Raw genomic sequence first — 144179 nt, 5'->3', positions numbered from 1 at the left:
GTTTCACCGATCATTACAGTTATTTTCTTCCGTTAGCCAAGCCTTGTTCTTGTACCTGTGTTTGACTGTCCACTATCTGATTACCCTTTTGGGAGTTGTCCATTCTTCAACCGAATGGTCTACTGTGATTTCCTTATCTCAGTATCCACACCGTTAGCGAGCTTCAAACGCGTCTCATTATTTCTCAGTACTTATCCCACTTCCTTCCCCACTGGTTCTTCCGGACACGATTCTCTTAATCTTAAATCTAATCTTCATCACTATTAAATTGTAATATGAGTCTATATCTGCTCCTAGGTACACCTTACAATTCAATATCTGGTTTCGGAATCTCTGTATGACGATGGTGTAAACCAACTAGAATCTTTCTGAGTATCTGCGTCTTTTGCAATAATGCCTGCATCTGTTATGATTCTTGAACAGACTGGTCTAAATCACGCGTTCAGAAAGAACGGCTATTGTTCACGTGCTGTAAAGTTGCCGTTCTTCAAGAAACAGAAAAGAGGAAACACTAACAGTCGCGTGATGAGCCAGCGACTGTGCATCATTCCTTCTGTGAGGCTACAACTACCGAAATAGGCAGTGCCCTGGGAAAACGAGGAATAAGAAAATGGAGATACTGCGCTCCTTTAAGTACAGTCTCCACCCGAGGTTCCCGGGGTTTATAAAATTCTTCGGTGAGTGCGGAGGCGACTAAGCGTCAGTCCGTTCGTAGAGTTTCTGACTTTTGTGGCGAATATCAATGTGAGATTGACAATAGAGAGCTTCGGAAATGAGGAGCTACGTAGCACAGCCTCGCAAATAAACGCAAAATTTTGTCTGATGAAATAAAAGTTTTGTTTCACGCTTCTGCTCACTGCGATTCCGTTATTAAAGATGCTGCAAAAATTAGAATCCTACTGGGACAGTGAATGTAATCCCAGCGGTGTGTGGGAGCGAACTCTCGGCTCACAGGAGGAGAGAAATTGACCAAGTTGTTTACGTTCCTATGGCAGCGGTGCTGCTCCCCAGCGCAGACGTCGACACCATCTCTGGCAGCACGGCGTAACTCCGGACCAGTCAGAAGCCGTCCACGGCGTATGTGAGCGCACCACGGCCTCAGCCACGACAGTCAGTAATCAAAATCTCTAAGCTTCACTCCAAATCGGTGCGGCAAAAAGTCCGACGAGCAGAATGTTTTATTCAGGCGTGTCGGCGAGAAGAACTTCGTTCTCCTATCCATACTGCTTTGTATTACCGTTAACGTGCAATTTACACTGCCGGAGAAACAAACCGGAGACAGAATCCGGCAGTACTCAATGCAAACTGCAGGGCGACAAGTAAAAGTGGGCCTTACTCTTTTCAGATCGAGAGCCTCGAGTGAGAGGAACAACTTTGTTACGAAACGACAAACAGCCCATATCACTGACATCTGCATTACTGTTCAGATTTTGTTTCCGTGCAGTAGAGATACGAATACAAACGGGGGTAAGAAATCAGACGAAATGTGATTACTCGGTAATGAGCTACCGGAGACAATGGGTACTTAATACCAAAATACTTAGACTGAGGAACCTCGGAAATGTTGTTACGAGTTCATCTTGCGGTATTCCAGATCACTCCTTGTGAACTCCCAACTACGTCATGCCATTGACGGCCATCCCCTGTGACCAGATAGCACGTAGGAAAGCCGGCCTGGAGTCGGCTGCTTCCAGCAGCGCGGCCTGGAGTCCGGCGGTCCCGTGCCTTCCTAGCCGCAGCCGGCACACGCGTCGTAATTTAAAGCCCATAAATTCCGGCGGCGGCAAACAAACAGACGCGCGCCCCGCTGCCCGTGTAAATATGTATCCTGGCCGGCGCTGAGCCAGATAAGTCGCGGCTCGGGCGGACGGGCCGCTTCCTCCTCGGCTGGCTGCGTCTGAGCGCGACGAACACCGAGGGCCGCCCTCGCTCACAGCTGCGTGGAAACTGTCGCACTGTCCGTCAGAAGGGAGTCCGGTCCGAAGGCTGCCAGTCTGTAGCCCTGATACGCATCTGATATAATTCCTTTGAACTCGCCCGTGATCGACTGCGTCCAACCTGTCGATCCCGAATAGGTTGCTTCAGACGAAAATGGCTTTGTTCCTGATAATCTAAATTCTACGTAATAAAAGTCTGTTCTGATGCAACATAACAGACACGTTCGGCCACAACATAAAATTGCTTGAAATTATCCGTCACTTACCGAATCGATCTTAAGATTATTTTTACTTTAACAGTTTTCGTTAAAGTTTTCATATTTGTTTCCTCTTTTAGAAATTATTCTCTGATTTACAAATGTGCATTGGAACTGAGAATCACGTCTTATTCGCAGTGACATAATAGATTTTGTCTGGCATATTTTCCATAAACTAATTCTGCGAAGGTTGATACCAGAACACCGCTCATCTAAATTTTGACACTTATTTCAAAAAGCCTCTTGAAGCAACCGATGTATTTCAGCCGATGCAAGAGGTCAAAATATCTCGATTCTGATAACCAATATCCCCTAAAAGGCAGTGTTTTCATTAGTACGAGTTATCAAAACATCGATGAAGATGTATCATTAACTTCCGTAAAACTTTACCTAGCTAACATCATCTTCCAGTTTCGTAACCCTCTGAGCAACCAGAATCGTTACGCAGGGTGGACAAAAACATGGAAACACATTACCATCCTTGTACGGTGTAGGAAATATGTTGGCTTTCAAAATAGCTGGCAGTCGTCTCTGAGTGCATAAAAACAGGTCCTGCGAATGCCTTCCCCTTCTTTGCGCAAAATGGTGCCAAGTTCAGGTAACGACGACGAATGTGGACAGCCATCACCCTCCCTTCTCTCCAAAGTAGGCCGCAAAGGCTTAATAATACTGAGATATGGTGACTGCAGTGGCCAGGGGAGGTGCGAAAATTCATCGTCGCTCTCGCAACACCGGCCGTGGACGACAGGAGCGAACAGGGATCCAGCCGTCTCGGAACGCTGCGTCACCACTGGGGGAACAAACACTGTACCCTGGGATGGAATTGCTCACCCAAAGTGGCCCCACAAACCTTTGGCAGTAATGCAACCTTGCAGAGTTACCATGGGGTCCGTGGAATAGCACGATATGACTGCACAAATCGTCACTGCAATCCTCGACATGTTTACTCTTAGGACGTAAAATCGGCCAGAAGTTGGACGCACTGTGAAACAAGGGTCGTGCGACCAAATGCCTCCATAGTTCAAGTTTTATGGCATCGGCACCATGTTCTTCTGTTAAGGGCATTTGCATCACAGATACGTGCTGTTGGAATTCCAGCTCGCCCGGAATTTCCGTGCTTATCTTATTTTGGTGGTTCGAGAGTGCGACATTCAGTGCTACAACTGTCGTTCTCTTATTTTTCGTCACTATCCTTTCCAGTGACGTCTGTCACGACCACACAACATATTTTCGTCCGCGTTATGACTTGGCTGGTGATGCTCTGGTTTGGCTGTATGAGGAATATATCTTCGATATGGAACTCCGTACGCCTCGGCTTCTTCAGTTACGGATACGCTCGCCGTACGAGCACCAACAATGTGCTCACGTTCTCATCCACTGAGCTCTGACATAATGCACTCACAACTACACAGAACACTGTTCTGGCCACGACTGTCGCTTGCAATGTATTCAACACATTTCGTAGGTGCCATTTGTCTTGAAATACAACAGCACAACTTGTAGGCTTGGCTAGCGTTTGCATTTGTTTAAAAGCATACATCTCTTGTGGTGTTTTCATATTTTTGTCCACCCCCTGTAGCTTAAAATTATATGGGACTTAATTTCATTCTAAAACATGTTGTGTTGATAACGAAGGGCTTGTACGGTGACATGGGACTGACGATACAAGACAGTAGAATGAAAGCAGCATCCTCAGCTGAACGTGGTCACCTGACCATTTGTGGCAACAGCCTTGGCACAGTGTAGACGAGTGTGGCCAGTGGACGTTTCGACAGATGTAGATCTGCGTGTGTTTCCCATACGGTGCGGCACTGTCTTTGCCTGGGGTGATGGTAGCAACACTGAACCATAGGCGACTCTGCGGTGGCGGCTTCTCGCAGTATTTGCTGTGTCCCTCTTGCTCGATACACGAAAGGTGGAGAGTATACGCTAGAGCTGCCGTAGTCTGGTAAATTACTGGAAGAAACACCATTTATCGAACAGTACTGAGCATTTTTACAACCGCGGGGGATAAGGGGAAGCAGATTAATTCATCCATATGGCTACCACGTACGTTCGACTTGTCATATATGTATACCTGATGTATAACATTTCCCCATGACCGTCACTGTTAGCTTGAGATCTGCCTATACCGTAGTTAAATTTAAAAGCCATTAATTTGAGCTCACACTAATAACTTAGATCCCAAAGCGACACTTCCCGTGGATGTGCTTACCTTGTAGTCGTTCGTTGTCCACAGTTCCATATGTCGACTGAAGTGGCTTTTTTTAAATTTCTTATACAACGAAGAAAACTTCGAGTAATGCTTGTTTATTATTGTCAAGCACAAAAACGGTAATACGAGCAGCAAGTATTATGAGTTGTACGAACAACTTACGGGTTTGCTGCCTTGAGAATGGCAGGGTGTGCTCCTGTCGAAATATCGGCGGTGGTCGACGACGTCACCTGGCAGAAAACCCGTAAGTTGTTCGAACATTCAATTCGCCGGGAAAAGTTAAGGTCTCACATTATGAGTTGTAGTTAGTCCGCATCACTTGGTCCAAAGTCGTTATGGTGCATTCGATAACCACCAGAGATCCCATGGAAGACCACTTGACCGTCTCCTATGGCGTCATACTGCTCCCACAGGCCTGTATCCGACCGACGCCTGGGACCGAGCATGTGGGAAACGGCAAAGCTGGTCGGCTGTTCCCGTGCTACTGTGATGAACATGCATGGAAAGTGGTCTAAACTTGGAGTAGACGAAGAGATGTTGCACGTCTTCACCTCATCACAGAACGTGGCGATCGGCGGGTCGCCCGTTCTATAAAGCAGGATACGCCGTATTCTGTGGCAGATCTGACGACGCAGAACAAAGCTGATGAAGGCACAAGTGTTTTGGGGCACACAATCAGAACACATTATAAAACATGGGACTCCACATCAGACGACCAACAGTGACCCAATGACACTGTCAATTAAGATTGCAATTGGCCCGGGAACATTGTGCCCTGACTGTGGATTGATGGAAACGTTTTGGCAGGTCGGGTGAATCACGTGCCTTGTTGCATCAAGTAGATTGTCGGTTCGGATACGCTTTAATCGAACGGTTGCTCGAGACATGCAACGAGCCACTACGCAACATGGCGGTGGCAGTGTTATGCTGGGACACGGGGAAGGGGGCACTCAGCTGGGCTTCAGTGGGCCCTGTGTTCGTAACTGAAGACAGGTGTGGTCTACCTGGCCATTACTGCGGACCACCTGCACCCCTTCAAGCTTGAGGTCATCTCCAGCAAATAACATCAGTGTCACAAAGTCAGAATCCTGCCACAGCGCTTTAGCAACCAGATTCACCTGATCTGAACCCGATGGAACACACCTGGGATGCTACTGGGCCTTAGCTCCTCCATCACAGACTACCGGTCCATAATTTACGGGGACCACGTGATCTCTGTGTGTAGACGCCTGGTGTCACGTAGCTCCATAAACTTGCCAAGGACTTGTTGAATCCATGCCACGCAGAATATTTTGGTGTATTACGTTTCAAGTGTCGGCCATCACGATATTAAGAACGTGGTCAAAATTTTTTGGTTCGTCATTGTATCTCAAATGAGAATCGGCAGCCTCACAGGAATATGGCCAGTGAGGTGGTGCAGTGTTGGAAATCTCAGTCCACCCGGCCTAATTAAAATTTTTCAGAATCAGCTCTCGATTTTTCCGAGATGGCTTATTAACGAGCTGGAACGGTCACCGTAGTACATATTCCGCCTCTCTCGTAGAACTCCCCTGCACTATAGCTCTGGTCAGGCGTTTTGGCGGGTGGCTGTTCGTGTGCTGTTGCCAGACTGTGAATGACATGCACTTTATAGGCCCATGAACCTCTGTTGTAATATTTCTGCTCTGCCCAAAATCAAAATAATTACGTTTTCGAACTATTGATTTATGCTATGTCAGTCATAACATTACATTTTTAAATTTTTGTCATTCAATTCTTTATTTTCAGCCTGCAGTGGGTAAAATTATTGTACACAACATTAGGTACTGTATACTTGTATGGAGTGTAAATGTACGGAGATCACTGACAAAAACGCATATCAACGTGAAAAATATAAGTTCTGGAATTTCAAGCAAATTACCACACTAGCAAAAATGCATAATTGGTAGATATGACACAGTCTAAATGCACTGATGTTAGCTATGAGATAGCTGAAGTCTAGATCTTCAGTAAAACCAGATTACTACACGACTGATTGCTTTCAATACCTGTCTTGTTTCACAAATCATTGCATCATAGTGTGCTCATCAGTCCCTCTTCGATTCCAATCTGATACATGTTCTGGTTGTGAATGAATACGTAACACTAGCGAAACAATTTGTTTGCGATACAATATTTTATTAAATCACTACTTACGAAATGTTGATGCTATAGCTGCACAGTAAATGAAATGACGCAGATGGCCCATCTTAGTTGTCTTCGCTAGTGTCTCTTCCTCCTAATCGAATTTTTCTTCTTCGTCTCCTCCTTCGCTACCCTCATCGTCTGTGATTGTTCATTCATCATTGCAGTTGACGATTATAGGCTCGATTACGGTCTTTCCTTTCTCAAAGTCTTCTTTCTGTGCGGTTTCTGCATACCGAACACATTTCTGCCATTGTTCGACTGTGGCGTTTTGCGAGGCCCCGTGAGGTAATCGCTCAACATCTGTGATTTTAAACTTGTTGTTTCTTATTACTTCTCTCTTGATTCGGACCCACATGAGCTCAGTCTGATTGTACCGACACTGATGAGACGGTAAGCGTACTGCATGGTGCCCCTCTCATTTGCCACTATATCTGGCTTATAAACAGGATCTTGTTTGTTTAAACGAGCATTGACCAACATCTCGTCTCTTGTGTCTCTACGTGGATGTGTAGTACCGTTCACGGTTAACAGGGCGGCTATGCCAGCCTTCTGTGTTTTCGGTTTTGGAGCTCGGTTCGTGACAACCGAGTGATACTTAGCGTTGTCCACAATGGTAATGGAAGCTTCTTCCAAAAAATTTAAAAAAATAGTCAAAAAACAATTTTTTAAATTATTTTTATTTGCGAATGAAAACCTTCAGATTTTTGTTTTCGTACTAATTTATAATTTACTTTGCCCGCATCTCGTGGTCGTGCGGTAGCGTTCTCGCTTCCCACGCCCGGGTTCCCGGGTTCGATTCCCGGCGGGGTCAGGGATTTTCTCTGCCTCGTGATGGCTGGGTGTTGTGTGCTGTCCTTAGGTTAGTTAGGTTTAAGTAGTTCTTAGTTCTAGGGGACTGATGACCATAGATGTTAAGTCCCATAGTGCTCAGAGCCATTTGAACCATTTTTATAATTTACTTTAAGAAATCCTGCCTTCGCTGACACCCCCCCCCCCCCCCTCCCCCATGCGCAACTGTCAGCCTGGCCACTTTCCCTCCAGGTACCTGAAGGCCCCCATTTCGGCATGACTGGTTCTGAATCACACAAGTTTCATCCGAATAGTACACAGGTCGCATTTCGCCTGATGTATCATCGATTTCGTCGTCAGCAAAAACTTATTTCTGGGGGTCAATATGTCGTTGCGTTTAAGCAAAAATTATCTACTGTCATTCTAATGCTTGTACCTGACACTGATCGTTTAATGTGTGTCTCACAGATCTAGCAGATCGTATAAGAGTTATTTTTTCAGTTAAAGTTATCCTCAATTTTTCTGATCTTGGGTACTCGTCATTGTAAAATTCAGAGACTGTCCACCTGAGAACGTCTTTCAGAAGTCATTTAGTCCAGTTAAAGAGCTGTGTTGTTTAATATTTTTCTGGGCAAAAGCGAACGTTGCGGAGTTTCTCTCACGACACGCGCTGGATATTTCTTAAACCATGGCCACAAGCTGCGGCACATATAGCCTGTACGGTAGCAAGGTTTTTTCTGACAATTTTTGTTTCTTTCGGTAACATATCACTGCATTTCTTGTATCATCGCCATTGATTCTGTCTACCTTCCGTAAATCTCTCGTAACGATTGCATGTAGATCGTTGTCTACAAGATGATTTAATTTTTTATGGACACTGCGGATTATGGATTTGCTTTGTCGCCGCGACTCAGTTGCCTTCTTCAGTCGCACTCTCCCTGCTCTCAAAGTGCGTCTTGTTTGAGTTGTTTGTAAACCCAAACCACAACGCACAGGTCCCTCCCTCTCTCTCTCTCTCTCTCTCTCTCTCTCTCTCTCTCTCACACACTTTCCAATATCAACTTACATAAGTACTTCTGCTCAGTAAATAAATTCCACAAATAATACCACCAAATTCACTTTTTTACTTTGAGTCAATCTGCCAGAACCAGTGACACAATAAAAACTGGAAAACAACGCTACTGATGCTCTGCCGGAGCTCAAACCGGGCAACCGCGGACCCTCAGCACCGCCACTTTGTAGTATCAGAGGGAGAGCGCAGGAGCGGCATCGGCGCGCTAGTGGCCACCCGCCAGTACGCCTGGCCAGACCCACAGATCGCGAAGGCCGTAGGACAGCAAAGAGTAGTTCAACGCACAATGGCTGCAGTTATTAAGTAAAGTGGCTCTGAGCAGAGTATCTGATGTGGAAGCGTACGGGCGACTGAACTTCGGACGTACGTACCCCAAAACGTCGTTTATGAGAAAACGATGTGATAAAGAGGAAATAGCGTCGTGGGTGCTTCAGATAAAGCGGTAAGATCGTAGGTGTCCGCAACATACAAATTTAAATTACCTAGCGCGTAGCAATGGTTTTGTTGCTGAAGACACAAACAAATTTAGTGTATTCACCAAATGTGTTTGATGTGAAATAAATAACGTGGCAGAAAGAGAACCCCTTACCACCGAAAGCAGTTCTGTTACGAGATGACTTGCTCACACTCAGCAACTGTACAGCCTGGACAGACTGTCAAATAGCGTTAGACAATAACAATGTCCAAATGGTGACAACAGTTTAGAACAATTTATAATAATTTAAGCACAGAGTCCTCACAAATACTAAACTATAATCTCAAGGCTTTACGTGGCAGTAGTACGTTCACTGACCAGTCTTTAGCTCTGGTACAGCCCTGGATCCAGAGACGACAACTAACGATCCTTTGTAGAGTGTCGAGTTGGGTTGTTCTTTAAGGTGGCTGTAGACATCATCCTGACGCTGACTTGAGGTACTATTGATACAGTGCGGACGTTATTGATAGTGTGATAGTGACTGAGCGGAGCTGTGCATCTGCTTACATCCACATTTGGCGGATAGATGCCCGCCTGGAATCTGTTTGTGTCACATGAGGCAAATGCATGAAGTAGTCCTTACTTGTGCACCCGCTGTTGCAGTACAGCCTCAAGCCATTTGTACCTGAGTACTAACCAGCTCGGACATTTTCTCTGTATGGCTGCCTTCAATATCTTCCACACATAATACAGAATTATTGACAATACTAGCCTTTTCGCCGCGTCTACACCTGCGTATGTGTTCGACACATATACAGCACACACCTCCTCCTCCTCCTCCTCCTCCTCCTCCTCCTACCCCTCTCTGAATCCACCTCTTCTTCACTCTGTCCACCTCTTCCTCACTCTGTCCATCGACATCATCCTTCCACCTCTATCCATCTCTTCCTTCCCACTCTTCATTTCTTCCTTCCCTTCTGTCCATCTCCTCTTCCCCCCTCTCTGACCGTACCTTCCTCACTCCTCCCTCTGACCAGATCTTCTTCGCACTATTTCCACCTCGGCTATCTTCCTTTTTCACTTGCCCACTACACCTCAGCGTCTTCCACCTGCCGCATGCTTCACCCCCTCCTGATCCATCTCTGTCCATTTTCTCCTTAGGTCTATCTCATGAAGTATGTAACTTGTGGAAACCAAGATCGAGGCTAGTTAATGACTGACAAAAATGTTAGATGGTGAACAGTACAACCGCAACTAGCGTGAGTGCAGATAAGTATCGATGGAGTAAGCCCAAAAGGTCTTACATAATCAGGGTTCCAAATGAAAATCGAGGTCCAGGAAAGCAAGGTAACGCTTGTACTCGAGATTCAGCACAATGAAGGTTTCACTGATGAGATACAAACTGCCGATCTGGATATTTACTACTTGTACCGGATCAATGGCCTTAGCCATTGACCGCTGTAGTCGTGTCTGCCGAAGCTGGAACTTCGTGCCGTAAAAATAATATTGATGAAATTCTCCGTGTTTATGCCCATATCATAGAACAAGCGCTCAATGCACAAAGTGAAAATACGCCACGAAGTGTCGAGGTTGCAAGCTAATTAAAAAATCTCCACAGAGAGTAGTATAAAGAAAGTGTACAGATTCTCCGAGCTAAAAAATATTGAAAAAAATATACGACTTTCCAGAGAAATGGTGACATATGGAGGAAAGGTTTGTCGTTTCCAGTATTAACCAACCAATAAGAGGCAATATTTGCTCCCCTTTTACACTAAACTCTCTGTAGCTGAGTGGTTAGTGTGGTCATCTACCTTGTGGAGGATGCAGGTTCGATTTCCAGTACCGCCAGGGATTTTCTCTAGGTGTCAGCACTGTAAGGAGCGCGCTCAGTCCTGTGAGTCACTTGACCGAATAGTAGCGGCTCCAGGTCACGAAAATTTACAATGGGCTGGACAGCGGTGTGCTGATCCCACACACCTACATACCGCATCCAGTGGCGTCGCTGGTGGAGGATACCGCGGCATTCAGTCTGAACTGATGGGTGGACACCAAACGTTACAGATTGCTCTAGAAAGTACTGAAGAGGTTCATTCGAAAAGCGGCACGCCATCTGGCATGTCTCTTTTCACTCAATACGAAAATTACACTCTACTAAGAGGATAATGAGTACACAGAATATTATAATAATGGCTTAAGAAGTGAACTGGATTGCAGCGACTATGTACTGATCACTAACTTCATATCTTTACATTTAATGTGGTGAATGTCTTCTTCTTTAGTGTGGGTATAGAGAGCGAACTGAATCTGAGACAGGCAAGGTAGTTTCCAATGTAACGAAGATGTGAACCTGAGTAACCAGCAGGTATTCTGGTGTTCACAAGAGCAGGTAGCGTAAGGTGTTGACTTCGTGAAAGTTGCTTCGCTGGCCGATTCCCGGGGAACCAGGGCTATTGTTCGTTCTCCAGCCTAGCAGCTAAGCAGTGCTGAGGGGAGGAGTTTTTACCAGCTGGAGACTGGTGGTCAGCCGTGTTATGAAGAGCGTCCTCAGCAGACAACAATCTAGCGCTTTCCTAAAGGAACAAGACATGCTGCAAAATAAGAGCCTAGCCTCAGGTGCAGACACTTACTTTCTGAGGACCTTTGATTAAGGCTAGCAGGTAGGTGTGAAAACACACGACTGGTAAAAAACGCTTGTGACCTGAGGAAGATGGATCATAGTAAGACGATTTTTGGGAAAGAGGATGGATCGAAAAGTCTTTGGAGCTTTAAAGCAACTCATTTTTCTTGAGTGGTTTCTGTGGAAGAAGCAGTCATACCATTTGTGGGCTGAGTGTTCTTACACAGCTATCGGCTGCTATATCTTGTTTGGTGGGAAGCTAGGAAATAAAGAGTTTGTTGGAGGATGAAGACGAGTGTACAGGAAAGAGTTCGTCTGGAAATGGAAACGAGTGTGGTTGCAGGAGGTCGCCCGTGGTCCAGAGTTAGCACTGGCGGAACCACGTGCCTCGCCCTGTACCTCAGAGGACCAGTCGTGACGGCAGCGCTCTGCGCGTCTCATCCTGGTCATTCACGGTGAACCTTATTACCAACAACGACATCTTAGGACAACCCTTGGCCAGCATTTAGTCAGATCATTGCAATTATCTGCGTCAAGTCCAGCAGTGGTCTGACAGACGCATGCGTTTCTCAGTTTAAGTCAACAGTTCATTTAGCCAGAAGTGCGCTGGTCATTTTAGAACGTGAGGTGAGTGTAAAGAGCACATTCTCAAGAGATTCAAGTAACTTTGAGAACCAGCATGTTCACCTGATATGATCCATGCAATGCAGCTTCCTAGCTTTAACTGAGGTGGTTAGACAAATGCTTTTCATGTTCACCTAAAACGTTTAGTTAATCTCATTATAATATTATTCAATTCTCCACTATAGTATCCACAGCTAGGGCAATGAAGTCTTCGTGTTAGTTAGTCTGTTTCTTCACAGTAATTCAGCTTTGGTATCAAAGGTGTTCCTGGCTCTTAATTCCTTTTTTTTTTTTTTTTTTTTTTTCAGGATAACAATTTGAAACACGCGGTGTTTTGCAAATTGAATTCACACAATCAATGCGCAGATATTGAAATTCCACACTAAATTCATTCCTCCGGGTGATCTACTAGCAAGTGTTATGGGATCTTTGTGGCAGGGTCTCTATAGCGGATATCAAAATCGACAGGCGGTAGATTCACAGAAGAAATAATGTCGTTCAGATGACAACCAGTGAACATTCTAAAATGTTTTGGAGTGAGGTGATAAGTTTCTGGAGATTCTCCAATTACATAAACACTACGCAAGCCACTGCACAGTGCATGGCGGAAGGTATTTCGTACCAATATAATAAATTTTCTTTACTATTCGATTGGCGTATTGAGCGAGAGAAAAATCGCTGTGTGTCTTTGTACAAGTCCTGACTTTCTCATTATCCCTACCCGAGATATTCGTTGGTGGCAGTTTAATGGTCGTGCAGTCATCTTCGAATACAGTTCTCTAAATTTACCCTCCAGAGTTAGAGAGAATTACGTCATCTTTCTCGCTTGAACTGCCATTATATTATTAGGTCTTTTCTGTTACTCCTCCGTACGGTCTGTTTGACGTCTGTTATCAGATTCCTGCAGACCGCAATAAACTTTTAACTTTCCGGGATTCAAAACCCTATTGTTAAGTTCAACAAGAATGTGGAAGATATTGTGCTTAATAAATTACAGGTGATTATATCAGAATCAACACAGGAGGAGCAGAAGTCTCAAGAGCGAAAGACGAGAGGCAACAGAAAAAATGCTGCAGTCTCATGGAATGGATCTAGTTTGTAGCGTAATTTATATCGAAGCGAATAATTTTTACACTATCAGAGTCTCAAGACGTCAATCAAATTCGAAACGTCATGGGGCAATATATATCTATGACTAGGGCCATCACTCTCGAAAACCATTTCGTTACTTTACGATAGTTTACATTTTCATTTTCTTCTACTGCTGTCACGTAGATAACCAGCTAGCAAAGTGAAACTCATCGTTTCGCACATTCTGTCAAAAGCCAAGGATAGCTATACGATACGGAGACCTTTTCGATACTCAGCTGGTGCTAAATTAAGATGTCACGACCACATATCCTTCGAGTGTTTCCAAAAGGAGAAGTATCTGTTGCATGGAATCTCAGATCAACAAAAATTTTTGTGGCGTAAATATGTGATATGCTCGAAATGCCACGTGTACAGAAGGTTTAATACTGTATACATACATGCGAGGGGCAGAAGTTAAGGACGGAAAATAAATTAGACGGTATGGTCAAGTGCTACACCAAGAAAATTACAAGACCACGAAAAGAATATGTTTCTTTTCTTAGGGAATTACTGACGCTACGAAAGTGCACAGCGACTGTATCCATTTGAAGTAGTTAAGGGTACAGCAATCACTCGCAACGATTTTTTTAGCATATACAGATTTCGGTCGATGTGAGGCCACCTCCAGTGCAGTAAATTTAAATTAAAACCATGCGAACTCAACCTCTGACATCAATAGTCCAATTGGAACCACGTGCACATACAAGTGTTTTTAATTTAACTTATTTATGAGTCGGACTAAAACACAAGAAGGAGGAGGAGATTAGTGTTTAGCGTCCCGTCGACAACGAGGTCAGTAGAGACGGAGCGCAAGCTCGGGTGAGGGAAGGATGGGGAAGGAAATAGGCCGTGCCCTTTCAAAGGAACCATCCCGGCATTCGCCTGAAGCGATTTAGGGAAATCACGGAAAACCTAAATCAGGATGGCCGGAGACGGGATTGAACCGTCGTCCTCCCGAATGCGAGTCCAGTGTACTAACCACTGCGCCACCTCGCTCGGTTAAAACACAAGAACTGCATAATATGGAATAATCGTCTTTCAATATCACTTGAGGTAAAAATGGATATGTAATATTGGATCGGCTGTTAAATTACAATATCGCGTAAATTTTTGCAACTTATAACCGGTATGTACCACTAAATCAAATTTTAAATAACAGAAACGACATTCAATGAGAAATTTAGCCAGCGCAAAGACGGTCTCATTTCGAAACAAATGTAAATACACGACACTGATAGGACATTAGATTTTGTATGGGTGCGTCATATGGAGAAACTAGGCAGATGTAAGTGTAATTAAATTTATAGTCTGCAATTTGAGCATCTGTTATAATAGTGCTTCAGATATATTGGAGTGAAACTATATAAATTACCACTGGCAGCAATAGACTAAAGGTGAAAATGTTCAAAGCTATATTTACAGAATTTGCCAACACTGAAAGTTTGTATAAGATTTATACGATACTGTCCATTAAATGCATTTTTCCATTTGTGCTCCAGATCAAGTGTTCCACACAAGAACTTTAATTGTAAACCGGGCGATGTTATATCAACAGTTACCAACGACTTATAAAGGTTATTCTAAAGTTATCATCAGCGTTGATATGACATAAAACGTACAGTTGGACTTCAAAGAGAAATTAACTCCAACTGTACGTTTTATGTCATGTACGGTAATACTTCTTGCTATTATGCATTAGTAATAAAATGTGCTCACGCAGGCTTTGCAATTCAAAACATGAATGAAGAAATATCCTTTCTGTGGGCCGTATGTTTTTACAGAGAATTTTGTGCTAGAGAAAACGTGAAATTCTATTGCTCTTCCTGAGACTTAATGTCAGCACACTATCGCAAATCCTATGTCAATATAAATAGAAAGGATGCAACCGATGCATTTTGTCAGTAACTACACAGTGTAATAATAATAATAATAATAATAATAAGAGCTGCACTTCTCTCTGTATCTGTGGCGTTAAACTAACGAGGATATACTAAACATCAAAACAGATATTCGGGGCTGTCTCTCATATTCGATGTAAAACAAGTAATTTAAACGATTTGTTAGACGGGTACGATAGCAGGCACGGTGCTCAGGAGCGCGCAATATTCTGCAGGGAAAATCGTAGAATGGGTAACACTGCTCAGACTTACCTGCGCCGAATGAGGCGGTCGGGCAGAGTCCGTGAGGTGGGCGGCAGAAGACGCGACGCCAGCAGGCGCGGTGGTCACAGCTTACGTCACGTCACGCTACGCGACGCCGCACGGTGTCTCGACGCGCCCCTGCACGCTACCCGCACACGCAACCAGCCACGCCGGCGTCTGGCAGCCGACTGACGGCGAAGCCGCGTGGGGCCGGCAGACTGCGGCCATCCGAACTGCGCGCGCTGCCACTGTGCCGGCGCTGCCAACCACTCGCGACCAAATGCACTGCTGCTCGCAGTATGGAAGCTGGGCCGCCGGTGTAATAACGCATTGTTTGAGGTACAGACCTGTCTGGTTACGTGACAAGTCTGTAACCTGTCAACAAGAAATTTTTTTCAGGCTAGTGTTTCCTCATAGAATACTGTTACTGCAGTCCCAAAAACAATGTATGTACGCTCCTGATAATGGCAATATCGGTTGCGCTACATACTTCACAATACCTTCGCAGCATCGCCATCATTCATTACTTCGGATTACTACTTCAATGAACTGAGTTCCAGCCCAACACAAATGTGCATCTGATCTTGAGACGAAGTAATTGCATTGTCACTGCTTTGACGCACACAGTAACAAATGGCAATTATTGAGTAACATCTCCATAACACTGTCAGGAAGAGTTATACAAATTTTCCTGCGATCTCTTCCCCTAAGGCATTAAAAAGCCTTGTTTGTATCAATTAAAAATTTACTTATGTCACCGAGTTCCCTTTAAATGTGCTTAGAGGCTCTCATAGCAGACAGGCAGCATCCTCTGGTTTTGAGTAATCTACTGATTAGCCTTCGGAATAGAGAATTATTATATGAAACACTGAACCTACCAGAGTTTCGAAATTTTTTTTATTTCATAATTAAGTAGGGAACGATATCCATTCTTTAGATAAGTTGTCGGAATGAGAAAGTTGTATTATTCAATACATGATTCCAACATAGTTTTTAGCAAAATACTTGAGAATTATGAAAATGCAATACGGATTTTTTAACCTGAAACTCACGTACTGGCCATTTTTTAATTATTACGATTTAGTACGTATACTTGTCGTTGAAAACTCACGTAATAACTTCTGACAGATACAGATATAAAATCTGTGATAATGAATGGGGCATAACATAAACTTTATTATCTTGTGCAGTATGTGTGATTACCGTTGCAGCGTTTGGCTGTAGGCAGATTTGATTAAGGTTAGTATGAGGATGCATAGCAATCCACAAATTTCGTTTTACATATCTCCTGAACGAAAGAGTTCTTTGATGTCAAGTAACGGCCTTATTTCGTGATTTCTAATGAATTCCACATATGCTCTCGAGACTAGTAATAAAGAATACACAGCTTTAACCTTGTACTGCTAAACTACATCGAAAACTTATTTATACTCAGTTCCAAGTAATTAATGCTGGCGATTACATCCGTAGAATCAGAATCCTCGATTGTTCATTCAATTTATTAAATATTTTCTAATAATTCTTTCAAAATTACATGGGGCACTAGGAGAAGTAGCCGAACCGTCACACAGTCGTTCTCGAATACCGGTAATCTCAGTTTATCCTAAAGGTATTCGAGAAAATAGCGCCACCTTCTTTCCAGTGGTTCACATTTAAGTCACGTGATCATTTTAGCCTGATTTGCAGATGGTCTATATCGTCATATTACGATCCAGCTGTCGGTTCCTTCTGTCTTCTTTACTAGATAAGCACTCATAAAAAAGGAACAGTGCTCTATAATACATCAAAACAGCTTCCTCTGAGAGGTTTCATTACCACGTGCATCTCCGAAAATAATCCAAACAAATTCAAGTCTTCCTCTTGCCTTCCGTACTACTCTAGATATTTGTCTAATATGACACACTTCATTGTTGTTGTTGTGGTCTTCAGTCCTGAGACTGGTTTGATGCAGCTCTCCATGCTACTCTATCCCGTGCAAGCTTCTTCATCTCCCAGTACCTACTGCAACCTACATCCTTCTGAATCTGCTTAGTGTATTCATCTCTTGGTCTCCCTCTACGATTTCACACACTTCATAAGTGCACAATAAATGTTGTTTGATATTATCCTCTTCTTTTTTTCATATGAGCATTATAGTCTACAGTTTCACACTTAAATAAACATATGTTGCTCAGTGGATAAGAGTCAGACTATAAATGGAAACTTCGAGGTTAGGTCTCTACTCGATGACACGATTTTCACTGTTTTCACTTCTTTAACTTCCGTAAATGGCTCGTTAAAGTGAAAAATGCCAAGTCATGTCGTGATTTGGAAACCAGGTTAAAATGTAACTTTCCCTGGCTAGGTCTGTCAGTTCAAACGTTCAAGGAAGACAAGTTTCCCTTGAGTAGCTTTTATTGCTATGTGCCGAAGAGTGACACCAGAAAAGTCAAATTATTCGTCGGTCCTGAATATAGTACATATTTCTCTTCCTTTCCTCATCAATAGAATGAGTGCGATAGATACCAAGGTAATTTTACAGCGCTTCGTATTACAGAGATACTCCGATATGTATTACCCGTATTCCAGATCGCAGTTTTATTGTGCGTCCGTTCTTTACTATCGAATGCCATGGATTCTACGCATCGACAGAAATTCACGAACTGGACAGCTGTAGAAACGCAGTACGAGGACAAACAATTTGTTCTCCCGATACCCGAGAACATTCCGTCAGTGTACTCACAAGCAACAGATTTTCTAAGCTTAAAATTATTTGCTTTACTCTACTATCTCACTTTCATTACGTTTCGATAAGAAGTGACGTCGCCAGTCCATCTAGGATAAAAACCATCACTGGGTACCATTAAAATACTCTCTAGGTAGCATTTGTGAAAGAAATGTTGTAAAAGGTGCAAGCTTAAAAAATTTGTAAAAAATAAATCTTTGTCGTTTTGTAGAGTATGTTTCTTTTTATGTTCGTATTGATCAGTTGGGAACGTCAATCGCTCTCCTTACTTTGTCTCCTATATATTTAGCACTCCTTCATCTTCCCACCATGTTGTCTTTTCCTTTCTTCTGTCCATGTTGTTTCTGACTTTGTATATTTCCTGCTTGGACAGTATCCTAAATTTTGTATTTTAAAGAGGTTTTTATGCATTATTTCCTGTTCTGTGATGCTGGTGGTTTCTAGTTCTTTTCTTTTTTATGTAATATGTGGTATTGCTTTTTTTCAGAAATACAGGAAGATAGCTTCTTCAGACTAATACCATTTATTCGATATCACAGATGATTAACCTTCGATTTCGATTTGTCATTACTTCTGATATTTTCTGTATATTTTGGCTCGTCATTGCTGCTTGTTTTTGAACCATCTATAGTCTGCATTGCAGCCTTTATTTTTCTATTAGTTCACCTTTCAAGTAGGCCTGCTCTATTCCATCTGTTCATAATCTTTTATCATTTAACTTCTACGATTCCATGTGACGAATATGAAGAGTTTCAAAGTCCTTGCATCAGGGGTGATAAGTCACGTCAAGGGGAAAAACTTTTGTTAGAGATAAAATGTTTGCTGACGTTTCCCCAAATACACTAGGCGTCTTTTATAATTGGTTGTGCCCCTGAGGGGCAGCAGGGTTGGGCACTCTGCAGTGTATGTATGCAATGTGTGTTGCCTACAATCCAGTCATCGGGTCTGCTTGAAGATCTTTAGGGCGAGCAAGATTAAAGTTTCTAATTCGCTTCTAAAATATCTTTCGTCGCATTGCGACACTCATTCTTAAGGTTGTTGTTGTGTTGGCTGAAGAGCCAACACCGTGTTACTATTGGAGGCCGAAAAGCACGCGTTTAGCTCACGCAGGCTGGCGTGAGGAGGGAAGGACTATACTGACGTGAGGTCTGGAAGATGACAAGGAACTAGAATTCAGAAAGCGGACGTAGCTAGTTGATACTTAACTTTAATCCATTTATGATGAACGTCGCTCTTGACGGTACATGATTCACAATATTATCTGTTCAGATTATAGTAATTGAATATGGCGCCTTGCTAGGTCGTAGCAAATGACATAGCTGAAGGCTATCCTAAACTGTCTTCTCGGCAAATGACAGCGTATGTAGTCAGTGAACCATCGCTAGCAAAGTCGGCTGTACAACTGGGGCGAGTGCTAGGGAGTCTCTCTAGACTAGACCTGCCGTGTGGCGGCGCTCGGTCTGCAGTCACTGATAGTGGCGACACGCGGCTCCGACGTATACTAACGGCCCGCGGCCGATTTAAAGGCTATCACCTAACAAGTGTGGTGTCTGGCGGTGACACCACAGTTATATTGCTGAAAATCACACTGGAAATTTACTGGGGTAAGCAGCGTGCAGATACAACGAGCCTGTCAGTAGAACCTGCTAGTGGTGACATCTAGTAGCCACAGCGCCAGCAAATGTGATAAGGCAATGCCTAGCGCTGACGGGAAACGTCAGCAAACATTTCGTCTCTAACAAAAATTGTTGCTCATGACGTGATATATCTTCTTCACCAGGGTGTTAATTGCACTTCTAGAGGAAATTTGAGTTTGTTTAACCCTTATCACTGACATATACATATCAGTATAATGACACACCTGCTGGGTAAGGGAGTGGGGATCGAATGCGACTGTTAAGGGGCTGCCAACATTTTAATGTTGCCCTTGTGTCATACTGTTTTTAGCTATCACATGGATAAAATATTTTTCAAACATTACGTTAAGAGTACTTTAACTATAGACTGTGGTGTTTTTGATCGTAACGTATTCTGACGATGGCATTTGGTACTATAGCGGATGTTCACAAATAGAAGTGCAACTGTAAACTAAAGCGAATATTTTTTCTCATTTTACTGATTTCCGATTGCCAGAACGTCGGGAATGCGTAGGAAATTTTATAGTTAACGTGAATAGTGCACGCTTCCCGCGCGGAGAATCGATGTTAGTGGGCGCGCGTTTACGTTGGCAGCCGTGGTCCCCGTGATTGGACGCCGGGGTGATATACGGCGCCGGTGGTGGCGGTGGAGGGGCGAGGGTGCTCGGGAACAGGGAAGTGGCGGAAGCGGGCTGCAAGGGGCGCAGGGAGGGAGGCAGGGAGGACAGCCGGGGTCGGCGGCGGCGGCGGAGGTGGAATATAATTGGAAAGAGCGAGAGAGAGGCGCGGTGCGGCGGGCTTTTGATTGAAGCCACACTTGCTAATTAGTCCGGCGCTGAGGGCGGCGCGGGACACACTTGCCTGCCCTGCTGGCAGCCAGCCGCGCCTCCGCTCCTCCAGCGTCTCCTCCCCACCTCCTCCGCCTTCTACCCCTCTACCCTCCTCCTCAAGCCTGCGCTCCCCCCCCCCTCTCTCTCTCCCTCCTTCTCTCCCTCGCCATCCACACCTCCCCGTCGCCCGCGCGCTGCCGGACGATGCGCCGTTATAACACATGACACCGCGAAGATGGCGCTCCGGCGCCGGCATCAGCTGACACCCCACTCGCGCTAATGATTTCTGCAGTCGCCGCGGGGGTAGGTGGGAGGGTGAGGGGGTGGGAGGGGCAGTGACAGGCGCCGCGACGAGAGCGCCGCACTGCCGGACAGGGCAGGCCGGCGTAATGGGATACGTGCCGCCCGCGTGCCTCGGCCGCTAATGACGTCGGCGCGGTGACGTCACTAATTAATGCACGGCTCGCGCCAGCCGCACCGCGCCTCCGAAGACTGCGCGGGGACGCTCGCACTACCGCGCCACCGCGTGTCTGACCTCTAGGCGGCCGCATCCAGCCACTTGTCAATGACGTACCGCGTCACTGGCGGGCGTAATCACAAGCCGCGCAAAGTACTTAGCAAATATGTTAAAGCCCGTACACAGTGTCCCAACCTCGCCAAAAGAAATGCTTGGGACTAGGAGGAGTCGCAGTTGGCTCTGATAATTTGCCGACGATGCTCCGGTTTCTTTATTTGCTACAAAATCATGGGGGTTGGGTTGGGTTGTTTTGGGGAAGGAGACCAGACAGCGAGGTCATCGGTCTCATCGGGTTAGGGAAGGACGGGGAAGGAAGTCCGCCGTGCCCTTTGAAAGGAACCATCCCGGCATTTGCTTGGAGCGATTTAGGGAAATCACGCAAAACCTAAATCAGGATGGCTGGACGCGGGATTGAACCGTCGTCCTCCCGAATGCGAGTCCAGTGTTTAACCACTGCGCCACCTCGCTCGGTACAAAATCGTGTTTTAAATTACAATGTCACAGGCCGATATTATGAGGAAAGAAGAATATTTAACACTCTTCGTGTGTGCAGCATTTATTTTACTGCAAGAAGCTGGTCGTCAGAAAAAGAACAGCAAGAAACGACGCTGTTGGACCTGTCTTTTAAAAAGTAGAGACCAGTGCGATGGAACAGAAGTAATGTCTTACCTTAAGGCTGAAATGGAATATGAGCTATTATATTATTTTTTCCGAATGGAAGCTGCAGATTTCGAGTTATCGAGTTTTATAGGCCTTGAAATTTCCAAAGATGGCACCTCTTTTAGGAAAGCCGTACCTGCAGCAGAAATATTAATGGTCACTCGCACTTTTGTTGGTTTCTCTTTGGCGTTCACGGTGGAAATATGTCAACAAAGGCTCCAGTTTCTTTTTCACACCTTGCACATCCGCAAACCATCCCGCACACGATAGAATTCTGTTACCTTTGATGCTCTCTCTGTATTACGCTCCATACTTGAGCATTTTTAAAGACAATAAATAAACACCGCTACCGAGAGCGCACATTGCCTGTAGGGGAGACAGCGACTGTTGAAATTAATTTTTTCAGCACAACCGCAAGTTGCACACGCTGTTTTACTGACCCTTTACGCTCTTTGATGTAACAGCCAACTACTGCACTTTAAACTGTAAATTCCAGAGATTCTTGTGATGTTCTTGTTAAATTAAAGAGCGAGACTAGTCAACAAAACATGCTAAGTGCGACTTGTGGGTGTTCTGAAAAACTTTAATACGCACGCGTTTTGGAGGCACCGCAAATTGTTACTGAACCAACGAACATCCGACTCGGCGTCCACACTACGAGAGGGGTTCTCAGGCAAACCAGCCGGCAACGCTTTTCTGTTACCGCCAGCAGTCCGAACCGCAACCAAGGCCAATCGCTTCGTTGGTTTCATCTGTGCTTGCAGAGTGACGTGTGCGAGCAGCAGTAGCAGAAACTAGTCGTATGTCAGTATTTCGTATTATTTCCGCATGTTTAATTCTAATTACTTTGTGTGTTTGAGTGCTTGCGTGGCGAAATTTTTCGGATCTTCGCGTATTTTCGAATAAGAAAGGGGTAGTATCAAATTTTAATAACGGTAGAGTGTAACATCGCGTAGGCGATTGTCATTTGTACTAAGACAGGGGTAGGATAGCATTGTAATATCTGTATAGTGGCGTAGTCGTTGGTCATCTGATTGCTTAGATCGTATGTAATTGTTCATATATCGCAGCTCAATATGGCGCTGGTGACGCAACTGTGCAGTCGCATATTGCTGTTTCATTTGTCCCAACTCTATACTCCAGATATTAGCAATAGGATCGATAGGGTGTGTGCGTGCTGCGTGCGGGCGCAGGAGGAACTGGCCGCGGTTCGCGACCAGCTGAGCGTGCTGTTGGCCACGGTCAGCCGCCTTCAGGCTGCTGCCTCGAGGTGCACCGACGGCGGAGGGTCTGGCGCGTCGCATGAGACACCCCAGGTGTCGCTTGCTGTGTCCGCTGACTCAGCCGCCGAGGCACCTTCTAGTATCCCCGGCGCGTTGGGGCCGCCCTCACCTCAGGGTGAGTGGCGGACTGCAACGCGTTCGCGTCGCTCGAGGCGGAGGGTCAATGTGGAGGCTCGCGGGCTTGCCTCGCCCGTTCGTCCTGTCAGTGGGCAGGTGGTCGCTCCTTCAGCAGGGCCCGAGCGGACACACGGGGGCAAAGGCTTGCTAGTTATTGGCAGCTCCAACGTTAGGCGGGTGATGGAGCCCCGTAGGGAAATAGCGTACAGGGCTGGAAAGAATTCCAACGTGCACTCGGTTTGTCTGCCGGGGGGCCTCATCCGAGATGTGGAGGCGGCCTTGCCTGCGGCTATCGAGCATACGGGGTGCAGTCGTCTGCAAGTTGTTGCTCACGTCGGCACCAATGATGCCTGTCGCTTGGGTTCTGAGGCGATCCTCAGTTCGTACAGGCGGATGGCGGATTTGGTGAAGACCGCTGGCCTCGCACGCGGGGTGCAAGCAGAGCTCTCTATTTGCAGCATCGTTCCCAGAGTGGATCTTTGGTTTGGAGCCGAGTGGAGGGTCTCAACCAGAGGCTTCGTCGACTCTGTGACGGTCTTGGCTGCAGATTTCTAGACTTGCGCTATTGGGTGGGGAATTGTAGGACAACCCTAGATAGGTCAGAGGTGTACTACACAAAGGAAGCGGCTACTCGGGTAGCAGAGTACTTGTGGCGTGCGCATGGGGGTTTTTTAGGCTAGGCAGTAGTGCGAGGTGTCCTGATGAACGCTCACCAGTCGACGTGCAGGCAGGGAAATCAGGACGCGCTCAGTGTAAAGACACTTCAGTTATCAAGATATTAGCAGTAAATTTTCAGTGTTCGGAATAAAGTTCCTGGATTTACTGTCGTCCAGGAAGTGTGTGGCGCGCAAATTAGTCTCGGGACCGAGACCTAGCTGAACGCTGAGATAGGAAGTTCTGAAATATTTAGTGAGGGTTGGAACGTGATCGGAAAGACAGATTAGACACCGTAGGAGGCGGTGTCTTCATTGCAGTTGACAAAAATATTGTGTCTACTGAGGTCGAAGTAGAGTGTGATTGTGAAGTTATCTGGTCACGTTTAACAGGGCTAGCGGAAATAAAGTTAATTGTTGGGTGTTATTACCGGCCACCAGGTTCCACCGTGACAGTTCTAGAATCATTCAAAGGTAGTCTACACTCTGTATGGCAGAAGTACCCGGATCATACTATATTAGTCGGAGGCGACTTCAATCTACCTAGTATAGACTGGGGTATCTATGGATTCATTACAGGTGGTACAGACAAGCCGTCATGCGAATTACTTTGGAACACATTATCCGAAGACTGTCTTGAGTAGCTAAATCGACAGCCAACGCGTAATGGAAATATTTTAGATCTGGTAGCCACGAACAGACCAGACCTCATCGACGGTGTCAGTGTTGAGACAGGGATTAGTGATCATGATGTTGTCATTACGAATATGGTTACGAAAGTTAAAAAGTCGGTCAAGAAGGCTAGGAGAGTATTCTTACTAGAAAGAGCAGATAAGCAGGTTAGCATCCCACTTAGTCAATGAATCGACTTCATTTACTTCCGGTACGATGGACGTGGAAGAATTATGGGCAAATTTTAAACACATTGTAAATCACGCATTGGACAAGTATGTGCCGAAAAAGTGGGTTACGGACGGAAAAGACCTACCGTGGTTTAACAGCGCAATTCGGAGAATGCTCAGGAAGCAAAGACAGTTGCACTCGCGGTACAAGAAAGATCGGGAGAATGAGGACCAGCAAAAGCTATTAGAGATTCGTGCTGCTGTAAAAAGAGCGATGCGCGAAGCATTCAACCACTACCACCCTCACACCTTAGCAAAAGATCCTGCTGAAAACCCAAGGAAATACTGGTCTTACGTAAAATCGGTAAGCCGGTCGAAGGCTTCCATCCAGTCACTCACTGATCAGTCTGGCCTGGGAACGGAAGACAGCAAAACGAAAGCTGAAATTTTAAATTTAGCATTTGAGAAATTTTTCACGCAGGAGGATCGTACAAACATACCGCCGTTTGAGTGTGGAGAACACAGTGATAGACATCCCTGGGGTTGTGAAGCAGCTGAATGGGTTGAAAATAAATAAATCGCCAGGTCCTGATGGTATTCCAATTCGGTTTTACAGAGAGTACTCTACTGCACTGGCACATTACTTAGCTTGCATTTATCGCGAACCTCTTGCCCAACGTAAAGTCCCGAGCGACTGGAGAAAAGCGCAGGTGACGCCTGTATATAAGAAGGGTAGAAGGACGGATCCTCAAAATTACAGACCAATATCCTTAACATCGGTTTGTTGCAGGATTCTCAAACATATTCTCAGTTCGAATATAATGAGTTTCCTTGAGACAGAGAAATTGCTGTCCATGCATCAGCACGGATTTAGAACGCAACTCGCCTTTTTTTCACATGATATCTTGCGAACCATGGATGAAGGGTATCAGACGGATACCACATTCCTTGACTTCCGGAAGGCGTTTGACTCGGTGCCCCACTGCCGATTCCTAACTAAGGTAAGAGCATATGGGATTGGTTCCCAAGTATGTGAGTGGCTCGAAGACTTCTTAAGTAATAGAACCCAGTACGTTGTCCTCGATGGTGAGTGTTCATCGGAGGTGAGGTTATCATCTGGAGTGCTCGAGGGAAGTGTGGTAGGTCCGCTGTTGGTTTCTATCTACATAAATGATCTTTTGGATAGGGTGGACAGGGTGGATAGCAATGTGTGGCTGTTTGCTGATGATGCTGTAGTGTACGGGAAGGTGTCGGCGTTGAGTGAATGTAGGAGGATACAGGAAAACTTGGCCGGCCGAAGTGGCCGTGCGGTTAAAGGCGCTGCAGTCTGGAACCGGAAGACCGCTACGGTCGCAGGTTCGAATCCTGCCTCGGGCATAGATGTTTGTGGTGTCCTTAGGTTAGTTAGGTTTAACTAGTTCTGAGTTCTAGGGGACTAATGACCTCAGCAGTTGAGTCCCATAGTGCTCAGAGCCATTTGAACCATTTGAACAGGAAAACTTGGACAGGATTTGTGATTGGTGTAAACAATGGCAGCTAACTCTAAATATAGATAAACGTAAATTAATGCAGATTAATAGGAAAAAGAATACCGTAATGTTTGAATACTCCACTAGTAGTGTAGCGCTTGACACAGTCACGTCGATTAAATATTTGGGCGTAACATTGCAGAGCGATATGAAGTGGGACAAGCATGTAATGGCAGTTGTGGGGAAAGCGGATAGTCGTCTCCGGTTCATCTGTAAAGGAGACCGCTTATAAAACACTAATACGACCTATTCTTGAGTACTACTAGAGCGTTTGGGATCCCTATGAGGTCGATTGAGGGAGGACATAGAAGCAATTCAGAGGCGGGCTGCTAGATTTGTTACTGGTGGGTTTGATCATCACGCGAGTGTTACGGAAATGCTTCAGGAACTCGGGTGGGAGTCTCTGGAGAAAAAGAGGCGTTCTTTTCGTGAATCGCTACTGAAGAAATTTAGAGAACCAGCATTTGAGGTGACGGTAGTACAATTTTACTGCCGCCAACTTATATTTCGCAGAAAGACCACAAAGATAAGAGAGATTAGGGCTCGTACAGAGGCATATAGGCAGTCATTTTTCCCTCGTTCTGTTCGGGAGTGGAACAGGGAAAGAAGATGCTAGTTGTGGTACGAAGTACCCTCCGCCACGCACCGTATGGTGGATTGCGGAGTATGTATGTAGATATGCAGATGGTTCCTCTTTGCCACCCGTACACACCAACCAGACGAACGAAGCGGTGGCCTTCATTGGCCTAGTACGTACGCGCCTTTATAGGACCTTTGGAGCGCTGTAGATGGTGTGGAGCTGCTACCAGGCTGACGTGTGATCCACCACCGCTGACGTAAGACAGGGCAGTGAGGCAGAGTTGGGAGTGTGCGTTTACAGCCCCGACCCTCGCGTCTAGTCGGCGTGCGCCAGTGCTTGTTCCAATGCGCAAGCAGAAGCGTGGATTTATGTCTTTCTCAACTTGAACACATGCGTGACTCTATTCACGCCTAGACGGACGTCCATTAATAACGTGAGGGGGTTTTCTTTGAAATGAAGACCCCTCCCCTCTTGGTGAGATGTGATGTGACCCTCCACATCACCTTCCCCTCACGTCAGGTTTACCCTGTAGTCGAGTTAAATACGTAATAATGAACATTTTTTTATTAATTTTAAACATTGATTAAGATACTTAAATAAAATTGTATTCTACTTATGCAGTGTATTAAACAGTTCACTTAACATGTCATTAAGAACACCTTATTTTAAACATTCCAATTGTTTGTACTATTCGGAAGGACAGACAGACGGGGGCAGATGGACAAAAAGACTCCACGAATAATTTTTTAACTATTCTGACGGATCACTAAAAAAATTGACAAACGTTAAATGTTACTGAACATATACTTACTTTGCAGATGAAAGACAACGCTGTTTGTACTTTTGCTTGAACCATATCATTACCTGCTTGATTTATATGATTAGGGAATTTTTGTCGGCGCATTTCAGTTTAGTCCTTTCACAAACGATTTATTTCTTGCTCGCGCGTGTGTTTGGACTTGTCGGCATGCCGTTTAAAATACGTTCCTTGTGAAAGTTTTGAAACAAATTCACATCCGCTGCAAGATATCATGACTGACTCACTGACTGACACGCAGTGATTTCGACCGGCGCGGCGGAGAAATCCCCGGATGAAATCTAATACTTGGGGGTAGCATTTGTATCAGATCGGGGAATCCCGCGCATGTAAACGTGTAAAGTATTCATTTCAGGTCAGAGCGGCCACATAGATTGTCTATGCTTGGGATTAATTCTACAAAACAAAATCTTCTCTGAAGAGCCAAAGAAACTGGTACACCTACCTAGTATCGTGTAGTGCCGCAACACGACGTGGCATGGACTCGACTAATGTCTGAAGTAGTGCTGGAGGGAATTGACACCATTAATCCTGCAGGACCGTCCATAAATCCGTAAGAGTACGATGGGGTGGAGATCTCTTCTGAAGAGTGGGAAAAGCAGGCGCCAGGTTGAGATTCATAGGAAGAATTCTAAGAAAATGTGACTCATCGACGAAAGAAGTAGCTTACAAAACGCTTGTTCGTCCGATTCTTGAGTATTGCTCATCAGTATGGGACCCTTACCAGGTTGGATTAATAGAAGAGATAGACATGATCCAGCGAAAAGCAGCGCGATTCGTCATGGGGACATTTAGTCAGCGCGAGAGCGTTACGGAGATGCTGAACAAGCTCCAGTGGCGGACACTTCAAGAAAGGCGTTACGCAATACGGAGAGGTTTATTATCGAAATTACGAGAGAGCACATTCCGGGAAGAGATGGGCAACATATTACTACCGCCCACATATATCTCGCGTAATGATCACAACGAAAAGATCCGAGAAATTAGAGCAAATACGGAGACTTACAAGCAGTCGTTCTTCCCACGCACAATTCGTGAATGGAACAGGGAAGGGGGGATCAGATAGTGGTACAATAAGTACCCTCCGCCACACACTGTAAGGTGGCTCGCGGAGTATAGATGTAGATGTAGAAGAGCACGTTGCGAGACATCCCTGATATGCTCAATAATATTCACGTCTGGTCAGTACTGAACTCCTGCTGCGTCCTAAGTCAAACACTGCCAGGACCGAACTGCACTGCTAGCGCCTCCCAACTCACTGGCAGATCCGAACTAACTACGAACACACGACAACCGGGAAGTAATAGCAGTCAGCAAAGATAATACGCCAGGGCTTATATCGATAAGCGCCGCTGCTGCATCTCACGGGCAGGCAAGGTGGCAACTCGGTGACACCAGTAATTGAAATTAACATACCGAGGTGGTAGTACAGTAAAAACAGGATGTCGAATGAGGTATGGCACGAACACGAGCCACGCACGCCTCTGGAGAAATACAATGCATTCAGTATTTATTTCTGATTCCATTTGTAAATCAAAAAGTACTTTATGTATGTGCATTTCTGCTATAGAATTCGGTCGCTTTTATTTGCTCTCTTCGACACGAACTATTTATGAATGATAACGGCTTTGACACATCAGGAGCTCCAGAATCACTCCTATTCAACATGTATTCATCAGAAGTGCGAACAATGGCTTTTTATTTCGATCAGCTTTGTCTTTATTATTTTCTGGATGTTCTTCTTTGCAAGGAATTATACATTTTTAGCTTCACTCTGTCTTTATAATTCGCGGACTTAACCAGCCGTAAAAAAGGAAATGTACCAAAAAGCTGTTCGAAGCCCATGTGTTTCTCGTTAGACCACTCGACCAAAGGGCTACCACAAACACAAATTTGCAGGCGTGCAGGAAACTGAATGTTTTTACAATGGGACGTTGTGAAACAAAGCACTGTACGGAGAGAACGGCGGACACGTATCCAAGTACACGCACCTGAAGGAGGGAACACTAGGTCAGCGTGAGTAGGGCGGTAGCAGTAATGGAGCAACGTGAGAATGTGTGCACGATATTGTTCAAATTAAATTTTTTATAGAATGCCAACAGTGCAAGAAAAAGGCGACTTCTTCTGGTAGAATAGTGAAACAAGTACAGAAGTGATGTCAAGTTTCGATAAAACGTCTAACATGATTAGCCAACGATATGCAACCCGCATTAGTTTTGTATGTTAACACTTGGTGCCGAAAAAGCAAACTGAACAATCATGATTAACCATTCCAAATTACAAATCGTGAATTTCTCCTTTGGGGAACCATCTTCCCACAAAACGTCACCATGCAGTGAACGAGGACCGCCGCCATGTTGCCGGTAAGAAAGAGCACATTAGTGGCACAGTCTAGGAAGCACCCTCTCAAGTGGAGAAGAAGGATCACAACACGCTTCTTAAAACAAAGACTGTGGGATTCAGTGATCAAGAATAAATATTGTATGTCGCAGATTCTCTCACTTTGGAGTCAGATCATATCACACAAAAATAAAACCATTGGGCAAATAAAATGTAAAAAAGTTTTGACATAAATTTTAACATAAATGGTAAGAGACAGTTCCTATAATGTAGAGTAAACATTCAGAAGAGATACAATTAACTATACAATAATAATTGTACAAATAATTTCAGAGAGCAGGTCATAGTATAGCGTGTATTCACCTGTCGGTCCTATGGCCTCAGCGCACTAAGATGGACCAATACGGAGTGACAGATGGCAACTGTCGTGTCTGGATGCCACCTATTCCTCCGCCTCCCCCCCCCCCCCCCCGCCCCCCCCCCCCACCCCTGGTCTGTTAGGATGGCTGCTGCTTTTACAGTGCGCCACTTTCAACCACGTAACACTATTTTACACTGAAGGTCGCGGAACATCCTAAGCCCCAGACTAGTGTCAAGCCTTTGCCATAACCATCTCTTTGAAAGCCAATAACAGCTGCCACTGTCAGTCAATGACGGTTAATCTCAGCGAGCTTTCGAGAGAAACTGCATTACGGACGGACGTAAGTCAAGGTGACCTAAATTGTGAAAGAGATTCACTACATGATATTGAAGATTCATTTCCTGAATATTACGTTCCAACTCCACTTATAAGTGTGGTAACGACAATAACGAACAAAAGTTTGCGCAGTGCCACACCCATTTGCTGTTCTGTGTTTCCTCATAGTATTTATTCCTGAGGTTATATATATATATATTTTTTTTCAAGTTTTATTCGGTCGAAATGTGTGGAATATTTCGGTTTTGAGCAGATACAGAACGCGTACAAAAGTGTATGCATGGGAAAACTCAAAATCTTAATGGAAGTTACAACGCTCTCATAGGAAATCCATGCCCCAAACCAACGTTTGTTTCCACAACCGATGATGAAGTTGCAGCGTATGATACTTGTTTAGTCTTTAACTGTGCTAATCTTGGCAGACTGCGGACTCTGCGGAGGCTAGGATTTGATCCAGGAGCTTTCACACTGTCGTTATTGAAGGAAATTGATAACAGGAGAATTTATCCATCTGCAATTACTGTTATTCAACTTGAAAAGCAGGTTAAAATAAGAGCAAAAGCAAAGAGAAGACTGCTTGGGTATGAAGAGGAGAATGGATATAGTTTGCACTAGTTTATCCAGATACGGTAAAGCCTAATATAAACACTGTTAAATATTTGATTCAGTCTTCCTGTAACTTACATTTTGGAAAATTTGTGTGCCTTTTCCTCACAAACCATTCACATTATAGTACTTAAATCTGGTATGCAATTAATCAGTACTATTGTGAAACATTTTGTGGAAGGAATTTTCTTTTACTACAATAATAAGTCATTTGTGTACAAGAAAAGCCCTACAATTTGGTTTTTTTTTCACAGAAATACATTAATTTCTTTCTTTTCAAAAAGAGGAACATTTGTAGTCACCGAGTTGAAAAATTTTTAATTGTTTATAATTAAAAACATATAACTTCAATAAACCCATATGTCATTCATTAAAAACTGCGCTAAGTTTAGATCCACTGCCTCGAAAACTTTGATTTTATAAAGGTTTTTTTTGTTTGTTTTTTTCAAAGTATTGCAATTTCGCATACGTACCACGCCTATAGTGGCCCTATAACTCCACGCTTTCACTGAGTAACCCAAACATAAAATGGCCAGTAGTTGAGCGAGTCGCCTCTTTCCTAGTGATGCAGGGCGTCGAGTTAGCGATGGAGCAGCGACACACCGCAGTCTACTGGAGGGTGGGGTCACATGTTGTCACCTGTTGTTTAAGAGGTGTTTTTCGTGCCGTGACTTGGCCCCACTCAATCTATGTGACTTAAGTGTAGACCATTCTTCTACGTCTTACATTTACGAATTATTGCTGTAAGAAATTATAACTACTTAACGCATACCTTAAGGTACTCAAATAATTCAGATTTGTATATAATATCTGGAATTAAAGTACCTTATTCTTTAAAGATTATTCCAAATCGGCATCGGAATATCACTCTCATATTATTCCTCCTTCGACTCCTTACTTTTGCTGCCTGTAGCCAGGTGCCATCCTTTCAGGAACAAGGTCTCCCCATAAAGAGTTGGGCTGAGTAGCTGTAAAGGTGGTCCTAGTAGTCTGACGAACATCAAGTCGGCAACAGTCTTCAGGTGCAGTCACGCTCTTAATGGAGCTAAAACAAGCTTCATTTGTGAAAGTCTTCTCTCATATTCACTGGTGGATGTTGGTATGCAGCTAATTGTGTTTATTAGTGGCAGTAGAGAAGCTAGACGCACCTTTTCATTTAGGAACTCTTGAAAAGCTCTGATGACTTCTCTTTCAGTGTATTTGAATTTTTGACATTTTTTTTTTTTTAATTTCCTCCTCAACAAAAAATGGTTCAAATGGCTCTGAGCACTATGCGACTTAACTTCTGAGTTCATCAGTCGCCTAGAACTTAGAACTAATTAAACCTAACTAACCTAAGGACATCACACACATCCATGCCCGAGGCAGGATTCGAACCTGCGATCGTAGCGGCCGCTCGGTTCCAGACTGTAGCGCCCAGAACTGCACGGCCGCTCCGGCCGGTCCTCAACAAAAGTTCCTGAGGATTTGTCAGGCCAGTAAGAAGGATCCAGTACGTAAGTGCATGAAGAAATATCGTTTTCATCACTAAAAAGTCTATCTTCCATTGACTTGCATAACTTTTCATAAAACTATGTTGGGTCAATGAAACTAGGCCTAAAGGTACGCCTCCGCTCGTTTCCTTTCTGAAGAGAAATCCCATAGAGCTGTAACTGTTTCTTTGCTTTGAGAGCTTCATTATAATATGGGTCTTTATTTACCTTCCCGTCTTCAACTATTCTGAGCTGTGTTTTAGTTTTTATGGCAGCGATATGGAAAGTGATATCACAAGCCTGCACATTAAAGCCTGATCCATAACAAATTCAGTGCTGGTGATTCTCTGTAGAAGACCGTCATACATTCTCCTGTCCGTGTTGTCTCTGGAACATCACTCTTAGCACTAGTATAATATGAAGCTAGTGCCTCATAATTTCTCCAGGTTGCTGAAATACTACAGCAAGAGGCAGCTCACCGAGTACCCGCGACTCTGCCAGTTTTAGAGCGTGGGTTTCAAGTTCTTCTCCATGCCTTCTTGGTTCTTTGGCATTGTGAGCTACGGATGATAGGGGGTGCACAGTTTAACCAGGAAATACTTAAAGTGACTGATTTCTGGCGGAAAATCTTTTCTTATAACATCACCACCATTTATCTCTATCTTATGGCTGGCACAGTGCTACCTTAAAATTTTGTGGAAAACCTTGTTTCTGCGCTTTCTTTCTCCCCGACATAACTGACACACCATCAGTGACAACAGAAATGAAATTTTCATTCAAAAAGTCTTCATGAAAACCTAAAATCTTTAAATTACTCATTAAAATACTGAATATTATTTCAGCTGTTGTGCATTTTATTTCAGTTAAATGTAGGAAAATATTAGTTGATGAAGTAGCATTGTTCAACATATATTATCAATGAAGACTGCATGACTTTTCATCTTTCATCAGGCATCAAGGTAATGTTGATATGTGATTCATTTATAGTTTTTCTGACTGCAAACCTGGAATGAAAAATACGATCCATATGCTCTCTGTTTAATTTCTGAACATCAATTTCCGGCTCAAAATCATTTAACGCTTCGTTCCTTTTGAAAGCTTCGTAGGCAGTTCTGAAAAGATCAACTGTTACGACTTGTCATTATATAGTGCCTTAGCACAGACGGATTGCAAAGACTTTTCATTTGCTGCAGCTAATATTTTTAAAGCAGCTTCATGGGATGAACTTTTCTTTGTGTTTAAAGAATTTCCTTCGAAGAGATATCGCCTGGTCTGTTTTGCTAGCTCCAAGGCAGAATTGTTGAGCACTGTTTGCGAAATATTGATTCCTTGTTTACTTGTTTCTGGACGCGTCCCTACATTCAAACAACTTACTCTCTCTCTCTCCCTCTCTCTCTCTCTCTCTCTCTCTCTTCTTTTCTCTCTCTCTTTTTTCTCATACAAATTTTCTTTCTTTTCCAATGTCCAGTTGTCCAATAATCGGAGTGATCACAATCGACGCTATTTACAGAGGTAGCTCCGCACATTCCTCGCACATTTTCAGCACATGCGATTTAATTTCGTCTCTTTTCCTTACTTTCATCACCTCTGCTATTTTCGTCATACCCTCAAAAGCTCATTCATTTTATTCGCTAGTAATGGAAAACACCGAATAGTCTTACGATTCATTTTGACTATGAAACTATAACAGAATTCCACATTTTGTCTTAACCTCTTCAACACTGTGGCATTTCTTTCCGTGGCTCTTAGTATTCACATGTAGGAGTCCATATTCTAGTCAGTATCAAAAAGGCTGTGAGATTAACTTCTATTATACCTTAGAAGAATACCAACATCCCATTTACAAATGCAATCTAATACCATCATCTGATTTTGCTAATAATATAATGGCTTTATGATTTTCCTGCCAATTAAATTAAATAAAATTTACATTTCTTTTACCCTCTGAGGATTCAGAAAGTTAAAAGCGACGCATCCCCGATCGTACCCGGAAAATATGCGTTAGACATGTCTCCGAGATGACAAAAGCCTTATATGTTTAACAACGAAATTCGGTAAATTCTGAAGACACAAAGCCTGTGCATTCTAGGTTCAAAAGAGAACGCTCAAATGAAGACAGGCAGAGGTTAGTAAAGATTAGGCGTCTGAGAAAAGATTTTTGCTCGAAGCACACAACAACTACACCGTCACATATAATTGCGTAGGCTTTTTTCTCCAACAGCGGTAGCTTTTTACATTACGACGCGGTACCACACCCAGAAAACTTTTGTATCTACTACACCGTCACACCTCAGCAAAAGATCTGACCAAGAACCCGAGAAAATTTTGGTCCATGTAAAATCGCTAAGCGGTTCTAAGCTTTCCTCCAGTCATTAGTAAACCATTTTGGCGTGGTAGTAGATGACAGCAAACCAAAGCGGAAGTTTTACTTCTCCCGATTAAGAAATCGTTCACGCAGGAGAACCGTGAAAATATGCCGTCATTTGACCACAGCACAGAGTCCCGTATGGACGACATAATAATAGGGATTCAAAACGAATAAGTCTCCAGTTTCGGATGGAATCCGAATTCGATTATACATAGAGTGCTCTACAGCATTAACCCCTTACTTAGCTTGCATTTATCAAGTGTCACTCGTCCAACGCCAAGCGCCAGTCAACTGGAAAAAGACTGGAAAAAAGCGCAGGTGACTCCTGTATATAAGAAGGGTAAAGGAACGCACCAGAAAAATTTGACCAATATCGTTAATACCGGTTTTCTCAAAGAATCCTTGAACATATTCTCAGTTCAAATATAATAAATTTCCATGAGACCGAAAAGCTTCTTTCCACGACTTAGCAGGGTTTTAGAAAGCATTCCTCTTGCGAAACTCAACTTGCTCTTTTCTTACACGATATAATGGGTACTATGGGTGAAGAGCAACAACATTTGACACCGTGCCGCACTGCAGACTGCAAACGAAGGTACGAGCAGATAGAACAGATTCCCAGATATGTGAGTGCATCGACGACTTCATAAGTAATAGAACCAAGTAAGTTGTCTTCGCCAGGAGTACCCATGGAAGTGTGATAGGACCGCTATTATTTTCTATATACATAAATGATCAGACGGATAGGGTGGGCAGAAATCTGCGGTTGTTTGCTGGTGATGCTGTTGTACCCTGGAAGATGTCGAAGATGAGTGAGTATAGGAGGATACAAGATGACTAGACAAAAATTCTAATTGGCGTGATGAATGGCAGGTAGTTCTAAATGTAGAAAAATGTAAGTTAATGCGGATGAGTAGGAAAATCAAATCCACAACGTTCCAAGGCAGCATTAATACCGTCCTGCTTGACACAGTCGCGACGTTTAAATATCTGGAAATAACATTGCAAAGCGATATGAAATTGAACAAAATGTGAGGACTGCGGTAGGGAGGGCGGCTGGTTGACTTCGGCATATCGAGAGAATTTTGGGAAAGTGTCATGTTAAGGAGACCGTATATAGGACGCACGAGGGACGTATTCTGAAGTACTGTTCGACTGTGTGCAATACACACGGGGTCGAATTGAAGGAAGACATTGAAGCATTCAGAGGCGGACTGCTAGGATTGTTACCAGTAAGTTCGAATGACATGCAAGTATTACGGAGATGCTTCGGGATCTCATATGAGAATCCCTGGAGGGATAGCGACGTTCTTAAGCCGTGACAAAAATTGCTGTTTTGAAGAGCGCGCCGCAGCGCGTAGTGTGAAGCAGTCGCCCTCCGTTTCTGGCTGTGGCGCCGCTGTGGCAATTCCAGCTTTGGTGTCTCCCTCTGGTGGGAAATGGGAAAGGTTGCCTCTTCACGTGCATTTAAGGGTCGCTATGAGCTCGTCAGTCGGTCAGTCTGGGTCAGTCTCTCGTCCCCAGCTTGCTAGTCTGTCTCTAGTCCGCTGTTGTGAGGCAGCTAGTGTCTGTCTGTCGTTTGGAGTGCTAGTTTGTCACTCGTTCGAATCAACCTTTAAAGCTGGCAGAATGAGAGTCTTTTCACTCCGCCAGTAAGAGAACTCGGCGAGTGGTCGCCCGGTCGGGACATAGTTCCTGCATCTGAGTCTGCGCGTTAGGCAGCCAGTCTGCTCGAGTTTGCTCAGGCAATGGTCATTGGCGGTTGGATCGATCGGTTGGTCGGTCGCGCACTGAGACACAAGATGACTTGTCCGTCTTCAGCGTCGGCGCATTTGAGGTCGCCACGTGAGTCCAGTGGGCCGCGCCGTATAGCGAGGGGTAGTGGCTTCGCGGTCGACACGAGAGCAACAGGAGTCAACCCACGACATCGGTCTGGCCGGTGCGAGCTGCGACGCCGTGAGACGGGAGATAGGAGCGGCTTCCTGCGTCCGTTGAAGCAGCTGGCAGCGGACGGTTCGGGAGAGCGATTTGGGGGTGCTGCGCCAGGTCTTCTCGAGAAATCGCAGTTAATTAGAAATTAAGTGATTGGTGATATGTTGTGTGATTTACTCTTGTTAAATTCTACTTGTTTTCTTGGTCAGTCTCTCATTCCCAGCTTGCTCGTCTGTCTCTCGTCAGCATTTGTTAAGCAGTTAGTGTCTGTCTGTCGTTCGGAGCTGCCTCTGTCATGTATGTCGGATTTGATGTGTTAACGAATTTATTGCTTGGAGTGTAACGGCCTATTTCCTCAAACATATTTTGATCTTTCCTATCGTCTTGAGAGGCGGTATCTGTGTGACCAACCCTGTAGAATTTTATATAAGATTGCATTTCATGGGCTTTTATGTAAATGATCATTTTATATATAAAGTTGCCACCCTTTCACCGCAGGACCTCCTTAGAAGTTAAAATCAAGTTGCACCTTCGGTGGCAAAGTTAATATTTTAATTATTAGCGTTTTGTACCATTTCCATCCCTCCTACCGGGGTGCATAGTTTGTGTGCTTGTGTAAATCGTTAAAACTTTTAGTTTAAAGTAATCTGGTGTGTTTCAGATTTGCACCAGTGTAGTCTTTCAGAGGCTGTTGTGAGCGGTCGTAACTATGGCCGTGTCAAAAGGGAGCAGCAAGGTTCTCTGCCCGAAAGCTCATACAGTCAAAACTTGTTTCTTTCTGCCTCTGAATAAATTATAACTTGATATTTAGAGGGTGTTTAGTGATTATAATTTTAAATCTGTTCTTTTAAAAAAAGACTGGGTGTTGTGTGATGTACTTAGGTTAGTTAGGTTTAAGTAGTTCTAAGTTCTAGGGGACTGATGATCATAGCTGTTAAGTCCCATAGTGCTCAGAGCCATTTGACCCATTTTTTTTAAAAAAAAAAAGCTTTTAGGCACTATTGAAGTGAATAAAATTCCCATTTGTTAAAAGGAATTTGGTTATGATTTAATCAGTTACTCCCTGGTAACTACTTCCACGCTTACATAGTGTGATTAAATGTGTTAATGTTCTTGATGAATCGCTAGTAAATAAAATGCATTCTTAAGAATATCCTTTGAAAATAAATCACGGTTCAATTCTTTTCTAGGAACACTACTGAGAAAATTTAGAACAGGCATTTAAAGCTGACTGCAGAACCGTTCTACAGCCTACAACACACATTTCGCCTAAGGACCAAGACGACAAGTTACGAGAAATTAAGGCTCATACGGAGACATACGGATAGTGGTTTTTCCCTCGCTCTATTTGAGAGTGGAATGACTAGTTGTGGTATAGTGTATCCTCCGTTACGCACCGTACGGTGGCTAGCGTAGTTTGTATGCAAATGTAGTTGTAGATAGGGCTGCACGCATACGTTACGGGTTTGACCAACCCTCAGGCACGCTACAGCACCTCAGCTTTATCGCTATATCAACCTATCTTACTCCCACAGGAAATCTCTGACACTATTTGTAACAACAGATGAAAGTGAGTAATTATATGTCCGATGTGTTTATCTCAGCTAAAGCTAAATGTAACATATCCTCTCAATCCCTGAAGTTTTATTCCATTTCCTCTTACCCTCTGAATGTTTCATTGTTTTTGTCACCGCATACCAATTGCTATGAGACAACAATATCTAGCATTCAAGTAAATGTTTAACACCACCCACGTATTAACAATATTTTGTGTGCCATTACAGTAAGTTTGTCATTGGAGGCATTGCAGCATCTCCTACGCATTGCCACTGAAATATTGCATTCGGAATCGCTTCAAACCACGATGGTCACATAAATCATTGCGGCCACACTAAAGCCAGAAAACAGGCACAGTAGCACCCGCTTTTAGCATTAAGCTCATGCGTTAGCTAAACTCTGGAACGAACGACTTGAATTATGGCGGGTAAAGAACTACTTACTGTCAAGCACTTACAATTTTTTTGAGAAACGGAAAGTGAAGTTTCGAAAATTATACAATATTATCAAGTGATATCTTGCCCATATTTGTACTGCGTAGCTTCCACGTCGCATTATCATTGGAAATCTCAGCTGCTTATGATAATACACAACTATCTGTACTAATACATTATCTTTCGCTCTTAACAGTTTAGATACGTTCATCACAGGTATCCGCTTCGCTCCCTTAGGAATAAATTCGGTTGAGCAGCGAGTTGGTGGTCCCAATTGAAATATCGAAAGGTCTCTCTCAACGGCCGATCCTCAGTCAGATATTTTATAGCATACAAACTCTTGACATTAAAACGTTTCCGCTCCGCCACAAATTTTCGCACGTTATGAGAAGATATATGCCTCTACTCAACGGCTGTGTCTCTACATCCACACTACGTGACGCTGTATATGTGTTCTGGACGGTAAGAAATAAGCCAGCAATATCACGCCGCAAATCCGAAGTGCTAGTATTTCTCACTCCACGGACGAAGTTGTGAGACCATAAAATATGAGTAACTTCAACTATTCTACAACTCACACCTGACATGGTATCGTCTTCTGAAGCTAGAACCAGTGACAAACTTTCTCCGTGCCTTGGACAATACTAAGTGGAACGAACATCCACCACAATATTCAGCTTGTATCGATCGCCTGGTGCGACCTCGACTAGACTGAAGTGAAACACTTTATCATACTGTCAAATAGTCAGTCGCCTAGTCAGACATAATACAGTGCTAGTACGTCAGATCTGTATCAGAGTGAGTCCCTCAACGAGGGCCTCTTCTCTCTTCTTGGAAGCGGCAGAAATGCCGCTTCATTCATGGTTGGTTGTTTTGGGGAAGGAGACCAGACAGCGAGGTCATAGGTCTCATCGGATTAGGGAAGGACGGGGAAGGGAGTCGGCCGTGCCTTTTGAAAGGAACCATCCCGGCATTTGCCTGGAGCGATTTAGGGAAATCACGGGAAACCTAAATCAGGATGGCCGGACGCGGGATTGAACCGTCGTCCTCCCGAATGCGTCTTCATTCATGGAAAATGAATTTATGCTGCAGAAAATACAATCGCTGGAACCTCATTTGTTCACAAATTAACTAACTTACTAGCATACAAAATTATATACCATTAACGTTGGTGTCCGTCTGTTGAAGGATCCAAGAGCTTGAGCCAAGTGGTAACGTCATCGCCTTCCACGACGGGATCAAAGACTTCTCTAGGTTCCACTCGTGTGGAACATAGCGTGTTGTATTCATACACGAGTACACGACTTCTTGTAAACAATAGAGGGAAATGAACAGGTAGATTTCGAAACTTCCTGCCAAATTAAAACTATACGCCGGACCGCGAGAGCAACCTGGGACCTTGCCTTCTGCGGGCTAGAGCCCTGCCGACTGAGCTACTCAAGCACGACTCCCGGCCGGCCCTTACAGCTTTACTTCCGTCAGTATATCTAATTCAAGTACATTCCGCCTTCCTAGCTTTTCAAGAGGTATTCGACACACTGTACCACATCGTTGGCCACTAAAGAAGATACTGTCATATGAAGTGAATGATACGCGTGATAAATGTTTACCTAGCATTATCCAGTACTTTGTACAAAGCGGCGAATATTGCAGATGATCGACAGTAACTTCGTGTGTACCCCAAAGAAGCGTAACAGGACCTCTAGCGTTTGCAAAACGCACTACCTGGTCAAAAGTATCCAAACACTCATATTTAACGTGGAACTGACAGCTAGGTGTCACGAGAGACATTGCCGCCAGTATAACGAGGACACGGGGAGAAATTTGCTGTCGGCAAAGAAGTAGTTAAGAGCAGTATGGGTCTCCCAGAAAAGCTCAGTGGCTTCGAACGTGGGATAGTCATTGGACGTCATTTGAGTGAAAAATTCTTCAGAGCCAGTTCAACCCTTCTAAAGCTGCCAGAGTCGCTGATGACGATGTGACGGTATAGTCGAAACGCGGATAACCACGGTTCGCAGGAGAGCTTCTGTAAAGTTTGGAAGGTAGGAGACGTGATACTGGCAGAAGTAAAGCTATGAGGACGGGCCGTGAGTCGTGCTTGGGTAGCTCAGTTGGTAGAGTCTCGGTCCGGCACACAGTTTTAATCTGCCAGGAAGTTTCATATCAGCGCACACTCCGCTGCAGAGTGAAAATCTCATTCTGGAACCACGGTTAAATCAAAACCAGGCAGAACTCATGTACTTACCAATAGGAACCGTCGAGCACTGTGAACGGGGGCCGTAAAAATTCCTTGAAATCAGCACAAGGAGGTTCCAAAGCGGTGCCGGCAGTCCAGACAGCACAATGACTGTGCGTAGAGGTGGGCAGTTAAACAGAACAGGGTACAGTGGTTGAGAAGTTCCTCATAGTCCAACCGTTTCTGTGGTCGATTCCAAGCGATGCTCGAGGTGGACACACTCTGTGTTAATGCGCACCATGAAGTATGCGGATACTTTCGACCGGGTAGTGTACATAAACGATTCATCAAACAGTATCAATAGCGCTGTTGGATTGTTCGCTAGCGATGTTGCTGACAAGGGAACCTCCCCATCGCACCCCCCTCAGATTTAGTTATAAGTTGGCACAGGGATAGGCCTTGAAAAACTGAACACAGATCAATCGAGAAAACAGGAAGAAGTTGTGTGGAACTATGAAAAAATTAAGCAAAATATACAAACTGAGTAGTCCATGCGCAAGGTAGGCAACATCAAGGAGCGTGTTAGCTTAAGAGCGCCGTGGTCCCGTGGTTAGCGTGAGCAGCTGCGGAACGACAAGTCCTTGGTTCAAGTCTTCTCTCGAGTGAAAAGTTTAATTTTTTATTTTCAGATAATTATCAAAGTTCAGGCACTCAATCAACTTCGCTCTCCAAAATTCCAGGACATGTTCAGATTTGCTTGGACATATACAGGATTTGACGGTCCACGCACGGAAACATTTGAAAACGTAAAAAACATATGTTTTGACAGAGCACAGGGAAAACTGTGCGACTGTGAAACTGTTGCATTCATTTGATGCATTTTATGTGACAAACTCTTATGTTTTCATCACTTTTTTGGGAGTGATTATCACATCCACAAGAAAACCTAAATCGGGTAAGGTAGAAGAATCTTTTTACCCATTCACCAAGTGTGCAAGTTACATGGGTCGACAACATATTCCTGTCATGTGACGCACATGCCGTCACCAGTGTCGTAAAGAATATATCAGACGTGTTTTCCTGTGGAGGAATCGGTTGACCTATGACCTTGCGATCAAATGTTTTCGGTTCCCATTGGAGAGGCACGTCCTTTCACCTACTAATCGCACGGTTTTGCGGTGCGGTAGCAAAACACAGACACTAAACTTATTACAGTGAACAAGAGACGTCAATGAATGAACGGACAGATCGTAACTTTGCGAAAATAAAGAAAGAAAAATTTTCACTTGAGGGAGGACTCGAACCAAGGACCTTTCATTCCGCAGTTGCTCACTCGAACCACGAGACCATGGCGCTCATCAGCTAAAATTTCCTTGATGTTGGGTATCTTCCACATGGACTACTCAGTTTGTATATTTTGCTTATTTTTTCATAGTTCCACACAACTTCTTCCTGTTTTCTCGATTGATCTGCGTTCAGTTTTTCAAGGCCTATCCACCGTGTCAATTTATAACTAAATCTGAGGGGGGTGCAATGGGGAGGTTCCCTTGTGAGTACAAGAGACTAACGCCGTTGAACCATCGAAGGAGATCCGGAATTACTTTTACTAAATTTCCATTCCAGGTAGTGAATTGGAGCTCTCTTTAAATGTAGCTAAATCAAAGATAATGCCTATAACGAGGAGAAAGATGAAGATGGTGTGTTATTACAAGATTGACTGTGAAATTTTCGAGCACGTCACACATTATAAATATTTAGGGGTAATGGTAAGAACAGAGGTTAAATGGAGTGATAACTTATAGTCAGTGTTAGTGAAAGAGAACTGATGATTTAGAAATTCTGGAAGCATTCGGGGAAAGTACAGACAGAAAGTGTAAACAGAATACAGGACGCCAGAGCTGCCAAATCTCCAGGATCCGATCGGTCGTGAGAAGCAAACCACAGTGAAAACCAAAAACGTTTTATTTGCAGACGTTTAGCGATACCTTCCATCTACTTCTGTACATAGTCACCGCTCGGGCCTAGGCATCTGTCGTATCGTTGTACCAACTTTCCGCCGGCCGGTGTGGCCGAGCGGTTCTAGGCGCTACCGTCTGGAACCGCGCGACCGCTACGATCGCAGGTTCGAATCCTTCCTCGGGCATGGATGTGTGGCATGTCCTTAGGTTAGTTAGGTTTAAGTACTTCTAAGTTCTAGGGGACTGATGACCTCAGCAGCTAAGTCCCATAGTGCTCAGAGCGGCTTGAACCAACCAACTTTCCAAAACCTTCCTCATAGAATGCCGCTGCGTGCGCTTTCCGCTAATTCCCAACGCTGGTCTGCAGCTCATTGCCTGTGCAAGAAACCTGTCCTCATAGCCAGCAGTTCAAGTGAGTGAATAGACGAAAACCAGAGGAAGCTAAGTCTGGGCCGTATGATGGGTGATCGAACAATTCCTATGGAAAACGCTGCAGGAGCGTCTTCGTTGCAGCTGCAGCGTGCGGCCGAGCACTGTCGTGAAACGGACAATGCCTGATGACATTTCTCTTTGTTTTCTCCGAATTGTGCTTCGTGGATGATCTTCTCGAATCGCCTGATCCACTGGCTGAACAAGATCGTCGGTTGGCATTCTGTCCCTTCACTGACCGTCTGCATCATAAACATTTGTTTGTCGTGCTTCAAAGTTTCTGCACCATTGCTGCGCCTTAACGTATGACCGCTACGTAATATGGGCTGCATGGAATCAAGCGACAAACCCCTGAGCATGAAGAAACGGAAATACGGCATGCCATACAGATTTGGTGGGCTACTCTAATCTGATAGCGTTTTCTACGTACTCGCTGTGCGCTCGTAACTGAAAACTGCGACATGATGCAATCGAAGTGCGTAAAAGCGACACAGTAAATAAACACCTGCATAAATATTGATCAGATTTTCAGGTTTCACGACCAATCAGATCTTGAAAACAAAGTAGCTCGTGTACTTTGAAACACTTTTCGGACTTCTGCCTCTAGCCAGTCCTGTAATAGGAGCTTAACATATTTTCTTATTCCATTTTTAAATGATAGCATTCACTTTATGTGTACTGCAGTCTTTTTCTGAGATCACGAAAATTACGCTAGAGGAACAGGTTTTTCCAAATCTGAAAAACTGTTGCAAGACACAACATGGTCATCTCATTTGTTCCCAGAAAAAATAATCTATTCAAATACTGCAGTGGTAAAATGTTATTTGCCCTGTATTTAATGGTCTATGTCATACATGATTACTCTATTAAACATCAAGCCGTAAGTGAAATAAAACTAAGAAGTTAACTTACAAGTTAAAAATATTTTGAAACAGAAGCTACTGCAAACTAATACTTTTTAAAACAGGGAAAATTGTTGACACATTAAAGAAACTCATTTCAATTGCAAAGATCATATTTTCCATGGTGGAAGACCTGCTTCCGTTTCAAGATACAAGATGGTGCACGACCCACGAAATACGACACCGTCCAAACGTTCTGTAGCTAGTTCTGGGAATATGCAGAGTTCTATTCCCCATAAAACTCTATATTTGATGAATTAACAGTATCCTCCGAACAGCTTTAATACATTGTACAGCACGTAAATATATACAACTCGTAATATTTACAAACGCTGCACAAAACACAACGACAAAATGTGCGGAAAATGCAGGAAACTGGTTATGGCGGTTCCTAGGGGCTTTCTTCATGTCATTTTAAAGTCTGTAGCTGGACTGAAACACCGACCAGGAGACGTCACGTGCTGCTGTTATCTCTGCCTTTGCACGCTCTGTGGTTATTTTGTTGATACAGGAGGGAGGAATAGATGTTGTTCGTGAACAGAGAATTCGGATGTTAATTGATTCTACATCTAATATCAAAAAGTAAAAATAATACGTAACTTAGTTGCTGTAATTGAAGCGTCTGTTGTTAACAGTAGATCTGCACGTAGAAGTATTTACAGATGCGAAACATTTGTACATGTGTCTCTCTTCAATACAATGTTTATTCAGAAGATCTCGATCCCTAGCCACTATGGAAGTTTGCAAATACTTTTCAACTGGCATACACACAAAACCGGCTCTGTCTATGAATGTTCGAACTTAAGTAGCTCTGAATGTTCGACGGGGGGTGGGGGGGGGGGGGGGGTGGGAGGGGGGGGGGGGCGCTTGCATCTCATTGGCAGCGGCGTAACCGTTCGTGGCAGTGCCCTCGTGCAACGATGGCGGCTGGAGGAAACGCGGCGACCGGATCTGGTGGCCGATGTCTGTCCTAGGTCTTCCGTCTGCTTAGCTGAGTAGTAACGTGTTTGCCTACCATGCAGCGGGCCCGGGCTCGATTCCCGCTCGTGGACTGGGTGCTGTGTTGTCCTCATCATCCTTTCTCCATCATCACCGACACGTAAGTCGCCCAATGTGGCATCACCTGAAATAAGACTTGCAATCCGGCCGTCGAAGTCACCTGGAAGGGGCCTCCCGGCCAACAGTGCCACACGGCCGTTTCATTTCATTTCTATCCTGGGTACACTATCCTCTTCTACTGTTTCAGTATTTGTGGTTCCTACCAAGTAGACATGACAACAGGCATACAAGAAATCAAAGACCCCTGTTAGAATCGTAATAGATCGCCGTATCACAAACGAAAGAGCAACAGAAATGCTCGGTGAGCTAAATGGCCATTTTTAGAAGAAGTTCGGCATCTTTCTCGCGAAATCCTGTACGTGAATTTGGAGAATCTGTATTCAAGGAAGACTGTGTAGTGATACAAGTATTTTGATTCATAACCACAAAGCTGGACGAGTGACACTGAAGTAATGTTTTATATACCGATCAGCCAGAACAACATTATGGAACGGAAAGTTGTTACTCATCATACAATGGAGATACTGAGTCGCAAACAGGCACAATAAAAAGACCGCCAATCTGCGACTCAGCACATCCGCTATATGATGAGTGACAACTCTCCTTTTCACAGTATTGTTACATTCCATCCTGGATTTTCCATTGTTTGATCACCCAGAACATTACGACTACCTGCCTACCTACTAGCCGGTATCTCCATCTTTGGCATGGACAAGAGCGGCGACGCATCGTGGCATGGAACCAAAGGGGCCTTGGTAGGTCGCTGGAGGGAGTTCGCACCACATATGCATACAAGTCACGTAATTCCCATAAATTCCTGGCAGAGGTGCGAGGAGCTCTGACGTCACGTTCAATCACATCCCAGATGTGTTCGATCGGGTACAAATCTGGCGAGTTGAGGGGCCAGCAGATCCACCTGTGACGTGCCGCATTGTCGTGCTGAAAAATGCCACTGGCGTCGGGAAATATTATCATCACGAACGGGTGTACGTGGTCTGCAACCAGTGTACGAAGCTCCTTGGCCATGGTGCCTTGCACGAGCTCCATTGGATCCGTGGACGTCCGCGTGGATGTTCCCCAGAGCATAATGAAGCCGCAGTCGGGTTGTCTCCGTCCCGCAGTACACCTGTCAAGGACCGGTTCCCCTGGAAGGCGACGGCTTCGCGCTCTGCCAGTGGCGCGGAGAAGAAAGTATCGGGATCCATCAGGCAATACAACGCTCTGTCACTGCGCCAACGTTCATTGCCTATGGTCACGTGCCCATTTCAATCGTAGCTGCCGATTTCGTGATGTTAACATTGGGACATGCGTGGGTCGTCGGCTGCGCAGGATCATCGTTTTGGGTATTCGGTATACTATGTGTTCAGACACACTAGCACTCTGCCCAGCATTAAAGCCTGATGTCAGTTTCGCTACAGTTCGCCGCCAGTCCTGTTTTGCCAGTCTACCCAGCCTACAACTTTAATGAGAGGTGACCGCGCAACCCCACGACGTCCGGACGTGGTTTCACCTTGGTTGCGCCACGTATTGAAGGCACTCACCACAGGCACTCCTAGAACACCCGAAAAGTCGCGCAGTTTCCGAAATGTTCGTGCCGAGCCTCCGGACCATCACAATCTGCCCTCGGCCAAACTGAGACAGATCGCCCGCCTTCCCCACTCTCCCCACGGACAGCACGCTGACACTACATGCACTCTGCGTGAGCCTGACTACCAGTTATTCCACGCCGACGATGACATCGCCTGGACGGGTTTATATCGACATCAGGTAGGTGGTCATAAAATGTTCGGGATGATCAATGTATATTAAACTGTTAATGACGTGAACTACGGAGACGGCACAGCAACAGCATGGCGCGAATTGGTGACACGGTCTCGTGTAGGGGGAATGACGTACATAGCCACTTCTTGGGATAGAAGAGCGTGGCTGTTAAGTTCAACATCGGTGAAGGAAACAGAGGTACTGGCAGACTCGGGCCTTACCAGGAAACTTAAAAGAGACACATTCTTTCGTCGTCCCTGTGGCTGGAACGTGCCTGGGTCACCAACTGGAGTGCCAACCTGGGAGCAGCCAGTGTAGTAGGTCTACTGAAGCCAACCGCTGAAGAAGGGCCTGTTTCACAGGTGGTACAAGAGTCCTCTTGAGAACGGGCAGCGTCAGAGACGCCTGAGCGATAGATGGTCCCTTGCTTCTGGCGCCGAGTCCAGCGGCACTTGCTCCTTGTGCCATAGCAGCCCACGTTGAAGAATGACGGTTAATTCTCCGTACGTAGCAAAAACCTGTTGCTATTGTTTCTTTCTCGCTCGTCGGATTTCTGTGTTTTCCATTATAGCTTCGACATTGAAATGCATTAAGAGTGTAATCAGTTTCTGCCAGAATTACCGTTTTCATAAATGCTCTTGCATATTCAGCCAAAATAATAGATTTTGTGCTGCTATCCGCATCACTTCAAATGCACATACCCTACACCATTACAGTCCCCTGCTGACATACTGGGTCCATGGATTCATAAGGTTGTCTCCATACCCGTACACATCCATCCGCTCAATACTCTTTGAAACGAGACTCTTCCGACCAGGCAACATGTTTCCAGTCATCAACAGTCCGATGTTTGTGTTGAGGGGCTCAGGCGAGGGGTAAAGCTTCGTGTTGTGCAGTCATCAAGGGTACACGAGTGGACCTTCGACTCCGGAAGCCCGTATCGATGATGTTTCGTTGAATGGTTCGCACGCTGACACTTATTGATGACCCACCATTGAAATCTGCAGCAATTTGCGGAAGGGTTGCACTTGTCTACAGTCATCCTGCTCCCGTTCTTACAGGGTGTTTTTCCGGCCGCAGCGATGGCGGAGATTTGATGTTTTACCGGATTCCTGACATTCGCTGTACACCTGTCAAGTTGTCGTACGAGAAACTCCAACTTCATCGCCACCTCGGAGATGCTGTGTCCCATCGTTCGTGCGCCGACTATAACATCACTTTCAAACTCAGTTAAATCTCAATAACCTGGCATTGTAACAGCAGTAACCTATCTAACAACTGCTCCATACATTAGTCTTATATAAGCGTTGCCGACTGCAGCGCCGTATTCAGCCTGTTTACATATCTCTGTATTTGAATACTCATGTCTATCAGTCCGAAGTCACTCACAGTCTTTCGACTTCTATTGAAACAGCTACTGTCGTCACGCGCCGCTTTGAGAGTCCTCTCAGAGCGAACGCTTGATCAGGCGGTACAGAACGGCGTAAGGAGTCTCGTGCAATTGATATCCGACCGGTAGTGCCGGCGTGTCGTACGTACCGCATGTCTACCAGGCACTGCCTGTCGGTTCAGGAGCTCTTCCCCTTTGTGACAAAAGATTCAAGCATCTCTCAGACAAGTGTAAGTCGATCCACAATCCGGTATATACACACTGTGGCAAATATCCCTGAGCACTGTGGCGACACAAAATCTGTTAAAAGCTTAACTGTTACACGTACACTAGTAGCTGTACTGGCACTAAACTGTGAACCACACAACTGTTTGGAAAACTGAAACATCAAGACCGAGAGACGAGAGTACAATGAAATTTATTCCACCAATAAGGGACATGACACTACACATACGATTAGCATTACAGACCTGTACATCTGTACATGCATTGTGGCTGTAGAAATTCAGGACGGGTTAACGCCACCACGTGCTGCAACCACAGCTGTTAGACGTCGTGGCACGGAATGAAAGAGCGCCTGAATGTGCTGTTGGGGAATACCACGGCACACCGTTTGTAGGCGCGTCCACGAAGTATCAGCTGTGGCTGCACGAGGATCTGAAAGAACAAGTTACCAGCGGACCGACTATAAAGGCACATTTGCATGCTGTGCGTGGGTTTCCTCGGAAACGCGAAATCTTAATTAAATAATTAATCTCTGACAAATAAATAAAGCCTATGGCACAGAACTGCAGCGCTATGCCGCTGGTAAAACAAAATACAATTACGACACTCTTATGTTTCATTAAGAAGAGGTAGGTCTTGTACAATAGCTGGTGCGGGAAGCACGTATATTTTATTAACTGGCACACCGCCCTTTTTGATGTTATCTAAGAACACTGCGAGTTGCAATCTCACTAGGCACTCGACTCTGTAAAGATTCTATATTTACGAAAGTAAGTTGAATTATTTAACTGTAGGCTTATTCGTTGAATATATCTGATTTAACTAACTGTGTAAACTTTTTTATGCTTAGTAGACAGTCACCTCTGTACGACGTATTAACACGGCTGGCAAATTATTCTGATATTGAGATTTTGAGTCCGCACCTACCGCAGCAGTCTTTGGAAACGATTTAAATGCGAAGTCCGATTATTTGAGTTACATTTCACGGTCAACTACGAATAACATTGCATTTACAAAAAAGCCATTGTCAAGCGTCTGATACCAAATAATTAAACGTCCACGTTCTAGATAAGCAAAATATTAATTACAACCAATCACTATCATACATATACAATAATTAATATTTTATTTTATTTATTTATTTTATACGACCATATCCGAGACGTGTTCCACATGTCGGATGAGTGGGCAGACCAGGGAAGCACTGGTATCCGTCAACCCTCGACGAAGGCTCGCACATTCCTCGCCACAAGCCGCCGGGCGTTGTCCTGCTGAAGCGTGTCATGTGGAACGGCCTGCAGCCACTTGCTTGCTGTACCTATCAACAATACAGTCTGCCCGACTGCGTTCACCACGGCGACGTCGAACGCGCATGCGCTCATCGCTGTAGGACAACTTGCAGCGGGACTCGTTCCAAAACACTAAAATTTGTCGCTCAGAATGCCAGTGTCGGAGTTCACATAACAATTGCAATCTTGGTGGATACTTTTTCCGGATACGTGAAATGCATTCGCAGTTGCGAATAAGGACAACCATCAGCTGTATAATGGATTAAAATAACGAAAATTTGTTCCCGGATTTTCCGCTTATCGCCAGCGGTCGTCGTATTACCGCTAGGCTATCCGAGGATGCTTCACACTCAAACCCAGTCCACAATAAGTTGTCAACTACGTCTCTACAACTTGCACTCGTACATCCGTTACGTGTATTACTGTCCTGAGGAGACATTTTAATTGAAAGACGCTTGCTCGGCGTCGATGGATAAAGACTATATTGCAGTGCATATGTAGTTTACAAGTACAATGCGATGTGAACCGTGCACTGCTCGTATTCATCCCATTAATTGTTTGCCATCTATTACGGTAGTGCCGCCTCGTTTTCTTATTCCATTTACTGTCATCACTAACTTCCTGCCTTACTTGCCCGTGAGTGGCAGAAGCAGCGCGTATCGATAATCGCACTGTCGTACCATCTGTTGATCGACCGATAGTATTTCGTGTGTCGCGATGGAGCAGCAGTCGCGGACGGACCAGCAGTCCAATCGGTCGGTTGGCGTGGAGCAGCAAGCAAACCGCCGTCGGGCGAAGTTGGGCTGGAGCCACTAGCGACTTGCACGCGCGGATGGAGTGTGAGGTGCTGCTTCCGAGTGCCACGATCGTGGACATGAAAGTTGAGTCCTCACATAACTTTCTACGGGGCCTCAACTGCTTACATTTCTTCGTTTGATACTGGTTGTCGCTTTTGGGACATTACCACGAGCAACAACGTGTGTGTATTTAAGTCAGCTAAGATTTCAGCCGTCTTCATATGAAATTCATCTTAATTATTCCCTGTTGCCGGCCGGAGTGGCCGATCGGTTCTAGACGCTACAGTCTGGAACAGCGCGACCGCTACGGTCGCAGGTTCGAATCCTGCCTAGGGCATGGATGTGTGTGATGTCCTTAGGTTAGTTAGGTTTAAGTAGTTCTAAGTTGTAGGGGACTGATGACCTCAGAAGTTAAGTCCCATAGTGCTCAGAGCCATTTGAACCATTCCCTGTTATGGAATTTCACCAGCGGTATCTTCTCCCTTGTGGCCATTGACTTTCCGGTTACCTGCCCTGGTCGTTGACGTAATTTTAGGCAGTGTACTTTCCTCGTCGTGTTGCTGCTGTCCAGCGCGGCATGTAGTTCGACAGCTGAGGTGTTCTTGGTCGTTGTGGGCGCCAATATTCTCTGTGTCGTTTTGCTGGTTGCGTGGAGCGGAACTGCTTTGGTTGATTGGTTGGTCGGCTGTCTGTCAGTTGGGTTGCCTCCACATTAAGAAGTTGTTGGATAGGCTGCCTGTCTCACCTAAACGGGCGTTAGTGTTATAATCCCAGGCCGACTGTTGGAAACTTCTGAGCGCCGTTCCTTGTGTATTATGTAGTAAAGTCCCTGTTTGGATTTTAGTTATTTGGTTGATGTGTGACTTTCAGCCTAGTATCAATATCTCTTAAATTAATGTTCTTGTCTTGCCCTTAAGGCATGAGATTGTTATTCTTTATTTTATATGAAATGTTTTAAGATACGGCCTTCTGCCCTTTAAATTTGAAACTCTTCTTCTATGGCTTAAGCCGTTAAATTAGCTGTTGGTGAGCGGCCTTCAGCCGAGTTTTAATATCTCTTAAATTAATCTTCTCTTGCCCTTAAAGCATAAGACTGTTGTGCTTTTGAATGGGGCATTCAGCACAATTTGCATGAAATGTTTTAAGATAAGGCCTTTTGATTGAAACTCCTCTTATTGCTTAATAGGCAGCTCCAGCCTAGTTCCATTAAAATTAAATTTCTAACGCCTTCAGCCTATTAGATTGAAGATTTAGAAAATATTCTTGGGTGAAACCTCCAGAAGAATCTTGTATTTCAATTTTGCTTAAGCCTTGTGTCTTGGATTTTGAATGTGGCCTTCAGCCGATTTAAAGTTAAAGGTCGATTAAAGTTTTGAGTGCTTTGCATTCTTGTTGTAATATTGTGTGTTGATAAATAAAGTTTGTATGATGAGTGCAACTGACAGCAACTCATTTTGGCCCCTTTCCAGAACCTAATCCGCTCTGTCCTGCTAGCTCAGGCATTTCACTATGTTTCTTCCATTCCATTTACAGCTGATGATTATCCGTATTTGCAACTGCGACTGTATTTCGTGATGACTGTAAATGCTGCAGAGTCTATTCCTTCAGACGTGCATGCATGTCCGAAGGACCGTAGCATCCTTCTTCTCAGGAACGCAGACACTGCAGTACAGTATTTACCACCGACACCAGGCGAGCGAGACATTCAATTAAATTATCTCCCTACACGGGAATATACGTAATGGATGTACGAGTGCAAACTATGGACGCATGGTTGACTACAGAAAGAAGTTGGGTCTGGCTGTGAAGTGTGCTCAGATAGCCTAACGTAAGGCGACGACCGCTCGCGATAAGCGGGAAATCTAGGTTCGAGTCCCGTACGGCACAAATTTTCGTTGTCTTTGTTCCACTGTACGGCTGATTGTTTTCCGTCATCGCAATTTTGATGCATTTCATGTATTTCATAACGGCTGTAGTCGCTGCACTGGCTGTTCCTTTGTACATGCATGCATGCATTAAGGAAGATAGCATCGTACTTCTGAACAACGTAGGTGCTGCAATATCGTACCTTCTCCGGAGACGGACTGAGTTAAAGAGACCGTCAGGTTAATATAGTCCAAGTTTCCTAGAGGAATATAGGGATCAGTACCTCACGAAATAATGGTTGCGTCTGAGTGGCGTGCGTGCGGGATAAGACAGGAATAAAGAGAAGAATAACAGCTGATATACTGAGCTGGTAGAAGAGACCTGGAATAACGCTTTGGGTGTAGTGTAAGACACAGGACCCAGGTCTTCGATTCACTTCAGGTGAATACTGGTTCCTTAAAGAAGGCCAGAGTCGAATTCTTCACTCTGACTTGTGCAAATGACTTCGATTCCAGTGGAACAGTAGGATCTGACATCCCCTCCTCTCAAAACAGGTTCCATTAAGTCCGTCGGACAATACTGGGAGCTGACGCAGTATCAAGAAGTCGGTAGGGCTAGGAATCAAGCACGATGTTTTCCTTAGACTCTGTGCTTTGGAGTTTTAGGCGCTCATATCCTTCGGATGATAGGAATTCATACATTTCAGCTTTATGAACACAACGTGGGAGAAAAATGCACATGTGCATCAGAGTATCTCTGCTAGGCGTTCTGGCAAAAATTGCAGGATGAAGCATAACATCTCTCGATGTGTCTGTAGGATCAAAAACTTTTCCTAAATTTCGTTTTGCTGTGTAAAAACACTGTAGCAGGTGTATATGAAGTGAAAAATGTATGGAAAACAATGTATCTAACTGCAGCCCACAAAGATACACGCTTATCATATACGATACTACGGAAAACCTGAGAACAGTATGCACTACTGGAAAAGTATATTCGATAAACAAAGAAACGTTAATATTCCCAGTACTTTCCGGACGACATCCTGTCAAGCCATAACAAGCATAGAAGCATAGTCTCATCATTGAGATTTGTGCTGCGTTCTGAGAGCAATCATACCAAAAATCCGTACGTTATAGTTCAAAGATCTAGAAGCAAACCAACCATACGTCTAGTACAAAATTTCGCAGAAATAATACGAGTCCCACTGAAGTTGACACATAGGTCTCGAAACATATTTAGGTAACGAATTAAAAAAAAAGAAAATGTGCATGCATGTCTGAAAGAATGGACATTGTCATAATAAGTATTACAGCCTAGACGGGCGAAACTACATGATACTAACGTTGAACACGTTTGTCTAATTAACCCTGTTGCGAGAATCGAGGTAAGCAGTGGGGCCACAGGCCCTGTGATACAGCAGGTTTGAACCTTTCCTGGAAGCGTGCACGGGTAGCCGAGAAGGTTAAGGCGACCGCTCACGATAAGCGGGTAATCCGGGTTCGAGCCCCGCTACGGTACAAATTTTCATGTGTCACCAAAAGGTTAGATTTACAGGCCTACCACAGCTGATATCAAAATCATACGCAGTTGAGACAAAATCTGATGGTAAAACCTTGTTTTTTGTAGAAGGCGGAGTTCAAAAATCTACATTTTAAAATGTATTCTTATTACGTAAAAGCACGATCAACCTATATACAGGGTGTTACAAAAAGGAACGGCCAAACTCTCAGGAAACATTCCTCACACACAAAGAAAGAAAGTATGTTATGTGGAGATGTGTCCGGAAACGCTTACTTTCCATGTTAGAGCTCATTTTATTACTTCTCTTCAAATCACATTAATCATGGAATGGAAACACACAGCAACAGAACGTACCAGCGTGACTTCAAACACTTTGTTACAGGAAATGTTCAAAATGTCCTCCGTTAGCGAGGATACATGCATCCACCCTCCGTCGCATGGAATCCCTGATGCGCTGATGCAGCCCTGGAGAATGGCGTATTGTATCACAGCCGTCCACAAAACGAGCAAGAAGAGTCTCTACATTTGGTACTGGGGTTGCGTAGACAAGAGCTTTCAAATGCCCCCATAAATGAAAGTCAGGAGGGTTGAGGTTAGGAGAGCGTGGAGGCCATGGGATTGGTCCGCCTCTACCAATCCATCGGTCACCGAACCTGTTGTTGAGAAGCGTACGAACACTGCGACTGAAATGTGCAGGAGCTCCATCGTGCATGAACCACATCTTGTGTCGTACTTGTAAAGGCACATGTTCTAGCAGCACAGGTAGAGTATCCCGTATGAAATCATGATAACGTGCTCCATTGAGAATAGGTGGAAGAACATGGGGCCCAATCAAGACATCACCAACAATGCCTGCACAAACGTTCACAGAAAATCTGTGTTGATGACGTGATTGCACAATTGCGTGCGGATTCTCGTCAGCCCACACATGTTGATTGTGAAAATTTACAGTTTGATCAGTACATACTGACGAAACTAAAATGAGCTCTAACAGGGCAATTAAGCGTTTCGGGACACATGTCCACATAACATCTTTTCTTTATTTGTGTGTGAGGAGTGTTTCCTGAAAGTTTGGCCGTGCCTTTCTGTAACACCCTGTATAAACTTATGGCAGCAATGTGACATAATGACAAGTGATTGAACTAAACGACTGCAAGGATTGCATTTAATTACCGCATCTGTGTGCCTGCATTTTCCATGAACTTGTTGCCACGAACTTTACTAGCTCGGAAAGTGGACAGTATGAAATCTCATTAAAATTATCTTTTTCTGTCCTCATCTGGTAAACAGCGCGCGGGTTGTTGTGTTTCATTTTGCAGCTTAGTCCAACATCTCTCTCTGTCTCAGCGTGTTTGTGTGTGTGTGTGTGTGTGTGTGTGTGTGTGTGTGTGTGTTGTGCGCGCGTGCGTACCGCGGGAAACTTGTCCCGCAGAACGAGGCAAAAAATAGGCAGGTCCTCCACGTAGCCGCGGTACTCAGAGCGGAGTCTGGCGGACGTAGTCCGGTTCGGAGCCGCCGCGTGTAATTAACTGCTAACAAGGCAGCGGCCCTTCCCGAGCTTTTTCTTGCTTTTTAGTAAATGAGCTTTAATTAAAGCAGCCGGCATTGTCACTGCAGGCTGTACGAGGGACTGGCAGGCCACCTTTGCGAAAACGCCCTTCATTTGAGAAACAAGTATTTGCGAAAAACAGTCTTTGCTTCTGTAGCCAACTAGAACTAGAACGGGTTCCGAAAGGCTGGAGACGTGCGGCCTCCGGTTTTCAGGATCAGTGATGATCTGAGTTACTGAAATTTGTGGGAAGTGGAGAAAGTACCAGGTTATTTGAGCTCATATCAAAGCTCTACGAAATGTGAGATTTACCTTCACATCTCAAGAAAAGCGTTATCATCATATTACCAAATAGGGCTCACGCATAAAATCAGGTGACCTGTAGGAGAGTAGTCTGTCAAGCGTCGACCGAAATTATGAACAGAAGACTAGAAAAAAAAAGATTGAAAACGTGCTAAACGAAGATTAGTTTGACTTCAGACAGGTAACGAGTAGCAGATAAGCCATTCTGACATAGCACAATAGGAGACTGACTGAAGAACAATCAGGATACCCTCCAACCATTTGAAGACCCTCAGAGATTTTAAAAATGTAAAGCAGAATAAGATATTCACAACACGAAGAACATACATGTTGTCTCTTCTTTGTTTTCGTACCACTTTTCTTCCCGCAACCCCAGTTACGCAAGTAATATGGGTTATATACTCACTGTTGCCAGTGTACTAGAAGTCTTATTTCGACCTTCAACCTTTCGCTTTATTTTAAAATATCTTCAATGGTGAGATTTTGTTCCATTAGGAATGAAGTAGTAAGAAAAAAATCTGACAACTGAAGATGCTTTGAAATAAATCGAAACACGTATGGTCTAAATAACACTCAGTCATAAAACACGATACATCGCTACGCATGGGCCAGCCAGATTCTATTGGTGATAGAAAGATAGGATTAAGTGTTCTGGATAGCTTTTGTCCTAGGGACCATTCGTACACCCGACACAAGGATCGTCTAAGTATCACAGTGCTGGAGTCCACGGTCGAATAAGAATATTACATACCTCATCTTAGGCAGGTGGAGAAAATCGGTTGGTTCCTCTCGTATTTGATATGGCCTGCTTTGGCCTTAATGGCCTCATGGAGGAACCATTAGTTAAAGGGCAGTTCCTTAGAAAACGTCAAAACCGAATTTCTTTGCCATTTTTTCGTACCAAAATCGGATCTCGTATTCCAAGACGGCTAAGCACATGAAATTGCTGAAGTTTTCACGATATATGCTTAAGATCCTGATCTCGAGCAACCATGAAAATTTTCTTGATACCTTCATTCTTTTCCGAGGTACAGGGGTTCAAAATTACATGCACACGTAAAATTGGCATGTAAAATCCGGTACGACGCGAAATCTTCAGAGAGGATGAGTCACTCCTGAGCCGTAGGCGGCTCGCATTGATGGCGCTGGTACGTTGGCATCGTGTAATAGGGATAGTGGCGTCTCGTTTTCCTCTTGTGTTTACTGGCGCCACTACGTTTGCTAGCGTTGTCTGTCCGCGAGTGGTAGCAGCAGCATTTATCGATATCTAGTACCGTGGTGGTATCTCTGGAAGGACGTCAAGTGTTTTCCGGGTCGGGTGTGTCAGTAGTTCTGTTGGGACGGAGCAGCAGGTAGGTCATGTGGCGCAAGGACATGCTGGGACCGCTTGCGGCATGCAGGCATTGACGGATCGTGAGGCTGTAGTTGCGAGCGCCACAACCTCGTTATCCATCGGACCCAGGACGTTTGAGTTGAGTGAACATTTACCTAGTAGTGAAACTTCCACTACTTTGAGATCACGCCATTTGTTCGTGCATTGCTGCTCGCAGGGTCACTGAGACGAATAACAAAAAGTGGAGTGTTTGGAGTTGACGATGTTAATTAGCCATCCTCCACCTTTTATTATTAATCATTGAATTCCTCGTGTTTACTGATGAAGTTCAACCAGCAGTGTTTTTCTGCCTAGTGGCCGCTGACGTCCCAGCTACCTGCCTTGGAGGTTAGCGTATTTTCGCGACAGTGTAATATTCCACGTGTTGATACTGCTGTCCGGTAGGGTGTAGTTCGACAGCCTCCTTGATTGTGGTTCAGATAGTTTGTTCTTTTGGACTACCTTGGTCGTAGTGGTTCCTTCTGCTTCTGGATGTTCTAAACACCGGATTCTGAAGACGCAGTGCTGTCCGCCGGTTCTGCCTTGCCTGGGTTATTCCATCGCTGTGTTGGTTACCTGACATTAGGTAGACTTTGCAAGAGTATTGGTCTGCGTTTAAACTGTCACTAGTTCGAGTTACCACCCGGTTAAGTGAATACAACTCTTGGCTGCCTGTCTCATCGTTTACGAAGTTGAGAGACTTTCCCAGGTCGATCCTTGGAGCACTGAGGCCCATTTCTCTCTTGATTTGATCGTATTGTGATGATCGTCAATAATGCCGTCAGCCATGAATACAATTTGTCTTAAGAATTTTTTAATTAGATATTGTCTCTTAATGTGATTGTCCTTTTATATTATGTTAGTAAGAATTTCCTATCTAGGTCTTCAGCTGTCAAACTGTTTTTGAATAATTACTATTGGGGCTTTCAGGCGACAAATAATTTGAATTTCTTGTCATTAAGGCCTTCAGCTGTAAATGCAATTTGTCTAAAGAAATTTTAATTAGATATTGTCTTAACAGTCAAATTTGATAATTGTTCATTATTGTCAACCTTATATGCAATTGGTTCCAAATAAAGTGTACGTGATTTAAAAAAGAAAGAAAAGAAAAACAAGAAAACTGAGCAACCAACGGTAACTGAGAAAGGCCCTGTATACACTAAATACTATCTTCCCTATGTCCATGTTTCAACTCCCTCACTATTATTCATATTCGAGGCTAGTCTTTCATGTTGATTTTACGCCCATGACATTGTTTTTTTGTGAAACGACAGGAAATTATCAACCTGAGCAGGCACTGATGGGAGCATGTACGTTGTTAATGCTTGCAGGATCTGTATGGTGGCTCTCCTTCGAACAGTATTTCCTGGAGTTGAGAAAAAGTAACCAGTATGGTCGTTTAACAGCAAATCTTGCAGCGAGCGTTTTGGTCTTGGATGCCACGTGCATTAGGGAGAGGAACGTCTCGAAGCCCCTACCGGACACGTAACATGTATTGTTTGTCCTATTTTACGACCAACAGACTTGTGCCATAACTCTTACAAAAGATCAATCTCGTGCTGATATATTAATCACCCGTCAACAATTGACTACAATAATGACAGGGCCACCATTTTATTAAAAATTGTTTCAGCAGTCAAGTTCATTTAGACTGTAATAGAAGTGATAACCCCTAATGCAGGCTAACAACTGCAATGGTTGTCAATGGACAAAAAATCAGTTTAGCAGACTCATGCGCCAGGTAGTCATGTGGAAGGCTTACAAGTCAAAGTGACTGTTGTCAGGGCCGTAACGCGTAGTCGCCTGTCGCCTTCCGAAACGTACCGCAAGTCCAGTGTAATCGTTCCTGTTGAATCCTGCCTAGTCGTCGAATATGGGGTGTCTAGGAAACTTGATTTCTCGGATCACTGGAAAACATTCAAACAAATGTCATTTACAAAAGGAAGAAGTACAATACTTAACTTTGTGCTAAACAGATGTGTCGCAAGCAAAGGGCGACAGACAAAATAAGAAATCTCTTCAGTATATACAATTCCTAAATCGCTGCTATGCAAGACCCTAATCTTGATGCTGCTGTTGAACTGGGCCACGAGCAGCCGGGATCGGCGCTTTTGTCCTCTTCGCATAGAGGGCGCTGCTGTCGCGTTGTCGTCATGGAGAGGGGTCGGTCAGCGTGCTATTGGCTGACGTCTTGTCACAGCCCCCTCTGCTCTTTCGCTCCCGACTGCCGTGCCGGCTCCTGAGTTTACGCCGTAACAGTTCCACTTTGGCGACCGATGCCAGAATTTTGAACTGTTGTTACCTTCTGTGACCGTCAGATGCAGTTTCTGTCACAAGGCTTCTGTTTCCACGTGTTGGAATTCAGTTGGTGCACTGAGCTAAATTAATTTCGCACAACCACAAGAATTTCTGGAGCTAAATACATTGGTGATTTCTAAATTTTGTATGTGTTGTTTTTTGATCTTCTTATTCATTTGTTGTGATTTCTGTGTCACTCGTTGATTGTTCCTGACGGAGAAGGGCGTTGTGTTAACAAGTGGGATGGTAGATTGCCTCTTGCATTTTATTGTAGATTAGGTCTGTTTTTATTTTATATGCGTTGTCAGGGATTTAGAATTGGTGTCCCATAAGAGCGAATTTTGGGGTAGAATTGTGTAGCATTGAGACGAGGATCTCTCGGGAGAAGAAACCTGACTGCATTCTTACCAGAAGAATCTCGTCACAAATGGATGGACGTCAGACTGGTAGCACTCATCAAGAGAAAGTTTCGGAGAATTCTCTGTCGAATATAGTAGCTGACAACATTGCGGATATGTCGAACGCAGAACGCCCCTGATAATGACGAGGAAATTCAGATGAGCGCGAAGGTGAAACCGCAGCAGAGCGCCATGCAGAATCTGCAGCCATGGCAAGACGTAACCGCTGGTGAATGTGGCAGATCAGACTCACGAACAAAATGTCACAGAGCGATGGAATCGCATCCATCTAGTCCGGGAGGTAATAGCGGAGGTTCTCGATTTGAGACCCCTATGCTATTTATGCTGGAAGCGGAGAAGAAGATTCAAAGAGAAGGGGCAGGTGAGAGAGATGATAGCCGCCAAGGAGATGTAGGCCCTAATGACTAAGGAGGTGAAGGAGATACTGACGGTAACAGAACAGCTTGTTTAAAATATAGATCAGGTTAATAAGGAAGTCGCGGGTGTCAAAGAAGAAGTAGAAAGCTTTTAGCAAAAGAAGAAGTAAAACAGGCCCAAAACGTAATGTGTAAAACCAAAAAGGTTCTTCCCATGCTCTAAAACCGGGAAAGAACGACCGTCCAGGAAACACAAGAAAAAATTAGTGAGAACGTGAAGCCCACCGAACAGACCAAGAACAAATAGGGAGAAATATCAGAGATTAAAGAAAGCCGGCCGAAGTGGCCGTGCGGTTACAGGCGCTGCAGTCTGGAACCGCGAGACCGCTGCGGTCGCAGGTTCGAATCCTGCCTCGGGCGTGGATGTTTGTGATGTCCTTAGGTTAGTTAGGTTTAACTAGTTCTAAGTTCTAGGGGACTAATGACCTCAGCAGTTGAGTCCCATAGTGCTCAGAGCCATTTTTGATTAAAGAAGGGCAGTCTCGGACCACCTCACAGTAAAACGAGCTACTAAAAGACGCTCAGAAATTAAGTCAGCGGCTTACGCAGTTAGAATCGCGGTCTGGTACGGCAGCACTCCCGCATGATCTAGGAAGGAGAGAAGAGCTTGTATAACGACATTTCGATGCGCAATATGAGGCTACATCACCAGCACAAAGGTGAACGCCGCGGGAGAACACACCAGCCGCTGTAGTGCGCACAGCAAAGCGCGCGTCATCGGTAATGGAAAGTATGGCAGAAACCGAAAAAGAACACAATTGCATACGTCTTCTGCGGACGGAAACATTGCTCCGTGAATCTAACGACATACATGGAAGCCTTAGCAGTGTACAAGGATCGTTGGGAAACCGATTTACGGAGACGTACGCTGCAGAAACGAGGCAAAAGTAGTTCGCAAAAAATGTCGAACCACTCGACCACTAACATTTCTTATCCATTCAAAATTTCGAAATGTACGAAGAGCATAACAATACATTACCTCCAAAAGGTTGGATAGCTCAGTACGATAAAGTGGTGCCGGAATCGTGGTCACTGAAATACAAGCTGGAATTTGTCTGCGGAAATTGCGGAACATATGCACAGTGTTGCTGAGAGCTTGAGACATGTCGCTCATATAAAGAGTGCAAGGCCGCGCTCTTAACAGGTACTTGTCGCAGAACACGCAAGAAAGAATCAAGCAGGAGAATATGCTCGGCAAAGACCTTGAAGCGTCAGGATTCTGTAGTCCGGTGAAGTTCTTTGAGCAACAAGAATCGGCTTTTGGACCAGCCGTGAAGTCCCAATGAATTTATGAGACACAGTTAACGTCAAATTACCTCTGCTTTATCAACAGCTCCTCGTCTGACGGTACGACGGTTCCACTGAATCATTCAAGAATACACTACACGAATAAGATTATGTCAACGAAAAACAAAAAAACACAGCAACAAAACAATGACCACAGTTGTCAAGGTTCGTCAGAAAGGAACGACGACAGACGAAACGGGGGAAATTATCGATCACAGGCAAACAACAATTCGAACTATAGAGGGAACAGCCAGCCGCCATGGGAGAACAGAGATAGACGTGTCATTTACAACAATGGTTACAACGAACGGCAAAACGGAAACTGGAGAGAACAACTAAATCAAAACCTGTTCCAACGGAACACTGGACCGCCACAGCAGCAAAGAAACAACTGGGAGAACAACAGTCAATGTCAGCAAGATAAGCAGCAGGATCTTCATATGCATATTAGGTCACGCAACCCTTCACAGGGGAAAGGTAGCAGAAGCCTAAATAGCAAGTGAAGCTCGGCTGCTGTGGACACAGCACTACACAAGACAGCAGAAACTATAGGAGCGAGCAACATCAGCATGTTAATGTGTGAAGACACAGCATTTGTAGAATAGGTCTAGTTAAATCATCGTATCAACGCGTTCACTGCCGGCTTGAAAATCAAACTCAGGATTGAACAGAAATTGTCTATAAGTGCTCCTCGTATTAAGTGACACCTTTTTGTGGTGTGGTAACCTCAGCACGTTGACTGAACTGAGCTCTGGGCTCAACCTGCGTTTGCCTGCTTGACAGATGGTCATTATGTCTTTGGACCGCTCTATCGTTGTCCATTATCACGCTCCACGGAATATAAGAATTTCAGTCAAGAAACGATCACATTATGAACGTCCAATGCAGCTGTATAATTCTCTTAGTAGTGTCTTCGATAATATCACTATGGCCTGCGAGAGTTCATATGGTTCAAATGGCTCTGAGCACTATGGAACTTAACTTCTAAGGTCATCAGTCCCCTAGAACTTAGAACTAACCCAAGAGGACATCACACACATCCATACCCGAGGCAGGATTCGAACCTGCGACCGTAGCGGTCTCGCGGTTCCAGACTGTAGCGCCTAGAACCACGCGGCCACTCCGGCCGGTCCTGCGAGAGTATATTTGTGCTTTTTTTGCGGTATCTTTTGGTCTGCACAAGAGGCGAGTGTACGTTGCTTTCCGCTGTTTAGCGATGGCGTGATTGCGGCGATGCCACTGCGCATGTTTCTCTCGATTTTCGAGTGGCATTAGCTGCCCACACAGTAGGTGCGTGGAGGCGCCAGGTCTGATGGGATTCTGGGCCGTCGCCAGTCATTCGATAAAGCCTTTCACTAGGTCTTTGTATTTTGCTGGCGCAATGAGAGCGCCGTAAGCAAAACACATTGTGAAGCGTGAGCCCATACAGGGAGAGTCACAGTGGTATGGTGTACCTCAGATTCAGGAAAAGAGGGGCAGCAATAAGAAGGGGGGACCATTAGTGAGGAAGAGGATCAACCTACATCAAAGAATTAATTTGCCTCTTTGTATTTTATTACAGCGGCGATCCAACAAGAGGAAACTGGAGGCATTGTTGTAACACGTAAGGCAACAAGTAAGTGGGAAGTAATAACATTTGAAACTTTCAGATGTCCGATTGAGCAGCATACATAGCATAGTCATAATGTAAGAGCAGAGAGGGCTTAGAGGTAATGTTGACGGGTGTTTGGTAAAGAAAATAAGTTAATACAAAGTGATGGAATGAGCATGTTGGGTGAAGAGCAGATGCAGCGCCGAGCTATCATAGGGGTAATGCTCTGACGGGAAATTTTACTAACACAACTCTCACACACAGACCAGAGACACTTCGCACCATATATTTAAGACAATTATAATTGTTAAGGATGTCATGTTTAGTCAATAGTTCATTTAATTTTTAATTACAATCACTCAAGTAATCATATACATGCTCATACTGTATTTATTCATAGAGCTCGTTTCTGGGTTGTTGTTCTATTCATAAGAAACCATATATAAAGATCTATGTAAAACATTGGCACTTAAACATTCTACGAGGACTGTGCAGATTTTGGGAGCAGTCAAACCCACTATTGGTGCATCCTGTGGGTCGTCGTGAGGCAAGACCCTACAGACAGCGACGACGACCACATGGCAGCTTGAAGCAGAACGCCTGCGCTGACCGCCCAGTAACCAAGTGGAAGGCGCTTCGTCGTTTTGAATGAATGCCAGTCTAGCTGCGGGTCTGCCTGCCGCCTTCGCAGCCCAACGAAAATGAAAGAGGAGGGGGCGCGTGCCATTGGCTGTGGCTGCCATAAACCAGCCTACCCCAGGTGGCTGTGAATGGAAGCGACCTGGCCAAGGGAGGCCTGCCATTGATGTCACATCAATTCCTCGACAGTTTGGCAGATGGCCTGGCACTGAGTAATTGACAGCTGACAGCTGGTTGTGAATTGGACCACCGAACTGGAGGCTCATCCCTGATGTCACACCACATTCACAAAGGACCTACAGATGAGCAGGCGCCACAACAAGGCCCAGAGAGATCCCTGAGGTGGACACATTGCTTTACAGACGGCGTGCAGATCCAGGTCGTCAAGATCCAGACGAGTTGCTCCAATAGTCATGCACTATGATGCACATAGCCACTGGCGACAGTGGAGACATCACAAGCTACACACTGGAACATTGAGAAAGAGGAGACAGGTTGTACACCAAATGCAATTATGCACCACCCCTTAATCTAAGGGAAGACCGCACCCTTTCGGCTACTGGATCGAGAGATGTGACAGGGGCAGAGACATCACTACCTTAGTGGGAGATGTTTGGTGGTCATGTCTGTTGCTCCCGACAGCATGCCAGACTGCCAATTGTGCCAGGTCGAGACGATGCCAACAGCCCAGCTGACTTACTAATGCTGCCATGGACAACATGGAGAACCAGAGGCGTGCACTGCTGCTCCTACATCAAGCAACGAATGAGGGGTGACCCTAACTCTGTCACAAGCTCGCTGCACCTTAATGATTCAGCCAGACCACAGACCACTTTTGTGTGTGTCCAAAATGGTTCAAATGGCTCTGAGCACTATGGAACTTAACTTCTGAGGTCATCAGTCCCCTAGAACTTAGAACTACTTAAACCGAACTAACCTAAGGACATCACACACATCCATGCCCGAGGCAGGATTCGAACCTTCGATCGTAGCGGTCGCGCGGTTCCAGACTGTAGTGCCTAGAACCGCTCGGCCATTAAGGCCGGCCTGTGTGTGTGTGTGTGTGTGTGTGTGTGTGTGTGTGTGTGTGTGTGTGTGTGTGTTTAGTGCCTTGTTCTGTGTGACTTTGTAAATGTAAATTGTCTCCCCAGGGACCCTTGTGGATGGAACCATAGGATGTTTCATGACTTATTCTCATGTAATTCTGTATATTTCGTTGTGAAACCGATTTAATTTTTGGTACAACTGATCAAGCATTTATGTAAATTCGACTTGAAAAGTGTGGGTTTCAAAAGTCTTGTAGGTAGAAAAAACAATATTACACTGCTCTAGGAAATAAGAACAACAGATGACACACATTACTTGCTTGTTTAGATTATGAGAATGAGTGAGTTTTTCAAGTTATAATTATTGTCCGTTATGTACACATATCAAAAAAGTTTTGGATCACAACAGTTCCCAGAACTCCTGAAGACAGACGTTGAGTGTGGATATTGTACCACAGACACAGTCTCTTTGACTCTTCAGAGATGTCACTAAACCTGCCCAAAGTTGTAAACAACCATGCATGAGCAGCGCATATTAGGCGGAGGGGGTCCAACAACCCATCACTTCCAATCATTCCACCAGGAAGGAGGTACACGGCTCGTGTTGTCTGTAGTTCAACCATGCCTAGACGGTCAATACCGCTGTTCGATAGCGTCCTCATTGCTGCTTTGTGCCAGGAAAGACTCTCAGCAAGGGAAGTGTCCAGGCGTCTCGGTGTGAACCAAAGCGATGTTGTCCGGACATGGAGGAGATACGGAGAGGCAGGAACTATCAATGACATGCCTCGCTCAGGCCGCCCAAAGGCTATTACTACAGTGGATGACCGCTACCTACGGATTATGGCCCGGAGAAACCCTGACAGAAACGCCACCATGTTGAATAATGCTTTTCGTGTAGCCACAGTGAAACGTCCCCTTAGAAAAATCAATGAATTACTGTGCTGATAAACCTCTTACATTATTTGATTCTCAAACAGCTGAGCAAAACTGAACGTACTCAGACATTACTCTCTTTACTTATTCTGATCAACACTAAACTGACACACAATATTTTTTAGCGCAAAGCAACCTGACTTTCAAAAATCCCTACAAAAGAATGGCCCTGACTAATATTAACCTATACGTTTCACAAATCACTTACCTCACAAAAATCTTCGTTACTCGAAATGCTGCAATACAGCGAGCGCCACTACAAAAGAATGGCCCTGACTAACATTAACCTATACGTTTCACAAATCACTTACCTCACAAAAATCTTCGTTACTCGAACTACTGCAATACAGCGAGCGCCACTACTGCCAGCTAAATAAAAGATTCAAACTACTGAAGGCACTAACTACTGATAGGCATAGTTAGCAAATGAAAGATTTTGATAGAGAACAAACAATGTATTTACGTTAATAGTGTTCAAAAGTGATAATATATATATATCAGTCCATGATATCCATGATATACAAATTTACTCTTTCTGCTGCACACATGTCCAGATCGTCCGCTCACAAAATTCCGGCATCTCTCTCCCCACATCCACCACTGCTGGCGGCTCACCTCCAACTGCGCAACGCTACGCGCTGTTAACATCCAGCTGCCCAACACTACAATAGCAAACAACAAGGCAAACCAGCCACAAACTGCACATATAAGTGAGTCAAATCGGTCCATGGTGTGACCGGCGAATGGAGCGTCACATGCAGGAATCTGCCGAGATTTTAGGACAATTTTAGAGAGTAATTGAGGTCCATGTAACAGATTGCCAGCCACCACTTTGCGTATTTCTTGCCCGCAATAACGAATTACAGTCACTGCACATCGCTACTCTGCGGACGCTTGAACCACGTCGCTCATTCGAGAAAGCGCTACACATCGAGAAAGACGTGTATTATTGCTGCTCCGGTGGTGTTAGGGGAAACAGAAATACAGTCCCGCCACTCGATTTCAGCTGCACCAACGTACTGTAACTTCTGTGTAGAAAAACATCCATGGAAGCGTCAGATAATTTCAGATTGCGTTATCCATGTCTTGGGCCAGAGTAAATAGTTTAATTAGGCAAACCTTGGTCTTTATCAGGTAAACCTTGGAAAGTAACTATTTGTTGCGTTTATTTGTGTTGCCAACAGACGATTATTTATTTACCATCACGCTTGACGTGTACTGTTTGTCCTAATTTACGGTCAATAAGCTTGTGCAATAACTCTTATTAGAGATCACTGCCATTTTGATATATTAATCACCCATCAACATTAATAAATGTACAATAGTGCTACGACCAGGAAGCACAAACAAAAGAAGTTATCTTGTATGAGCAGTAAGCCGTGTGGCGACTCGATACTCGTCACTACACATACGTGCAGTAGCTGCGCTGACGCTTTCTCCCATCTTCTGTCTCTCTCTCTCTCTCTTTTCCTCTCATTGCGGACTGTTTCATCTACACATACCGCTAACTTTCCACCATGCTCTCTCCATCTCTCTCTCATCCAGAAACACTTCGAACGACTCGAAGCATTCCGTCACTTGGTTTCTTACGCCTCACCGCTCGCGGCTGCATAAACCGGCGCCACGCAGAGCAGGGAACGCTTCCTACCCGGGCGAGCGATGGCAAACCGCTGAGCAGCCCGGCGCGCCGAATCCGTGAACCGCTCTCGGACAGCAGTATATTCGATTCTCGTTTGTTATTGACTAAAACTGTAAAACTTAACATATTATAGCATTATTATTCTATGTCTATCACATTGTCAAATTAATCTGTCGATTTTAAAAGATGTAATGGAGCGTTGGCTTCAAGTGATGCAACGAAGTATTGCATCGAAAGTTCAAAGTGGTTCGCCTGGACTTCTAATACATACATATATGTTCAAGACTATGAGACTCAATAATGTGACGTAAATACCTCAAAATCCATGGTTTTAAGCAGCAAGATATCTAACGACTCTGTAAAAGTGAAAAACAGAAGTTTGTGACGAATATTACATCAATCTCGAATTTGTTGATTCAACGGCTCACCTCTCGGCATGTTATGTAGCAAGATACTTCCAGATAATTCCGGGTTGGTACGTGCTAAGATGCGCCGACACTTAGAAATTGTACACCCAGATTGCAAAGACAAGAATGAAGTTTTCTTATATGTAAGAAACAGCAATTGTTAAGAAGTCCAACAACTATGAAATATGTAACCCAAAGTGTTAATGAAAAGGCAATAGAGTCCTTGTATTATGTCAGCCATTGCACTGCAGAAGCCGTCGAAATGCACTCTTTCGCTGAGAGTTTAATAAAACCATGTGCGTCAGACATAATAAAATGGATAGTCGATGAAAAAGATCTTTCTACAGCGCAAACGACACTGTTTCGCATCGAGTGAACTCACAGGCTATATCAAAGAAGAACTGGTCCATCGCCTTCAACACAACAAGTTTGTCTTGCAAATGAATGAGTCGACTGATATTGCTGGACTGGCCATCTAACCACCTAAATATTCACTCGAGAAAGACTTGCATATATGTACCGTTCTACTAGCTAACCCTACCAGAAAAGAAATTTTTAACACGATTAACAACTTTTTTGAAATAAACTATTGTATCGATATTTACGTAGATGTAGCCGAGCAGATGTACAGCAGGAGCGGTATCACTAATAAAAGGTAAAGTGCCGAATTGTAGTTCCAGACATTGTAACCTGCATAGACAAGCACTCGTGATAATGAAGAGACCGCCAAATTAAAAATGTTCTTGATGAAGGAGCAAAAGTAATCATTTACGTTAAATCACACCCTCTTCAATACTGTGTGAACGTTATGGGAGCAGACATAAAACACTACTTCTCCGCAACGATGTTAGATGGTTATCTCAGGGTAAGACCATAACATTTTTCAAACTAAGAGCTGAAATACAGGCTTTGTGACTGACATTTCTCTTAAATAAAAAGAGCACTTCGACGATCTGAGTTGGTCGTTCAGAGTAGCTTTTTCGCCAGACATATTTGGAAAAATTATTGAATTAAGTCTGTCTTTGTAAGGAAAACAGACAACAGTTTAAAATACCAGTAACAAAATAAGCGCCTCTAAAAATTCGACTTTTGGATACTTTGTGTAGACAAGAGAGAACTACAAAGCTTTTTAAGACTGAATGTGTCCCTTGGTGAGTGGTGGCCACAGACCTGGAGCAGTTGACACTGACTTCGGATTTTGGTTACGACTTTTCGCTTGGTAAGTACTGCTATGCTAGATAAGGCGTTGGGATCGGATAAGCATAGTTCATTCTGAGAGAACTGTAGGTAGATATATTTTTTTATTCAGCTGTACACCAGTAATTTCGCTAGTTCTTTTCCTCTTAGCTCACAAACGGATGACGCATCAGTAAATTGTGGCCAAATGTTTTCTTCGAAAATCGATCATCCAATGCCAAGCTTCACCTTGATATAATATGACGACCCATATAATTGTTTTTAGGTATTATTGGAAAATGCAATCCTTTTGAGCACGTTTATTAGCGGTGGTGCCCTTCCTTTTTGTCTCACTAATTTTTCCCAGGGATCCACATACGAGTGTATGTTCTATTGTTCAAGTGATCCCTTAAAGGATATTTGTTGATGATTTTGTTTCCCTTTTCATGTATCAATTTTGTGCGAATTACTTATTCCATTTGTTATAAATATGAGAAGCTTCAAATAATCAAGCATAATATGGACTTACCGATTTTCCTTTCCGTAGAGATAGTGTTCCTGGTCCTTAGAACCTAATAATTTTTGCAGCACCAGCAATTTATATATGTTCAACCTACCAGGGCATCAACATCATTAGCAGAATATTTATATATGCCCAACATTTCGAGAAATCCCACAACAGAACAGAGTGAACATATAAAAATATTCCACTACTTAAGTTGCTACGAACTGAAATAATACTGGTAGGATGACAAAAATACATCTATTCTTCCACCCCACTCTTTTGTAGATTATTCGCCTTGTTGTACCTGCGCGCACAGTGGCAAAGTCCCTTGTGAATCCAGCGTTCGAGTAAGAGCAGCATGTCAACATGGGTCAACAGATCGATGCTGACACGTGTTCTTGTTAACGTGCCGCCCCACGAGTGCGCTGGTGCGATGAAATAGGGGGCAGCATCCAGAGAGTACGTGCACAAGCATATAGCCCGGAATTTCTCGAAAATATCCACGAGAAGGTGTACACTGACATTCGTGTATAATCTCGCACATTGTCCTAAATCAGGGATGCTGAGTTCCTGCCAAACGTTCGCCGCGTGTTCATACTCAGCGTTTATAACGGCAGTGCCCGTTGGTGTCCGGAGAATGCGGTTATGTCGCATAATGTGGTTTCGTGGAGCCTCTCCATCGAATCTACGCGTTCGTATAGAAACTTGGAATCATTGGAATATGCGAGTCTGGTTATATGCTTGTGGTCCTGGTGCATTGTCTCAGCAAATTTCTGAAGGGACACGTGCATGAAAGGTAGTGAATCCAGGAAGTGGGGAGATATTGTTGGTATGATTCTCTTGGAAAAAAATGAATCTCTCAGCATTCTAAGGAACAACATTGGCCTTATCATCCTTCAAACTGAAATCACCCAAGCGCTGAACGAGAAAGAGGGCATCGTATCCACTCATATTGTGAAAGAAGACGGGCAAATGCCTTGGCAGTTGGTACTTCAAGTTGCAGGCATGGTGAGCTACACTGCAGATCTTTCCCATTAGATGACAATAGTCTCTATGTGAATTTTCCGCTTTTGTATCCTTTGGCCAACCACAGATATGACAGATAATTTGTACAAGTGTCCTACGAGACGGTCGTGGGAACATTGTGTCAATAAATCGCGGCATTTTCCCCATGCAAATGTTTCGAGCTCAGTGAGCAATCCTCTCGCAGGATTAACCCTACTTGTGATGCGAATTTGTTGTGAGGGCAGTCGTACGAGCATGAAAGTTGAAATGCTGCCGCGTACGATAAATTTCGATCCATGGAGGTAGTATTGGAGGGATTGGGATTGAGTTCACAACGTGCCAAAGCAGCTAGGAAGAACTCGAAGACAGCGTGTGCGATGGAGGGACATCGCTCCTGGTGATAAGTTTTCTTAAACTTTAAGAACTTCCTGCTCTTGGTAGGCATTTACACATATACCAGTTCCTACCTATAACAGGTAAAAGTATTGAGACATTTATGGCAAAAATGTCTTGTACCACAATGTTTTGGTAATTCGGGGGAAAGTAGGTGGGACACGCTTTTGATCCTTGCACAGTTTAGCTTATCGCCGTCAGCCAAAAGCAGTAAATTCACAGATTTAGTGTACAGACGGAATAAATTTAAAAAGTGGAGGGGGGGGGGGAAGGGGCCACTACTTTAACTTCTTTGATCTGCACTGTATGATCACAGTCACCTTTTCCATCTTCTGGTTTTGCTACTATCAACATCGACAAAGTATACGTGGACTGAATAGTCACTATTCAGGAAAGGGTCTACATTGTTGCCAGATGTATCCAAGATGGCGTCGATGATGTCATTCAAGATGGCGGCGTGTCAACTGGAAACAATGCATGACATCATCCAAGATGGCAGCTGTGATGTCATTCAAGAAGGCGGATTTTGGCAGGAAGTTTGAATTTTGGTGCGAAGATATGTCAATTGGGCTAACACCACTAACCTAGCCCCCACTCCCCTAGAACAACGGCGAGAAGTTCAAATTTCAACAGGACAATGCAACACACCTCAACTAACCTAAGAAATTGGATGAAAGATAAATCATTTGGGCTACTTCCACTAACCTAAGTTACCTCTTCCTAGGAACTGGCGCTAAGGTTGAATTTTGCTGGTAAAGAAAGGTTAATTTCCGTATCTCTACTATGCTAATAGTGTGAAAGAAAGGACATTTGGACTACCTCCATTAACCTAAGTCACCCAACCACCACCTCCTACTAAGGATTCATGGGAAAAGGACTCGACCAGTGCTGGACATAAGTCTCTATTATTTTGCAGGCACTATTTTATTTAAACAATTAGAGGCACTACCACCATCCAGTGTAGTCGCCAAGGGGTCTGGACTGCAACTGACCTAGTACACAGTACCACCACCAGAGGGCTCTCTCATCTATGATGTAATCCCAGAGAAGGTGGCGACAGACAGTGTATCCACCAAGAGATCTAGAGTCCAACTGACCGAGTACACAGAACTACCACCAGAGGGCGCTGTCATCTGTTCAGTGATGTAACCCTAGATGGCGGTCTGGGGTGGGGGAAAATGGAAGGAAAAGGACTCTGCCTGTGCTGGACATGAGTCTTTATTTTGCAAGCAGTGTCTCCACCATGAGATCTAGAATCCAACTGACCCAGTTAGTACACAGTACTGCAACCAGAGGTTGCTGTCATCCTTGCTGTGACATAATCCAAGATGGTGGTCTGGAGTGGGAAAATGGCGTGAAAATGACTCAGCCTGTGCTGGGCTGCTGGAGAGAGTAAGGAAGGAGTTTACTTTATTTATTTTGGAACAATTTATTTAGGGATGGAGTATATTTATCACACTGTGTAAGTAGGCTGTTTAGGTTCTCTTATTGGTAACGCCACGTAGCGCTCTGTATGAAAAATGACTGGCTGTGCTGTGTGCAGTCTGTGGCTAGTTTGCATTGTTGTCTGCCATTGTAGTGTTGGGCAGCTGGATGTTAACAGCGCGTAGCGTGGCGCAGTTGGTGAGCCGCCAGCAGTGGTGGATGTGGGGAGAGAAATGGCGGAGTTTTGAAATTTGTAAGACTGGATGTCATGAACTGCTATGTATATTATGATTTTTCAACACTATTAAGGTAAATACATTGTTTGTTCTCTATTAAAATCTTTCATTTGCTAACTATGCCTATCAGTAGTTAGCGCCTTCCGTAGTTTGAATCTTTTATTTAGCTGGCAGTAGTGGCGCTCGCTGTATTGCAGTAGTTCGAGTAACCAAGATTTTTGTGAGGTATGTGATTTGTGAAACGTATAGGTTAATGTTAGTCAGGTCCATTCTTTTGTAGGGATTTTTGAAAGTCAGATTGCGTTGCGCTAAAAATATTGTGTGTCAGCTTAAGGACAGTCATGCATAATTGTTCAAAGGGGACGTTTCACATGTCGACCCTTAGCCGAGGATACCTCACTGGAATCTACTGATTTTTTTTTCTTGTAGTTTGTGTAATTAGTTTAGCTATTGTTTATTGCTAGCGCGTAATTGTAGAGAGAATCTCCTTTGTAGTTGCTTTTTGTTGTGGCATGCATGTAGATTTGCACCAAGTATTTCGCAGCTGCGCTTGCAATTAACTAGATATTATTTTCAGTGCTATGTTAATGTGTTCTCTTAGATTTGCTCTTCAAATTGTGTTATTCTGTGTTATCGTGTGAAATATTGTGACAATAATGGCGTGTGAAAAACGTAATACTAGGCTCCAAAGTAAACTGAGACATGACAGTGAAGACGAAAGCAGTGTGTTGGCGCCACCGTGTAATGAATTAACTAATGTTCAAAGCAGTAATTTGGTAACTGTGCATAGGGAAATGGAGCGGGCTGCAAATAATGGTGTAAGCAGTGAAACAATTAGTGAACAGGGAAGCATTATCGATCGATCTGTCGGCAACAGCTTCCCTCAGGAATCCGAAAGGACAGGACACAATCTCGCAAATACTGTAGATTCAGGTTTTGGGTCCTCACTGTTTTCTCAAATAAGTCAAGACCCATTTTCTGCTTGTCAAAATGTGAATGTTGCCGGTGCAAATTCACTGCCGAAAAGCACTGAGGAACCTGTTTCAGACACCAATGCATTGTTATTACAATTAATACAACAAATGCGACAAACACAGCAAAAGCTTCAAAAGTTAGACACACTGGAACAAAATCTTCAAAAGTTAGACACACTGGAACAAAATCTTCAAAAGTTAGACACAATGGAACAAAATCTTCAAAAGTTAGACACAATGGAACAACACCAGAGACAAACACAGCAACAGTTAGACGCAATGGAACAAAATCTTCACACCACGCTTGAACAAACACGTGAAGATTTAAGTACTGAGTTACATAAAATAGAATCGAAATGTCAAAAAGTCTGTAATGACGTAAAAACACAAATTTGTGAGCATTTCCAACCTATTTTTTCGCGTCATGAAAATGCATTACAGAATCACGAAGCAGCCATAAAAGAACTGCAAACTATTGTTCATGAAAATCACGAGACTTTGCAAGCTAAAATTGACTCAGTTGCATCTACCGATTCGGTTACGCAACTTGCAAAAACTCAGGAAAACTTAAAGGACACAGTAGAAAGACACATGGAGGAAATTAGTTAATTATCAGAGAAAGCAGTTGAACTTTCGGATCAGCTAAATAATTTATCTACGAAGGTAGATGATAATCTGAATGACACAAAACCGGTAGTCTTTAATGACACAGAAGAGTGCGAACAAATTAGGAAATTCAAACGAAATCAGAATCAAATTATACGCAACACCAAAGAGAAATCCGGGACGTACAAGATCAGCTGACACAGGTGATACAAGAATTACGTATTTCAGAGGCCACTCGCGCTCCAATACGGGAAGAGGAACATAGAAATACGGAACAGCCACAAAATAATAACTCAGGGCACTTCGGAAATTATGAAAGAAATTGGCAAGGTACACCGAATTTTGAGATGGAACCGCCGAAACGACGTAACAATTACCGACATGCGACTCGCCGACATGATGATTTTGACTATAAGCTGTTTATTACTACACGTAAATTCAAAACATTTAAGAATTCTGGCAACGACATTCATCCACAAGCATGGCTCCATCAATTCTCTCATTGTTTTCCTCCCAACTGGTCATTAGAGCACAGATTAGAATTTATGTGTGGCTATTTAGAGAATGAACCAGCTGTAAGAATGCGATCGGTCATTCACGATTGCCACAGTGAAGGAGAATTTTGCCATGCCTTCCTCTCAGGATATTGGTCTCAAGCTACACAAGACCGAGTAAAACATAGCATCATAATGATGAAACATTTCGAACAATCTGAATTTTCCAGTCTTGTGAAATATTTTGAAGACATGTTGCACAAGAATCAGTACCTGTCAAATCCATACAGCCCCTCAGAACTGATCCGCATTTGCTTAATCAAATTACCTGAACATTTACGACATATTATTTTGGCAGTACGTTGCAAAGACGACATTGAAGCTTTTCAGGGACTCTTACAAGAATTAGAAATTCACACTGACAATCGCAGAACTCGAAAATAGGAACACAAGAATTACAGGTCACATCCGTCGCAATTCCGCGATGAAAGAAATAATAACTGGACACGACAAGGCTATTCTCACAACACAAATCGTGACCAAAACAGACACCACCCGTATGACAACCGTTGGCAGAGTAGTAATAATTACAGGGAAAGATCACCTCTCCACGGTAGTGACTATCACAGAGACAATCAGAGAAACAGACAATTTGGGAACCAAAATAATTATTATCAAGGACGACACAATAACTTTTGACGCAACTGTCCAGGGCACAGTTACAATTCAGGGAGAAATTCTCCACCACGTGACTGACAAGAAAGAAACTATGGAATCTACCGACATGACGACAGACGATATGATCGTAACGACAGAGCTGAATTGCATCAGAACTGGCGGGATTCAAACAGAGCAGGGCCCTCTCGACAAGGTGAATTTGTAGAAGTTAGGTCTCCAAATCCCAATAACGACGCGCGCCAACAAAGACACAATAGGCAATACCGCTGGCAGCCACAAAACGTACTTATGAAACTGACGACGCAGCTGCCGTAGCTAGTAATTACGTAAAAATGGAAGACATTAGGGACATCTTACTCCAGGAGCACGACGTAAAACATAACAACATTGCATATCCTGTGATTCACATTACAGTAAATGACGTAAAATTTATGGCAGTACTTTACTCTGGCAGTCCCATTTCAGTAATTAGTGAAACAGCCTTTAGCAAATGCAACAAATCGAACGATTGTCCCACACTTCCGTTACGTAAGATTAAATTACAAGGTGCAATCTTTGGAAAAAGTGTAGATGTACGCCAACAAACCAACTTAGAATTCTTTTGTCAAAGCCACAGCTTCTCTATGAACTTTCTTATTGTTCCATTATTGTCGACGGAAATTATATTGGAAGTAGACTTTTTGAATGAATACAAAGCAATCTTAAACTTTCTCGATGCTGAAATAAGTTTAGAGAAAGAAGGTAAGTCAATTGCTTTGAAATCTGAAGATTGGCCCTCAAACCATGACGAGGAAATTAATCGGCTTTGCCTTCTGCTAGACAACAGTTCGGAATTTTCGACGAAACTTGACACTAATAATCACTCTGCAAGTACTGACAGGGATGATATCGACGGCGTATTTGTTACTAATGAGTTAATTCAGAATAAAATTGAAACAATTGAGAATTGTAATGACACTGATAGGCAGGACCTTTTTGAGATTTTACAAGTACATTCCACAGTTTTCACTCACAAAACAGGAACAATCAAGGGATTTCAATACCAATTTCTTATTCGTGAGCTTACTAAATTTTGTGTTAGACCATACGTAATTCCAGCACATTATAGGGACCGTGTTAGAACAGAAATACAATCTATGCTTGACGAAGGCATTATTGAGCCTGCAGTAAGCTCATACAACAATCCATTACATGTTGCTGAGAAGAAAAATGGATCGATCAGACTTGTCTTAGATTCGGGACAAATCAATACTATCATTATTCCTGAAACAGACAGGCCGCAAACGATGGAAGAACTTCTTCAAAATTTTAATGGCGTAAAAGTGTTGTCTTCTATTTATCTCAGATCCAGCTTTTATCAGATCGAACTTCATCCAGAATGTAGAAAATACACAGCTTTCCTTTGTTTCGGCGTTTGTTATCAGTTTCGGAAACTTCCTTTTGGTTTGAACATTTCTTCGGCAGCATTCATTCGCGGGCTAAATTCCATATTACCTGAGTTCTTAAAACGTCACATCACCTTATATGTGGACGGTATTCTGATAACAGAAGCCTCATGGGAACAACACAATCGCATCCTCAACAGCGTGTTACATATTTTTGCAGAATCTGGCATTACAGTTAACTTGGAAAAGTCTGAATTCGGTAGGACAAAGAAGAAGTTTTTGGGACATACTATTTCTTCTGAAGGCATTCAGCCGGATCCTGAAAAGTTAGAAGCAATCAGAGCCATTCCAGTTCCTTCCACAAAAAAACAAGTCCGCAGTTTTCTAGGTCTCGTAAATTTTTACCGTCGTTTTCTGACTATGCAAATTCTTGTTACACCAAAACTTTGTTCTCTCACTGGAAAAAATACTATTTGGAACTGGGACGAACAAGCACAGTTGGAATTCAATTCTTTGAAAGAATCGCTACTTAACGCGCCAATACTAGCTCATCTAGATCTGTCACAAGATTTCTGCCTTAGCACGGATTCTTCTAAAGACGGTCTTGGTGCCCATTTATTTCAAGAAGCCATAGAAAATGACACTATCATTCAGAAAACCATTGCTTTTGCTAGCGGAGTGCTAACAAAATCTGAAAAAAATTATTCCGTTACTGAATTAGAAGCTTTAGCTATCGTTTGGGCATTTAACAAATTCCGTTTCTTTCTTTCTGGTAAGCACGTAAAAGTATACAGTGATCATCGTGCATTACAATTTCTTATGTCTTCAAAATTAAATCATGACAGGTTAAAACGATGGGCATTGTTTCTGCAAGAATTCCACTTCACAATAATCTACATTCCCTGCAAGGAGAACATTGTTGCGGACGCACTGTCACGCGCACCGGCTGGGCTTGAGAAAAGTAACACAGAAGGCAACCTCGAGAAAAATTTCAGTATTCTTTACATTCAGAAAGTCGCCTTTAAAGGACATTGCTCATGAACAAGATAAAGATCCGATTTGGAAAGACATCAAGAGCAAATGGCATGAAAAGACACACACACAGATTTGGTATTATTACCTGGTTAGAAACAAAATATTCTTCAAACGCTGCACTGTTGATGACAAGCTATGGCTACTTTGCATTCCATACGATTTTGTTAATAAGCTCATTTGGTACATTCATTTCAGCTACGCACATTTTGGTCCACGAAAATGTTATCATATTCTTCGAACGACTTGTTATTTTAACAATATGGAAAAGAGAATTTCTTACGTGAAGTTGGACACGTTGGTAAAGTCATTTCAGATAACGGACCGCAATTCAGATCTGCTGTTTGGTCACGCATGCTTCGGAATCATAAAATCAAACCTGTTTTTATTTCATTGTACTCACCACATTGTAACCCGTCTGAACGGATTATGAAAGAAATCAATAAGCTTTGAGACTTTATTGTCACAGAAAGCATCAGCATTGGGACAGATATTTACACTTATTTCAAAATGTGCTGAATGAAATGCCTCATGATTCCACTGCTTTACCACCTACTCTTGTACTGAAGAATAAAGAACCACCGAACAGAATCAGAGAGCTTGTACCTTTTCCGAATACAAGTAAACTCCGACACAAGGACATAATTGATTTGGCTATTAAAAATATAAAATCTGCAGCAGACAAAAGGAGAAAACTACACGGTAAAGCAAAGGCAAAGAAATTATATATTGGTCAGAAAGTTCTCATTAAAGCTCATTCATTGTCACATAAGAAGAAACACTTGAGGCACAAATTCTTTCTAGTTTGCAATGGACCTTATAGAATCCGACGTATACCACATGATAATTGCGTTGAAGTTGAAACTCTGCGTACTAGGAAGAGTAAAGGTTTGCACCACATTTCACATGTAAAACCGTTTATTGAAAGATAATCTGCTTTTTAACTTTGTCTTTGCCATATAACTTTTCACTTTACATTACCAGTATGCTTTGTCAGACTTAGAATCTGTTAACATGCAACAATGTTTGAAGTTAAATATCCAGTCAAGAACCAAGAGAACTTATTTAAACAGAAATTACGAATGCATTGTTATAGTGAACAGACGACACAATGTTGTTATTTATACATTCTTGCTTGTTAGTTGCACGATCACGTAACGACTATAAGGCTCACATACTTAGAATATATACCGGCACTGCTGATGAGATTTTCATGCAACATTTTGGTTTACTTGAAAAGACATTCTTTATTTGAAGCACTTTCTGTGGAATTAAAGATGACTTAGCACTTGGCTTCTTTGACAGCTTCACAATTATATCACGACGCTACTACTGTGTGACACAATTTACATTGTTGCTTTTGTGCTGTATCTGCTTTATATCTGCACAGTTTTTCTGAATTCTTCTGGAAAGTAAAACATGTTTAATAGTAACTTTGTGGTATAGCTACAATAAGACAGCCTTTTTTTTGTGTTTTGTAGCACAACAATACATTACAGTGTAGTACTTTCTTGATCACGGTACTGTACGTAATAACTATGATATCTATTTCACTTTTGTTTATCATGAGGTAAGTACATTGGCTTCTGCAGAACTTAGCTTTCGGAGGAAAATAACTATGACACTTCCACAGAGATTATCTTACAGCAAGACGCACATTTTGCGCTACAGGACACGTATTTGAGTGATTAATTTTGTACATAAATCATTTATTTTTAAAGATATTTGAAGTACAATGATACAAAGGTTTTCCGTGATACATTTCATTCCATTGCTGTAATCTGTAACACCTGAGGGTATAATTACATTAATCCTCAGGGGGGTACACGCTTACTTTGTGTACCATGTGTGTGGCAAGCACAAGGAGCCCTAGCTAATATGGTATTTGCTTATACAACGTTACACATCGGTACCATATTTCTCCAGCACAAAATACACAGCTACCTGATCATTTAACTGAGAGAGACAAACATTTATTTTACTACATCAGTGACAGATGTTTATGTAATTACACCGTTGGATAACTTCACACTTACGAAATTGTATTTTGTCTGTACTTTGTGAACTGTTCATATTTTTTCGGAACCATTGTGATACTATGAGAGCTTTGAATGATGTATTTGGTATGGGGTCATGATTTTTCAAGTACGTTGGAGGTAGATGACACTATTGAAATGAGCAGAGAATTTTTTTTATTTTTTGACATTATTGCAGAAAGCTACGCCTCTTTTGAGATTTGGCTGAGGTTTCATGATGTTATGATGACGCTGTGTATTATGCTGTTGCGGTATGTTTATGATCAATAAGCTGATGCTATATGAGGAATTTGATTATGCTACGTATTTATTATGATGAAATATCGAAGAAGTGTCGACAAATATGTATATGTGTAATAAGGTAAGGAATAATGAGTAGTGGTTAGGGACTCTGACTTGTGGATACCAAGAATCATACTTTAAGAGTTATGAAATGTGTCTAAATGTGTGAATGTATCCCAATGCCGACGAATATTTTTTGGACACTGTTATATTTATAGGATTTTGTTTCTACAGATTTGCAACCCAAATTCTCGAACTGTGAAATTTTTATATGAGACTGTCACAGTAGTGCAAACTGGTGTCATAAATATTTCAGTAAGAATGGCTAGTGACCTTGACGTAATGCGTCTTGAGCGGCCAGCTGTGTCAGACGCCTGGAGAAAAAGCCATTAGTGTGTGCCTTTTCAGAGGCACAGGTAAAAAAAAAACAAAGGGAGGTCATTATCCTCGCTATTGACATTTCTTTGTTGAAAGCATCGCAAATACGACACACTCAAACTTGAAAACATATGATTACACTGTGGAGCTCTTAATTTATGATATTTACTGAAATGCCTAATGAAATGATGAGAAACATTTTACATTTATTGTCTTTCTAGTTGAGAGATTGTTTTGCCTTTGGAGACGCCATTTGCCTAGTGAATGACGCTTCATGCATTGCTCTACATAGGCTATATATATTTGCTCATTTCGTTTAATATCTAGCTTCTAGCTGCACTGCAGCATTGGTTATTATAAAATTTAATAGATGTACTAATATCACTATTTTCTGTCTACAGACCCAGGAAAGAATACATTTATGATGTACTTTCTTAGAAAAGAGAGCACAAATAGACATTTCCCTTCACAGAAACTGCATAAATAATTTTTTAAACGATTTGGTAACTTGTCTGCTACAGTAACTTATCGTGATGCACTCTAGTATTAAGATGTGACATAGGTATTAGACATGGCCATCTTTAGTGTAATATTTTTTCTGATTGAGCTTTGTCATGTTTAGATATAAGTTATTGCATTTGCTGCTGCTGTTTGCCAGGCATAGTGCTACTAAATTTCACTTTGTATTACTCTGTTAAGCTAGTTTTACTACTGATTTATTTTTCTTGTTGCTGCACATTGGCTCATATTAGTTGTAATGTTGCATTGCTTGGTAATTTAGATTTACTGTAGCTTGCTTTGCAATTTTCCATTTTTTTTGTCATTGCTGTTTGTGTTAATTGTTTTGTGCTGCTGCATTGCCTCGTCCCTTAGTTTAGCATCTGAGCTCAGTAGATTTAAGTTAGCTTAAGAGGGGGTACCCTATAAGAGAATGAGTTGCAATGAATTTGAAGAAATGCACTGAGAGGCTATACGAGAAAAGTACAGAAAGCAGGTCTAGATAGGACTTTTGGAAATAGTGAAGAACGAAGGGAGATCTCCGAGAAGTACAGAAAGTTTTGTTTGCAAAATACTGCAGTAAAACAAACCCTGTCCTTTCCTTGTGTTATCCCACTATGTGTTTGTGTACCCTTGCGTATTTTTGTTCTTCCTGTCTTTATATGTTTATCTGATAAGACTTATGTTGTAGAATTTTTCTAATACTGAGCTACATGAACTATGATGAGGAATACTGTTATCCTCAAATATAATTTGCATTAATAATATGTTATTTACTTTGTAAAGATGTTAGACATTATTAATTCTGTTCTGTTTTAATGCTCATGTATGAAGTTGATGCTTCAATAATTATTCTGATCTTTTATGTACACTCCTGGAAATGGAAAAAAGAACACATTGACACCGGTGTGTCAGACCCACCATACTTGCTCCGGACAAGCAATGATCACACGCACGGCACAGCGGACACACCAGGAACCGCGGTGTTGGCCGTCGAATGGCGCTAGCTGCGCAGCATTTGTGCACCGCCGCTGTCAGTGTCAGCCAGTTTGCCGTGGCATACGGAGCTCCATCGCAGTCTTTAACACTGGTAGCATGCCGCGACAGCGTGGACGTGAACCGTATGTGCAGTTGACGGACTTTGAGCGAGGGCGTATAGTGGGCATGCGGGAGGCCGGGTGGACGTACCGCCGAATTGCTCAACACGTGGGGCGTGAGGTCTCCACGGTACATCGATGTTGTCGCCAGTGGTCGGCGGAAGGTGCACGTGCCCGTCGACCTGGGACCGGACCGCAGCGACGCACGGATGCACGCCAAGACCGTAGGATGCTACGCAGTGCCGTAGGGGACCGCACCGCCACTTCCCAGCAAATTAGGGACACTGTTGCTCCTGGGGTATCGGCGAGGACCATTCGCAACCGTCTCCATGAAGCTGGGCTACGGTCCCGCACACCGTTAGGCCGTCTTCCGCTCACGCCCCAACATCGTGCAGCCCGCCTCCAGTGGTGTCGCGACAGGCGTGAATGGAGGGACGAATGGAGACGTGTCGTCTTCAGCGATGAGAGTCGCTTCTGCCTTGGTGCCAATGATGGTCGTATGCGTGTTTGGCGCCGTGCAGGTGAGCGCCACAATCAGGACTGCATACGACCAAGGCACACTGGGCCAACACCCGGCATCATGGTGTGGGGAGCGATCTCCTACACTGGCCGTACACCACTGGTGATCGACGAGGGGACACTGAATAGTGCACGGTACATCCAAACCGTCATCGAACCCATCGTTCTACCATTCCTAGACCGGCAAGGGAACTTGCTGTTCCAACAGGACAATGCACGTCCGCATGTATCCCGTGCCACTCAACGTGCTCTAGAAGGTGTAAGTCAACTACCCTGGCCAGCAAGATCTCCGGATCTGTCCCCCATTGAGCATGTTTGGGACTGGATGAAGCGTCGTCTCACGCGGTCTGCACGTCCAGCACAAACGCTGGTCCAACTGAGGCGCCAGGTGGAAATGGCATGGCAAGCCATTCCACAGGACTATATCCAGCATCTCTACGATCGTCTCCATGGGAGAACAGCAGCCTGCATTGCTGCAAAAGGTGGATATACACTGTACTAGTGCCGACATTGTGCATGCTCTGTTGCCTGTGTCTATGTGCCTGTGGTTCTGTCAGTGTGATCATGTGATGTATCTGACCCCAGGAATGTGTCAATAAAGTTTCCCCTTCCTGGGACAATGAATTCACGGTGTTCTAATTTCAATTTCCAGGAGTGTATTTAATTATGTCATAATTACTGTAACACTGATGTATATGTTTATTTCTAGTCTTTTGTAAAGCCCCTATTACTACAAATGTTACCTGTATTATTATGTTTTTAATGATGTATTTTGTACTGTTGTTATTCTATTCTTATGTTACAAAATTGTAATTGATACCAGTTCATCATATTATTAACTTGTAAGTTACATTTCACTGCACACGTTTCTGTTGGTCATAGTATATGGACAATATGTGAGAAGTAGGGACTGTTAGTGTTCCCATGTGTGTTAATAAATCAGCAAGGGACTGGATAACAGCATTGCTTGTTCTAAGGACAATTCCAAAAACTTTGTGAGTGCACAAGTGATGGTTATAGACTTACTATATTATCCGCAAGACTCTTCAATGGTGATTGTGCACCTGCACAGTCACAACAGATGGCTGCTGGCCATCTCTACAAGGACTACAGTGGGTCTGCATCTTTGATGACCCGCCAATACCATTATTTCTACAAGGACTACAGTGGGTCTAAACCTTTGCTGCCTCACCAGTACCATCATTTCTACAAGGACTGCAGTGGGTCTGCACCTCTGGTGGCCCACCAATACCGTAATCTCTACCAGGACTACAGTGGGTCTACTCTGTGATGACCTACCTACCAATATTCTTCAAAACTTCGAATGACTCTGCTGTGGGTTTGCTCTGTTGTGACCCATTACCTGTCTGCATGTCAAGAGTCAGCACTGTCTTTCTGTTGGAAGGACAACACTACTTCTTCAAGACTGCATGGAAATCCACTACTTCCTTGCGCATTGTCTTTTACTGCTCAGACTTTGAGAAAAGAAACGGCAGTTTTACTGTGATGAATGATCAGGACTGTCTTTATTGACTGTGAGAAAATTTTAGCTTTTGACCAACATTGTATTAATAAGTGTTTGCATTTGATATCTTTCTTACTGTAATTATGAAAAATTTTTTTACATCTGTATTGCCCAGTGCCCAAAACAATTTGTAAAATTTTTTGTGGGGAGCATGGGGGCTATGTAAGTAGGCTGTTTAGGTTTTCTTATTGGTAACGGCACGTAACCCTCTGTATGAAAAATGACTGGCTGTGTTGTGTGCAGTCTGTGGCTAGTTTGCATTGTTGTCTGCCATTGTAGTGTTGGGCAGCCGGATGTTAACAGCGCGTAGCATGGCGCAGTTGGAGGTGAGCTGCCAGCAGTGGTGGATGTGGGGAGAGAAATGGCGGCGTTTTGAAATTTGTAAGACTGGATGTCATGAACTGCTATGTATATTATGATTTTTCAACACTATTAAGGTAAATACATTGTTTGTTCTCTATTAAAATCTTTCATTTGCTAACTATGCCTATCAGTAGTTAGCGCCTTCCGTAGTTTGAATCTTTTATTTAGCTGGCAGTAGTGGCGCTCTCTGTATTGCAGTAGTTCGAGTAACCAAGATTTTTGTGAGGTAAGTGATTTGTGAAACGTATAGGTTAATGTTAGTCAGGGCCATTCTTTTGTAGGGATTTTTGAAAGTCAGATTGCGTTGCGCTAAAAATATTGTGTGTCAGTATAAGGACAGTCATGTATAATTGTTCAAAGGGGACGTTTCAACTGATACAAAACACATGCTTGGCTTCACAATACACAGTCTGCAGACCTGCAAACAACTCCTAAACAATACAGTACAATGATGTGCAGACACGCTCAGTACTCGTAAACTGTCCAAATAGCGCATAGCACAGACTACAGACCCACTCGCAAAATAATTCATAAGACATGCGGAAACATCGCCTGCCGCCCCCTGTCCATTGGACCACAGATGCTCCCAGAAGTCGGGATGCACTGACAGCCCTGCAAAATGATGCAGCCGTCAGCTGTCAAAACACACACAGGCGCCCATTTAGGCCCCGCATCCATGAGGTGGCAGTATCCCTTTCATACTCAACACCTGAGAAATCCCTCTCGAAATACGTGTTCAACTACGCATTGTTGATGACGCGTCCGGACAGAAGTGAAAACCTATATACAAAGCGCAGAGGCTCCAAGGTGGGCTGAGCACGCATGTTCACTGCTGTTTGCATGAACCCTCCCTCTACCTGCGGTCCAGCGAAGAACTTATTGCCGACCGACACTGCAGAATAACATCGAATGTGCTCTTCCCAGCAGACATAACGTGATACCATTCCTGCTCTCAACATACACAAACGTTCTCACCGCCATGTAGAGGCTCCTGTATCCCAGGACAAAGTATGTCTTGTAAATGAATTCTGGATTATGATTCGCTCTTATCAAATTTACCCACTGAATTACTGATACCGTCAGTATCGAAGCACCATCCACCTTTTCTCTCTTTCTGCAGTCAGGACTTACAGCAGTAAAATTATTTAGCACAGACCGCTAAATTGCGTTGACAGTCAAACCCACAAAGATATCTACAGATCATCAAATACATTCGAAACTCACAAGAATATTAGAAGCCAGGAACATATTTATCAGAGTAACTACAATTTAATATTACAATTGCTTCTGCAGTCTGACACCAATCGATGTACAGGTAACGTCTCCTCTGGATGGCTGTGCTTCTGGAATGAATCTCAGTATCTATAGCATATATAATTTTCCATGTAAAAAATCTGCCAGCCGAAGTGGCCGTGCGGTTAAAGGCGCTGCAGTCTGGAACCGCAAGACCGCTACGGTCGCAGGTTCGAATCCTGCCTCGGGCATGGATGTTTGTGATGTCCTTAGGTTAGTTAGGTTTAACTAGTTCTAAGTTCTAGGGGACTAATGACCTCAGCAGTTGAGTCCCATAGTGCTCAGAGCCATTTGAACCAGCCATTTTGTAAAAAATCTCTCTCATACTCTCGTGGTTATCAATATGCTGAATCTATACGTCCCTCACAATAGGACACAAAGTCATCTTCTCTAGCCATGCCACAACGTAAACCACAGAAACTTTACAATACAATACACACACATTTTACACAAGACAAGCCACAATAAATTTCCAATGCAATATATACACATTTCACACAAACAGTGCAGTTATCTTTTATATCTACACAGCGCCCAAAAAATACTGATCGCCATATTGCACTGACAACTAAACCTCACTAAGTGCCATACATATTGTTAAATACAGAAAGACTCTTACTCAATTACACTGCACTCCCACTGAGGACAGAAGCCTGAATATTAGAGCGTGACACCGATATCCAACCCAGCAATATATCACCATGTAGCGTGTTGACGTAGTAAACATACAATTCATATCCTCTGCCACAAAAACATCACCCTTGCCACTTCAAAATCAACATCAGAGAGCCATCAGTGGATCGAAGTAACTCTCAGAACTGTTCTACAAATCTGGCCTCTTTTCCCCCATTGGCACAAACGCATTACTGTTCTGGTCCAGACCTGCTTGCATGCTTGTTCTGGGATTCCAAGAACATATCTAATTTTGCATGATTTAACAGAATATCGTACCATTTTCGAAGTACTTCTCGAATCAAGCATATATCGATTTCGCATGAATAGCAGTACCGCTTGTGCGACGTAATTCCGAAGGTATAGACCGGAAATTATTTCTCTAGAAACCCGAAAGTTTAGCTAGGTGAGGCATGCTGTAAACCACTGACTAACTAGAAACCTGTCACGACTGCGAAGACACTTACTCAGCATTTCGAAACATATAGAGGGAACTGATATTTCCACTCTCGAATACTGATGTCAGTGATGTAGTAGATTCCAAATCATCCCTATAATTTACAAGTCAACTAAAGTGTTTCTCATGTCTAGAGATCTGGCATACATGTGTTCCACATGCCAGATGCACACACGACATTGATTTCCCCACAACTAAATAAAGGCTTGAAATGTGCAGAAGCAGTAAACGGAACATGGAAGGGAATAACGATTGAGCACAAATGCACATCCACATGCAATCTTCTCAAATTTCCACGTAATCACGAATTCTATCCAAGACATACTAAGTATTAGTACGCTATTCGATCGTCTAGAGGACAACATGGTTAATTCATCTACATTCCTACACTCCAACAAGCCACTCCATTCTGACAGCTCGCACCATTAATGGGAAACGTGAATCACCCCTGCACATGTCACCAGCGCTGCAGGCTGAGCACGCACAGGTAGAATCAATCATCCTAAGAAATCACTCACATATATATTTTATCCATGTACTTACAACTAAATGTTACTATCGCGTTCTCAGTTTAATGATATTCGACAATGAGCAAAGTATGGGAAATACACCCTGTTGACAGCTATGGCTCTGGAAATAGAAATATCAGTACCATACTAATGACTTGATATACTCTTTCCACACTATCACAGTACTCCACGTCAAATGCATAGATTCCTTTAGACTGGACATAGTCATTTCCTTAGCATATATCAGAACACAAACACATACTTTACAAGGCTGATGCTCAACGTGAACATATCACACAGCCCCTACTACTAATTATAATACGTCAATAACTGATCGCTGGCGATACGAAGTTATACTGAGAGAAAATTAGCCATGGGTAGACATGTCTCATCAGCTTTTCTTCGGAGTGCTACCACTGTGTCTTAGAAAGAGAGCCGTACTCGGCCAGATGATAAAAAAAAAACTGGATTCCAACAACTACTGTATGTTACTGTCACAAGCGGTCATGCTACTACAGGTGCACACAAGTATCCATGTTAAAAGTTATACTGGCTTTATAAATCGTGGTACGACATTACCTCTGAGTGATTTGTTTTTTCTATCCGGACAAAAACCGAGATGTTGATCACTGGAGTGTATATTATCAGACCAGTAGTGCGCCTACATGGAGCCCACGATGCAACCTAGTGATAAAATCGCTGAATTTTGAAAGTTATTAGGCTATGGAACGTGGTATGAAATAGGTATTTGCGACTCCCTCACGCCGCTAGATATTTATCCAGTATTTGTAACGTATTCTGACTCGATGCCATGGCAGAGGTTCTGTGATATATCCACTGAGCTATAGGCGATGACTGACTGAGAAGATCACAGAGCGTTGTAGTAGATGATGTTCTGTTTGAGGTCATAAGAAAATGTACACTAGTTTCACAGATGTCTAGTGTTACGCTATCCGCTAGAAATGATGTCCATGATTTGGTATCAAGTCTTTCCATTCAAGCAGATACCTGTGTTGGATCACAACCACAAGTGAATCATATTTCTGGCTCTCTGAAATCTCGAAACGAGACACCTTTCCCGAATCTAGATGCTACAGCAAAATTCCAATGTGGTTTTAGTCATCCCCTACACATCTTGCAACTACTCTCATTTCTACAGCTTTCCGCTTGTGATGGTTGCAATTTAGGCCAGAACTGAGCAGAAGTCGGAGAAAGACATATCCACCACCTTCTGTGGCCCACGTAGGAACAGATCGACCTGAGTTAGTGCAACTGGACCATGTTTTGACCACTTGGTGGAAATGCGCGCAATGTGGTACATCTCCAAACTAGATACAGATACTACAGTCCGAAGCAGATCCACGTCCATTCAAATCAATCACGCAACATTCTATTATCGTTATTCTGTACCATCCAACAGAGAAAAATTACGAGCTATAAAAGCTCCATTAACTTCATCCGATATACAACTCACATAGACGCCATTGCAAGCGCGATGACGCATAGCTGCGATATGAAACCGGCACAAAGAGAGAGAGTCGTGCGATGCTCCCCAGAACAGCATTCCTAACGGTATACCTGTCCCTCACCGATTTTACACCTCAAATTGTTGCTCCTACTGCTGTCCATGTGGCACGATCCTATTAAATATACAGGCACTGCAGAGGCCACTTCAAAATTTGATCACCTATACTCTAGGCGAATGATCATATCCCACAGACTATACTATAAGTCGTAAGAGACACTCCCTCTGGTCCTGTTTAAGTGTTTGAAACACTGTTTTATAACACGCTTCTGTACAACGCCAAATATTTTCTTTTTCTGCCACGACCTCGAGACCTGTGTCAGGTTCTAAACTGACATTAAGACGTTCTGAGACACGGCCTCTCGCACGGTATAAATCATGTTGTTACGGCAGATACCATAACACGCTACACACTGGACGATATTAAACAAAAACCAATTACGACATAAGGAAACTAGAGGAGTTTGTCTGCGTTGTGGAGAGTTTCCAAACTGATGTCCGAAAGTGACTGACGACCTCTACATATAAACTCATCTGTCACAGTGACAGAATAGATTAAGGCTCTGTTTTCCCTTTCGACTGATTCTTCATATTGCAGTTATGTACGAGATCACCGTTTCGGTGCTAGCAGCCCCCAGAAGGTGTGACCCATCCACAAAACTCATTCCCCAACTCAAACAAGAGCTGACAGTCAATCATTATGTGATAACCAACAGCGGGCCAATGCACGGGTGTACTGTAATAATAAGCATCACAGTTGATAGTGCGAACAATTTTAACAATTTTACAGCAATTTCAACACCAGCCAATGATGTGACAGCATGTTTCCCCAATTTCAGCATCATAGCTAAACTGCCCCGTCTCTACTATGCGAGCACCATTGCAAATGCAGATAAATGACTGCGCAGTACGTCCATTCAAATTCTCGAACACATAAATCATCAAAGTATACCAGATAGCGCTCTACATATCTCTAACAACTAGATCACAGTGCTTAATTTAAGAAATTTCTCTGTGTATGAGTGTCACAGAGCATTTTCTCTGTCTTATGGTAAATTAGAGAGTGAAAGACTCTTATCACACTGTCATTGACCACCCCACCCTGCAGCACCGCTACCGAATTAATTTGCATCCGAAGAACGGTACACTCCACTATGTCCATGAATAGATCTTCCCGAGTCCTCACCCATGCAAGTGCACGAGATTTCTCGAGATGCGCCCATGTCGAGGAGCTTAGCACTCCTTATCGATGTACAGAAACAGATTTCAAAGTGTCGTGATGTAATAGCAGACGCTTAAGAAGAACAAGAAACGGAAGATTTTAATGCGTGATGGAGCTCCATGTAGTTGGAGTCCGACGCATTTTTACGCAAATCAACCAAGCTATCAACTCTAAAGTATTGTTCTAGCGTCTAGGATAGCTACCTGGAAGGTATCGGTAAGAGAGAACATACACACACACACACACACACACACACACACACACACACACACACACACACACACACACTCCTAAGGCTACAACGTTCTGCACTTAAAACGGGCTATAATGTTAGATCGCTTGTGTTTCCAAACTATCAGTCGTATGGAATGTAGCGCTGTTAATATTCCAATGAAAGAAATATATTTCAAGTGCAGGACACACATCGTTCTTCCCGGTTTCTCTACGATAAACTATGTTCTCGAACCGTAAAACGAAAACAAACTACTTCCTTAAAACATTGGCTCTGTGTAATACGAGTACAATACAGCTTTCCAAAGATGTATAGCGTCCACTGTTCACATCCGATCACGATTCGGAAATTATACTATACCTGCATCAGCCCTATGTAAAATGATCGTTAGTAACGGCGAATACCTCTTACAAGGAAACAGATAAACGCATAGCAGCAGCGTCCTACATGTGAAAATTACAAGTCATTCCGTCACTAACTCTGCAAACAGCAAACCTGTCAGGAAAATGTGTACATGGGGATTGCACTGCCTCACAAGCCCTTATCGCTAACTTAGTTATGACGCTGAAGTCTCGATATTACACCCAAGACACGCGAGAGGGGGTGGGGGGGGGGGGGGGGGGGATGGAGTACCTCGCATAAATCAAAGTTCGTTTAGAGGAATGTGCCATGTTTCATCTCACAGTAGATGGAAGTCCTCTAATGACCGACAGGTTTACCGTTAACGATCCCAAGTAGACAGTGCTTTAAACCATATACAGAACACGTGGCTGTATACGAGTAGAACATGGAGTATATGTCTTTCTCTGACCTCTGCTCTGTTCCCGTCTAAATTGGAACTATAACACGTGGAAAGCTGTAGAAATGAGAGAAGTTGCAAGATGTGTAGGGGCTGACTAAAACCACGTTGTAATTTTACTGTAGCAGCTAGATTCGGGAAAGGTGTCTCGTTTCGAGATATGAGAGTGCCAGAAATATGATTCACTTGTGGCTGTGATCCAACGCAGGTATCTGCTTGAATGGAAAGACTTGATTCGAAATCATGGACATCATTTCTAGCGGACAGCGTAACACTAGACATCTGTGAAACTAGTGTACATTTTCTTACGACCTCAATCAGCACATCTACTACCACTGTTTGTGATCTTCTCAATCAGTCATCGCCTATAGCTCAGTGGATATATCACATAACCTCTGACATGGCATCGAGTCAGAATATGTTACACATACTGGACAAATATCTATCGGCGTGAGGGTGTCACAAATACCTATTTCATACCACGTTCCATAGCCTAATAACTTTCAAAATTCAGCGATTTTATCACGCGGCTGCATCGTGGGCTCCGTGTAAGCGCACTGCTGATCTGATGATATACACTCCAGCGATCACCGTCTCGGTTTTTGTCCGGATGAAAAACCAAATCATTCAGAGTGAATGTCGTACCTCGATTTATAAAGCCAGTATAACTTTTAACATTGATACTTGTGTGCACCTGTAGAAGCATGACGCTTGTGACAGTAACATACAGTAGTTGTTGGGATCGAGTTTTTTTAATTTTTTTTGACATCTGGCTGATTACGGCTCTCTTCCTAAGACACAGTGGTAGCACTCCAAGAAAAACTGATGAGACATGCCTATCCATGGTTGATTTTCTCTCAGTATTATTTCGTATCGCCAGCGATCAGTTATTGACGAAGTATTATACTTAGTAGTAGGGACTGTGTGATATGTTCACGTTGAGCATCAGGCTCATAGAGCATGTGTTTGTGTTCCGACATATGCAAAGGAAATGACTATGTCCAGTCTAAAGGAATCTATGCATTTGACGTGGAGTACTGTGATAGTATGGAAAGAGTATATCAAGTCACTAGTATGGTACTGATATTTCTAGAGACACAGCTGTCAACAGGGTGTATTTCCCATACTTCGCTCATTGTCGAATATCGTTCAACTGAGAACGCGATCGTAACATTAAGTTGTAAGTACATGGATAAAATATATATGCGAGTGATTTCTTAGGATGATTGATTCTACCTGTACGTGCTCGGCCTGCAGCGCTGGTGACATGTGCAGGGGTGATTCACGTTTCCCATTAACGGTGGGAGCTGTCAGAATGGAGTGGCTTGTTGGAGTGTAGGAATATAGATGAATTAACCATGTGGTCCTCTAGACGATCGAATAGCGTACCAATACTTAGTATATGTTGGATAGCATTTGTGATTGCGTGGAAATTTGAGAAGATTGAATATGGATGTGCGTTTGGACTGGATCTTTATTCCCTCCCATGTAAGTTGTTTGGTTGACTCCTTCTGCACATTTCGTGTCTTTATTTAGTTGTGCGAAGATCGAATGTGGTGTGTGCACCTAGCGGGTGGAAGACACATTTGTCGGTTCTCTAGACATGAGAAACACTTTAGTTGACTTGTAAATTATAGGTATAATTTAGAATCTACTACATCACCGACATCGGTATTCGGGGGTGGAAATATCAGTTTCTCTATTTGTTTCGAGTTGCCGAGTAAATGTCTTCGCAGATGTGACAGGTTTCTAGTTAGTCAGTGGTTTACAGCATGCCTCACCTAGCTAAACTTTCGGGTTTCCAGAAAAATAATTTCCGGTCTATATCTTCGTAATTATATCGCACGAGAGGTACTGCTATTCAAGCGATATTGATATATGCTTGATTCGAGAAGTACTGCGAAAATGGTATGATATTGTAGTAAACTATGCAAAATTAGATATGTTCTCGAAATCTCAGAGTCTGGAGATTGGTGTAGAAAAGCGAGCAAGCATGCAAGCAGGTCCGGACCAGAATCAGTAATGCGTTTCTGCCAAGGGGGAAAAAAAGGTCGAATTTTGTAGTAAAGTTCTGAGAGTGACTTCGATCCACTGACGGCTTTATGATGCAAAAGGGATGATTTTATATGGCAGAGGATATGAATTGTATGTTTACTATATCGACACGGTATGCGGTAATATATTGCTGGGATGGATATCGGTTTCACTCTCTAATATTCAATCTCCTGTTCTCAGTGGGAGAGCAGAGTAATTGAGTAAGAGTCTTTCCATATTTAACGATATGTATGACACTTTGTGAGGTTTAGTTGTCGGTGCAATATGGCGATTAATTTTTTTCGAGTGCTGTACAGATATAAAAGATAACTGCACTTTTTGTGTAAAATGTGTATCTATTGCATTGTGAAGTTTCTGTGGTTTATGTTTTGGCATGACTAGAGAAGATGACTGTGTGTCCTATTGTGAGGGATGTATAGATTCAGCACATTGATAACCACGAGGGTATGAGAGAGATTTTTTACATGGAAAATTATGTATGCTATAGATACTGAGATTCGTTCCAGAAGCACACCTGTCAAGAGGAGACGTTACCTGTACATCAATCAGTGTCAGACTGTAGAAGCAATCGTAATATTTAATTGCAGTTACCCTAGTAAACATGTTCCTGGCTTCCCATTTTCTTGTGAGTCTCATATGTATTTGATGATCTGTAGACAACTTTGCGGGTTTTCCATACTTCCACTGGTTCTGTGTCAATGAGGAAACGGTAAGATTTTCTTCTTCTGAATGCTATGCTATTCTCTCCCAATATACCTGTGTTGAAAGTCACATGGATTGGGAATAGCAAAAATATTAGGATGCAGTGTAAAATAGTATGATTCCAGAATCGATAAGCGATACAGATAGGTTCCATGTTGACATTACTGTGAATGAATTCACGAGAAATTTGCTTATCACTGGCATCACCAGACTTAGAATAGCATCTAATACAAGTTTCTCGGCGTTCGATTAATGTTTAAAACTATTTATAGCAAATTTAACATTTTTGATTGTTCTGTCCTGCAACATCAGGTGTGGAAAGTTTAACGCTTTCGACATGTATGCAACTGAGCATTTTGGAGCAGACTGGACGCATGCTGGCGAGAGATGGTTGAAAGTCCATTCAGAACAGATGTCGCCCATCTCTCATTGTCACTTATGCCGAGCACTGCTAACACGCCAGTTGCGAGTTGCTATCGCCATCCTATGGCTGTAATGTCTAACATTTTACCGGCATACATTATTATTGATTTTTAAATAACCACTTACACGCTTGATATAAACGGTACCTGGTTGCCATTATAGTGAATTTCCTCTATGAGTATGCGTTTTGACTAACACGAATCATGCAGAAAAAATATCTCATCCACCCTTCTCGTGGCGCTGGAGTTCCACACGGCAGCGACAGATACACACACACACACACACACACACACACACACACACACAGACACACACACAGACCAAAATAGTGTGTAATTACTTCCACACTTAGAAGGCATGAACGAAAGTGCCCCCTTCTCGAGTCTTTACCCAGACAATGTTTTGTTACCGATACCAGTCATCGACTGAACTGTGTTTGACCTGTTGGGATCGAATGCAGAATATGATCTAATGTCTATAATTTTAATTATTCAACATGGACATCGATTACACAAACTCGTGTTGTTGATGTGCTGATATGAAATACTTTAGAACGATTTATTAACAATCCTCACAGAGAGCAATTGGCAAAAAACGTTCGGGTTTCTATCATGTTCTGTAAACACACACGCTAGAGGTTAGTAGCGACTTGATACAGCCATGCAGCTGTCTCTCCAGATGCCGCCTGCAAGGGCATGGACGGGCTCTGCGCGGGAGTGGCTGCCTGACTCTACCGTACGTTGAGAAAGGCTCGTGTGGGCCCTCGCTGGCGTGGTACTAGCCATTCTCACCACCTACCTTTACTGTTATTACTGTGGAAGCAGTGCATAGCATGGCGGCTACCGGACTCTGGATATGCCAGATGCTTACATCAATGGCTTCTACGCTAGAAAATGCTTGCAAAAGGCGTGTTACTGAAACATGTATGGTATTTTTTGAACAGAGCCGACAGTGGTGTCTGATGCAGTGGTAGTACACCGCAGATATCGACCACGGCACGCTGCAAGTCTTGAAGTTTTGGAAAATTATTCTTCTTTTCCAGAAGTGGATGTTCCATCGACGTGATGGACCAGCAGACCCATCTGCACTGAAATACAATCGCATGTAAAAGAACATCGACGGAAGCGCGGTGAGATATTGTCGCCTACTCACATCCTGCTTAAAACCATGTCACTAGAAGAGAAAATAGCCGTTTCCTTTAGGTTGAAATAAGCAGAGGAATGTGGTTTTCCACAATAAATGCGAGTCGTTTGGGTACAATAAGTTATTCCGGTCTGACACTTGCTAGCAGCAACTTCAACAGCGCTCATAGACTCAGTATAGACGAACGCCCTAATGGAAATCATGGTATATCAGCGGCTAATGTGTTCCAGATTATTTTTTTCCATGGTTGCGTGTGCTCGCTACAGCAGCATCCCGATGATTAATTGCTTCTTCTGCTGCAGCTATGCTGGTTGTGTCTAGACTCGGGGTTGCGCCCGCAACAACTACCCCACCACCTCACAAAATGATAATGCGTTCGTCGCCCGTTCGCTGCCGCATCTGTAAACACCACCACAGCCCCGTCAGTGGCGTGGGTTGATGCCACGAGTTCTTTTGGCAACGTAGCTGTGGCCTGGACCATGTCTCTTCCTCTTCAACCTTCGTGCCTAGACTCTCTGAGACTTGCAGAGCACCACTGTCGGCTCTGTTTAAAATATATCATACATGTTTTAGTATCGCAGGAATTCGCTAACTTAGAAGCCATTGACGTAAGCCTCTGGCGTATCCAGAGTCTGGTAGCTGTCACGCTATGCACTGCTTCTACAATAATAATAATACTAATAATAATAGTAACGGAAGACAGTGTAAATGACTTGCACTACGCCTGTGAGGACCCACACGAGCCTTTCACCACACACGGTACCGCGGGGCAGCCACTGTCGCGCAGAACCCGCCCACGCCCCTGCAGGCAGTATCTGGAGAGACAGCAGCTACAAGGCTGTATCAAGACGTCTGGCGTGCGTGTTTACAGAACATCATAAAAACCCGAACGTTTTTTTTATCAATACCGTTCTTTGAGGAGTGTTTATAAATCGTTCTACAGTATTTTATATCAGCACATCAACAACACCAGTTTGCCTAATCGATTTCCACGTTAAACAATTAAAATTATAGACATATAGATCATATTCTGCATTCGACCCCACCAGGTCAAACACAGTTCAGTCGATGACGGGTATCGGTAACAAAAAATTGCCTGGGTAAAGACTCAAGACGCAGCACTTTCGGCCACACGTTCTAAGTTTGGATGTAATTACACACTTCTGTGCTGCTCAAATGACAAAACTCGTCTACTTCTTGTATATATCTCGTTTCCTAATGTAATTCCCTCAGAATCATCTGATTTAAGGCGACTACATTCCACCATTTGTGTTTTGCTTTCGTTGATGTTCATCTTATACCCACCTTCCAAGACGCTGTCGTTTCTGTTGAACTCCTTTTCCATGTCCTTTGCTATTCTGACAATGTCATCAGCAAACCTCAAGGTTCTTATTTCTTCGTCCTAAGTTTAATTCCTCTCCATATTTTTCTTTAGTTTCCTTTACTGTTTGCTCAATGTACAGATTAAATAAAATCGGGTACAGGCTACAACTCTCTCTCACTTCCTTTTCAACACTGCTTCCCTTTCACGCCCCTCAACTCCTATAACTGCCGTCTGCTTTCTGTACAAGTTGTAAATAGCTTTTCGGTCCCTGTATTTCACCCGTGCTTCCTTCAGTATTTAAAAGAGCGTATTCCAGGCAACATTGCCAAAAGCTTTCTCTGCGGCTGCAAATGCTATAAACGTACGCTTGCCTTTCCTTATCCTGTTTTCTGAGACAGGTCATAGGGCCAGTATTGCCTCGCGTGTTTCTATATTCCTCCGGAACCCAAATTGATCTTCCCTGAGATCGGCTTAAACCAGTTTTTCCATTCTTCTGTGAAGAATTCGTGTTAGTATTTTACAATCAGGAAATATTAAACTTATACTTCGATAATATTCACACCTGTTCAACCTCCTTTCTCTGGAATTTTAATTCGTTTGTTCTTCTCGAAGTCTGAGGGTATTTAGTCTGTCTCACACATCTTGCACACCAGATGGAACAGTTTTGTCATAATGCTCTGTCAGACTCTTCTCACGGTATCCTACCTCCTATATTTTCTTCATCTTGGTCCTCTGCCATTTTTATAGCAATGCCCTCAAGTTTATCTCATATTGACGCTCTATATACTCCTTCCACATTTCAACATCCTTTTCTTTTCTTAGAACTGGTTTTCCATCTGATCTCTTGATATTCATGCACATGCTTCCCTTTTCTCGAAAGGCCTCATTGATTCTTACAGTCGTCTCTAGCCATTCCTGCTTAGCCGTTTTGTACTTCCTGTCAATCTCATTTTTTAGTCGTTTGTATTTCCTTTCACCTATTTCATTTTTATATTTTATCCTTTCATCAGCCAAATTCGGTATCTCCTTTGTTATCCAAGGATTTCTGCTAGGGCTAGTCCTGTTACATATTTGATCCTCTGTTGCTCTCACTGTTTCATCTCCCAAAGCTGCGCATGCATCTTCTACTGTACTCCTTTCCTCTGTTCTAGCCAATCGTTGCTTAGTGCTCCCTCTGAAACTCTCAACAACCTTTCGTTCTTTCAGCTTATCCAGGTCCCATCTCCTTAATTACCTACATTTTTACAATTTGTTAAGTTTTAATCTATAATTCACAAACAATAAAGTATGGTCAGAGTCCACATCTGCTCCTGGACATGTCTTATAATTTAAAATCTAGTTTCGAAGTCTATGTCTTACCATTATATAAACAATCTGAAACCTCCCGGTGTCTCCAGGTCTCTCCCACGTATACAACCTTCTTTCATGACTTTTCACCCAAGTATTAGCGATGATTAAATTATCTTTTCAAAATTCTACCAAGCCGCTTCCTCTCATTCCTTTCTCCTATTTTCCCTTCTCTTGCTTTTCCTATTATCGAATTCCAGTTCCCCATTATAGTAAAATGATCGTCTCTCTTAAATATCTGAAATCTTAAATCTGAATTTCTTTTATCTCATCGTACATTTGCTCAATCTCTTCATCATCTGCGGAGCCAGTTGGCATATAAACTTGAAATTCTGTGGCGAGTGTTGGCTTTATGTCTATCTTGGCTACGATAATGGTTCACTATGCTTTTCACAGTAGATTCCTATTTTCTTATTCTTTATTAAACCTAGTCCTGCATTATCTCCATTTGATTTTATATTTATAACACTGTATTGATATGACCAGGCGTCCTGTTCCTCCTGCCACCGAACTTCACTGATTCCCACTACATCTATTTTAACCTGTTCATTTCCATTTTTAAATTTTGTAACCTACCTACGTGATTAAGGGTTGTAACATTTCGCCCTCCTGATGACAATATCCTCCTGAGTAGTCCCCGCCCATAGATCCGAACGTGGGACTATTTTACTTCCGGAATATTTTACCCAAGAGAATGCTACATCATGTAACCATGCAGAAAAGTGGCATGCCCTGGGGAAAAATTATGGCTGCAGTTTCCCCGTGATTTCAGCCGTTCGCGGTACCAGCACTGCAAGGCCGTTTTGGTTGATGTTACAAAGCCAGATCAGTCAGTCATCCAGACTGTTGCCCCTGCAATTACTGAACAGCCTGTTGGCCTTCTTAACGAACCACACATTTGTCTGGCCTCTCAACAGATACGCCCGCGGTACGGCTATATGTATCGCAAACCTCCCCACGAAGGGCAAGGTCCATCGTCATGGGAGAGGGGGTTTCCCAATGATATTCACACCAGAATACGTGACTATGGCATTGTGGCTTGCGCGTTGCTGGTGGTGCTCTGCATTTCTGTGCTTTGAACGTTTTTATAACAGATATCACGCTGCCGAGAACATAAACTATAAAACTATAAAAGTAAAAATCAAAGCCAAAATTGATGAAATAGAATTTATATGTTTTTCATTTTTAACCAATGTTAATTACAAAAGGTTAGATAAAATTTGTGATGACAAAATTTAACTTTTATAAGATCTGAAATGCATATTTCTTTTGTAAATAATTTCATTGTATTTCTCGATGTCACAAACGTAATGATGTCCCTGAAGTCGCATACTTCCGAGACAACAAAATAAGACTTATCAATATGAGGCTGGGTTTGAACACGAATGAAACGTTCTTCTACTAGGGAATAGGGAAACAATAGGAAGGACTTGACCCCTTTTGTTATCACTCATTTTATTTAACAATCATATCAACAAATTCCTTTAAAACAACAATATCTTAATCCTCATTACTTTTGGTAATGAGAACAGTAAGTCACAAGAATTTAGTGAATCTGCTACCATTGTCTTTTTATGAAACAGTCTATCTCATATGTAAGAATATTTTAAAACCACTGACAATTATGCGCCTGTCGGCTTAAGTTAAGACACACAATATTTTTGACTAGTTTTCGGACATTGAGAACTGATGTTCTCAAAAACATTTACCAAATAACAATCTTCCAGAGATGCACCCAATAAACAGCAGGATGAAGTTAACACAAAGGCACTTGTTTCACACTCAAGAGTCAATCAATATCACTAAGGCTTACTAAGGTTTCAAACTTCGGCTCCAAGGCCCAGTAACACAATTCGTTAGCGCAAAGTGTTACTAAGTGTAGCACAGCAACAACCTTTCATAATTGTATGTTGCTCTTGAGACAAAGTTTAATAAATATAATAAATACCCAAATAAATGTAATTAGCGCCAGAATTAATTAGCGAGGAGTGACGCCAGGTCGCTCGAATTCAGGATGAAAACTTAACTTGGAGAAGCCAAGGCGAAAGGCCGAAGGCGGCAGTTCGTAGAAGACCCACTTCTCGAGCGTCGGCACGGAGTCACCTCCCGCTACCCAGTGTTTCACAGCCCCGGTACCCATAGGTGGAAAGGTAGCGCTTACTCGAAAACACCAGCCAGCCAACTGCCCCATTCAACAAGCGCACAGTACGGGTCCACAGGGTAAATGTAAACAACGACCAAAAGATATTAAATAACAGGTTAAATTATTCACTAATAAAACGGCACTCTGCCTTTGCCCCACTACGATTGATCTACACAGGCAAGGTACAACCAACAGCGCAAATCTTATCAGTAACCTTAAGGAGAATTGCCTGCTATTAAGATATAAAAAAACTTACAATTTCTAGAAAGACCAGCGGGCACCATCTTAGTCACAATTAAGTTACGAGAACTCATGCCCCACTGTTCAGTGAAAACCGTAACGAGCACAATTCTTAAAATTTCATTATAAGCTTTACTGAGGCGCACTGCGCTAAGGCTACCAAACTCTCGAATGCAGTATATTTGATAAACAGATTAAGGCCTTGCAGATGATTACGTATTATATCAAACAACAATTTCCCACGAGCTGGAAGAGGCGCGCTCGTGCGTTATATTAATATTTAACACCTGTCTTAAACACCACGAACTCTACATAGGCACACCTTTACTTCCATGGAAACAGCCATGCGCTTACAGTTACCAGAAGTGAGGTAGCAGCCCTCAACACCTTCACACACACGCCCTAAGTACAGTCTCACTTAACTTTTCGCTGGACTTCCGATATGGCTTGCGTCGGGTACAGCAGGCGGCAATAAGGCAGCGGACGACCGGAGACAGCCGTGCCCGGAACTAGCAGCACGCATCCCGAGGTAGCAACAAGTCTGCTCACAGGTGATAGGAAAGGCTCTCCACCAGGCTGCCCCACACACGCGGTCGGTTCCCGCTCCACTACAAGCGCACTCCGGCCTCAGGTCACTTCGAACGCCAACTATTCACGGCCGTGGCGAGAGCCTCCAGTTAACTCTTCCGGCAAAGATAAGGAAACCAAGACTCAGTACGCGGCACAAGCAAAGATAAGAGCGCGAATGTGAGGCACTTGCAAATACGCTGGCGCGCCAGCAAGACGCCACGCCTCAACGAAGATCAAACATTCGAAACTGTGTTTTTAGCCACTACGCTACCAGTCCGCTTAGGATAACACCATAAGTGCCAACTGAACAACAGCTGCAGAATTTTGACCATTATATTTTCTCAGAAACTATTGAGTGTTGGAAACTAATCCAAGCTAAATGTCCCTTTATTTTCACGTATCTCTCAGCAAGCAAGGTTTTCAATGTGTGAGAGAGCTACCTGCCTTGGGTCGCCCTTGTATAATACAGTTTCAGGAGACTGCTGATTTAACTCCATGCCCGTGCGTGGAACATGGGGTTCGTTCAATAGTTCCACACAAGAAACATAGTTTCACTAATCCTTACAGCTCCCAAATGTCTGTCCTGAAAAACTAATATGCTATCGAAATTGATGTCCAAGTCTTTCGTCCCTCAATATTGCTATGGTAATATCAGGTTTGTTAAAACAAGATTAAACCGAATTTATTCATTGGAAACTCAAATACTTCATTTTCTTTCATATGTGGGCTTCATTATTCTCTTTTTTTGACTCTCTTCCTGGAACTATATCATTGCTGAGATTTGCAATGAAACTGTAGTGTGCGCGTTCGGGACTGCATCGCAACGGAGCTGGGAGGACGATAGTATAGCATGGCAGACACTCACCACTGTGATCTCGAGTTATCACAACGTTTAAGCGACTCAAAGAGATCTTCAAGTATACGCATTTGTTAGCTGTGTAGGGGTGGTTTCCGAACGGTAACACCTAGAGAATAACTTCAGTAATCTCGAAATGTTTAATTTATTACATCAGGCTCTTTTCGTCTAAATTCGTTGCTTTACCAAAGTTCATCTTCTTCAAGTGATTCCAGGGCGACGCAGAGAGTCGGGTTTTTAGTCTCCATTCCTACTTGTCATTCAAGTTTTATCCTATTTATGCGACACTCAACTTTATAGTTAAGGACGAGCCAATGAGCAGTTCTATCAGGACACAAGCTGATGTGTGCAGGATCTATGTTAGAAGTGTTATTAAGTGTTTCCAGTGGTGCCCAAGATGAAATGAAATGACAGTTAGCGTCTTCAAGAAACAAACGACGATTAAAATGCGGGTAGCTGTGAGATAATGATTGGAAATTCCATCCCACGCTCACCTAAGCTAATGTCTTCTCACTACTTTGATTCCCCTCTGTATCAATTTGTCTCAAACTGAATAGATCAGTCTTCAGGAGCTTCTTCCCTGTTATTAACAAAGCATCGTCAGAGTTTGTATTTTAATCGTTACAACCAGACTATAATTTTCATCGCTTTCGGTTTTATAAAATGAATAACGGTTTTGCATAGGAATGACATATTCGACACATTAATTTCGACACTTACTGTTCCTTGTTTCACACGCTCACCACAACTTTTCCTCCTTTCATGTTATCATTAGCAGAAATCTAAGCTACACTGCAGTGATTCACTTGTGAAGTTATCTTCACGGCCTTACGAGTCCAATTTTTCGATTTTGCGAAAGATTTTCTTACACGGTTTCCTTTTGTGATATGAAATTACATGTTGTCTGCAGCTTACAAAATCTGATTACAAAACGCGAAGAGTTTCATGTTGTCTTTTCATTTCTGTTATTATATATTGGAGGTGGCGCCAATGCAAGTACTCAGGAGGAAAACTATTTTCAAGTACATAATCTTAAAATGAATCTTATTTACGCATAAACCTTAACAGCGTCTAGTGATGCTAAAAAGGCGTATCACTTCTGACGAATGCGTTTTTTTAGTGTGTTGTTCGCTTAAGGCAAAAAAAAAACACAAATACTACTGAAAAGGAGAGCTACCAAAATATTTTTCCATGCTCTTTATTTATGAGGTTCAAGATATAGTCGGAGAATCTGGATGTTATTCGCAACTACGCTTTAAGCCCAAAACACAGTAACAGAAATGCAAATAAAACTCATTGGCCTAGGTATTCCTGCTCCCAGTCACTGTAGTGTCAACCAGTGCCGGCGCATCATGCAAGGGCGATCTGCCCCATTCCCAGCCAGTTCAAAAAACACTCAACTCTCCAAATGCTTTCTCCCTGTCGCTAGTCTCATGGTGAATTGACTACACTGTAGAATACGCTAGTAACTACAATGAACAGCTAAAGAAACTGGTACACCTGCCTAATACAGTGTAGGGACCCCACGAGCACGCAGAAGGGCGCAACACGGCGTGGCATGGGCTCGACCAATGTCTGAAGTGGTGCGGGAGGGCATTGACACCATGAGTACCGCACGGCGGTACATAAACCCGTAAGAGTATGAGGGGGTGGAGATCTCTTCTGAACAGCACGTTGCAAGGCACCACAGATGTGCTCAATAATGTTTCAGTCTGCCGAGTATGGTGGCCAAACTCAGAAGATTGTTCCAGGAGCTACTCTATAACAATTCTGGACGTGTGGGGTGTCGCATTGTCCTGCTAGAATCACCCACGTCCGTCGGAATGCACAATGGACATGAATGAATGCAGGTGATCAGAAAGGATACTCACGTACGTGTCGCGCATCAGAATCGTATCTAGACGTATCAGGCGTCCCATATCACTAAAACTGCACACACCCCACACCATTACAGAGCCTCCAACAGCTTGAACAGTCCCCTGCTGACATGCAGGGTCCACGTATTCATGAGGTTGTTCCTCATTGACACAGAACCAGTAGGAGTACGGCAATTTCATATCGTCACAGCGACTCTCTAGAGTGTACCATCTTTCCACTATTAAAGCATATGTGGTGTCATTTCCTCTCTTTTAGCTATTTATTAGTTTATGGGCCTACAGCCCCTCTCTACTGATTATTTCATCTATATAGTCCTTTTTTATTTCTAAATGTATGTATGACGCCACAACTCTCCATCCCTCCATCTCTACAAATAACAAACTCCATATAAACTTTCGAGTGCTCTGTGAGCTATCTCAAGCTTTGACACGAATTTCCGATTCATTTTGGGAACAGATGGTGCTGTCATCGTAACAATTGTCTTCCTTGGTACAAACTTCTAGCTTTCTAAGAAAGTATGCAAGTGATCTCCAGACACTTTCATCTAATGTGTATGACACAAATAATTTCGACTACTTCCTCCGTATAAATACAGGCCGCCCGGTGTGGCCGTGCGGCTCTTGGCGCTTCAGTCTGGACCCGCGTGACCGCTACGGTCACAGGTTCGAATCCTGCCTCGGGCATGGATGTGTGTGATGTCCTTAGGTTAGTTAGGTTTAAGTAGTTCTAAGTTCTAGGGGACTGATGACCTCACATGTTAACTCCCATAGTGGTTTTTTTTTTTGTATAAATACAGATATCTGTTACGACCACGTCGTATCCGAATTTTACCGTACTTTTAATGATTTATGCAGTTCGCGCATGTTTTTTCCATTTCTCGACATTTTTTCATGTTCTACATGTAAACATACAAGTGTATATGTACTATTATTGCTCACATTACCAGACGCGGGTTGCTATTTTTTGCCATCAAAGTGTGATACAGAATCTCAGCTCAGTCATGGTATCTACAAACCACAATTTTAACAAATGTCAACACACATAACATTCTCACAGTCACTGCGAAAACATCATTTACTATTTTTCTAACATGCAGGGAAGAGTTTCGGGTAAGGCACTCAACTGTTTACTCCGTCCTGACATGTATTCGCATCTCTACAATCCGTTTAAGGGGAGGGGGGTGGGGGGTTGTGGAGTCCCGTTTCATTCCTCTTCTGAAAGAAATTGCTGCTAAACATGTTTGTACTGATGTCCGGAATCTATATGAGAGGGATATATATTGCTCTACGCGGTCGCTTAAAATTAGCTATAGAAATTACGCGAAAAATGCACAGCATACAACTAAATAAGAAACATCTGAACATTTGCGGGGTTATTCATTTATTAGCCAAACTACTGATATTATTAGTATGAAGCTATTTTACGGCCGGAATTGCACTTCGCTGTGGCAAGACTGAATATTTTATACGAAGATTACATCCGTTGCGACTCTTGAATTAAGGGAAATTTATTTCATTGTTTGTTTGCATAGGGAATTTTATCAGTTTATTGCACAGAGCCAAAGAACTAGGTGCTCATGAGACTGGATAAATTTCAGAGGGATTGATTTCATTATGAAAATTGCGTATTGCTTTTGGAGATTAAGTCATTTCCTCAATAACACACCACACAGTAAATTTGCATGATACAAACATTACGCATTTCATATTCATTGGCAGACAAATAACACAAAGCTTTTAAAAGAACGTTACAACTATTCTGAAAAAGTTATTTATTCGATGAACTGGTTTTCGAAGTTACTGATGCAAGCCAGCACCCGGGATTACTCTTTAAAATAGCTATGTATTGTAGTGTCACAGAATAGTAAAGAGATGGAAACGTGGAATATTGTCAAAGTTTCGTTGCCTATGCCGAGAGCCAGAGGCAGTAGGTAGGAGGATTGCACATATATCGGAATGTGTCGTCACGCAAGGGCAATGGCCTGGTTACACACAACAGGCGAGAGAGAATTGCTTAGCACGCGGGTTTGTGTTAGACGGAGACTTTCGCAGAGTGCAAGACAGAGGTATAGCGTCAGCTGTGCTGCATTTCACAACTTCGCGTAAGTCTGCCGCAACAACACCTAAGGGACGAGTACGACAGATGAATCAGCTGTATAAGTGGAACGAATGCGGTCATTACAAACGAGCATGACGTCAGGACGTCGCTCGTGCTTCCTTTAAATACGACAGCTTTGATAGCAACAGGGCACTCGCACTCGCAGTTAGACTTGCAGTTAGATGTGTACTGTGTCGCTGCGTAGCGCTCAGCTCAGTGATCGACATGTTAATCTTTATTAATGAGATGTTGCAGTAAGGGCGGCCCATCCAGCAGCAGACATGCTGCCGCTGTCAATCATCAACCCTGGATTAGCAGACATCGCGGCAGACTCGCTCGCCGCCAATGCTGACCACATCAGTGAGCCGTCGTCGAGGTAGTGCGGGGCCTAGGCCCTGTGCATCTGCCGTCACAACCGGGTGAGCCGACGACGCTGGGGGACTGCAGCCCGTCCCGACCGTCCACCGCGGACGAGCCACCAGGAGGAGCAGGGAAGAAGACGGGGTGGGATAGAGTACACGCCGCACTACGAGAACGCCTCTCGTGCCGACAGCGCCGGGACTCCAACCCGGAGCCTCCCCACACAGCAGCTTGCTGTCCGCGCCGAGCCGCCGCCCAGCCGAGCACCGCCAGCCACATGCGGCCGAAGTAAGTGCATTCCTCCGCTACGTCACAGCACGCGGCGCTGCGCTAGCAAGACTGCGCGGCCCGGATCTGGTGTCATCGCTACGAGTCAGCGAGGACTCGAGGAAGGTCGTTGATATCACCAAGCCACATTGTACTGCGCAGGAATAGTTGTTATGAATTAATAATGTTTCTTTGGCGTTTCTGACGCTTCTACAGCATCCTGACAACTGGATAGGGCACCGCTCGGCCATCCAGTCCACCGTAGGCGACCGGGACCACCAGGGTGCCTACAGTATTCTCCTGTGCATCACTTGAAGATGAGCCCGAAAAAGTTCGAAAAACGGTTCATGGAATATACAACTATTTCAAAAAAGTGACTTATGGGTGTTTTCTGCATTTATAATGAACAAACAGTCACGGGTTGTTAAACATCCGTATTGGATAAGCCTAATCAAGTACAATCGTTGTTGTAATGTGGAAATGGTGTGATTTATCTGACGTGCAAAAAGGCACAATCTTTGGTTTTCGGATAAAGGTGGATGCCTTTCCGAAACGGCTAAGTTTGTGAACAGTTCACACGCCGCTGTGTTTAAAGTGTAGAGTGCATGACAGAGTAGCGCTATCCACGGGACTCCGCAGCAGGCGCACGGTCCATGCATCCACTGTGGCTGCTGTTCGTTGGCGATGAAGGCTATAATTTACACTCCAGTATCGCAACTGGACGCCTACTCCATTGGATAGATGTCCTTGACTTGTACGTTGCGTAACGTCTGAAAGTAAACATCCCGTGACGATAGTCAGGCCGAAGGTGGGAGCGTTATGGTCTGGGGAATTCTTTTCGTGGCACTCGTTGGGTGAACTCATCATTCTGGAAGGCACAATGTATGTACAGAAGTATGCATCTGTCGTTGGATACCGTGTCCACCCCAGTTTGTTTTCCCACGGGATGGCAACTAGCAGGACAATGCAGCGTGTCACACTGCTCACAGTGTACGTGCGTCGTTTGAAGGACACCAGGAGACGAGTTTATCATGCTAACAGTATAAAACTATTGCCTCTCTAGGAAATTAGGTGGAAGAGAAGTGACATAATGGACTCAGGAAATTTCACAATCTTCTATAGTGGCGGGAGGACGAATACCTTCGGTACATGTTTTGTGGTCGCCAAAGGACTGAAACATGCTGTAATGCGCTTCGAACCAATCAATGAACGTATGTCCATAGGAAGATTAAGGGGAAAATTTTTCAACATAACAATTATAAATGTACATGCACCCACAGAGGAGGAAGATGGACAACAAAAGGATGTTTCATATCAAAGTAGAGCAGTTGTATGATCAGGCTCCTAAACATGATGTTAAGATCTTAAGAGGAGACTTGAATACAAAAATAGGAAAAGAAGAGGCTTATCAGCCAACTATAGAAAGACACAGTCTCCACGAAATATCAGATGACAATGGAATTAGGGTTGTAAATTTTGCTATAAGTAAAAATATGACTGTCAGCAGTACACACAGAAATATACTCAAAGAAACATGGATGTCACTAGATGGACAAACTAGAAATCAGGAAGACCAGATACTGATTGAGAGGAGGCACGGATCAGACATAATGGATGTCAGGAGCTAACGTGAAGCTGACTGTAATTCCGACCATCATCTAGTGAGAATTAAGTATAGGAAAAGGATCTCACTATTGAGTAAACAAAAAGGCCACAAACAGAAAAGTTTTGACATTAAGAAACTAAAGTCAGAAGAAATACGGAGAGCATATCAGGCGAAAACAGAAGAGGGGATTAAGAATGATACCGACACATCAAATGAACATATAGAAATAATGTAGAAACAATGTAAGACTGCAATCCTCGAGGCAGCTGTGGAGGTTTTGGGGCACGTACGGGCTCAAAGGAAGGCAGATTGGTTTGATGAAGAATGTATCACAAGAACTTATAATAGGGCACCTGCAGAAGACCAGATCCAGGCGGAACGTCTCAAATATGGTGGGGAAGCGCATTGTGGAAAGCAAAAGCAATACATAAAGTAATACTGAACATCTGGTAGGAGTACAGCATGCCAATGGAGTGGAAAACGGCTATTAGTTGCCCCATACATAAAAAAGGAGATATATTAAACTGGCAGAATTACCGAGGAATATCCCTGTTAAATGCTACATATAAAGTGTTCTCCAAGATTCTAACTAAGAGGCTTACTCCCTATGTGGAAGAGAGAATTGAAGACTACCAGAGCGGCTGCAGAAGAAATAGGTCAACAACTGACCAAATATTCACATTATGCATACTACTTGAAAAATGTTATGAACATCAAATAAACATACATCAACTTTATATCGATTTCAAACAAGCCTATGATAGCATCTCAAGAGTGACATTGCGGAATGTTATGGAAGAGGCAGGAATACCTAAGAAGCTGGTTAAACTTACGATGATGGCCCTCATTGTAAGCAACTGTAAAGTAAAAATACAGGGCGAACTCTCGAGAGAAGTGGAAGTGAAGAAGCGACTGAGACAGGGTGACAATATCTCGTCACTGCTATTCAACCTCTGCCTAGAAAAAGTCATAAGTCAGATAGAGGAGGAACCATTTTTAATCGATTAACTTCTCATGGTTGGGATTCACAGTATTATAATATTTCTTCAAATATATCATAGTCACCGTTAACTGTATGAAATGTTATTATCACGATTGCAATTTCGGCCTTAGGGCCATTTTCAAGTAACACTGCAAAAGTTACCTAAACACAAAAAAGCGCAAAATTTAAGCACAAGGTGTATATACATAATAAAAGAAACATTTCATTAAGATAGTACAGCATTTATAAAAATTGTTGAGAAATATACGTAACTTATATTCTGTCAGAATATAAGACTATCTGACATGAGTACATGTCGTCGTCAAAATGTAGCCTTTTGATTGTGGGACTCTCGCAGTCAAAAGGCTTCATTTTGACGACGACATGTACTCAGATATTGTGGGGAAGCGCATTGTGGAAAGCAAAAGCAATACATAAAGTAATACTGAACATCTGGTAGGAGGACAGCATGCCAATGGAGTGAGTTTGGACAAGAAGAGACTAGAAGCTTTCGAAATGTGGTGCTACAGAAGAATGCTGAAGATAACGTGGGTAGATCACGTAACTAATGAGGAGGTATTGAATAGGATTGGGGAGAAGAGAAGTTTGTGGCACAACTTGACTAGAAGAAGGGATCGGTTGGTAGGACATGTTTTGAGGCATCAAGGGATCACAAATTTAGCATTGGAGGGCAGCGTGGAGGGTAAAAATCGTAGAGGGAGACCAAGAGATCAATACACTAAGCAGATTCAGAAGGATGTAGGTTGCAGTAGGTACTGGGAGATGAAGAAGCTTGCACAGGATAGAGTAGCATGGAGAGCTGCATCAAACCAGTCTCAGGACTGAAGACCACAACAACAACAACAACATGTACTCATGTCAGATAGTCTTATATTCTGACAGAATGTATGTTATGTATATTTCTCACCAATTTTTATAATTACGCTACTATTTTAATGAAATGTTTCTTTAATTATGTATGTACCCTGTGCTAAGTTTTTGTGTTTTTTTGTGTTTAGGTAACTTTTGCAGTGTTACTTGAAAATGGCCCTAAGGCTGAAATTGCAATCGTAATTATGAATATTTCATACAGTCAACGGTGACTATGATGTCTTTTAAAAAACATTTTTCATCGGTCACTGTAGTACCTGGCCTACGCAGATGATGTGGCATTACTCGCACGAAACACCACTGTGCTGGCTGATGCCTATCAACAACTGGAGAGGGGTGCAAGGGAACTTGGCCTGGTAGTGAAAGTCGAAAAGAGCAAATATATGGCAATTACCAACCAGCAAAACCTACCAAATCTCAGGATAGCCGACAAGATGTTTGCAAGGGTGAGAGACTTCAAGAACCTCGAACCGACTACCACAGAGATAAATGACATAGGCAGCGAAATGAAAGCTAGAACAGAAGCAGGCCACAGATGCTACTTTGCCACACTATCCATACTTAGGAGCTCACTTCTATCACGAAAATCTAAAATCCTCATTTACAAAACAATTATAAGACCAGTTGTTATGTATGGTGCCGAGACATGGACCATGACTGCAAATGAGGAAAGGATTCTTAGCATTTTGGAGAGAAAGATTCTGCCCAAAATATACGGCCCAATACACGATCAAGAAGGTTGGTGCATCCGTACGAATGCAGAATTAGACAACATTTTGAAGAACCTGACATTGTCACTACCATTAAGATAATAAGACTGCGATGGGCAGGACGTGGTCAGAATGGAGGAAGACAGAACATGTAAGAAGATTTTTGATGGCAAGGCTGGAGGCAGACGACGGAAGGGACATCCCAGAAAGAGATGGATGGACGTATTTGAAGAAGACATGTAAAAGCTGGGTGTCAGAGGATGCAGACGGAAAGGCATGGACCGGATAGAATGGCAGGATATTGTGATGCAGGCCAAGGCCCCCCAAGGCCTGTAGAGCCAAGGAGTAGCAGTAGTAGTGATATTTTCGTGAAATTTCAACCAACAAATCTCTCTTGTAAGTGCTAAAATATTTTTTTAACTTCGAGCTACAAAGAGAGAAATGGTCTTGATAAAATCAGAGAAACTAGAACTCATACAGGAAGATTTACACGATCCTTCCTCCCACGTGCTATTCGTGTGTGAAATAGCAGAGAAATCTCCATACGTCAATTTTTCGATAGATCATGGGACAACAGTAGTTACTGTGGATTTACGTAGCAAGGATGAGACCTTCAACTGCATTTGTATGTCTTATTCTACTTGCAGTCGATTTTTTGTTTTACATCATCTTCAGGATACTGGGTGATGATGTAGACATTGTGCAATCATCATTTTGCATCTCACATAGCTTCCCTGCTACTCGTGTGAACAGGGGCAGCTCACCAACTAAACCGTTGGTAAGGAGATTGATGAAGACAAGTGACTTCCCACCAACAGTTTAGCTGATGCGCTGCCGCAGTTTGCACTACAAGCAGGGAGGAAGACCCAACACCGAGCACATCAGTTTTTCGTAGCCACTGTAAGATGTAACTTATGATGATGGTTACCCTGTCTTCTTTGAAGGCATGATAACGTCCACCGGTTTTCTTCTAGCAAGGAAAACAGGGTAATTTTCAAAATACGAAACGAAGTAGAGTATTTGAACTTTTAATCGTTTGTGTTCTGCAACATTTGACTTATTTTGACTGCACGATTTCAACAAACAAAACAAATAATATATCTGCTTCCTGCAGCCTCAGAAAACGACTCGCCTTCCATTTACTACTACTTCCTATCAAATCTGTGTACAATGAAGAACAGAGATAATGTACAAAGCAAAGATTTTACTTCTTTGTCAGAAACAATCGCTGCTACGTGTTTAACAAAACCGATGGAACTGAACTGTCAAAATTTTACGTTCAAACTTCAACTTTATTTTAAATACACTTTGCTGAAATATTTAGGCGTGTAGTAGCTGATTTTTATGGATACAGTTTTATATGATTTTGTCTGTATGTAAAAGTTATCCATACCAGCTGGTATCGTAGGATTCCTGTCTTATCACTGGCTCGATTACATTACAAATTACAACCAAAGGTGCGATCCCTACTACGCAAAAACGATAGAGAACTAATCTGGAACAGGTTCCTTGCACCCTCTACCAAGCACTGAAGTGTGAACTGCAGACTAATCATGCACAGGGTATCCAGAATAAAACATCCAGGGAGATACGTCACGCGCCCTAAGACAGTCAACCCAACTCACATTTTCTTCATCCGGGGCAGATGATGTAAGTCGGGTAAACTACCTTAAGGCGCATTACATAGACCGCTTGACAACGGCTAAGGAACAGAGACATTGTTGGAGAGGAATAATCGTATGGAATGATGGACGACACGAAACACAGTAGCCTGCATACGTAATAAAGGCGTAGTGGTATATTTATAACGAAAAACGAAAGAGATTTCACCACTTGGGAAAGCAGAATAACAGTCAGATTCCGAACATAAAGACCGATATTGGACTTTAGGTAAGGAACATGCCCTCCTCAGGCATTAATGCACATATTGTTTCTGTTATTCACGCTGCCTATCAAACTGTTGAGGAATGCGATAATATCCCCCACTCCTTTCTAAAGGCAGTCTTCAGTTCTTGCATGGTTCAGGGAGGGAAAGTTCGTTGAGAAACGTGTCCGTCAAGAGCAACCCAGGTATGCACTACAGATTTTAGGTGCGGGGAGTGTGCTGCCATTGCACACGTTCAATATCTTCACTTTCCAGTGCTTCCGACAGCGGTCCTGTGTGGGCTGGGATTGTCGTCTAAGTCTACCGTAGCAGTAAACAGACAAAGACGATCCAGAGCAATCTCCACTGTGCTGTAACGGTATCCCCCGAAAGGATATGCAATGGTGGTCAGCAACTGTGCACGATGCTTGCCCACACCATGACGCCTAGGCTATACAGATGACGTTCATCAACGTTCTATGGCGTGTAACGTGTTCCCCTCTCTCTGCATACTAACTGATCGCCAGAATCACTTGCCACAGTGTGTAACCTCCCCCTCACTTATCGACCTTAATGACAGTAAAAATTAAACCGCGTGTACCTAATGGAAATTTGGGAAGAGCAGTTGTCACCGAAGTTAATCTGTCGATAAAGAGGGAGGAAAGGGTTACATCTAAATGAAGGGAAAAATGCAAATGAAACTGGTGGAAATAATTTTGAAAAAGGGAGAAGTTAATAAAGAAAGTAAATGTGCGGTCGTTACGTTAACAATTAACTGGCGTTAATTAGATATTTGAGATTTGGGGAAAATTACGGTCGCCAGTTCTATGGACACCTACTATAATAACTGAAAAAGAAAGGCTATTGCACATATAATTAGCACTAAAAGCGTGGCAACTGAAGGTTGACACGTGTTGTGTGAAAACTGGATGTTTACCTGAAGTAATAAATATCGCTACACTCTGACTTAATTTAGCAAAAGAATTAATAAAACCGGAAAATTGAAAGTTAATTTAGTGACTGAAATTAATAGTGAGCTTTGTTTCTGAAGCACTACAAAATTCACTAAAATAAGGTTAGTCTTGGGCTACCTCAACAATCATTTCAAAAGCTACTTGAATCTACGCAATTTAGAAATAAGAGATTTAACTTTGAACTTGAATTAAATGATTCTGAACAATTAAAAATAGTAAAATTTAGTACGTACCAAGCTGAGCTGCAGTCACAGGTACGCTAAAATATGGTAACAAAACTTGCACTCTTAATTTGTGCTAAATATTGTAGCCAGCTATGAATACCTTAACTGAACTTTGAAATTAAAGCAGTAAAATCGAATGTTATTAGTTTAACACTGGTGTTTGAATTTCAACGTCACTCGGGTTCATTCCGGAAGAGGAAGGGACCCTGCTTGGTAATGCAATTGGGACAATGAGCTACAAAGGTTCATGCTAAGTTGCTGTAATTTTGTGAGACAAATGGAACAATTTTAAAAGCTGAGGTCTGCCATACAGTCTAAAACTTTACGTGCTTCCAGTCTTCCTTGTTGGTTGATTGAAGGTTTGAAGTCGTCGGTCGAGGAGGTGGCGACAGTCACTCATTGTCGGCCGTCGCTGTTGCAGAAGCTGGATGTTTGCTCACCTTCTTCTCGACACTGTCACCAGGCGAAACGGGCTCTTGATGTGCGGCAGCTAATGCTTCCCGTCCGCGACACCGTGTCAGAAACTATCATAGCAAGTCGAGCGCAATTACATGCTGCCAAACCCCGAAAGCGCGGCAACTCGCGGGAGCGTCACACAACACACCTGCTCCACCGCACTACTCTAGCCAGACTCTGTTCTGTCCGCGCACCACGCGGCAGAGTTAACACTACCAAAGATCCTAAACACTTTGGTTCTCCACACGACCTATCGATGTAATCGTTCGATAGCATAGTTTTCCCTATGCAAGACCCAGCGTAAAAAAACAAATAGTATTTATAAAACAAACCAATTATACATCGACATAAATGCATAAATATGTATACACAATTACAATACATAAAGACACAGAAATGTCATATCTTCAGGCAACAAAATAAGGAAAAAATTTATAGTACAATAGATGTAAATAGGAGGATATGCATTTCCGGCGTCACAAGTGGAGCGGGACTCGTCGGAGAAGGTCAGTCCGGACAACTGTCGCTGACACCAACCAACATCCTCCCTACAACAACGCACTCTTTCTCGACGAAGGCGTGGTTGTAGTGGAACACATCTGACAGGCTTAAGAGCATACAAGCGGGCTTGATTTAATTGCAGTGAAGTCTTTCTGGCAGAGACACGTGTACCGGTAGTGGTTGCAAGGTGTGCAACGATCTACCTAGGAGTGAGAGTCTCTTCCTTTCCGACGCTAGGACTACGTATCGATCCTCTTGCGTGCGGTGGTCCGTCAGTGACCACCGGCGTGCTTTTGCACAGCATTTTCACCTTCGCCATCCTTTCTTAATCGCGAGATGACATTTTTGGACACACCCAGTACTGCGGCCATAGTAGCGGCGTTTTGGTCAACACTGAGCCGTGAAATCGCTCGTTCGCGATCTTAAGGACTCAGGTGACACACTGCAGACACATTGCCGCATCGCACGGAATATCATACTAATCGGTTCCACGACACCCTTTGCCAGAAACCGCACTGCTGGAACTGTCGAATGCATACAGTGTGTTGGTGCTCAGCCTCCACTGCATCCTTTACATTTCCTTTTACTATCACTGATTGCGTGTTCCGCAGCAATTGTCGGTAGTTCTACATCTACATCTACATCTACACCTACATGGTTACTCTGCAATTCACACTTAAGTGCCTGGCAGAGGATTCATCGAACCATTTTCATACTACTGCTCTACCATTCCACACTCGAATGGCGCGTGGGAAAAAGGAACACCTAAATCTTTCCGTTCGAGCTCTCTTATTTTATTACACTCCTGGAAATGGAAAAAAGAACACATTGACACCGGTGTGTCAGACCCACCATACTTGCTCCGGACACTGCGAGAGGGCTGTACAAGCAATGATCACACGCACGGCACAGCGGACACACCAGGAACCGCGGTGTTGGCCGTCGAATGGCGCTAGCTGCGCAGCATTTGTGCACCTCCGCCGTCAGTGTCAGCCAGTTTGCCGTGGCATACGGATCTCCATCGCAGTCTTTAACACTGGTAGCATGCCGCGACAGCGTGGACGTGAACCGTATGTGCAGTTGACGGACTTTGAGCGAGGGCGTATAGTGGGCATGCGGGAGGCCGGGTGGACGTACCGCCGAATTGCTCAACACGTGGGGCGTGAGGTCTCCCAGTACATCGATGTCGTCGCCAGTGGTCGGCGGAAGGTGCACGTGCCCGTCGACCTGGGACCGGACCGCAGCGACGCACGGATGCACGCCAAGACCGTAGGATCCTACGCAGTGCCGTAGGGGACCGCACCGCCACTTCCCAGCAAATTAGGGACACTGTTGCTCCTGGGGTATCGGCGAGGACCATTCGCAACCGTCTCCATGAAGCTGGGCTACGGTCCCGCACACCGTTAGGTCGTCTTCCGCTCACGCCCCAACATCGTGCAGCCCGCCTCCAGTGGTGTCGCGACAGGCGTGAATGGAGGGACGAATGGAGACGTGTCGTCTTCAGCGATGAGAGTCGCTTCTGCCTTGGTGCCAATGATGGTCGTATGCGTGTTAGGCGCCGTGCAGGTGAGCGCCACAATGTGGACTGCATACGACCGAGGAACACAGGGCCAACACCCGGCATCATGGTGTGGGGAGCGATCTCCTACACTGGCCGTACACCACTGGTGATCGTCGAGGGGACACTGAATAGTGCACGGTACATCCAAACCGTCATCGAACCCATCGTTCTACCATTCATAGACCGGCAAGGAAACTTGCTGTTCCAACAGGACAATGCACGTCCGCATGTATCCCGTGCCACCCAACGTGCTCTAGAAGGTGTAAGTCAACTACCCTGGCCAGCAAGATCTCCGGATCTGTCCCCCATTGAGCATGTTTGGGACTGGATGAAGCGTCGTCTCACGCGGTCTGCACGTCCAGCACGAACGCTGGTCCAACTGAGGCGCCAGGTGGAAATGGCATGGCAAGCCATTCCACAGGACTACATCCAGCATCTCTACGATCGTCTCCATGGGAGAATAGCAGCCTGCATTGCTGCGAAAGGTGGATATACACTGTACTAGTGCCGACATTGTGCATGCTCTGTTGCCTGTGTCTATGTGCCTGTGGTTCTGTCAGTGTGATCATGTGATGTATCTGACCCCAGGAATGTGTCAATAAAGTTTCCCCTTCCTGGGACAATGAATTCACGGTGTTCTTATTTCAATTTCCAGGAGTGTATGATGATCATTTCTCCCTATGTAGGTTGGTGTCAACAAAATATTTACGCATTCGGAAGAGAAAGTTGGTCATTGAAATTTTTTAAATAGATCTTGCCGCAAACAAAACCGCCTTTGTTTCAGTGACTGCCACCTCAACTCGAGTATCATATCAGTGACACTCTCACCCCTATTGCACCATAACACGAAACGGGCTGCCCTTCGTTGCACTTTTTCGATGTCCTCCGTCAATCCTACCTCGTAAGGATCCCATACCGCGCAGCAATATTCCAGCAGAGGATGTGCAAGTGTAATGTAGGCTCTTTAGTGGGTTTGTCGCATCTTCTAAGTGTTCAGCCAAAAAAGCGCACTCGTTGTTTCGCCTCCCCCACAATATTGTCTATGTGGTCTTTTCAATTTAAGTTGCTCGTAATTCCCAGGTATTTAGTCGAATTGACAGCCCTTAGATTTGTGCGCTTTATAGTATACCCAAAATTTATCGGATTTCTTTTAGTACCCGTGTGGATGACCTTTCTTTTAGTACCCGTGTGGATGACCTCTCACTTTTCTTTGTTTAGTGCTAATTGCCACTTTTCGCACCATATAGAAATTCTCTCTAGATCATTTTGTAATTGGAATTGATCGACTGATGATTTTACTAGACGGTAAATTACAGCATCATCTGCAAACAATCTAAGAGGGCTGCTCAGATTACCACCTAGATCATTTACGTAAATCAGGAACAGCAGAGAGCCTGTGACACTACCTTGCGGAACGCCAGATATCACTTCTGTTCTACTCGATGATTTACAGTTTGTCACTACGAACTGTGACCTCCCTGAGAAGAAATCACGAATCCAGTCACACAACTGAGACGATACTCCATATGCACGCAATTTCATTAATAGTCGCTTGTGAGGAACGGTATTAAAAGCCTTCTGGAAATCTAGGAATATGGAATCGATCTGAGATCCCTTGTCGACAGCACTCATTACTTCATGGGAATACAGAGCTAGCTGGGTTGCACAAGAACGATATTTTCTGATTTGGTGATGTATCAATAAGTCATTTTCTTCAAGGTGATTCATAATGTTCGAGTACAGCATATGCTCCAAAACCCTACTGCACAATGAGGTCAGTGATATGGGTCTGTAATTCAATGGGTTACTACTATTTCCTTTCTTCAATATTGGTGTGACCGTTGCTACTTTCCAGTCTTTAGGAACACACCTTTCGTCAGGTGTACGGTTGTATATGATTGCTAAGAAAGGCGCTATTGTGTCTGCATACCAGTCTTGCGCATAATAGTTCGCGACTGGGAACGTTCAGTTTAGTTCGCTCTTTTAGTTCGTTACCTCCCATCTCGATTTCCAGAAAGACAGTTCGCTCGCTTTGCTGCCGCTGCTGCACGCGCTCTTTTATTCCTTATGCTAGTCTTTTAAATAATGACCAGTGTTGCCAGTGCCTGTACTATTACAGTTTTATGTCGAGTAGTTAGACTTCGAAAGGGCAAATAAGCCAGTTATTTACACAAATGGGTAAAATGGGGTAGTCAACTACTTTACTTTCCATACAGTGCACTCGTAGTATTTTTTAAAAAATGGTTCAAATGGCTCTGAGCACTATGGGACTTAACATCTTAGGTCATCAGTCCCGCAGAATTTAGAACTACTTAAACCTAACTAACCTAAGGACATCACACACATCCATGCCCGAGGCAGGATTCGAACCTGTGACCGTAGCGGTCACTCGGGTCCAGACTGAAGCGCCAAGAACCGCACGGCCACACCGGGCGGCCGTAGTATTTTAATTTTAAAATATATTTATTTATTTATTTATTAGTTCATTGTAGGAATATTACTTACAGAATACTCTAAATGCGTTGTTTTTTTTTGTGAATAAAAATACACTTTCATAAATAATCGACTTTTTTAAAGTTTTAGAAATAACCAACAAAAAATATTTTTGCTTTAGGTACAGGTTTAGTACTATATGGCACAAACAATAATACCTTTATCATTAACAGAAGAAACACTAACATTTATAATTTGTTACCAAGCAATTAGACATAGAAAAAATAACTATGACCCTTGAGTGAGATCGTATTCTAAAGGATACTTTTTGTGCTTTGCATTATCATTCTTTGAATAATCAGTCTTCTAATTTTCAAGCGAAATATTACAAAAATTTACATATTATTATGTAAAAACATTAATTTGGAAACTTTGTTCGTTGATAACAGTGTTCTTCGTTCATTAAGGATTTGTCCCGTCGCCGAAAAAACGAGTTCGCAGGACACTGATGTCGCTACTATGCAAAATCTCTCTAACACATATGCATATACATGACGATATAACTGACAACGCTCGTGCCTCCACTCAAGCGGATCTTTATTTCGATCTAAATACTCTTCATTGAGATATTTATCGAGTTCGCGAATACCAGCAGCAAGTTGGTTACCTGGTCTATTGATTTTTCTTATTTCTTGATCATACTCGTCCCATATAGAGTCTTTTTTATTTTCATTACTGCTGCCACTAGAACAAGACGCCGAACGGTCGCTAGCAGTAGGATCAGCCACTAAAATATCTCGATTCTCCCTCTGAAGTAACTGCACTCTGCCAACTTTATTTTTGAGGCGTTGTATTGCAACTTCACAACCTTTTTGATTTCTTAATCCTTTCTGTCTAAATCGGGGGTCCAGAATAGTACACTCAGCGTATAGAATGTTATTCTTTAAAACGGTCTTCCACGCCTTTCTTGAGCACTGATTGCACAGCGACAATTTTTTTATTGTTAGAAGCATGCTTCTGCAGAAAACTGTTGAGCAGGTTACAAAACACAATAACGTTTGACAAAGTCACATTTCTTTCGGCACTTATTTCTACCGTAATTTCATAGAATGGACTAAGTAAGGGCAAAATGGTTCAAATGGCTCTGAGCACTATGCGACTTATCTTCTGAGGTCATCAGTCGCCTAGAACTTAGAACTAATTACACCTAACTAACCTAAGGACATCACACAACACCCAGTCATCACGCTTCTTGTAGAACAAGATTTTGAGAGTGGGCGAAACATGAGACTGATCGCCACTCACCAAGTCTGACAGCAGATAAGATATTTGCAGCATTATCGTTATCAATAGCAGCAACTTTGTGGGAAATATGCCTGTCTGTCATAACGTCTTTCATGAAATTGCACAATTTTGGCTGGTATGCCGCTCTTTATAATTAATACAAACAAGTAATGCCGACTGAAGTTTAGTCTCTTCATCTATAAAGTGGCTATACAGCTTTCATTATTCCTCGACGTCCAACCATCAGTACTGAGAGATAACGCAGATAGAGCTTGCCGCTTCTTTTGTAATTCATCCATTGTGTCATTGTGAACCCTTGATATTAAATTTTCCGATAACGTTGTTCTTGATGGAAGTTTGTAGTTCGGGCAATGAGAAACTAGTTCTATCAGTTTTCGAAAATCTTTTTCTTCCACAATTCGTAGAGCATGATACCCTTTATCTACCATCTTGACAACTTGTCTGTCTATTTCTTCAACCTTTCGGACTGACGGTGGTCTTCGAATATATTGGTTCATTGACTGTTGGGAGGCTGAAACCTAAATAACATTCTGCAATAAGGATGTGGTTTGATTTGCTTGCAGTGAGTTTAAATTAGACATTATCGGTGGTTGTTTTTCCATCGTTATTGGGATTAAAGCGTGTTTTGTTTTTATATGCCGGGTTAAATTTCCGTTTGAGCCTCCTGCAATACTTATTAATGTTGAACAGTGGTTACATATTGCTTTTCTTTTATCTGTGTCTTCAGTGAAATGTGTCCACAAGGAACTATGTTTCCTTTTTGATGACATCGTAATAAACAGCCTAAAACAAAACATAGTAACCCTATAATCAACCGATACGCATTGCCGTACTCCACGTCATCGCATTGTAGAAGTCCATTGTTATTTGATGATAGGCATTTTACATTACACATTTTAGGTACTGTACTTACCTAACGCTGTGTACGATTTTACTTCTTGACACTATGGTTATATGACAGACACTGCACTGCAGAATACCGTAAAACAGAAACTTCGCAGCACTGAACCATGTAACTGAAGCTGCCAGACGCTCAGCACGATATGACGCTCATTGGCGGGGGAATGGGGGGTGAGGGGGGGGGGGGGAAGCACGTGATTTTTTGAAGCCTACTGTGGGCTCTCTCTCCGTCTCGCTATTGCCCGTCGGTCTTCGGAAAAGAGCGAACGAACTAAGTAGCGAGGTTATCCGTGAGCTAGTTCGCGCAGTTCGCCTGTGGGAGTACACTTCCGAACTACACAAGACTACTGCATACTCTGAGAGGAACCTAATTGGTATACCATCTGGACCGGAAGAGTTGCCTTTCCGTAGCAATTGTCAGCTGTTCCTTAGCAACTGTAAAACAGTATATTTTGAAGACCAGTATTAGGCGACTGGTTGCAGTAATTTCTGAAAACCTTTTAGACCAGTATTAGGTGCGCTGCGTCGTTGGACTCGAGCAGCTTAAAGAACTTGACGAGCTCCACCAGTCAGCTCCCACTGTTGGAGAGAGGATGGGCTGCGAGGCGACGGCAGCTGGTGAAGAGGTCGAGAAGAGCAGTGGCCCTGTGAGGTGGCGCTGGGTGGTCGCCTCACCTGTCACCGAGCTCCGCCCACTGGCGGAGCGCTCCACTTTTAATTAATGTAATGCGCCGCTCTCGGCTTTAGCAGCAGCAGCAGCCGGCCCGGAGCAGGCGCCCGCGGCGCTTCGGAAGGCCTGCGCCGCACTAAACAATGTCATACTCTGAATCTTCATTCTGCGAGTCGCCCCGCCGAAATTTATAGCGGTTAATTAAATTTTAATTTCAGTTTGTTAGCGTTACTGCTTTTGTACCGGAACGGTGGCTGCCGAGGAGACGGCGGGGTGGGTCTGTGGGGGAGGGGGGGGGGGGCGGGAGGGCGGCTGGTGTGGCGGTGGGGGCGTCGCCGAGATAAAGAGAAGGAGCGGAGAAAGGGAAGACGAGAATGAGTAGGAGGAGGAGGCGGAAAGGGGCGAGGCGAGGCGAAATATCAGCGGTTCTAATCTGCGAGCAACAACAGGGGCAGGCGCGGAGCGGGGCGGCGTCTTGTTGATGAACTACCTGCAGCGGCGAGGCGGCCGGATTAAAGCGGCAGCCCTGGTCGGGCCCGCGGAAATTAGCAGGCGCCGCCATTTAGCCGGCCGGCAGGGGGTTCCCCGAGGCCGCCTGCGGGCCGGCCGGGGGTTCCCCGAGGCGCTACCAACTGGCCGGACAGCAGACAGCAGCAGAAACGCGGCTCGCTGTGTCTGATCGGCCGATTGCGGCGTCCAACTGCACTTAAATCGCCTGCACCTACGAACTGTTGCGCCACCATCCAATCTGGAGTAATTATCTGTGTAGTGCCGATGCATAGCGTTTAAAGTGCACTGCACACAAGCAGCAATGTATTGCTCGTCTTATTATGTGTAGACAGAAGGTACGAGGGCTATCCACAAAGTACATTACGTTTTGGAATTAAAAATAAATAAAGTATTGGAAAATTTTTTATTATATACAGATGAAAGCCACACTTAAATACTAGTTTTATACATAGTTGCCATTTAAATTAAGGCACTTATCGTAGCGATGGACGAGCTTGGAAATTCCTTCGTCGTAAAATTCGGCCGCCTGCGCCTTCAATCACGTGGCGACTGTCTTTTGGGACAGAAAAGGTGTGATTTCTGTGAATTTCCTGGAAAGAGGCACTACAATAAACTCTCAAAAGTATTGCCAAACTCTGCACAACTTCAGAAGAGCAATACAAAACAAGCGCAGGGGAAAGTTGGGCTCAAAGATCCTGCTGATTCACGACAACGCCCGGGCCCACACGGCAAATGCCACTCGTGAAGTTCTCGAATATTTTAAGTGGGAGTTGTTTCCGGCGTACAGTACCGACCTGGCACCGAGCGACTTCCACTTATTCCCAGCAATGAAGAAGTGGTTGGCTATGCAGCGTTTTGATGACGACGCATAGCTTCGAAAAGAGGTAACTGTATATAATAAAAAATTTTCCAAAACTTTATTTATTTTTAATTCCAAAACGTAATGTACTTTGTGGATAGCCCTCGTATATTCTCTTCTCTATTTAAAGTTAAAATCAATGAATTTTATGTATCAAATGTATTTCTGTATAAACTATGTATAAACTAAAAATTTAATGTATTAAGTTATTTAAGGTATAATACATTCAAGTAGCAATGAACTACATTCCATTTCTACTAACAAATTTACAAACATGAGTGTATTTCTCACGTGAAGCTAACATTCATGTATTCCATGTATCAAATGCTCAATCAGTATTTAATGTGTATAATACCAGGTGTATGTATCTGAGGCATCACATTGAATATACTACAACTACCAACAATAGGGCAAACAAATAGCTGCTGAATATCACGTAGTGTCCTGAATACAACACTCCCAGTAATATACCAATAAACACAAACATAGTAAACGTACATAAGCTCAAAACGTTTCAGGTGAGAATAGCTCGAGGTTCTACCGAGAGACCTTCTCACCTGAAATACATAGAAATAGGCCATTATCAGCCAACATGCTACTTATACTGTATTACACATCTGAATACAGCATATTATTTCCTTCTGCATATTGCAAATTTTTGCACCACACTCACCGTATTACAATTTTTTTTTACTTTTCTTTGATATTTGCATCATATAAATCATATTCTCATCAACTACGCAGAAACAAATTATATAGAACTGTTTTAACAGTTGTTAAGCATTCTGTTGTGGAGGCCGAAATGCACGCGTTTTAGTTTACGCAGGCTGGCGTGAGGAAGGAAGGACTATACTGACGTGAGATCTGGAACATGACAAGGAATTAGAATTCAGAAAGCGGACGTAATTAGTTTGATACTTAACTTTAATCCAGTAATCAGGAACGTCGCTCTTGACGGTACATGATTCACAATATTATCTGTTCAGAATACATTCTTGAAGTAATTATAGTAACTGAATATGGCGCCTTGATAGGTCGTAGCAAATGAAGTAGCTGAAGGCTATGCTAAACTGTCGTCCCTGCAAATGAGAGCGTATGTAGACAGTGAACCATCGCTAGCAAAGTCGTCTGTACAACTGGGGCGAGTGCTAGAGAGTCTCTCTAGACTAGACCTGCCGTGTGGCGGCGTTCGGTCTGCTATCACTGACAGTGGCGAACGCGGGTCCGACGTATACTAACGGACCGCGGCCGATTTAAAGGCTACCACCTAGGAAGTGTGGTTTCTGGCGGTGACACCACACATTCAATTCGCTGTAACCTTAGAGAAATTTTTATGTATTGTGTTCTTTATATTATTTATAAAAGCATTAACAACAGTATACCAATAACATTGTAACAACGAGATTTAGAAGCATCCGACCCACCTTACATTTCACGTCGGTGGGTTACTATGTACTGTTAATGAAATAAATAAATGTCGATGCAGGAAAACGACCACATAGGGAGAGACATGCCGTGATACTTATGACAAAGTACTGTGCAGTAACAAGCACACACACAAGTACTTTGACGCAGTGAAATTTATCCTCTGAAAGCCGAAGTTGGGTCGTCTTACTGGCGTGGCCGGACAGCCAGAAAAGCTGGCCGTACGAAATCACCATCACCTATCACTGATGGCTGAGCACATCAGCTTGGTACGGTTCCTGGGCTAAATGGCTGCCAGAGAGAAAGCACTAACTGGGCCGGCTCTAGGGTCGGCGGTTATCAGTTTCCGGTTATATCGCTTTTTATGGCTCTTTAAAACCACCCAAAATAACCGGTTTCTGAAATAACCGATTTTCGATTTTTTATTTCTATTAGTTCCTGTAATAAACGTAGAAATGGAACAACGATTGAAAAAGTTTGATTCTCTCAGTTTCAAGCTACATAAAATCAAAATATTAAATGAAATAGAGAAATAAAAGAAAATTTAGTCTGTTCACGGTTCGCTGTTGAATACTACAAAAAATCTCCAGTATTCTCATATTGATTATAATTTTTGCAGCTCTGCTAAAAAGCAATTTTGTAATCAGCTATCATACCACTAACTGGGTATTCAAATAGTCAGCGCTAAAGGGTGAAAAGTGAGGTTGAAGGACTCTGTTTTTCGTGTTAATTTGCCCGTTTTCAAGGGCTACAAGCATATAAAGGCATAATACGTACACACAGGCAGAAGATTAGCTGCATTCTATTTTTATTCTAAACTATGAATGAACTGTTAAGTTTTAGGTTTTCTCCTTATATTATGTCACAAGTTTCTGTGGTTTCTCCTGTTTTAATCTTTTAAGTAGAACACTGTACGTCATTGATACCGCAACTCGCAAAAACTTCTGGACTAGGGACGCTGCATTATGTAAGACAACTGACATCCGACAACGACAGCGAGAAACCACCGTACAGACCAGGTGGGGCCAAGTCTAGCACACAGCACGTACACAGACGTACCTTAAGCCACGACAAAGGCCAACAGGGACACTGTTGTCTCAGCAACGCTGTACCAAACCTTACTCCATTTGCTTGTTGCTCCTTTTTGTCTGCACTGCTATTAAGATAGTGCTGATCCGTTTTCCCATTTTCTATAATTACGTGATATTTCAAACCAATGCATATCTTACAAATAATAATCACTCCTGTTTTAATAAAGGTTTATTTAAAAACGGAAAATTTTAGCACCTCCCCTTTGGCTAATGTCACTTTTTTACTCGCTTATTGTCCGCAGCTCGTGGTCGTGCGGTAGCGTTCTCGCTTCTCGCGCCCGGGTTGCCGGGTTCGATTCCCGGCGGGGTCAGGGATTTTCTCTGCCTCGTGATGACTGGGTGTTGTGTGATGTCCTTAGGTTAGTTAGGTTTAAGTAGTTCTAAGTTCTAGGGGACTGATGACCATAGATGTTAAGTCCCATAGTGCTCAGAGCCATTTGAACCATTTACTCGCTTATTAGTAAAAAATAGGAAACACCTGCTATACCCGAGACAAAACAAATCCCAAAAATATCGGTTAAAAATAGGAGTGCGGTTAAGCTACTACAAACAGCATAGTGAACGCATTATTGTGGCCAAGATAAACACGAAGCCCAAGCCTACTACAGTAGTACAAGTTTATATGCCAACTAGCTCTGCAGATGATGAAGAAATTGATGACATGTATGGTGAGATAAAAGAAATTATTCAGGTAGTGAAGGGAGACGAAAATTTAATAGTCATGAGTGATTGGAATTCGACAGTAGGAAAAGGAAGAGAAGGAAATGTAGTAGGTGAATATGGATTGGGGCTAAGAAATGAAAGAGGAAGCTGCATGGTAGAATTTTGCACAGAGCAAAACTTAATCATAGCTAACACTTGGTTCAAGAATCATGAAAGAAGGTTGTATACATGGAAGAACCCTGGAGATACTAGAAGGTTTCAGATAAATTATATAATGGTAAGACAGAGATTTAGGAACCAGGTTTTAAATTATAAGACATTTCCAGGGGCAGATGTGGACTCTGACCACAATCTATTGGCTATGAACTGTAGATAAAAACTGAATAAACTGCAAAAAGGTGGGAATTTAAGGAGATGGGACCTGGATAAACTGAAAGAACAAGAGGTTGTACAAAGTTTCAGGGAGAGCATAATGGAACAATTGACGGGAATGATGGAAAGAAATACGGTAGAAGAAGAATGGGTAGCTTTGAGGAATGAAACAGTGAAGGCAGCCGAGGATCAAGTAGGTAAAAAGACGAGGGCTACTAGAAATCCTTTGGTAACCGAAGAGATACTGAATTTAATTGATGAAAGGAGAAAATACAAAAATTCAGTAAGTGAAGCAGGCAAAAAGGAATACAAACGTCTCAAAAATGAGATCGACAGGAAGTGCAAAATGGCTAAGCAGGGATGGCTAGAGGTCAAATGTAAGGATGTAGAGGCTAATCTTACGAGGAGTAAGATAGATACTGCCCAAAGGAAAATTGAAGAGACCTTTGGAGAAAAGAGAACCACTTGCATGAATATCAAGAGCTTAGATGGAAACCCAGTTCTAAGCAAAGAAGGGAAAGCAGAAAGGTGAAGCCGGCCGAAGTGGCCGTGCGGTTAAAGGCGCTGCAGTCTGGAACCGCAAGACCGCTACGGTCGCAGGTTCGAATCCTGCCTCGGGCATGGATGTTTGTGATGTCCTTAGGTTAGTTAGGTTTAACTAGTTCTAAGTTCTAGGGGACTAATGACCTCAGCAGTTGAGTCCCATAGTACTCAGAGCCATTTGAGCAGAAAGGTGAAAGGAGTATATAGAGGGTCTATACAGGGGCGATGTTCTTGAGGACAATATTATGGAAATGGAAGAGGATGTAGATGAAGACGAAATGGGAGATACGATACTGCGTGAGGAGTTTCACAGAGCACTGAAAGACCTGAGTCGAAACAAGGCCCCCGGAGTAGACAACATCCCATTGGAACTATTAACAGCCTTGGGAGAGCCAGTCCTGACAAAACTCTACCATCTGGTGAGCAAAATGTATGAGACAGGCGAATTACCCTCAGACTTCAAGAAGAATATAATAATTCCAATCCCAAAGAAATCAGGTGTTACCAGATGTGAAAATTACCGAATTATCAGTTTAATAAGTCACAGCTGCAAAATACTAACGCGAATTCTTTACAGACGAATGGAAAAACTGGTAGAAGCCGACCTCGGGAAAGATCAGTTTGGATTCCGCAGAAATGTTGGAACACGTCAGGCAATACTGACCCTACGACTTATCTTAGAAGAAAGATTAAGGAAAGGCAAACCTACATTTCTAGCATTTGTAGACTTAGAGAAAGCTTTTGACAATTTTTACTGTAATACTCTCAAATTCTGAAGGTCGCAGGGGTAAAACACAGGGAGCGAAAGGCTATTTACAATTTGTACAGAAACCAGATGGCACTTATAAGAGTCGAGGGACACGAAAGGGAAGCAGTGGTTGGGAAGGGAGTGAGACAGGGTTGTAGCCCATCCCCGATGTTATTCAATCTGTATATTGAGCAAGCAGTAAAGGAAACAAAAGAAAAGTTCGGAGTAGATATTAAAATCCATGGAGAAGAAATAAAAACTCTGAGGTCCGCCGATGACATTGTAATTCTGTCAGAGACAGCAAAGGACTTGGAAGAGCAGTTGAACGGAATGGACAGTGTCTTGAAAGGAGGATATAAGATGAACATCAACAAAAGCAAAACGAGGATAATGGAATGTAGTCGAATTAAGTCGGGTGATGCTGAGGGAATTAGATTAGGAAATGAGACACTTAAAGTAGTGAAGGAGTTTTGCTATTTGGGGAGCATAATAACTGATGATGGTCGAAGTAGAGAGGATATTAAATGTAGACTGGCAATGGCAAGGAAAGCATTTCTGAAGAAGAGAAATTTGTTAAAATCGAGTTTTGATTTAAGTGTCAGGAAGTCGTTTCTGAAACTATTTGTATGGAGTGTGGCCATGTATGGAAGTGAAACATGGACGATAAATAGTTTAGACAAGAAGAGAATAGAAGCTTTTGAAATGTGGTGCTACAGAAGAATGCTGATGATTAGATGGGTAGATCACATAACTAATGAGGTGGTATTGAATAGAATTGGGGAGAAGAGGAGTTTGTGACACTACTTGACTAGAAGAAGGGATCGGTTGGTAGGGCATGTTGTGAGGCATCAAGGGATCACCAGTTTAGTACTGGAGGGTAAAAAACGTAGAGGACCAAGAGATGAATACACTAAGCAGATTCAGAAGGATGTAGGCTGCAATAGGTACTGGGAGATGAAGAATCTTGCACAGGATAGAGTAGCATGGAGAGCTGCTTCAAACCAGTCTCAGGACTGAAGACCACAACAACAACAACATCGGTTATTCAGAACTAAACACTGGTATCGGTCTTAACTGGTCGGTTTCTTCCATCTCTACCCTCTGTCTCAGTTGTGAATCAGTATCCAGGTGGCTGCGCGGTGTACGTGATGCCGAACGATGCACTCTACGCCAGCCACTAACTTCGAGAGGGACGCTGCCCGGGGCTGCGCTTGTTACGGCCCAAGTACACGATCAAAACAATTCGTCAAACTTCACTATGTTTTCTACACATCTGACGGTACGGTGCTATTCGACACGTTTGTTAGGTATTGGTCGTATCTGGAGTGTTTACGAGAAGTTTTGATTGACGGTAAGTTTGACAAGACTTCGGACGTTGTTAGTGGCAATGTTTCGCTTCTTGAGTCTTCTTTTGCTGTGTGAGGGCGAAGTAACTCTAAACAAGTTATTAAAAGAGTCACTATCTTTCTCACAAAGTTGATGTAATCATCTGGTTCTCAGTGTAAAATTACTATTAACATGTTTTCATATCCATACCTCTCCCTCAAAAGTAAGGTTAACTTGACAATCTTCGTTGTTACCTTTAGAGGGTTGATAAGAGGGAGTTCGTAGACAAGTTTGCTCTTTTAATATGGCTTTGAGTTACTGAAGGTATCATTGGCCATTCGGAGAAAGTTAATGTAATCATCGACTTCTGAGGCTAATACTTCCTGTAGCAGAGTTTGATGGGTAAATCTGTTTCTCATTTTAAGCTATTCCGTGCACCAGCGTCTTGTTACCATCTTGTTTAAAGACAGTGCCAAAGTCAGTACGAGAACTGATTTGTCTGCATTTGTGGCCATTCTCACTACTGTCAGAGTACTGACGAACACGACGAACAGCGTCTGCTTCAAATGGAGTGAAACGGACAACATTTGTTTGTACATGTACAGGCTTGTTTGACAAAATGTTCAAATGTGTGTGAATTCCTAAGGGACAAAACTGCTGAGATCGGTCCCTAGACTTACACACTACTTAAACTAACTTATACTGATAACAACACACACACACAATACGAAGCAGGTGAAAGGCAGAAGGTAATATATCCGCGGTCCACGGATAGGAAAATCTCAGTGTGAGTTATAGCGTTTTTATTTAAACTAAAGTCTTTCTTCAAAATTTACAAAACAATATTCGTGAGGTAGGACTGATCCTCCAAGCCTACAAATAACGAAATCAGAGATTCTTCCAAACATAAACTGTCTGTAGTAACCATACAACTTCACGAAACCAAGTCCCGGGCGTCTCGTGAAGAGCGGCGCGGAGTCCACGTTGCTGTCACCTGAGTCCGAGGGCGAGTAGAGGCCCTGTGAGGATGGCTCCGGTACGCTGGCGGCGGTGGACGATGACGCGGCGGCTACGACGACACCAGTGGGCTCGCTCGGCATGAGCTGCCTGTCCAGGCTCCTGCGCCAGCCTAAATACTGCTTGGCGCATGGATATGTCTGGCTCTATTTGCAGTCACTTGTAGAGCGGAAGGAAAGAGGTCTGCGGCTGTAGCGACCTCTTGCGGCGCCGTGGACGCCTCCTGGTGGTCTCTGGGAAGCGTCTGTGTTTCCGGGACGACCGGCCAGGCTGATCCCTGCTCGGTCCGGGGCCCGCTCTACCGGTCTGCTTCGCGGGAAGCGAGAGTTGCAGGCGCTCAGTCTGGACACAGTAGAAGGTTTACACAGTGTTTGTGGTTACTACAGGTCCAAACGAAAGGAGCAGACAGTGAAAAAAGCAAACAATCCTAATAAACACAAGAAACCAATGTCTTTCCAGATACGACGTGTTACGACTGAGTACATGAACACTTTAGAACAGAGTCCCCAAAGATCCACATTGCAGAAATGCACCGAGGCGAAACACAGTAAACGAGTGCTCCACATGGCCACCGTTCATGTGAAAGCAGGTTTCAGCAGGTCTCTTCATCCATGCCCGTACACAATTTAAAGTATTTAGAATGCATTTCCGTAGCTCAGCGACACTATCAAACGGCTGGAATGCACAAAGGCTTTCAAATCCACCGGGATAGAATCGGGGACCTCGGAAGCTATGGTAACGAAGAGCCACTTGTTGTCTCAGATTCGTCTTATGTATTCCAGCAAAATCAGATTAAAATATTTCAGTACACCATTAACCATGCGTGACATAAGGAGAGTACTGGCCCAAAGCGTGTCACCGATGACGTCAGAGGATTTTCCAACCCCCACCCCATGTGAGGAAAGCCAGTTGCCCTACGTATAAAATGGCGGAAATTTAACTTTTCGCGGGAAATTCAAAAAACAGCGAAATTGTGCTAGTGTGGAAGTAGGGTTATTGTTCTATTATGTATAAATTGCTGGAAAATTCGAAATGGTGCATTGCCATGTTGGTTGACTTGAAATACTGGGATAGGGAATCAGGGAATCTGAGACTTGGAATGCTGGGACAGGCTCTGTGACGTCGGAATATGGCGATGCAGAATAGTTGACTGGATAAAATATAATCGACACAAGATGGGTGACTTGGAATACTGCGTTAGTCCCTATGACATCACATCCCAAGACCTGGAGTACTGGGAGGCTCTGCAAAGTCAGAACACAAGACGACAGACCTCGATAAAAAATGGCAGACACAGGATGGCCGACCTGGTTAGAACTTGGCTGACCTGGAATTCTAGTGCAGTGTTAATATACACAATCTTGCTGCTACGTCAAAATACAATCTGACGCTGCAGAATGGCTGACCTGGAATACTGTGGGAGAAAATCCAAGACTCTGATTACTGGGGCAGGCTCTATGAGTCAGAATCCCAGTTCTGGAATGCTGGCACTATGACGTCTGAGATAAAGGACGTTTGTGTGGGTCCAGCCCCATGACATGTTTTTCTCGGCTACTATTCACTCAGAGGTGTCTGGTCACTCCCTCTCCTAAGTTGCTTCTTTCAAATGGTTCAAATGGCTCTGAGCACTATGGGACTTAACGTCTAAGGTCATCAGTCCCCTAGAACTCAGAACTACTTTAACCTAACTAACCTACGGACATCGCACACATCCATGCCCGAGGCAGGATTCGAACCTGCGACCGTAGCGGTCGCGCGAATCCAGACTGAAGCGCCTAGAACCGCTCGGCCACTCCGGTTGGCTTGCATCTTTCCATTTTATATCAGCATCACACCGGGAGCGAAAGGCTCTCTCTGAGAGATGTATGAGCTATTTCAAATTAGTCAAAGCCAACGAGATAGAATTTTCAAGATTGCCTGACAAACCAGACGACGCCCATGACGAAAGAAAAAAAAATGGCAAATGAAAGTTCAGTTCGTTTCAGATATCGCGGACGTACAGTTACTCAATACAGATTCATAAATGCACACGATAACTTTATAAGTTTTATATTAAAAAAATCTGTGTGTGAGAAAAGTGAATATGATTTCAAAAATTTTCTTGTCGTTTAACGCGTATTTTAGATATTGTAGTCGATAGCTGAGTAAACTGTTGGATGGCCCTGTGTTGCGCATGTGAACAGTGTCGTCAAACAAAACTTTTAACTTTGTGAAATAAAATATTTCAAGAAAAGAAAATAGTCTAATTAAATGCTAAAAGAAAGTAATTGTGCGCTCAATGAAAACTACAGAAACCGGAAGTACATCATGAACGTTGCGTGGTAAGAATTGCAATATTTGACTTGGAATATCCACAGAAACAAATCACTGCTCTACTCGGCTACTCGCAATAAAGTAACTGTTTGGAATTAAGTGCACTGTTAACTTAATTTGCATGCTAGCACTACATTCTATAATCGCGACTCCACACTGTTTGCTCAAGAATGCAAAGTGAAATATGCCCTGAAATAAAAGTGACTTACTTCTTCCTCAGCATGCTGTTTTTGTATCTGAAATACTGACGTTCTCGAAAGCAAATACAAATCAGTAGATGCAACAGCTAAAGGAAAATAAACCACTCACAAATTAATTTCTTTCTTTTCGCTTGTCAGGAACAATCTGTGACTGCGTGTGTCGTAGGGGGCAATGCACATACAACAAAGTATTCATAACTTTACTATGAATCATGGAGGTGGGTTTATTTCAAAGAAAATCTTATGTGGAAATAAAACTCTGATTATTCGCAAAAAGACTGCACAGTATAAGAAGACTCTAACAATTACAAAATTCTCTCAATCCAAAAAAAAGTTATTTACATGTTTTCGTACCAGTTGATTTATTTGTCACACAATGAAAAACAAAGACATTAAATTAACACTAATCATGAAAGTTATTATTATCTAAGGTACAACGAAATCCTTCAATTAACAGTTCTGACGAACAAACATTTTGTTCTTGCGCATACCTTCGTTCCCACTAAAATTTCTCCAAAATCTTCTTCATCAGTACGAAGAACGACTAGTACACTCATGATCATAAATTAAGGATAATGCTGATACATAGTGAAACAACGCTCTGGTGGGCGGTTTGCGGGTTTAAATCACCTCGGGGTATGACCATGCGGTGTATTTGACCTGCGGTCGTCGCACGGTGGCGCTGGCAGCAGTCCACATACGCAGAGATGTGTTGGTGCATGTCAGAGTACGGTGCAGCAAGTAAGTGTGCAGACGTTTTCAGACGTACTAATGATGCTTGTGTGTTGAAAATCGGTCAAAGAACACATATTGATGACGTTATGAGGGGTAGAGTACTTGGGCGACTGGAGGCCGGTCAAACGCAGGTCGTCGCACGGGCCCCCCGTGTGCCACAAAGTTCGGTCTCAAGATTGTGGTAACGATTCCGACAGACAGGAAAAGTGTCCAGACGCTACAGTACCGGACGTCCACAGTGAACAACACCACAAGAAGACGGATATCTGACCATCTGTGGCCGCAGACGGCCACGGAATACTGCAGGTAACCTTGCTCCGGACCTACCTTAGCCACTGGAACAGTTGTATCCAGGCACACAGTCTACAGACGACTGAACAGACATGGTTTATTCGTCCGGAGATCTGCAAGGTGCATCCCACTAACCCCTGGTCACAGGAATGCCCGTAAAGCCTGGTGTCAAGAACACAGTTCATGGTCATTGGAACAGTGGTCACAGGTTCAGATATAGTCTGAACAGTGAGTTGCGCCGGGTTTTCATCCGGCGTGAACTAGGAAACAGATACCAACCCCCTTAATGTCCTTGAAAGGGACCTGTATGGAGGTCGTGGTTTGGTGGTGTGGGTCGGGATTATGATTGGTGCACGTACAGCCCTGCAAGTCTTTGACAGAGAAACTGTAACAGATCAGGTGTATGGAGACGTCATTTTTGCATTAATATGTCTGCCTTTTCAGGGGTGCAGTGGGTCCCACCTTCCTCCTGTTGGATAATAACGCACGGCCCCACCGAGCTGCCATTATGGAGGAGTACCTTGAAACAGAAGATATCTGGCCAATGGCCTGCCTGTTCTGCAGACCTAACCCCAACGAAGACGTCTGGGATGCTCTCGGTGGACCTATCGCTGCACGTCATCAAACCCCTACTACACTTCAGGATCTCCGACAGGCGCTATTGCAAGAATGGGATGCTATACCCCACCAGCAGCTGCTCGACCACCTGATCCAGAGTATACCAACCCGTTGTGCGGCCTGTGTGTGCACGGTGATCATATCCCATACTGATAGCGCGGTACATGCGTAGGAAACAGTGGCGTTTCGTAAAAAAAATAAAAAATAAAAAAAATGTGCAAACGTGTGTGAAATCTTATGGGACTTAACTGCTAAGGTCATCAGTCCCTAAGCTTACACACTACTTAACCTAAATTATCCTAAGGACAAACACACACACCCATGCCCGAGGGAGGACTCGAACCTCCGCCGGGATCAGCCGCACAGTCAATGACAGCAGCGCCGTAGACCGCTCGGCTAATCCCGCGCGGTCGGCGTTTTGTAGCACATGTGTTTCGGGACGGTTTCCTCAACTTATCACTAATACCGTGGACTTACATATCTGTGTCGTGTGTGTTTCCTATGTGCCTACGCTATTAGCGTCAGTTTTGTGCAGTGCCACGCTGTGTGGCACCACATTCTGCAGTTATCCTTAATTTATGAGCTTGAGCATAGAATAAATGAGTTTTCATCTCCATAATAAAGTATTACAGGTAGCTCATCCCAGATACACAAGAAATAGCTCTCACACTCTGCAGTACTCTACTGCTTGCTACAAAACCCCAAATAAGAATGCTCCAGTTCTGCACAACAGACTGACTAGGAAGTCAACCATAGTAAAACTAAACATAGGGTCAAGGACCTTATTCACTTGTCATGCAGTGTTCTCATTCGTCTTTGCTCCAGTTCAGTAAAGGTGAGTTATTTACAATACCAGAAAACAGAGGAGAACCTTACTTTACCCCCTGCTTCACAGAACAAATTTCATGTGGGTTGTCTTAGCTGTGGCACGGCAACGTGAGATAGCGCGGACGCAAGAGGACGCGGGGACTCTTCCACCCATCGCCAACACCCGCCCTCCGACACCACGATAGCGCAGCTTTGGCCGCGCAACCCACAACGAGCAGACAACGCGGAGACAGTACGTGGGCCTCGCTGCAAAGCCGCACGTATCGAAGAGGCCAGCGGACTCGCGCCGCACGGCTCCGAGGCGACGCAACGGCTGCCGCCGACAGCGGCACACGACCAACGATCACGAAGAGTGGTGAGATCATTCATTCCTCCGTCCATCCCCTTAATAACCGAGTCCCGTCCATGTCTAGTCAAATCGGGCCTGAGATTTGTAATTTTTTTGCTTTGTGTAAACGGTATGGAAATAAATACATTTTTTCATGTTTTAATCATCTAAGCTATTCAATTCATACAGTATTGGTTAAAAACAGTCTCGTTTGAAATTTTAGTTTTGTTTTATTTCTCAACGACGCGTTTCGCCTTATTTAGGCATCTTCAGGTGACCTGAGCCCCCATCTTACTGTTACTCGCTCCTGCGAACGGGAACGCGTTATGCAGATCTTGGTGCCTCTCGCGTGAATCTAGAAAAGATAACCTGAAGATGCCTAAATAAGGCGAAACGCGTCGTTGAAAAATAAAAAAAATAAAATTGCAATCAAGACTGTTTTTAACCAATACTGTTAAGCACTGGTTTGCTGTATGCCACATATGGATTGCAAGAATTTCAATTCATACATCAACCCCTTAATCTCATAACCTTTTATGCTTGATTTCATTTCGTTATTAATGTCACTTAATTGTTAGTTTCCAACGTGGGGCAATGTCATTAGCCATTTCAACGTCATTTCTTGTCAGGGAGCAGAGAAGAATTCTCAAGTCATTACGTTTAATTTTCATGCTTCTTGATATCACGAAAGAGAACTTCTCGAAGAAGTACGTAAACAACGTCACCATAAAAGAACTCAGATGAAAAACGTGTTTCACTATCTCATCTTTGAGACGGGTGTTACGATTAATCAAGGAAAACCCCCAGTTGGGAAACGGGGCCAAAATTAGTTGCAATTTACAATTTCTTTATTGATTACTTCAACCATTAAAAGTCATTTCTTTATCGCTTGACCAGGAACAGATCCAAAAAAGCTAGTATGCATGAGTGCCTTTTCAAAACAATTTACTTTACAGTTAAAGGCCAAGCCATTTTACTTAAAACCGACTTTGATAAAACATTTGATAACAAATCAAAATTTTCCAAGTAATGAAATTAAAAACATTACTTTACCGTTAATAGCCAAGCCATTTTACTTAAAACAGACTTTGATAAAGCATTTAATAACAAAATTAAAACTTACCAAGTAATGAAACAAAAAAAACACCAATTTACATACCATTTCCCTACCGGAGGGAGCCAACTTCTTTTAAACTTTGGCACAACAAGATATTAAATTACAAGGGCTCGCTAACATGGAGGCAGAACTAGCATTTTCAATGGATGCCAAGTAGATTAAAACAATCAAAGTAAAGATACAGTCATTCACCTTTTACAATAACTAACAATTTTAAAGCCACGTAATTTTTAAAAACCGACCAATGAAAGGCAAATTTAACCTTTTTAAACAGTGGCCAAAAAACAATCAAAGTAAAATACAATCATTTAACATTTTACAATAACTAACAAATTTAATGTCATGTCCTGGCACCAAAATGTCATGGGATAGAAATAATTAACCGACCGGGTGTAAGGGCGGCCACAATTGTCTTCCGAAGGATGCTCAGGCTAGAAGCGGACTAACAGACCCGCAACGCCTCACATTCAGCAATCACATCGACCTCACGCGAGGCGTGGGGAGGAGGAGGAATCAAATCAGGAACCATAATCCCTGTCCAAAAATACACTTCCTCCCAGGCAGTACTAACAAGAAGCCAAAAGATTACTGTCTATAACTACACCGGCGACAGGGACAGGAAACCCGAGCGCAGGAGGCCACAAGGCAGAAAAGACGTTGGTATCACAAACCAAAATTCTTCAGTTAACATCTAAACCTTTAACCAACTTAACTTGCAGTATCAGAGAAACAACAGGTGAACTCAGATGCAAAGGTTCCTTACACCCGACCATGTACACGTCGCCTGCGTACCCAATTGGGCACGCACAGTCACGCAGCCACGTGCTCTGTCACCGGAGCCCTCGGCCTCTCTGCACCCACGACGGGGAAATACCACTCCTCAGGTTAGTCGAGTTACTAGTCCATTATTCCCGCCTCCAGACGGACAATTTGAAGACATCCGTTGCCGCTCCCACCAAGTAGTGACTCGGAACCACAGCCGTGGCCCCCGGGTGTTCACAGCAAGAGCTTACAGCCTTGTCCAGTCAACTCGTCCCACTCGTCTCGCACCGCCAGGATAGACCACGCGGCTTCCAGGAACAACAGGCAACTCTCCACCGCCACGCCACGCCGCAGTCTCCTCGTACGACCTTCTCTAATTCCCCATTTTAAAAAGCAGCCGACCGACTCGTCACCGCTAGGCAACCAACCGGCCATCCCCCCAAAGATCTTATTCCCTTACACAAGACTAACAGGAAGCAACGACTCGAAGATCGATAAGAACAGACACGCCGCCAGAGGGGAATCTCAACAGAATCGTACGCAGCATAAACTTAAATATGAAAGAATCCATTAACGATGGAATGGAAGGACTCAGAACAATCTTTACAGCGCGATAGATGTTGAGAGCCGACACACGGCTCAATCTTGTCTTGACATATAATCTACAAATTTCAGAGTTACTGGCTTACCTTCAGCTTCTATGATTATCTCAGCATCATTAAAGTTTAAAATTACTTTGATTTCATTAAAAAAGTCTACTCTCAATATCACTGCTGTCAACACAAGCGGTACAATTAAGAAATTCATTACAAATTTACGGCCTTCACATGTGAAATCCAAACAAGTTTCATATCGTACAGCAACGGCTTTGCCTGAAATAGAACATTATAGTTTGATCTTGCGTAAAGTTAGTGTACCACAGTCTGTCGTCTTTGTACATCTCTCGAATTCTATTTCACTAATCATAGATACGAGACTACCTGAGTCAAGAACAGCAGGCAAAGTGATGTTACGTAAAGAAACACTTACCACAGGATGTGCAATAGCATTCCGTGTATTATCTGATTCCCATAACAAAATATCTCTAATGTCTTCAAGACGTACATAATTCACTGTTTCGGCAGTGATGTTTTCAGTCCCATCTATAGTGTCGTCAACTGCCGGCGTAGCGAGTCATTGCTGTGTGTTGTTTTTCACTACGCTGATTTTTGGTCTGGTTAGGCAGTCTCTCTTTGTACATCTCAACGTGTCTACTTGCGTTTTGACAATGTTGGCTGGGTTGTTGCCTTTTATTGTTTTGACTGTGTTCCCCGATTTGGTGACTGTCTCTGCAATTTCTGTATTGCCATGAGTTCTGTGGACTTGATCTACCAGAGTTGTATCCGTTAGAATAAGAATTGCATCTGGAGCTGTTCTGATTACTGTGATAGTGTCTGCGTTCGTTTTCATACTCTCTGTTCCTGTCGATTACCGTGATCAAGATCATCACTACGTTAATGGCTTCTCTCACGATAATGGTTTCGGTTTACCTAGTGTGAATCACACGGATGGTGCCTGTTTTGTCGTCTGTAATTGTCTCTGTGATAATGAGTTTTGCGAGAGCGTTCGTCATTTCTGTGATGGTACGGCGGAAATGAATGCCGCGAGTGCAGATGTCTGTCATCGTATTTTCTATTGGTACACTTGTCTGTATGCAGTTCCAGTTCTTGCGTCAAACCTTGGAAAGTATCTAGGTCGTCCTTGCATCTTGTTGCCACTATTACTTGACGCAAATGTGAAGGCAATTTTGTGAAGCAAATACGAATCGATGGGTTTGCGAGATATTAGTTCCGGTATAACATCTCACCAAAATATCTGACTAGGCTAGAAAGCTCGAATTGATGAAAATTTTTCGTTATAATTGTATTATGCTTTACTCGATCCTAAGTAACTTGCGACCAATACGCAGACAAGGAAGCGTGGTAAAAATGAGCTTCACTTTGACAATCTCTCATGGCTGATTCGCTTTCGAGATACCTACATATTAACTGCAGTTTATGGCCCATAGGCAAGTTTGATGGTAGTGAAATCAATACTTGATCCAACCAGGCTTTGAGTGGATGTCCTCGCCGAAATTTCGGAACGTTTACAATTACGAACAGTAAGAAAGCGTTCGTAATCAAAATTTTCGTTTCAGTGATAGCCGGAATGTTCTCTATTCCACATGAAGGGCGGCTCACCATCGTGATTTGGTCAAAAATCTTTTTCCCTGGGAAAGTCACAAAGAGTAATAAATTGTTAGTTTCAGATCGCGGGTGAGAGTGTGTGCGCGTGAGGTCACAGCTATCGCCTTACATTTAGCTTCGATACATGTCAACTGTTTTCGCGCATTTTTATGTCTTTTTTATGATGATGATTGACTTAAATCTGACTTTCTCTAAAATTCTTAAATCCCTGATATAATGCTGTGTCTGAAAATGGTACAGGATGTGTAGCATCAGAATCATGGTCGGTATTTGTAGACAAATTTGCCATCTTTGTTGTCAAATCTTCGACATTCTTTGTCAACGTACAAAGTGGTTCTTTTCGTTCGTCAGGGTTCCGTTTTAATGCGTCTAGCTGTTCAATAATTGTTTCAACATCGATATTAAAGGGGGTCGTGACGTTCTGTGAGTTGCGAGACTACTGCGCACAGTACAGCGGTATTTATTGCTGCGACGAGCTCTTATTTGTCGTTCTGCCGTGTAGTTTTTGAATCAGTTCATTCAGTTTCAAGGCTTCGTAGCCGTGCCCCGAACATCGTAATAATTGATTTAAGTCTTTTCTAATCTTCTGTCGGATTCCTACAGAAAAGTTTTGCTGTTTCTTTCTCAGTTTTCCTGATATCTTTACTTATATCTCCTTGTGACTCACCTATTTCTTCTTTTGCTTTTGAGTTTTGTTCCAGTGCCTCATTTGTGTCTTTCACGGTTTTATTCGTGTTTTGTAGCAAGTGTAACAAAGTTGGAGTATTGGATTCTGCATTAATGTTTACTGGATTTGCAACGACTGAGTGCTTATCGTTAGTAAAATATATTGGCTCATGTAGTACTGTTTGACTGAAAGAAATGGAAGTTAAGGCTTAATCGACTATCTCAGTAAACTGCTTGTAGCGAAATTTCACATAGCTGAGAGGACATTTCGCCTATCGATTCGCTTTCTGAATTTCTTGTTCACTGTTGGATATTTGTTCTGTTGCAAATCCTAATAAAGAACTCAACTGTGTTGGACACTTATCTGCATTCTCTGCAATATCAAGTAAATTACTCATTTGTATCGACCGTTGTGCTTGTTCTGTTTCATTAGCAACGGACTCATTACATTGCGATATATTTTGCGACCTAGGAGAACGACGAAATACTGTGTTGCTAGTCTTAATGTTGAAATATAACAACGGAATTATCAAACAAAATTTGTATTTGTAGTAAAATGACCGAAGGTAATAATTTTTATTTGTGCAAGGAAATATCTGCGAAAAATCTAATAAACACTCAAATATTTTATACAGTTTGTCCTGTCATCTCCCTACGCAACAAACGTCTACACAGTGTTTTTTTTTCTTCAGAAAGATAAAAACATTCTACACAAAATCACACAAAAACATGACAACGAAATTAATACATCTGAAAGACAAAACACAAATGTTAGCACATATACACATATATTTTGCTTTCGAGAATCTGTGTTACAAACTAACAACATAATCACAGAATCACTGTATGTGAGAAAACTGAAAATACTGATTTCAAAAACTGTCTTCTCATATAACATATACTTTAGATATCGTATTCAGTTGCTGATCAAAACTGACTGTTGGTTATCCCTGTGTTGTGAACAGTGTCATGACATAAAACTTTCAATTTCACGAAAAGGAAAATTCGAAATAAAGAAAATGAGTCTAATTAAATCCCAAAAGAAACTACACTGAAGGGCCAACTAAACTGCTACAGGCACTCGTATTCAGAGATATGTAAACAGACAGAATACGGCGCTGCGGTCGGCAACGCATGTATAAGACAACAAGCGTCTGGCGCAGTTCTTAGATCGGTTACTGCTACTACAATGGCAGGTTATCAAGATTTAAGCGAGTTTGAACGTGGTGTTGTACTCAGTTCACGACCGATGGGACACAGCATCACCGAGGTAGCAATGAAGTTGGGATTTTCGCGTAAGACCGTTTCACGAGTGTACCGTGAATATCAGGAATCCTGTAAAACATCCAATCTCCGACATCACTGCGTCTTTGAAGAATGGGACCAACGGCGACTGAAGAGAATCGTTCAACTTGACAGAAGTACAACCCTTCCGAAAATTGCTGCCGATTTTAATGCTGGGCCATCAACAAGTCAGCATGCGAACCATTCAACGAAACATCATCGATATAGGCTTTCGGAGCCGAAGGCCCACTCGTGTATGCTTGATGACTGCACGACACAAAGCTTTACACCTGGGCCCATCAACACAGACAGTGGACTGTTGATCACTGGAAACATGTTGCCTGGTCGGACGAGTCTCGTTTCAAATAGTATCGAGAGGATGGTCGTGTACGGGTATGGAGATAACCTCACGAATCCATAGACACTGCATGTCAGCAGTGGACTGTTCAACCTGGTAGAAACTCTGTAACAGTGTGGGGCGTATGCAGTTGGAGTGATATTTGACTCGTGATTGGCGTGTATACGACTTTCTCGGGTGACACATACGTGAGCATCCTGTCTGACCACCTGCATCAATTTATGTCCATTGTGCATTCCGACTGAGTTGGGTAATTCCAGCAGGACAATGCGACACCCCCGACGTCCAGAATTGCTACAGCGTGGCACCAGGAAAAATCTTCTGAGTTTAGACACTTCCGCTGGCCACCAAACGCCACAGTCATGAACATTATTAAGCACATGTGGGATGGCTTGCAACAAGCTGTTCAGAAGAGATCTCCACCCCGTCACACTCTTACCGATTTATGGAAAGCCCTGCAGGATTCATGGTGTCATTTCCCTCCAGCTCTACTTCACACATTAGTCGAGTCCACGCCTCATAATTTTGCGGCACTTCTCTGTGCTCGCAGGGGCCTTACACGATGTTAGGCAGGTGTACCAATTTCTTTGGCTCTTCAGTGTAATTATGTGCCCAATAAAAACTGTATAACTAAAATTAAGAGACTTATAAACCACTTAACCGAGCAATAGGTTAAGGGGAGGAGGAGGGGGTCATAAATCAATCAGGTTTGCCCCTGAACGTATGCTTCCCGCTGCAACTCGCACCAACAAAATGATCCATAACCCCTGTTACCCTACTACTTTCATGTAGCATCTCACAGAAATCTTTGTAACTTCTTGGAAGTTTGCGGAGCATAGCACGAGAAAGTATGGATCATCTGGGTATCTGTGAGTAGCAGCAAAGAAAGCTGCATCGATATGTATGCTCCCAACGACTACACTGGACATAGGAGTGTAGCATGTCGTCTGTTCAGAAGAGTCCCAGTTCTGGGCACAGTATCATGTTGGACATATCTACATGTAGTTGGTCTGAGGAGAACGGACGTTGCCAGTTTCCATTCATCATCGCCATGCTGGCCCAGCATCTGGGATTATGAAATGAAGTTCCCCTGAGTGTACAAGACAGTCACCACTGGTTCACTTTGCTGGTAATTTGAACAGCAGACGTTACATTTCTGACTTGTTAAGAGTGGGTAGATTTGCCCCATCTTCCCCGCGCCGTCCTGCCTCATACTGAAAGAGAGAGAGCTCCACTGCTGCCCTACTACCTCACCCACTGAAAACACGTGGTCACAGTTTACTGGCCGACTGACACGGAATCAGTCCCCAGCCTCTACGATCGGTAAGATCTGACACGGATTTGAAGCAGCATTGAATGACGTAATGGTATCTGTCGTTCAATCTCACTTCGACTCGATGGCCAGACAGGTTGCGGTAGTTGTTTCTGCCAGATGTGGTAGATCTCTGTATTAGTTTTCGCAATCTATACACTCCCATATCGTCTATAAATTTAGTAATGTACTCATCCTACCATACTGCACCCATACAATAAGTAAAAGTTCGTTATTTGCTCTCTGTCCTCTCCAGTAGTAGTAAAACCAAGGGGTTACAGTTTCTGTACATTAGCTGATAAAAGAAAAGTGACGCATTCGGAAGTCAAGCAGGTGTGTAATAGCATTGCAATTCTTTGTGATGGGCAGGTATATAAGGGCTGTGAACAGCATTAGGTGTTGAGTGATCACTGTGAAGGAGATGGAGATGCTGCAAGCTCTTGTGAGACAGTAGTATCGGCTCTGACAAAGTTCGAAGGTGGCCTTGTTGGGGATCTATTTATAGCTGGTTGGTCGAATCATTCAATATCCAGATTTCTGTGGAATGTGACAGTGGCC

Source organism: Schistocerca americana, chromosome 7, assembly GCF_021461395.2.
Source record: "Schistocerca americana isolate TAMUIC-IGC-003095 chromosome 7, iqSchAmer2.1, whole genome shotgun sequence".
NCBI lineage: Eukaryota > Metazoa > Arthropoda > Insecta > Orthoptera > Acrididae > Schistocerca > Schistocerca americana.
Note: the sequence above shows the minus strand (reverse complement) of the source record.